This window comes from Anser anser, assembly GCF_964211835.1.
Source record: "Anser anser genome assembly, chromosome: 3".
Classification (NCBI taxonomy): domain Eukaryota; kingdom Metazoa; phylum Chordata; class Aves; order Anseriformes; family Anatidae; genus Anser; species Anser anser.
In genome coordinates, this window is record NC_139722.1 from 71807420 (window position 1) to 71951598 (window position 144179).

General features: G+C 39.4%; 2 protein-coding genes and 3 long non-coding RNA genes across 7 annotated transcripts in view; 4 read left to right on the top strand and 1 right to left on the bottom strand.

The window, feature by feature from the left end:
• The first annotated feature begins 15814 nt into the window (after window positions 1–15814).
• Window positions 15815–19978, top strand: LOC310896470. The gene is made up of 3 exons (XR_014581511.1): window positions 15815–15919; window positions 16593–16763; window positions 18095–19978. It is a non-coding gene; the product is annotated as an uncharacterized lncRNA (long non-coding RNA).
• A 6126-nt stretch (window positions 19979–26104) lies between these two features.
• FBXO30 (F-box protein 30) lies at window positions 26105–42806 on the top strand. 2 transcript variants are annotated; one of them, XM_083828786.1, is made up of 4 exons: window positions 26105–26276; window positions 30216–30320; window positions 36866–38954; window positions 39860–42806. In XM_083828786.1, exons 3-4 carry the CDS (start codon window positions 36882–36884, stop codon window positions 40061–40063), a joined length of 2277 nt encoding a protein of 758 aa, XP_083684912.1. In that variant the 5' UTR covers window positions 26105–26276; window positions 30216–30320; window positions 36866–36881; the 3' UTR covers window positions 40064–42806. The 2 variants fall into 2 exon arrangements, with proteins under 2 accessions (XP_083684912.1, XP_083684913.1); XM_083828787.1 differs by lacking the exon at window positions 30216–30320.
• Window positions 42807–42951: 145 nt separating this feature from the next.
• EPM2A (EPM2A glucan phosphatase, laforin) lies at window positions 42952–101555 on the top strand. Its single transcript, XM_083828788.1, has 4 exons — window positions 42952–58697; window positions 71733–71907; window positions 95011–95252; window positions 99431–101555. The coding sequence occupies exons 1-4, from the start codon at window positions 58436–58438 to the stop codon at window positions 99709–99711; spliced, it is 960 nt and encodes a 319-aa protein (XP_083684914.1). The 5' UTR covers window positions 42952–58435; the 3' UTR covers window positions 99712–101555.
• Window positions 101556–109704: 8149 nt separating this feature from the next.
• LOC310896059 lies at window positions 109705–110990 on the bottom strand. The gene is made up of 3 exons (XR_014581153.1): window positions 110905–110990; window positions 110706–110777; window positions 109705–109925 (listed from the first exon to the last, which is right to left on the bottom strand). It is a non-coding gene; the product is annotated as an uncharacterized lncRNA (long non-coding RNA).
• Window positions 110991–133504: 22514 nt separating this feature from the next.
• Window positions 133505–144179, top strand: part of LOC310897092 — a 14007-nt gene continuing 3332 nt past the window's right edge. For both annotated transcript variants that reach the window (XR_014582067.1, XR_014582068.1), the window contains exon 1: window positions 133505–133602. This is a non-coding gene — a long non-coding RNA (uncharacterized lncRNA). The remainder of the gene's footprint in view (window positions 133603–144179) is intronic.

Here is a 144179-nt window from a genome sequence, read left to right on the forward strand (position 1 = left end):
CAGTGGCATGTTTCTGTGTGTTCATGGTTTGAGATTGTAGCTGTTTTCCTACTGAAATCTTGGGATATGAATATAGAGGGATTTGCAGTAGTTGAACGAGCAGGAATATTGAAAAGTTTTGCCTGTAATACATGCCTTAATGTGCACCTAAGAGAAGTTGTAGGACTCTATAGCCAAACTTATGCTGTGGATTTGTGAAGGATAACACAAATATCAAATGGTTAAAACTGAAATGATGCAAATGTATAGAGCCCCTGAAACAAACTGTCAAGTTTTGCTTAATAAAGGAAAGGTAACTAATCACTTCTGCTGTAAATGCACGAGTGTCTCTGATGGGACAAGACAGTGGACTTTGTAATTGCCACTCTTGGGAAATTTTGCACCCAGTGATCTCCCATGTCAGCGGAGGGACAGAAGGCCATAAGCCTACAACAGTCCCATTGGGCAGGGAAACGGGGCGGCCAGGTCTTGCCAAAGGTCTAAACCTGCTGTGTCAGAAGAGGGCTGTGTCCAAAATATTTGGGGGGGGGGAATCTTTCTTCTTTGTGTACCTTAATCATCAGGCATCTTGTAAGCATAGTTTTTCAGTAAATCTACAAATTTAAATTTTCTACAGTTTTTAATATATCCTTCATTTGTTAGCAGGCTGCCACTATTGAAAAGGACTTTCTGTTCTCTCTGTGAAGCACATATTTCTTTTTGTTACTCAGCAAAGGTGGGTGCCTCTGAGTCATTTATAGCTCTCATTAAAAGCCTCTGTAGTAGGATGGAAGGACATAAACCACCAAAGGGTGGACACAGTGGATGAAGTGAGAGGGGCTCTTCTCGTGCCTAATGAAGGACATGCTATGCTGCTGCTATAGCACAAGAGAAAAACAAGTAGGACTGGGTCCTGTCCTGGGGGATCAATTCTAAAATAGGTAGAAAAGGCTTTCCAAGTAGGCTTGGTCTCCACTGACTTGGCATGTTAGGAATCCTATTGTTGGGCGCAGGATGCCATTTGGTAAATTTTTTTTTTGAAACACTTGTTTCTGTGGAGAAGTTTTAGAACGGGAAACCATGACCTTGCACTTAATGTCTTGAGGGATTCTTTCACTTTCTACTGAAAACAATAACAAAAAAAACTTGTACTCCCACCAAAGAAAGCAGTTGGAAGGGCAAAGATATAGAGTGGTCTTCAAAGATACCCTAGCTGTGAACCACAGAGGGAAGTTTGATGCTGGGTGTGCTTTGCAGCATGTTGTTTGCTGGCTGCCTCCGCGCTGATGTCTTTAACTTCAGCAGATGATGCTGACATGGGAGAGGGTGAGTTGTGTATTTTTCTTGAAGAAAATACCATCATTGGTTATCAAAAAAATAAAAAGGATATTTCCAAGGAGGAACTTCAGCAATACAGAAACCCTTAAAGCCAACTATTTAATAACTGCTGGTGTAGTTGTCAGCTCTAAAACTTTATCTTAAATCAGAATCTGCTATAGCTATGTAATAGTAGAACATACTGATGTACAGTGGGATGTGGAACAAATTTTCTTTCATAACCTTCCCCTGAGTGCTTTTTTTTAAAACTATAAATTTCTTCTTGCTTGTAAAAGAATAGCTGGAGTCTTTGTAATGTTTTAAACCTCTATAGAAACAGTTTTTAAAATGCAATGGTCAGTTGCCTTAGTGTCAGCTGTGCAAGTTCCTCATTTATTCATGTTATGATTTGATTACTATGTTAATGCTAAATTAATCATTTGTTTGCAAACTAATTCTCAAATCTTTAAATTACATTTTTTGTGTGTTTAGTAATTTGATGACTAAAATTACTAAAGTAAAACTACTTTTTGAAAAAATATTTTCTATGTAAAAACATGGTATAAAACATTTTGTCAGGAATTTACAAACAATTTTATAGCTGATAATTTAGTTACAGATTTCAGTGTGGAAACAGAATTATTATTCTATTAATACAATAGTGAAACTCATCAGCTTATACAGTGTCAAGAAACAACCCATGAGAGTGAAAACAGCGGTTTTCAATCATGTTCCAAAACTGAACTTCCTAGATGATATCAAGAAAGATTATTTTGACTACCTGACCTGTTTTCTTGCATCATACAGATTGCGTCAGTAAGTGAAATAATTTATCTACAAAGTAGCAAAACTAAATTTTTATTTGAAAATCACCAGTGGTGGGTAAAGGTAGGGCTTAACCTTCCCTTTGTCTCTGAATAACTTTGCATTCCTGTTGATAGCTTCTATTTTGCATTCTTTGTTTTCAGAATTACATCACATTGTCACTTAAGGTTTGCAGCTATTTCAGAGTCTTTGTGAACACAATTTTTTGGTCTTACTCTCCTGAATAATACCGACGGTTGTAATGTTTATTAAATAACCTTTTTATCTTTCTGGTTTGTGGAAAAGTAGGTGGTGTCTCTTCTGAGAGAAAAGTTCTTAATAGTTTGTGTTCCTATTAGTTTTCCTCAGCATGTCACTGAGTTGTCTGGTAGATGTTGCTCATTAAATAGTATCAATTAATGGGAATGCTCTGCATATGTTACTCACTTGTTACTCAAAATGACAATTATAGTATGTGTAGAAGCCTAGGAGTCTATAATTATTTTTTTTTTCTTTCAGTGTGGGTGGTTGAACCCAGCTCTAAAGCTACTGCCTTCTGGAAACAGCTAACATTTCTCTGTTGTTTTTCTTCACTGTAGTCTCCTGCTCCATAGATAGAGACTGGGGCTGAGATAATTTGATTAGGCTGTCTGTTGGATCAGCTGTATCGTGTTTGCCTTCCTAGAACTCTAAGTCAGTCTTGGTCAATCCCAATGTACAAGGAACGATTTTTAAGACCCTGGTATAATTAGGAATCCTCTTTGATCCATTGCTGTATTGGAGTTCATGTATTAATGATTCCTTTTAACATTTAAAAAAAAAAACGAATAAAAAATAAAAAGTAGTTCAATTAGTTATACCTAGATGGAACCTGAAGAATGAAGAAAATAACTGATATGTTTTGGAAAAGAAAAAAATTCTGCCAAAGCATGAGAAATTATATTAAAAGTAAGGTGTCGTTGAATAGTATTAAGTCGGTACTCCAGCTGGTCCTCCAGCTGGTCCTTATTTCTGTGAGCACTGCACAAATGCTTGGGATATCATCGAAAGTCCAAATCCAAAATGGCTAGTAGAACTGCTCCACAGGGAGAGAAGACTTGCAACCAAAACACACAGAAGCTCCACAGAACACGAGGCTGGGGAAAGGACTCACCCAAAGTCGGGCACTGGCAGAGAGGAGGCCAGAGCCCCGGCCTCCTGCATGCAGCAGGGGAGATCGGCCTCACAGGAGGCCAGGATGGACGCGTTCCTGTTCGGATGCCTCTCACACCATGCTGTTGGCACAGCAAGCGCTGGAGCTGTTCAGCTGCCCCTGCTGGCACCCAACAGGATCCTGCTCCTGCTGTGTTGTTGGGTACTGATGCAGCCCTGCAGAGGTCCTTGTGACTTGTTAGTTGTTCCTTGCAGCGCTCCCCGTTGCTGTGTGCAGGCAGAGCAAGATTTGTCTCCCGTGTACCTACACCTCAGTTAACTGCTTTCAGCAGCCTTCCTCAGCTGAGGAGCCAGCGAACCTTCCTGGAGAGATGCCTGTTCTAGCAACACCTTGGAAGAAAGATAGCGTGAGCTTGGAGAAACGCCACACCTGTTAACAGAACAGAGCATCTTAGATCTGCTGTGGTGAAATGCTTATGATGTAAATAGCCAGGTTTTGTAGCAAAAGACTACAGCAACCAAAAACAGTTGTTCAAGGCTTTTATAGATCTGTTGTACTCTGTGGAATAAATAAGTAACAAAGAGTTAAATATGTTAGAGGAAGGCCCTGATGCCCTTTGGGGTCCAGTTCTTAAATGAGGTTCTTATAAAAGTCCACACTGGGGGTTTCCTTGCACTGAAAGGAAATAGCTGGTGAGAGTGACATACAGGCTTTTAAAATGGTGACAATATCTTATGACAGTCATCTGTACCAGCACCTGCACTAAGGAAGAGAGGTTTTTAAGTCCCCCTCTCATTTATTTTTTTTCAAATAGTTTTCCACGTTGTCAGAGATCCATTTAATTTTAAATACTGTAGTATAATGTACATGAGGAGAAATGGAAAGTAGGATTTCAATGGCTCACCCTGAAAACATCCATTTCCTGCCCAGGTTTCACGGTGAAGGAGGCAGAGGATTCCTCTGGCTTTGGTAGACTTGCTAGCCAGATGTCAGCCAGCTGGGGACGCGTTCCTGCTGAGGATGTGACTGAAGGCTGAGAAAGAATACAGGCAGCAGAGCCTCCTGGCTACTCCTGCAGGGGATATCCTTCTGCAAGCTGCTTCCACAGCTCAACTGTAGGGAGCCCCTGGCTTGAGGAGACTTGGGAGCACGCTGGAGATGACTGGGAGCTGTAACCCTCATTCGGAGGTGGAGAACAGGAGTGTGTGACATGCAGCAGTAATGAGAGAAATGGGAGTGCACAGCTGATGTTTTGGGGGGCAACACTTTCCTCCTAATGCAGAAAGAAAAATAGAAATGGTGCTGTATCTAGTTTCCCTTTGCTCAGGTATCCTTGGTATCCTGAATAAGGAAGATCGTGTGTTAATGGAACAAAGTTGTAAGGGTTCATATGGCATAGGGAAAGGGAAAATCTGGACTTGTGACAAAGATAAAAGCTGAACAAAAGTCACAGCAGGGGGAAAAAAAGTCAAAAGTTAGGGTATGACACTGCTCAGTTCCAACAAGACGTTTAAACAGGTTGGTTCCTTCGGTTAAGTGTCAGTACCTTGGGACATGTTTTGCTGTCAGTCAGTCCACTGTAAATCTGGGGTTTTATGGAGTTTCTGTGCTCCTGCCAATGCAACTGAGAGTAAACTTTGGCTCTGGTTACATCCATCAAGAGCAAGCTGCAGCTTGCCTTATCCAGAGAAGAATTCCTTTCGACTTTATAAAGTTTTGCTTGAGTTGGGACATCTGGATTTGGTACAGTAATACTTAACATTGGGATGTTGCTGTAAACACTTGGGTGTTTACAGAAATGAGAGAAGAATCAGGCCCCTGTTAACTATTTCACAGGAGCATAGGGTTTCTTCCAAGAAAAACATATGCGTAGTCTGTGGCAGCATCTGCTCCCAGTATTCTGTTCTACAGGAAAACCTACATTCAGGAAGATTAAAATTAGCTTCTCTTGATTCCTGTGGAAAAATGTCAGCTTGAGAATCTCCTCTGCCTTGCATTTGCTAATTGCAGTAATTCCCTTAAGTGTCAGTGAAATTGCAATGGGAGTTGAGCAGCTGTCTCCCATCCTTTGGGAATTCCAGCCTGTGTTTCCCGCGCCAGGGCACGCGTGATTTGATAATTAAACACTTGGGCCTCTGTTCCAAGTGAAGAGTAAATGAGCCACTATGTAAACTGATGATGATGAATATTTAGTAAATGAGAGCTGTCTTTTACATAACCCTTGTACCTGAGTCTAAATTTCAGAGACATTCTGGGTTACATACACTGCATGGTTGCATTTCTGTTCCTCAGTTTCTCCATTCAATGACTCAATCATCCCTTCAAAGCAGAAAACTGTTTTTATCCTCTTTTTCTGCCTCCTGCAGCTCCTGATTCCTTTCCAGAATGTAAGTTTAAAGCCAATAGCCACCGTGACGTTTTGGAAGACCGTAAAGAAAAGCTTCTGCGAGCTGCTTCAGTGACAGTAAGAACGGCTCATAAGCTGGCAGGAAGGCGCTGTGGCAGAAGTGGCTGTAGCTCTGTGCCAGCGGTTAGCTGGCAGCAAGGAGGAGCCGCTGCTGCTGAGGTGGAATTAACCAGTGGCAGCTCACGTGGACTGCTCATGTCGACACCGAGCGGGTGACTCAGGGGCAAACAGCGAGCTGGGGCTCTCCCTCTGCAAACCATGAAAGCACAAGAAACAATCTTCCCTTCATTTTTCAGAACGCTGGAGCTTTTACAAACAATTGCAAAGGTCATATACAAAACACAAGGCTTTCCTTACCCTGCCCAGAATAATTAAAATGCTCCCTGACTTGTTTGCCCTTTTGGGATCTGAGCACCAGCTTTGAGCCTGAGGTGTAGCTGGGATGCTGTCCCTTGCTTGCCGGACAGGGAAAGACCACAGTGCTTGCTAACGCTGCATGCTGTTTTTGCCAGCCCTACCGACGTGTGACCCAGAAGATCAGTCACATACAATTAAAAATCTCCTGTAGCTGGAGATCATCTCTTCCACCAAATACATTTGTCATGACAGTAATGTGAAGTTGAACATCATTTATCTATTAGTAATGCAATACTCAGTATTTCCTTGTTACTTTTCGTAGAGACCTCATATATACTGTAATGGAAGGGAAAACACAGCAGGAACTTCCCCTATCAGATCATTGTTCAGCTTAAGAAATGCTCTTCCCACATAGCAAACAGGAGATTCCTCCAATCTGCCCTGGAGAAGCACGCATGTCCCTGCTCCAGTGATCCAGGAGACTTGTTTTGGGCCAGGCCTTCTGGCACTTGGCAGTGAGTTGCCTTTCTGCTGGTTTACCTGTAAAAGAGGGTGAAATGTGGATGGGAAGAGGGCATTTCAGGGCAATACTTATGTGGAGTGGTGCCAAGGTGTCATTTGATGTCAGAGTAGACGCCTCCAGAGCCTTCGGCTTCCAGCAGCTGTACTGGGCAGTTCATCAAAGTTAACGTCTCATACTGCGGGGGCAGGGACGTCCCTTCAGTAGCACAGTCAGTGCTAAACCATGCGCTCTTCCCTATCCCATCCAAAGCTGTAAGCGCTTAAGAGCTTTCTGGGTCTCTTGATATATGTACAGGCACCTAAGCCAGCCATGCACTGCAAATGGGTGTGAGCTGTTGCTCACCAGCTCCAGCACTGAGAGCATCGCTACTGGGAAGAACCTGAAAAATGAGCTGCAATTTCCCTAATAAGAGCTCCACATTAGGACTTGCTCCTCAAACTGTTTGCTGAGATCTGGACAGAAGTGTCCTGTGTCTGACACGGAAACCCAAAGGATGCTCGAGGCCATTCCCGTCTGGGTTCTGGGTACACCATGTCCCCAAACTAGGCACAGATGTGGGCAAAGGGGTGCTTAGTCTTCTTTGTGCTAGAAGAAAGAGCAGAACCATTCTCTCTTTAATTCTTTCTAGCATCCTTCCCCCTGTCAATAGCAAAGAAAATAAAAATTGGTGGTGGTGGCGTGGAGACAACTCCAGGCTATTAACATGGTGAAAAAAAACAGAACAGGTTAAAACAAAAAAGATAAAAGGGCATCCATCCCATCACTTTCCTGAGTACACCTGCAAACCTCTTTAACTTAATGCAGCCTGATCTTCCCAAGGACTTTGTAGGACACAATAAGACCAGTTTCCCATCTGGTATGATGATTCTTAAAAGCACACAAATATGGTAAAATCTGGCTTTTCTTTGCATGCATTTTGCTGGAGCTGTAGAGTGAACACCTGTGTGGTATTTACTATCTCCACATGGTGTTTACTGTCTTGCTTTGACCTCTTACCTACTGCTTGGCAATTTATTATTGTCTCAGCCATTAATGAAACATGGTTGAAAACATGAAATGTTGTGTGGTAAGAAGGGAAGCAGAAGCTATAGACAAGTTTAAGTTGAATTTTGCAGCATTCTTCAGTCAAATCCAAGGAGAACAGAATTATGAAAATACTGAAATTTTTGTTTTGACATTTTTAATTACCTGTTTCATGCTGGAAAAGTCAAAAAATATTGTGATGCCTTCAGAAAGAAGTATGTTATTTGCCTCTAAAATCAAATTTCTCATTTTGCAATTAATCTGAGGAGAAAAAAAAAAAAAAACAAAAACATTTGAATTGATTTAAAATGTTCTTGTTTGCTGGTCTGCTTCTTTTACCAGAGATAAAAATCCATTTAATTCTTATCCAGACAACTTTTTGGTTGTTTGTTTTCCTTTGTTTGTCCAAATATACTGACAATATCTAAGTTATTGGAAATGTTATCTGATATTTAAGAAAACCGTTTTGCAGCATAAACCAAACAGTAAGAACAGAGCAAGGTTTTATGCCGTAGCTTCCCTAAATCAAATTTAGAGGATTATATTATGTCTGTCATCCAGCCCAGATGATCCAGGCAGACAATTAGAAATGAGTGTTTTGCCTCTCATAATTCAACAGTAAAATTCTGCAAGAAAAAAAATCCAGCACTTTTTCCTGCATTACTCCAGAGCTGTATACTGAGCCTAAGTGGGTGCTCTACGCAGATACCAAGGAAATTCCGGGGCAACGGGGAAATAAAAGTCCTTTCTCCATTAGCGCAGCTCTTAGCTGTCAACCGGTTCTTCGAGCTGCAGTTTGTCTTGCAGTATTTGACAGCCTGATATGAAGAAAAGACCCAAGCCCCCATTTCAAGATTCTGGAACAAAATAATTTTCTCCTAAGGAGCAAATTAATAGCTCCTTGTTTGCTCTATTTCTTAGAAATGAAATGTTCTGTTTCAGAGCTTGGAATATGTATAAATAAGGTAATGGCCATCTAGATAAAAATGAGCTCATGCTAAAACATAGTAAGCTGTTAAAAATGATCATTTAGTTCCAGATCTCTGATTTACACCTGAACAATGCTGAATGCTGTGGTACTGAAAAAGGAAATGTTTACGTGTCCAGCATTAAAACCAATCTGACAGACTGCGGAAGTAGAGTGGTAATATGCACAAAGGCCTGCTGTTGGAAAGGAACCTTTTTTTTTCCTAAATGCCATGTTTATTTCTTCTGGTGCTGCAGCTGTGGTGGCTTAAGCTACAGAATAGCACATGTGTTTGATGCTGAAGCAAACAGTTCTGCATTTTCTCTGTCTTTTCTTGCTGCTGCCGCCCTGTACTAGTTTCTTATTATTCACTCTAATATTCATGAGAACTGCTGATATTTCCAGAAAATTTGATGACAATGAAGAGTTTCCATAAACTTAATGCACGGTTTGAAGAACTAGTATCATCCGTAAGATATTGAAAGCATTAGATAATGAAAGCAATTATGCCTATGCTGCAAAACTATATTTTCTTTAAAAGACTGACAGACACTAATCAAAAAGCTGGTGTTGCCCAAAGCCCATGGGAATAGATCTTCCTGCAGTCGAGAACAAAAACTTACTATATATGCTGTTTCAGAATATACATTAAAGAAGGAAATTCACAGCTATTAAAAGGCCAAGTGCAGGAGCTTTACCAAAGGTGTAACTTAATAGAAAAGTTAATTGAGGCACAGCAGCTTTCTCCAGTTACATTCCTTGAGTTAATAGCCATAATTATAATTTGCAATCTGAATTAATGAAATATGGAAAAAAGTCAGGATAAACAGACGTGCATATTGCGAAAAAGAAGAGAAAAACACTTTCCCAAAAGCTACTTCTCTGGATGTTATTCATACAGAAAGAAGGGGCATTTGAAACCGACCTTGAAGCGACCTTATCGCTCTCTACAGTTACCTTAAAGGAGGCTGTAGCGAGGTGGGGGTTGGTCTGTTCTCCTACATGCCTGGTGACAGGACGAGGGGGAATGGGCGAAAGTTGCGACAGGGGAGTTTTAGGTTGGATGTTAGGAAGAACTTCTTTACCGAAAGGGTTATTAAGCATTGGAATGGGCTGCCCAGGGAGGTGGTGGAGTCACCATCCCTGGAGGTCTTTAAAAGACGTTTAGATGTAGAGCTTAGCGATATGGTTTAGTGGAGTACTTAGTGTTAGGTCAGAGGTTGGACTCGATGATCTTGAGGTCTCTTCCAACCTAGAAATCTGTGATACTGTGAAAGTTCCTGAGTTTTAGATTTTAAACACCTATCACCAATAAGGTCATGGGTCCTTTTGGCTCTGCTACCTTATGCACTGTCAGTTTAATCATGTCTGGAGCCAACTGTTAGCTTGAAATTACTTTAATGAATGTTCATTTTCTCATCTCAGGTGGCTCTGGTTTCAGAGCTAACAAAGCCAGGCTCCTTAAGGATTTGCATTTTACCTCCTGCCTCTGCTCCACTGCTGCAGCACCAGCTTCTGTCAATGTGTCCACCACAATGCTTTCAAGTTCGCTGCAGCTTCCACCCTCTGCCAAGCGTTTTGGGACCATGGGGATCATCTGATCCCAGCTCATGTTAAAAGCTGGTCTGCAGATGGGTCTTCATCTGGCCATGGCTGGCGAGTGCCCTCCCCTAGGTCCCTGTGCAGCGATACCCTCAGCTCTCCCTCACCTCCCTTTTGATCCCTCACAAGCTCACCCCAGCATTTACCACCTATCCTGCCATGGGCTGCGGCCAGTCGGGTGGCAGCCTGTGACCAGAGAGCCTGGTGGTAGCGGTGCCAACGTGCCAATGGAGCTGCCAGTGGCTCAACTTCAGATTGCAAAAGGGAAGAGAGAGATGTGGCCCTTCTCTCTGTCAGTACTGACAAGGTTTTCCTTCTCTATCTACTTGTTCTTTGCATGCAGTATGTGTGAAACCTCGCCGACTCTGGGAGCTGTGCCTCTATCAAACCTGGTTGACCCTGGCCAGTAAAGCTGGCTGAACCATGCCAACACTTGCTCAGCTCAATGCTTATTCCCTACAACTCTTGTCTGCTGCTTTACGTGCATCACTGTAACATGCTGTGCCCCTTGGATGTGCTAGTGTGAGAGCAAAAGCAAACCTGGAGTATTGGCCTAAGGTCCCCTCCAGCTATCCACCTTCTGGGGGATTTAAAGGACAAAAATCCATCTCCTTTTGCAGAATCAGAGCCAGGCCTGTACGTGAGGATGAAACTCTCCAGCACAGGCTGTCTGCAGTCTGGGTTGAGCACAGTGGGAGGAGAGCTCTCTTTTTGTGTCTCATGCTAACAAAATAAACATAATTGTTATTAATGGTGATTACTTGTAATGGAGCTGTGTGGAGTGCAGTGATAGAAATGTTCCCATTATAATGGTTTCGTATAAACAGCAACTGCTGGCAAGTCTCCTAATGTTTCTTTATTAACTTTCAGACTTCCAATGATGCACATATTGTCTTCGCAAACACAATACAGAGTAACTGCTCCAAAATAGTTGCAAGAACCTTCATCAATATTACGTTTGCTTGCCAATACCCTATTAGTAACATGGCACAAAAGCCCAATGGGGAGAATAAGATCGCTGTTGACATCGGGTAATTTTTTTCCTAACTGGAGCTATTGAACTGTTCTGCTTAAAGAAGGCAGACAGCAAAATGAGGTCGAGTGACATTTCTGACCCACCCTGCCCTTCTACCAGAGTGCATCTGAAGCTTTGTCGACGGACCACAGACGGCTGATGTTGCCCAGGGCAGACTCATGGCTTCCAGGCCTGGGTTGACTCAGTCCCACATCTGCTGTCTGGCTCTGCCATGCACTTGTCTGGCTTTGAGTAAATTGCTTCATCGTGCTGCGCCTCAGCTCCTCATCTGCTCTAACGAGGACTGAGGCTAATAGGGTTCACTTTGGTCTGTTTCAGACTGTAAGATCTCGCTATTGCTTTATGTGCTTATGATGCTTGATGCATTGGGATTTTAGCTTCAGTTGTGGCCTCTATTTAGGCCACGAAGCCTTACAAATTTTCCCTACATTTTCCAGGATGCTGTAGATCAAAGTCTCATAGTAAGGAAGTTCTTGAGCTTGCCACAGGGGTTGCGACAAACACCTGCAAACATCTGGTCAGACGTGTCCCCTCGGGTGAGGACAGACAAGCCCCACAGCCATCTCCACACCCCCGGCCTCTCCACACCCTCGGCATGGCGTTTGCCGAATGCGTGCACGCAGTGCTGGGCCACGGGCGTTGTAGGCCGGGGTTAGTCACCTCAGCCATAAACACTGCTCGTGGCTGAGACACGGTGTGCACCGGGCCGGCCACCTCTCCTTCTCACAGTGACCCTGTGGTCTTGAGTGGGGAGCTGCTGGGTGGCGTGCTGGGGAAGGGACTGCTGAAGGTTCACAAAGCTGTGGTAGAGCCCACGCAGCCACGACATGGAGGGGGCATGCGCTTGCACAGACCGTGTGCTTTGGGAGCACTGAGCCCAGGCACCCTACAGCATCTGCACAGATCCGTTTGGACCTGATGTCTGGGGTCTGTGTGTCTGCGAGTTGCTCAGGGCAGCCTTCCGCTCCACAGATCCCAATTCAGCGAAGCACTGAACACATGCTGCAGATACAGCGCGTGTCCTAGCGACTTGAGTAGGATGTGGGGTTTTAATTTATGGCTTTGCTAGATGGGGCTCTGGAACAAACTCATTTTCCTGTATCATCTGGCAAATGATAGCATCAGAAGCACAACGTGTCTGGCATCACCACAGTTCAGAAAATGTGCTGTTTCATGCACTTCACTGCTTTAAAAGCAGTAATTTTGTTTATTTAAAGTAAGAGGCTCTTCAAACACACAAGAAAGAAATTCAAAATTAAAATTTATAGAACCAAGTATGCAAGGAGTGATTTTTGAGTTCAGAGGTGCTTCCTGCGATCTGGTCTTACTTTAACCACGTGATTGATCTGAACCATTCACAGAACGATTACACTGAACACAGAAGATGGGAATTCCTCAATGTTGTTGTACAAAGATCTGAAGTTTGAGGATATGTGGACTACTACATCCTTTTTGACTGTGGAGGATGATATTTTTGTCAAAATAAATTTGGTATGTTATGTGACTAAATCTTTTTTCAAATACTTTTGACTGGAGGACTGAAAGAGAGGCAGTGATGCCAAACAGCTAACACACCATTGGGCTTCACAATGAACGTAAGGGAGCTCTCACTGATATTCAGTCAACATCAACATTTAACCAAGGGAAGAGAATTAAATGATATAATGAAGGAATAATGTCAGTCATTAGACACCTTTTTTTTTTTTTTAATAAAAATGCTTATTAATAATGAACTGAAGAAAACAGCTTTGGAAGGACTATAGCAACTATATTTTGTGTGAGGCCAGAGAGCTGATGCAAGAAGGAGAAGGCAGAGAAGATCATGATGGCCCTTCCATTGGTGTCCTCTGCTCTTTCTGCTGCACCAATGACACCACTGTGACTACCTCAAGCTCTCAGACCCTGGTCATTTTCTCAGCTTTTGTTCATTCTTCCCCATTTATCCATTTTCAACTTTCAGTGGAACTTAGATTTCTGAAAAAAGTACTATTTTAAATGTGAGAGTTGGCATTTTCAATTGTAAAAACATTTGAAAAATGATGGAAAAAGATTTCAACAAAGTCTCTTTCCCCTTTTAGCCTAAACTAGTTGCTGAAGTGAAATGGGTTAGGTTCAGCCTTTCTCCAAATGGAATTTCAAGGGAATGTATTATAAAGAACTGTCATATTTAAAAATGTATCAACTCAAGTGAAAATCTGAATCAGTTAACACTGCATGAATTTTCATCTAAAAAGAACTACCCTCACTTCTGTTGAGCTTGTCACAAGCACCAATTAGGTGATGGCGCCAACATGATTTGGAGCTAAAGATGTATATTCATCACAAAAATATATCTGTCCCCTTGCAGGTCCATGGGCATTTAATAATTCACATTGAAAGCTGCTGGTCTACACCAACAAAAGACCCTTCCTATGTTGCCCAGTACTCCTTTATAGAAGACAGATTTGTATTCCTATATTATACATTAAACATTATTTTGATACCAAAGTTCACTGAATTTTTCATGAGCAGCATATATTTTGTTAGAAAAAAAACATGCCATTAAGCTAATTATTTTTTCAAAGTACTATATTGACTTCAAAAAATGATGGAAAGAATTATTGCTTTGATGAAATTCTGTGTATTTCGTTTTGATTTAATGGGTTATGAACAAGGTTGAAACTATTCCAAAGGTCCTTACTTATGAACTACTTCAACAAGAGCTGTTTGACACTTTCAGATAATGTTTTCTTTGAATGCTCACTTTATGGGAGACTTTGAAAATTTAACTTCTCCTTCGAATCCATGACAAAAGGAAAAGTCAAAGTATAAATTTTCCATAGAGAAGAAGTTCTATGTATTGGCCAACTTTATTAAAAGTTCATTAGCTGAGCTGTATGTACAGTCTGACCACGTAGCCACACATATTTTAATATTACTATAACTTCCCATGTGATTTCTTTCCAGAATTTAAGAATGCATTAAAATAGTCATTAGCTAATGAAGGTAGGAAAGAGAGCTTTAAACATGTTAATTAAATGTAGATTTCTACTGTGCAAGAGTAGATTTTTATAAATCTAGATTTGCAATCCATAAACCTTTACAAAACACAAGCTTCTACAATGAGCTTGCAATTCATCTGTACAATTTATTAACATGAAGATTGATAATAACTTAAATATATTGCCTTTTCACTGATGATAATTTGAGCGGAAACACTAAGCTAATGTGTTTATCTGCCAGTAATGAATGGAACGACAAGCAGGGGATGAGCAATAGCTGGTGCTGCAGACTGTGGGGACGTGGGCTGCAGTCTGACAAACTATCAGCTGCTCTTGATCCAGGTTAGGATATTGCTACCTCCCAGCTGCTCATCGCTTATTCCTCTCCAAATCCTCCCCTGTGCTGATCTACTAAGTCAGCTGAGACCTCTGGGTTAAAAAAGAAAACAGACGTTTTAAATAGCAGCAGATCTTAATTTGGACAATGGTGCAGAAGCAGGTTACTGACAGATGAGCCAAATAGGTAAGCTAGCAGAAGCTGTCCCCCATGACAGATATCTTTACAATGTATGTCCTTTCCCTTAGGTCCTGTAACTGGATGAACATTAATCCTTAACAGAACTTAATGGAACTTCTTGGTAGGAGCACTCAAATGATTTGCATTCCAGTAATTTTAGGATGGTCTGTCTTGCAGTTTTATTGTTAAACCTTTCAACACACTGATCATCACAGATTTCACCTGTGAATTGTAAATTTTGCTGTGTGTAGAAAAGCTAACACCTGTGCAGGCTGCAAACAAAACAAAGAAATAGGAAAAAATGAACATTTCAGCTAGTGAAAAAGTTGTTCTTGGAGGCAAATTTATTTGCAATAGACAATCACTCTTTTCTGCCCCTCTCCAAATATACTGCCTATTTCTATATTTCATTAAAAATGATAAAACATGAAACCTCAAATGCAAAACATTTTGATTCAGGATGGCACGATGTTTCCTGGAGTTATAGTCTGCTTACTTTGTGATCTAATTCTCCTCTATAGAACAGATCTTCTGGCTAAGCTACATATTTTTGGAATATGGAAGGTATCATGAAATTTGCAATGCAGACAGAGAACACAGAATATAAGGTGTTGGATCTACACCTGCCATTAGGAATCAGTATTCTCAGTATTCCACCTTCTGTGAGTATGTCAAAGAACAAAATGTATAAATTATTTTGCCAACATTTTACCATATTTTTTCCTTTGTAATCATCAAATCACTCCAACAATTAAAAACTTTTATTTTTTCTCGATACCAAGAGTTTACAATATTGAATTATTCCCTAGAATACAATAAATTTATGCAATGATGTCAAATGTTCCTTACTACAAAGCCAGCTATTTGCAATGTCACACACAAAGACTGATTGCAGCTGAAATGAACCCAGTGTTTCTCTTGAACTCTTCAACTGGCATCAAAACACTTCTGAGAGCTTTGTTCCCTCTCAGCATTACATCACATCAATATCTCAACAGTGCAGCATCAGGAATGCAGCAGAGAGAGGACCTGCTCCATCTCCTGCTGCAGCTGGGCCAAAGCAGCCCCCTTGGGCACTAAGCCCAAAGGTGAGGCCCAGGCACATAATAATTAATTTACTCTAGATTAGCCTTTTTACAGGCAGGCACTAGAGTTTGATTTCCCTTAGGTGCTCTGCTGAAAAGGCCAAAGGTATGTCTGTGCCCACCTGAGACCTGCGCTGGCGTGTAGTTAGATGCCTCTCTGTTTTCAAGGTAAGTTTTGTACTTACTGAAGGAGACCTGGTGCAGAGAGGCTAGCTTAGTTCAGTACTGCTTGAAATAGGGCACATCGTCAACATGTGACTGTTACTTTTCAGAAGATTATTTTAGTTTGAACACTCACAGAATTATTCTTTCAGACTTTTAATTATTAAATTGTTATTTTTATTTCAAAAAATTTACATTTTCTCCCTTTTTGCCTTTTTTTTCATCTTATTCCATTGCTCAAAGAAAACAGATGATACAGAAGAACGAGAGAAATGTTTTTCCTTGCAGTCCTTCACTTTTTGTATCTTCTGTCAAGTCTGGAAAAACAAAATTTTTTTATAAAGTGATGTGAAAATTCAAAGTGGTTATTTAAAAATGAAGTGCAGGTTGGGGCTTTCTACAGTGAAGTGGTGTCAATGAATTTTGCTAAATATTCTTCTGAATAATAAACCATTTTATTGTTTAAAAAAAATAGTAAACTCTCACTTCTACTTTTCTCAACCTAATTTTGGTTCCTGGAATTCTAATTTTGATTATTTTGTGGGATGCGTGAATATCAAGTCTCGCCACTGGATCTTGCAGTTTAGTTAAGTCTCTTCAATGCCTGACACAATCAGCTCCACAGTAAAAGATTTGTGACCTTTGAATCTAGCTTTTCCATACCTTTGATTTTATATAGCTGCCCACAAGTTGTCAAGGATGAAACACTATCTGTATTAATGAATGGAGAAGGAGCGGAAGCAATGTTTAGGATCCAGATGTTCAGATTTGTTGGTGTCTCTTACAACTACGTTTTCCTACACTGCAAAAAGTCCAGATTTGTCACAATACTGCAGCTGTCTGCAAGCCTGTAAGTTTTTCTGTGGATGTGTGATGTGAGGACAAAGGTAAAGTTATGTTACTGCTGGGTCACCCTGAAAAGCTGATAGGGGGTTCCTCACCTAGGAGTTTCTGAACCCCAGTTGTAGTCATTTCATTGGTGTGTAGCTCTGAGCAAGGCACTGAGCCACGGGGCCCTTGCATTCCCAGTTACAACAATAATTCTTACTGCAAGCTTGTGCAGTGACTCAGCAGAAATGCAACTAAGGAGCCATAGTGAAGGTTCGTATTTTAGCCTTAGGTTTACAGCTAGATATCAAACTATTTAACTATGGTTAAACAGGCAAAAGTCCCATCAAAATCAATTTGAGTTTTGTCTATATTATTTTGAGTGATACTTCGTATTATTTTTAGAGCAGCATGTCCAGCACTGTGCATAGAAAAAAACAATCTGTACTGATAGTAGTTCATATCTTAAATAATGCATCTGTAGTCCCAAAGGAAAACAAACAGCAAAGAATTTGTCTCTCTCTGATCAGACAATGTAATGTGGGACCAGAAAGCACAGGCTATTACTTGTTCCTAGAGGAGTTACAACTAGATGACATTTACAAGCATTCAGTAATGAATTATGTGCTCTTGAAATTGAAGAGGAGTTTTCTAATGGGAGCAATATAATATTCCATCCAGAAGAACAGATTCCTTTAAAAGTGTTTATGTTGTGGAATCCTACAGCATTATGGTAACAGCAAGAAGATTTATTAGTCAAAACACAGAGGAAAAATATTCCGTAGATCAGAAGAGAAAATGTTATACGATATTCTCAGTGCTTGTGAGATCTTATGACACAAAATACAATATATTCTTGACAGGTTTCAAGTGGTAGATGTTTAGATGTTAATGGCAGCTGCCTCATGACAACAAGATTTTACGAACCAGCTTGTTTTTTTAAAGATATATCTGAAATGCCAGCATGCTGGCATCAAGCAAGGGATGAAATTGAAGAAGTTAGAAGGACGTTCTGGAGATTGACTCAAAACCAGATGCTGGGTCTGAAAGTCACAAGATTGCAAATGTACCCAACAGGCAAAGTCTGACAAAAACAATACTAGGGCATGCTTCTGATTCCGGATATAAATGCTATTTATTGCTTCAGACCTTGTTATGTAAGCTGTCCACACGACAGCATGGACTTCCTTTAAAAAGACAAAGCACAAAACCTTTAAAAACATGTGATCCTATTAAATCCTGTTTAGTCTATCTTGTGATTCAAAATCTGGCAATCCAATGTCACCTTACTAACAGAATGCATTTAACGGCATAAATAAGTGATTAACCATTGTGTTTATTTTTTTCTAATAGGACCTAACCTACCCTATTCTAACACTGGGGAAAAGAAGGATGTTATGGCACCGTGGCAAGCAGGGCATATTCCATACCGACCATTGTTAATGTGAGACCCAAAGGCTCCTCAGCTTTTCCTGCAGGATTTATCTGCAGACCTGGTCTTCATGTAATCACAGAGAGTTATCCAGCAGTAGTTGTCTTAAAGGGACTTGAATCTCCTTTTATTTGTATTAGTATAATGACAGCTCTCTTGCCGTTACTCACCCACATGAATAGAACTGGTGGGGGACAGTAAGAGATCCTTAAAAATGCATGGCATTACATCTTTTTCAAAATGTGCAGCCTAATGTGGTCAGCACCGACTCACTGTAGTTGACCCCATTTTCTCTTTGTGGAGTAAGGCAGATTTTTGCCATGGAGACTTTTTTTTGGTTTTGGAACAAAGTGACAATGAGGTCTTAGTCTACATATGAGCACAGGCCTTCTTCGGTCTTACCCAGTTGTCAGTGTTTACAATGTCTTAGGGCCATAAATTGGAAAAGATTCATTCCCTTGCTTCCAGACAAGAAATTGGCCCGCCACAGGAAATCTTAGGGCTACAAATGAAGCCCTATGCCTACTGATTCTTTCCACAGACCTCTCTGTTTAGTATTGCACAATATCTTTAACTGGACATTCCCAAACCTCCAGCACATGTGTTTATGAAGGAGAAGAGATAGCTAAAGCCCTAGTAACTTCCCTGCACAGCTGTGACTGAAGGGAATTATGGGCTGAGAGCCCAACCAATGAAGCAAAGTTTTATTTTCGTCTCTGCAGCTGACCTGGATGTCCAGTCCTGGGTATGTTGCAAGGGTGTGAAAGGGGTAGAATTTCTGAATCCTGATCTGTTTTATTATGGATAGTGAAAGGTCTTCCTTAATCCTCAGCCTTGTTTTTGAAATTCACTCTTTTTGGAGAACTGGACATCTCTGTACTAGGGCAATGCCATGCATATCAAGGTCTTTCCCCAGATGACCGAGCACTTTGGGAATTCCCTTCCCTGGTCCAAGCAAGATGCTGAGAGATTCACTGGCATTGCTCAGTGGAGTTCCCCAGCATCACTCTCAAGAACTAGATCACTATATATGGGGCTTGGAGAGAGGGAAGGCTTTGTTCTTGGAAAAAAGGAGTGTGCAGGATGCCAGATTTGACCTGTGATTACAGGCAGAAGCATTTATTATGAATAAGTGGCCTATCTTCTCTTTGCAGAGAGCATTGGTTGAATGAGCTTGTTCAGAAAGAAAGAAAGAGGGAAATTACTATTAAAGGCCAAATTTACAAATAGCTTAAAAATACAGTGTTACTGTACACTGCTTTTGCTATAAACTTCTAAATCTGAGCGTTCATTGTAAAATTGCTCTCCTGGTTACATTTTCTTCCTAGTAGAATTGTTCTCTTCAGTATCACATTGACAGCTTTGCGTCTTTCTTTGTAATGCCAAAACTGTCTCTGATTTATCTGCTCATGATAGGTCTGTTCCAGTTTTGTCACAAAGAGACAACAGTTGTGTTAATTGTTCTTTGTAATAGCCACAGTAGTTGTCCTTGCACCTGCCATTCACCAAAATTTAATGTTGCTGAGAAATTCAGTTGCATGTAGAAAGTTGCTCAACATGAGAGAGTAAGCTCTGACAAATATATATTTATTTCTATATAATAAATAAATACATTTTATATACTACAGACATAAATATAGGCCTGAAAAGGCAAATATGGACATTTTCTTTTGTCATATCTGCAAATATTAGACATAACAAAACAGAAATCTTTCAAGCTTATGAATTAAAAAGGTATGTTTCAAGCCTGACTTCAATGTCTTTTATCATCCTATTGTTTCATACTCTATTACGTACAAGCAATCTTTCCCATTCAGGATGTGACCAGCAAATGCATTGGCATTGCCGGTAATGGCTCTGAAATGTAAGTACAGTTGGAGGAGTTAATAAAAACCCCGAGGTGTTAGATTGAAATGTTCAGGTTTAAACCCTATAACTTTCTTTCATTGTTCTTGTTGCTGAGTGTATCCTCTTGTATGACTAAAAGCATATGCGAGTAAGACTTTGTTCTCAGACAGAATCTCTTTGTGAATGATACTTAGTTCTTATAAACCTTTTGATTTGGAGTGGTAGAAAATGAGCCATGGTATAGCTGTGCCCATGCAAGCTTCCCCAGGCTGTCTACAGCTCCTGGACTTGGTCTGCAGGTTCAGGCCACTACTGACCTCAAATGACTTTGAACCAGCCTGTTGACAAAAAAAAAGTTAGTGTTCCACTCAAGTCCTCTGAGTAGCAGATACTCCTGCTTTGGCTTCAGGACAAGCTGTGTCTTGTGTCTCTGGAGTACATGATGTATTGGTTTGCACACATAGGTGTCAGAGCCCTCAAAGAAAATAGCTCCTCTATAGGGCCTCACAGACATGTAGAGCTCTGCGGTAACCTTCTGGTGACCTTTTGTTTCTAAACAAGCAGTTTTGTGCATGAATTCATTGACTTTTTTTAGAGAAGCATATACAAGTCTGATGATTTGCAATTTCTTTTATTAGAATTGTACTATGGCAGAACGACCAGAAATAAAAGAGATACAGTTCCATTCCCCACTCACGTGGTCTCATGGTCCCATTAAGTGAAAGCTAGCAGACAACAGGGAAGCAACTCCAAGTAAGTAATTCATAATATGGCTCATTTAAAATGTAATGTTTTAGACAGCCTGGTACAACTCACCTGTACGTTTTTAAGGTTAAAAAATAAAAAAGAAGAAAGGAAGTGACACTGCTTTGAAGTTTGATTGTTATCACTAAGGAGATTAAAGTTGAAATCTACTGTAAAAAACTTAAATGTACTCATGCACGTCATGAAGGGGCGTGATTTCTTTGCCAGTGTACTCTTTTGGATTAGCATGTATGCACACAACCCAGCCAGATGTTCTTGTAATGACTAATGAGTATTGCTTCCCGATCGGTCCTAATGATCAGGAACTACCATGCCTTCCTGTGCATAAATTGTGATCAAAACTGAAGCTAGAAGTTTTGTGATACATACTGTTGACAGTTTGCTGGGGGACCCACCAGTTCTAATTGCATTCCAGTTCTTTCTGCTCCTTCGTCTCTATCGTGATGCTGCCAAAGCCAGAAATAAGCTACAGGGCTGCACAGCAAGCAGTAGTTGGCTTCCCCTTGCAGCCCTCCATGGTACTCCCAAGTTCAATCACCTGATGTAGTTCTGTCACTTGACCCTCAGATAAACAAGTGAGCTCTTTTTCCCCTCAGATAAACGTTACATGTCATTTGCCAATTCAGTTTTGTGAGGGAAAACTGAAAAGAAGGGAAAAGCACCAGAGGCTAACTCAATCTTGCAAAATCTTCAGAATTAATCATATAAGCCAAGGCTAGCTAACCTCTGTTTTACTTTTAAAATGCAAAATATCTCATATAGCATCTTTATTTATAAAACAAATGATGCATCTGCGAATCAAAGAAAACAGAAAGGTCGTGCAGTATGGAAAAACAGTCTAGTAAAAATATCCCAAAACATATGCAATAAATTAAAATATTGCCAGATAAATATTGCTGAAGCAGCCATATAAAGAACTGGCTAGTCCAAAAGACAATTACATTGAGTATAGGTGTTATATCATTATTCTTTTTATTTGTTTGATGTGGAATTCCACCTCCAGTAAAAATAGATTTTGTGCTATTACACCCAGGAGGTACAGCGGTCCTCCTGAGCTCTGCAGCTTCCAGGCCAAACTGGTCTCTAGCTCAGAGAGGTGCCCACGTAAATCCTGGCCATTCACACAGCTCTTTGCAAATGTGGCATCTGGGGCCCCAGCGCTACCTGATTTCCACTACGGAATCAGCCACTGCTCCATCAGGTTCCCTGTGGTTACACTGGTAGGTAACTTCAGGAAGCATTCCATCCTAAAGCGCTGTCTAGCCCAGCTGCCACCCATAATGACAGATGCAACGTCTCTTGGTGGAGTCTTCCCCTTAAGCTGGAGACCAATTCGTCCTCCCAGCTGGGTGATGGAGGACGAAGCCCCTGTGAAACATGAGGAGAGACCCACGGAGCTGAAAACAGCCTCCTCCCCACAAAGGCAACCCCTGAGCTGAAGAGGCAGCATCGTATCCCATACAGCTGTACCCTGCGCATGCGTATTGCACAAAAGTGTGCCAGGTATCTTTTAGTTAGAAGAACAGCACTGTCCTTTAGCTCCTTTAACAGCCCCACTCTATTCCTCCTGCCTGAATGACAACTGAAAGTAAAAGCAAAATTTAACAGAATGTGGTAAGTAATAAATAATTTTTGCACAAATTCACATCTTACATCATTAGCTGTTTCCTCAGAGTCTCAGGTGGAGTATTCTTTCCCCAAGTTAAATGAACTAGTACCCATTGTTTCTGAACTGACATTTTGCTTGAAAAATGTTCTTTTATAAATGCTTTTGAACTGGGTAAACACGATCTGCTCTACGATAATACATTATTAGTTAGATTTCATTGAAAGAGACTCCTCTGTAAACCCTACCTATTGTTTTCTCTCCAGATAAAAAGAAAGTTCTGACAACTGAAACCTGAGTCCTTGGAGGAGCACTGGTGGCATGTTTAATCATAACTGGAATCTTTGGAAAACTTTTCTTTCATCTAAGGAGACAATCTCTTTTTTTTTTTTTTCTGCCGGCACAGCAGACTATGACATATTTTCACAACTTGGAAATAGCTTAATGATCTGCTGATTTCTCTGTAATGTCTCCCAGAATTCAGTCTAAATTATCATGAGAGAGAATCACACGAACATCTAATTGAGCCTTGTTTTGCAGAAACTCATGGTTTTTATTTTCATAGTTGAAGGTGTCAGAGAACTGTTTCAATATTTTGTTTACTTTCTGACCTGCATAGTTTACTAAGAATAGCTGAAATATAAACAGTGTAATTTATACTACACACTATAAACAGTGTAATTTAATAATAATCATACGGTGACTTTTGTTTAACCTATGAAAAAGTACTCCAAACATAACCATCATCTGACAGTTTTCACTTTTGTCTTGAACAAAAAAAGGTTTCCATGCAATAGCACAGGATTTTTCCACTCTGTGAGAAAGCACTGATCCTTTCTATCTTGCTACTTCATAAGTCTACAGCCAACAAAGCGAGTCCAGTCTGACGTGATTAAAACTAAATTGACTTGAATGTATTTATAGCCCAGTACCTGGGCCAGAGCACCAAACATCCCCACCAAACACACGCAGTACCCACCCACCACAGCTTCCCTGGCTGTAATGAGGTAGGCGGGTAATTATGCTGAAATAGAGACATCTGACCGGATGCGAGCGTAGACTATCCTTCCAAAAAAAAACCTTCCCATATTGAAGATTGAATAATGCAAAACAATTCCAAACCCCCAAATTCACAAGAGCTTCTCTAGCTGATTTTCTTATAATCCATATGCCGGAAGATCTAAAAGTGTAACTGTTACTGTTGTGAAATATTTTCAAAAGAGAACTTAAATTCCTATGGCGCTTCAAGTTTATAGGCTTTTTAATGATAGAAGGGCTGCCTTGTTAAAGAGGAGAGGCTTTGCTTGGAAATGCATAATCACAAAAGTATTAAAGTAAGTATCAAATCTCTTGATGGGCCTAAGCTGAAAATACAAACCCAGAAGGTACAAAAAACTTCTTTTGAGGTCTCCGTTGTTTGGAAACATTCTGCTCTCAAAGCTGTGCAGTGCAAATTACATATGAGGCTTTGTGGGCAGATCTTAGCTGTTTATTTTTACACACTGCTAAATATGAACGCTCAAGCATTAGTAAATCTACTTGCAAATGCATTTTGGAAACAGTCTTTTTTTTTTTTTTCTGTAACTCCATGTAGAAAGAATTCCCAGAGACAAATAGTTGTCAGTGAAAAACACCTGTGATTTGTTAGGATTTGAAACTGGAAAGTGCTTAAATTATTCACCTTGATTAGAAAGTATGTCAGCAAACAGATCAAGCTTTTTATAACCTCAGGAACAAATCTGGTTTATTTCATGTACAGTTGGCAGTTTACAGGAGACTGTCTGCACACTTCAGCAACTGCCTTGGCATTTGGTACAGGCTTTGCTTCAGACTAGGGGAGAGAACTGAATTACTCTGCTGCAAGAATCAACTTACACTTCCCTCTTCCGCTGACTTCAGTGACAGCGTCATGTACAGACCAATACTGAACCAGCTACAGATACTCATTTTCCAGGCACGAGTAACCAGAATGAAGTTTCATTCATTTTGGACTTAAGCCAGTAGAAAATAGCCTCTACAGTTGTTCACCCACTGAATCCTCAAAGACCTTCTGGCTTGGAGGGCAATGGTACTAAGCCAAATTGTGTGAGTCTAACTTGCCTGATTACCTCGAATGGCAGCTCATGAGAATGACGATGGTCATCAGGTGTGGCAGAAGGGGACTGCAAGCAAGCCTATGCACTAAAGCATGAATGAGAGAAGAAGACTCTTCCTTGAATGACCAGATGAGAGCCAGCTGAGTCATGAGAGAAATCTAAGCCACAGAAGTCCATTCTCCTTGCTCAAAAGAAGAAATTAAAATAAAAAAGCCATAATCCTGTCATAGAAGACTGGTCCCAGCATGCAGTCCATCAGAGACAAAAGCTCTACAACACCCTCTGTGATTAATACTGTTGCTGCAGTTTGATCTGTCAGCCACAGACTATATACTCCACCATGGTGAGAAGCAGCCGCAAAGCAAACTTCACCTGTTCCACTGAAGACATTACCAATAAGCAGCAGTTGTGAAAAACAGTGGCTGCCTACAAGGATTCTGCCCAGCAATTTGTTTAATTGCCTGCTGAGAAGATGAAATTATTTTGCTTGGCTTCTGTGAGTCACAGAGCCAATCCCTACCATGTTCTGGAGCTCACATGGCTAGATGACTATGTCCTAATCCTGTAATCAAATCTATAAAGGAAAAAAAAAATGGCCTGTCCTCAGGATCAAGGAAGATCAAGGCTATAGCATAAGGGTGAGGCAAACACGAGAGTGCTTATTAAAGGAAGCGCTGGCAATGATGCCTCCTATTGAGGTCATCTTAGGTTTTCTCTTATGTGCCTAATGTTAAAATGATGACATACTTTACATCTTCCTTCCATGTTTTCTTGTTTTTAGCATATAGCAAAACAGAAGAATTTTTTTAGATTCTAAATGTCCAAACTTGTAACAGTCACTTATTTTATTTACTCCCTGCTTAAGTTGTGTTAAGACCAAAGAGATTTCAAGAATCTTCCATGTTGGCTCACTCTTAAAGAGAAGCCTGTACGCATGACATGAGAATACATAGTCTGGAAGTTGGGAGTAGGCAAACAAGGTGTTTAACTGGAAGCTTACGGCAAAAGTAATGCTACTTCTTGTGAGTTACTGAACTAATCTGAATCTGTATTTTCTGTGAACGTTAAGTATGCTTTCATTAGTATGTTCTTTGGGGGGGAAGTGTGTATGTTCTAAGTAAAATCGCTTTTCTCCCAGTACCAGAAAACACACTATATCCACTCAAAAAACGTTTATTGTAAAAAATAAAATAACACTCCGGCCATCAGATCCTTGAAGCCATAATCCCGAGGCCGGCTCCCACCCGCCCACAGCCCCAACAGCCGGCCTCCACTCTCTGAAGGACGGATCCTTCACAGGCTGTCACGGCACCCTGCGCCTCTGGGAGGCGGCCCAGGTTTCTAGGAAAATAAAACAAAACAAAACAAAACATTTTGCTCAACAGCGCTACGATAGCCCGCAGCAGGGCGCCCATAAGCCAAGCCCGCTGTAACGTTAAAGCCCCGTTAAAGCCCTCAGCAGCTGCCGGCCCCGCCCCCGCCGCGCGAGAGGAGCCGGGCGGGGGGGGGGGAGCCCGCGCGACATCCGGGCATTCCGCCCCCCCTCCCCCCCCCGTCCCCGCCCCTCGGGGCCGCGCCCGCCCGTCTCCCCGCCCCGCGGGCGCGCGCGCGCGTGTCCGTTGGGGGGCGCGGCCGGCAGCGGGGCCGCGCGGGGGAGCCCGGCTGGGCCAGGGCAGGGCAGCGCCGGGCCGGGCAGGCGGCGAGAGGAGGCCGGCGGGGGACGGGGGCGCGCAGCGAGGCGCGGGGGGCGCCGCTCCCTGCCGGCCGCCCAGCGAGCGACGGGCACGGGTGAGCCGCGGGCGGCGGGGAGACGAGCCCGGCCCCGCCGAGGGCCTGCGGCCGCCGGCAGCGAGCCCCGGGGAGGGCCGGGGTGGGGAGAGAAGGGGAGGGGGGGGCGGCCGTGCGCTGCGGGGCCGGCGGGGGGGGCCGCGGGCCTCGTCGGAGGGGTTGCTCCGCCGCGCGGAGGTGAAGGAGGGCGCCCGGCCGCGCTGCCGGCGGCCCCCGGGTGGGTGCGAGGGGCGGGCGGGCAGCGGCAGCCCGCGGGGGCTCGGCGCCGGGCGCTTGTCCTCGCCCTCCGTTCCCCTTGTGCTGGCTGTGGCGTTGGCGTGCCGGGAGCAGCGTGTGTTCGCCCGGGGCCTGCGCTGCCGTGGCCGCGGCGTCGCCTTGCGCTGCTCGTCCTGCCGCGTGAGGACGGACATCTCCCCCCGCGTCTCTTTGTGAAAGCCCTCGGCGGCTGCGAGCTCCTGGCCCTGCGGCGCGTTACTGCCGTGCAGCCTGGGCTGTGATTTGGAGGGGTGAGGTTCCTGCAGCCCCTTGGCGATGCGTGATGAGGAGGGTGTTAGTTACGCTTACCTGTGGTCTTCCTCTCTCCTGAAAGTACAAAAGTACTACTAAAAAAACCCTGGTTGGTAAGCGAGTTAAGCTGGAAGACTGAAAAATACATTGGCGACCTTAATATGTCTTCTGCTCTGTGTGCATCTAAATGCCTCTGTGTATTTCTTTCCGTACTGGTCCAGCTTCACTCAGACAAGGAATGGATTCAGAGGGTGAATCGGGGTTGTATTGCTAGCTGAGACTTCCTGCGGTATCCATCTCATTCTTTCCCAGAGTTGGAAAGTGTTAGAAAATAGGAGAATCCCATCGGAATGGACAAAGACTATGCAACAGAGATGTCTTTGCTTCTTGGATGTTCTTTTTGTTTGGTACTAAATTATTCTCTTACTCAATTAACGTCTTAGGTTTGGATTGTATTGCTCATGCCTCCTACTTTGAAGTTTAATGGGAAAAATAGGTGCTGCGTCTAAGTAGCAGTACCTGGTTGGAAACTTTTGGGCAAGATTTCTGCACGTTTGTAGACAATCCAGTTTGTGACCTGTGTCCCAAAGGGCTTTTCCCAGTACCTTTGTTAAGTGCATGGCTGTAACAGCATATGAATGTTTGTCTTTGAGTCAACTCCTGCAGCTGCTGTGGATTTCAGATTAGTAACAAACGTATGCTTTTGTATTCAATCCAGTTGAACTAAACAATAATAATTTTTTAAAAAAAAAAAAGCTTAATTTCTTTCATACTGATCGACCTGATTCTTTGGCGAGCTCTGTCTCAAATGAAGCAAATGCTGTTTGTCTCTGGCAATGAGATCCAGTGGTTTAGAGATGAGAGCCAGCGAATCATGTGTCTAGTGATCATTGTACTGGTGACAATTCTCTTTCAATTTCCTTATCTGGATAATGAGAGTAAACATAACTTGAATTCTTAAAGGTGAGATTTAAGTATTCCCAAAAAGACCACAAATAGTTAAGGGAGAGGTTAAAATTAAACGAGGGTTACAGAGAAATCTTACCTAAGCTTTAAGTGCCTGGGCACTATCTAGACTCACTATTGAATGAAGGAAAGAGGCTGAAAAATCTTGTAATATGAACTGATCTAAAATGGGCCAAGGGAATTAAAATGGAAGGGGAGCTCTAGATCTTGACTTTGCAAGATACTGTTTTTAATAGTTTTTGAGGTGACATTTGGTCTGCCTTTTTTTTTTTTAATTTCCTTATAATTTGTTAATGCCACTTGAATCTAAAATACCCTGCTGCAAACCTTTACAGTCTGTAGAATATCGAATTGAGTAGACAGCACTGTTTACCACATGTCAAACGTTGATCTGAGCTCCTAGTGTGAAATCACAATGAAACCCCGATGGGTGCAAACTTAAGCCATGAGAACAAGAGGTACATTGAGGTAAAACTCTAACTGGCGTGGTTCCAGCTCTTCGTATAAAACTGAAGTTATCGATTCAGGCTGGTTGTTGAATAGCAATACCTGGTTCAGGCATAGTTACATAGGTGCAGGTAGGTGGGCAATGTGTTGCTTGTTTTTTTTGAAGTTTAAACTTCGTGTTTGTATATTTAGAAGTATCTCTAGTAGAAATGGTAGTTTTCCAAAAATCCTGTGGGGTAGAGAAGTGTGTTGGAGTGACAGATTCTTTGCAAATAGGATCTTTCTAGGAGTGTGCTGTATTTTCATAGCTGTAATGCTCTTACAAAAACTTGTTTTAGCTGAGTCACTATTGTCATCGGCCATGGAATGTATTTGGATGGGAATGTTCAGCTGGAGTCTGTGGAAAAAGTAATAGCTTCGTGCCCGCTGACATTTGGAGAAGGCAGTCTAAATTATGTTAGAGATCAGAGATTGGTGACTCACTGTACGTCCACAAACCCTGCACAAACTTGCAGTGCAGATCTGTGTTTTCCAGTTCTTCATTCAAGTTAAAAACACTGAAAGAGCTGGTGTAGTGTGTTCCTTCCTAGCTTCTTGTCATCAACTATTTGAGATGGGTGAGTTTTTTTTATGTTTAGAAAATAGTGTTTAGTTGTTTTGTTGTTTGTTTCTTTGCTTATGTGTTTGAAATTGGTATTTTGTACTATTTTCATTGCTTTTAAAACCAAGTAGTTTAGAAGGGGGAGACGTCAAACAGGTATGGCAAAAAGTCTTTCATTTGATAACAAAGTTAAGTAGCTGGAAATGGAATAGGTTAAAGTTCCTAATACCTTCTCTGATCTTTTTCTCCTGTTCTTTTTGTTCTACATTAAAAATTTCAAACTGTTTTAGGACAGCCCCCATCTTTGTACCTCAGTATTATCTGATGCAGTGGAGGTGCCTGTTAAAATTTTTGTGTACTAACTGCTTTTGCTGTACACTGGTCAGGCTCTGTGCTACTAACAAGAATATATTTTTAAGAGGAAAAAAAAAACAACCCTTATACATGCAGAGTACATTACATCTGCATTTCAGTTTGTCTTCTTGGAGAGCAGTTGTGTTCACGTTCCATTTACCTTAAACTTGCTTTCTTATTTTGCTATGGGAACTGGTTCAACTTGTGTAGTAACACTTGAAGTAGTATATTAACAAAGATTTTTGGCCAGATCTCTGTAAACATACAGAGGTCAGGAATTCTGCGGCAACATGTATGAATTAAAATATTATTTAAGAAGAAGGATTTATTTTTGGCTTCTTTCGGGTGGCTGAAACTACCTACCGTAATACGGGTTGCATTATTTGTTTGCAATAGTTTAGGTTCTGATTTCTCAGAAATGGCTTATTTTCTTTTCTGTTTTTGTGTAGGATTTGTGAGATGGTGTCTGCGGACAAGGATAACATTGTTTCTTTGAGTATATAACCTCTATTCCATCTCTTTAACAATAATTCATGAATACAAATACATGGAAGAAGCTTGTTATAGTAAAGAGCTTTCTAATATTAAGCAACTGTTTAATGAATTATGTCTGAAGACTGAAGCTGCACAAATTTTAACTAGAATAAATTTCAGCTTATAAAATAACCCAACTTTAAATATCTTTTTTTTTCCCTAGTTCTCCAGCTGTTGCAGTCTTTAATTCAAGTTTCATGCATATTTTTCTTAAAAGGTTCCTGGTGAGCCAAACCAAATAATAAAGTGAAGCAGGTTGTCGTAATAACTTTTAAAAGTCTTGTCTAGCCTTAAATATGAGTAACAGTCTGGTGTGACTTAACAGCTAACAAAAAGCTAGAGTGACAGAACTTATATTGCAGTTGTAAAGTCTATTAAAAACATATTTATTTTTTCCTAAAAAATGCAAGATATTTCAGCACTTGTAGCTCCAGATAGTATAAGCAGGTGACCTGTTCAGAGGATTGTACATACAGCAAGTAATCTGTACACTGGAAATCAAAATGTGTTTCTGATCTTGTTTCTTGCAGAGTCTGCAGCAGTCCAGGGGTCGCACTGAGCTCAAGTACAGAAGTCCCTTACACATGAAATCTACTGGCTCTCTAGCTGAGTCTGCCCTGTCACCAGCTGAACAGGTAGAGTGCTTTTGTGCCCGAGCCATGCAGCAGGCGTAGCTGGTCCTGGTGCAGTTGTCCTGTGGCAGTGTGAGGCCGAAGGCGTGTTGAGGCCTTTTGGTTTCTTCTTTGGGGAATGTGTAGGTATAAAAGAAAGCATGGCAGATATGTCACAAAAGTACTCTAAGGAAAAGCTTAGTAGTTCAGGGCTTGATTTTCAACGTTCTTGGAGATTGATAGCAATAGGGGAAGTTTTGCATCATTCTGTCACAGCATCTGTTGTAAACTGGAAGTAATCCAAACACACAGGGCATCATTGGAGCGTCCACTTCAGTCAAAGCAGCATATTGCTTTATTTTGGGATTTTTTTCCCATTCAGATCTGTTTTCTGTCTGCAATGATTTGGGAGGAATTATCTCACTGAATTCTATGAACGGGAGGAAGATGGTTTGCTATTAGGGAAAAAGGAACTCCTAAAGTGTTACTCAAAAGAATGCAAAATACAGGTCAGCTCCTTTAACAGGATGTGGGGTTTTGGGGAGGTGGGGTGGGGAGGAGCTATAGATACAGAAATGTTTGTTTTAAGGTAAGGTTGGAAGGTAAAAAGTGGCATTTTTTTATAGTTCTACTGCTTGCTATTTTTTGCTTCAGTTAGATTGGTTTTTTTGAGGTAGATGGGTGACTAAATTATGCTTCACAAAGCAGTTAGTACATACCAAGGTTTTGCTTGTTCCTTTGATCCTAGATGATCTCTTGATAAACCTAGGATCTTGCAGGAATATATATGCCCTGTGTTTTTCCTTGCAATTAGAAGCCATGTTTTGAGCCTGACCTTTTGGTGCCTCTTCTGTGTAATATGTGTAAATTGCCGTAGCCTACGATGATAATGGTGAAAGGAACATCCTACTAGTCGAGTAGTTTCAGCTTTAGTAATTAAAGCTTCTTGTTATGTATTCAGTGATTAACAAAATAATCAACAGTATTTGTATCCCATAAGGTTGACGTTTTAAGTGTGGCATCTGAAAGAACTTTACTTCCTGAAAGTGTCTGTGATGTAAACCAGTTTGAAGAAATATAAGGGTTCATAAAGTCCGTGTCAGGAATTTCTTTGATATCAGAAAAACAATAAAAAGAACTATTGCCCCAGATATAAGATTGTATAAGATGGCCACATGTACTTATTACCTGTGTAACTGAGGTACATACCTTCTAAATTTGTCACCTGTTAGTCATGTTATTTCAAGTTAGGCTTTAGCAGTTTGCAATGTCTATTGTTGTGCTTCTGAATTTGCCACTTGAAAATGTAGTTGGAAATTGGCGTAGCATTAGATTAACTTTGCTCTGTTGTCCATTGTTGCTGTAGAGAGACATTTAGAGTAAGATTTGAGGCACCCAGCTCCCTAACGTGAGGATAAAGGCTGTACTGTTTTCGGAGAAGCCTGAGAATGGGGCTATTTAACCTTAGTCTTTGTGGAGTCTTGATGATTAGAGTCAGAGCTGCCTTTTGTTGCTCACCTCAGGCAGGAATGGCAACTAGTAGTGGTGGCAACTGCTGTTCCCCTGACTGACATGGTGTCAGAAGAGATCTTGTTGAACCTCTAGTTCATGTTATCCATTGGTCATTTGAAAACTAATACATCCCCCCACCCCCAAAATAGAAAACAAAAACTTAACAAATCCAAAACCAACCAACAAAAAACAAAACACCCACAAAAAAAACCAAAAAGTGAGCATGACCTGCATAACAAAGTTAATCTGTCTGTTTTGTAGATAGGAAAATTATTACACATTTTCTGCAAGGTAGCTGTGACGAGAAAAGCTTACCTTCTTGAAGACTATGAGAATTGTGTAACATATTTTGAAGTTAGATTTATTAGTCAGGATTAATGACATACTTCTCCCATGCATGGTAGGATATGGAAAAATAAAATACTTTTTTCAATAGTTATCTATAGTACTACAAATTCTAACAGAATATTCTAAAGCTCTTTTTTATATTGCACTCTTCCTCTTTCCTATTTAACCACATATCTCTTATCTCCATTTCACTTGGCACTTTACTCTCTGAAATGCATAGTTTCCACATCTTACCAGACTTACCTAACTCTTTTAGCCACAGACCTGGGTAAAAGATGGAAGATTCAGGAATAGTGGGTTGTCTTGTACAATCTCCAAAACAACAGGGAATTTTTTAGAATGGTTTGCATATATTTGGCTGCTTGTGGGTGGATTTGGATGCTCCTAGGAGTTTAAACCTGTAGTACTGCTTGTGTACCTGTGTTCTACTTCCTAGAACCAGTAATTTAAGAACCTGTTGGACTATTATTTAGTCAAATTTGATAGAGGGAAGAAGTTCAAAGATAGTTAAGCTTTTATAGGTTTGGTGAATGAAAAGTGTCTAAGTAATGGAGGTTCTGACTGTGGGAATAGTTGCTGTGATTTCCTATCTTATTTGTCCCAAAGAGTTCATGTAGGGGGAGAGTAAGTAAGCAGACTTCGGATTTGGTTACTCTGAGTACAGTTCCTTACACTTTGTGGTATAGGAGGCAGAGCCCTCACAGCTGAAGTATTGTGCAGTGACTGTTTGAAACTCTTATTATGCTATTTTAATGTTTGTGTTAAAACAGCAACTGAAAATCATGTGGCTGTAGCAGCTGGAATTTTAATCCTTTTAATTATGACAGATTTTCAAAGCATGTTCTGGCTGATTTGGTCAGCTGACTGTATAGCATGTACAATAACATCAAGTGATTGCACAAATTCTGAGAGCAGTGGTCACCTCATTGGAACTGGATGTATTTTTAGGTTTCTCTGCTAGTAACAGTCAAGTGTGTGTACTTAAGCATCTCATATGAACTGAACCTAGTTGCTGACACTGTGCTATCAGAAAAGGGCAGCTGTTCCTTCTTGCTATAGTCATTGATGTGACTTTCTGTATTCTTACCAAATTGTGACAAGGAACACAATAGGGTATAGACAGTAAATTTTATTGATATGTGTTTTAATGACAGGTGTTCTAGGATTTTGAGTATCAGAGTAATTGAAAGCTTTGGACTTATGTCCAACAAAAAAAATTGTTTATCTTCCCTTTTTCTTAGTCAGTGCATCAAGGAGGTGCTAAGTGTGGTGGTTCACAAAGTTAGCTTACAAAATTGAGTGAGAAGTGACCATTTGCTGGTAAATGAATATGCTAATTCATGAGGTTTTATCCAGTTTGATAGGGTAGTTTGGCCGATTTTTTTCCTTTGGTTTTCCTTTATGTTTTGGTAATTGAATTACATTGAAAGCCTAATCGAAAGTCCCAGAACTCATTAATGCCCAAAACATTAATTGAGTTTGAAGGCCAGGTATTCAAATTGAAAAATGCATGAAAAGGACATTTTATTTGTGTGTGTGTGTATAGTCTCTATAAGAAGCTATAAATAAATATGATATTCTGACTAAATTAAAGTTCTGCAGCAGGTGCTGCGAAGACTTGCGCAGGATGCAGAATTTTAGTCAATGTCATGCTGATGGTCTACTGATGTCCAAAGAGATTTTAGATCATACATTTAATTAAGGAGCCAAAGGATTTGAATCTTAAGGGAAACAACATGGAATAGCCTCCTTTTTTTAGTGACCAATAAAATTTGAATTTACAAAGAAGTGAGAGCATAGGTTATTTTATCTATTTATTTGATCACATGCATAACTGCTTCTCTATAAAAACAACTGCAGGCATCTGTTACAGAACTAAATTAACGTCCATCTATTAGTAAAACATGGGCTTTTGTTGTGTGATACATCTTCATACACTCTGTTAGTGATATTTAATGTTTTTACCAGATTCCCTCTCCTTTTCTCACACTTTGAAATTTCATTTGCTTGTACAAGATGATTAAGTTTTGATGAATATTAACTTATGTGCAAAAGGAGTCTTGGAGCTTGAGAAAAGCCAGTATAATCACACCACTCGGGTTTCACAATCTGGCTTGTGGAGACGAAGATAGTGTGCTAGGGAGGAGGATGTTTTACTGTCTTAATAGAATGTTCCTCTGTGGAAGCTCACATGGGCTATTTAAAGGTAGTATTTAATGATGGTTGACTAATTTAGGGTATGTCTACACAAATGGTGCAGGCAAACACGAGCTCTGACTGAGTTCTGAGCAGTGTGAGCGTGAGCCAGCTTTGGCCCAGAAGCAAGGCAGCAGTCAGAGCTAGCACAGGGGTGTGCTCTAGCTGGCAAACCTACCTCCTGGTCTAGGAACGGCTCAGCTCTGGCCATCTTAAAGCGAGCAGGGGCATACCTTTTTGCAAAGTAGATCTTTTTTTATTTATTTTAAATGTAATTGTGGGGTACGGATCAAATTAAGCCTTGCTGCTACGAGACTGTTTGTTTTATGACTGTGTTTAGATGTATGAAGCTAGGGCAGGGCCCTATGAAGGCTTTTGCATTATCAACCAGCACTGGTCTTTTTCAAGACTATTTCCATTTTGTGTCAAGCACTTTAAAATACAAAGGTTTTTTTTTTTTTTTTTTTGGTCTAGCAACAGTTAGGCTACTGTATTTGGCAGGAATGACTTAAAAAGAGGGCTTTGGTAGAAGAACTGCAAATTAAATTGCATTCTCAGTCCAGTAAGTTTCCCTTTTTTGATTCTTTACTGAACATTTCTCAGCTCTTTGCAGGGGATGCCACCTGACTTAATACGCAAGGTTAAAGCGGGTTGTGTGCCAGAAGGTTTTGCTAAAACATTTAGCAGATCAGTCAGTTACAGAGATCAGCAACTGATGCACTTGACAGTGTGTGATGAAGCAACTTATTTGTTACTCAAATACTAAGGTATGGTGGGGAAAATTCAGCTGTGTTTTGCCTGCTAAGCACATATGCTTCTTTGTTAGTGTTCAGGAGAGTGGGTGGCTAAAACATTTGAGTTATCCAAATTACGAGGGATGGAGGGATGAGGGCTGATTGGTACTTAAAGTTGGCATGAATTTCAAAGCATTGGAAGAATACAACTGAGTGAAGCATTGCATAAAAATCTATTTAAATGCTTTAAATAAATTAATGTGGAGTGGCTGAAAGGCAGTTTTCTTTCCTCTTACCTTCAGTTTGAACAAAAGGAATAATACTAATCAGTTTTATTTTTACAGTTTAGAGTAATTTTAATTTAAGAAGTTCTAATAAATTAAAACTGAAGTGTTTAGTATGACAACACTTCATGAGAGCATTTGTTAGAATAAAATAAGGAACTGTTTCTGTTCTATTAATCTGATTCTGCAAGCACTTTTTTTTTTAAACTTCTTTTTGCAGTATAGGTAGTGAGGAAAAGATGGAACTGAGCAATGTATTTTTGAAACAATCGTTTGAGGTTTGGCTCTGTGTAAATCACTCTGGTATCTCTGAACTGTAATCCCAGTGGTATCACTTCTGCAAGGGACGTTATTGGAGCACAGGGGGAGGAAGGCTTGGTCCTTTGAGTGGGCCTGCACTCGAGCTAGTGAGGAGTTGCAGAGCTTCTGGAAGTATGGTACAAAAATGTAACACTTCCTATATTTTTATTTTTTTCCCCCTTACCACAACAAAGAATTGGGTTTCTGTTTGCATCAGCATATTATGATAGATTATGCAATTAAATTTTATTTGGATTTTTATTGCTGTTTGGCCTAGTTATGTAAAGTTGCCATGTTACCCTTACACTTTGAACTGCTGGTATTGTAATTAGGGCAGGTCAGAGGATGGATTAACAAAAATTCCTTTTGTGGACTGAACCGGAGGTGTATAGATACAGGGACAGTGTTGGGCAGGATAGTTTTGATGTAAAGGTTTTGAGTGAAATAAATTGTGTGGTGTAATTGCTACATTTGTATACTTGTATACATTTGTAAACTTGTATAAAAACTATGGAGGAGCTACAGGCTATGGATGAAATAAAAACAGAAGAGTGAAGAGCTGTTATAAAGGACTGCTGCCTGTTAGATTTGTGTGTGTGTGTGAGAGAATGGGAGACAAATGGAGATTGAGATGTATGCCTTGAAGAGAACTGCATGAAGAGGGTGCTGGAAGCATAGGTGGTAGCAAGCAGCCCAGGCAGTAGGATGCCTCTGTTTAATTTAAAGGTCTGGAGATTTAGCACAGATGAGAGTGAGTCTGGCTTCCTTTGTCTCCTTCTAGTGTAAGTTGTGTAGTTTATGATTTTAGGTAATCAGCCATAGTCAATGAGCATGCTTTGTTTTTAGTTGAATCATCTATTTGGAATAGACAGGAGTAAAGAGCTCTTCCCGAGAGAAGTTTATACAACATTTTTTTCCAAGCTGCATGTTTCATATCTGGTGAATATGTGTGTAGACTGCATTGAACTCTGATACAAATATGTTATCTGAAATTTTGGGGTGAAGTTTTAAATATCATTTCTTTAACATAAAATATCACCTACTTGTTCTCTTAAAATGGCTTCTGATCAGTTCATGTTGTGTTAATATGTATCTCTCATATACCTGAAGAATGCAAAACTGCAAATAACTGTTGTTAAATATTAACAATATTGAGTTAATATTCCATGTTTTTGTTTCCCTTTTCTTCACTCAGAATTGGATTTACAATCATGGAGGAACAGCAGCAACATGTACACTGCGTAAACTGTGTCAGCCGTCGTTGTATGACCAGACCAGAGCCTGGCATTTCCTGTGATTTGATAGGCTGCCCGCTCGTTTGTGGAGCAGTTTTTCATTCATGTAAAGCTGAGGAGCACCGCATTTTATGTCCACTTGAAAGAGTGCCTTGTTTGAATAGTGGCTTTGGATGTCCCTTCATAGTAGCCCGTAATAAAATTGCTGATCATCTAGAAGTTTGTCCTGCAAGCGTGGTATGTTGCACCATGGAGTGGAATAGATGGCCGGTCAGTTATGCAGACCGAAAATCTTACGAAAATCTGAGTAAAGACGTTGATGAAGTGGAGCAGCTAGATATGGCTTTAGCCCTTCAAGACCAGCGCATGTTACTAGAATCACTTAAAGTAGCAACTATGATGTCAAAAGCAGCTGATCAGATGTCGGAATCCAGAGAACAAACCTCTGTCAAAACAAACACCCCAGATACCGTGTGTTCAAATGGCTTGATACCTGTAGATGAAGAGTCCTATGGTGCACTTTATCAAGCTACTGTAGAAACAACAAGGAGTTTAGCCGCTGCTCTGGATATCCTGAACACTGCAACCAGGGACATTAGCATGTTAAATTCAAAGCTCTGCACTTCACATGAAATGAAAGAAGATGCTGAGATTAAAGAACAAGCCTCTAATGGCGTTATTCAGGATAATAAGTCTGATCACGAATATCCAGATGAAGAAAACATAGGAGCAGCTGGGGGAGTTGACTTGGATAGCCTCAGTCAAAATTCACAAATGGAGCAAAATGGTTCTAGTGATATTTGTTATGATGTAGTACAAAATCATGACTTAAATCTAAACCTCAGTAACTCCTCACTCTTGTGTAATGGCTTTCATGTAGAAAACGAGTGTTCAAAGGTGTTGGACCAGAATGAAGATCTTGGTGTTTCTAATTCAAAACCATCCAGTGTAGCAAATGGTGAATGTACTGCATCTCGAGATGATGAAGCATTGCAGTCTTGCAGCTCCTTCCCTGTAACAGCACAACTTAAAGAAGTAATACCAGCTGATCACTTAGTTAATGGTAATGTTAATCACATACTACTTCCCCATGCTAATGCAGAAGAAATTTTAGAGAGACAGGTGGAGCAGGAAAGACTGAGAAACGTAGATGCATTTTCACTTATGCGGCATCGATCATACAAATTCCTTGTTAATCACTATTGGTCAGCACCGAAAGAAGACAAAGCCGTTGATACATCAGATTTGGAGATAACAGAAGATCCCATGGGTCTTCAGGGGATTGATCTAATCACTGCAGCTCTGTTGTTTTGCCTAGGAGACTCTCCTGGAGGTAGGGGGATATCAGAAAGTCGCACTGTCGATGTGTATCATGTTGACTTTGGGACCCAAACATTTTCTCTCCCATCAGCTATATTGGCCACAAATACAATGGTGGGGGAAATAGCTTCAGCTTCTGCGTGTGATCATGCCAACCCACAGCTCTCAAATCCAAGTCCATTCCAGACCCTTGGACTGGATTTGGTATTGGAATATGTGGCTAGATACCAAACAAAACAGCGTTCAATGTTTACATTTGTTTGTGGACAGTTGTTTAGGAGGAATGAATTTTCTTCGCATTTTAAGAATGTGCATGGTGACATTCATGCTGGCCTTAATGGCTGGATGGAGCAGAGGTGTCCGTTGGCCTATTATGGGTGTACATATTCTCAACGAAGGTTTTGTCCTTCAACACAAGGGGCAAAAATTATTCATGATCGCCACTTACGGTCATTTGGAGTTCAGCCTTGTATATCTACAGTATTAGTAGAACCAGCAAAAAGCTGCTTAATTGGACTACACAATGACCATTTGAGTAGTCTACCTTTTGAGGTTCTGCAGCACATCGCTAGTTTTCTAGATGGCTTTAGTTTATGTCAGCTTTCAAGAGTGTCACGTTTAATGAGAGATGTGTGTGGAAGCTTGCTTCAAGCACGTGGAATGGTGATACTGCTTTGGGAGAAGAGAAAGTACCCAGATGGAAGTTCTTCTTGGCAAATAAAAGAAAAGGTAAGTTATATTTTCTTCTGATGGTGGAAAAAAAAAAAAAACACATTTAATTGGTTATGTTTCTGCTTTTTCTCTTATATTTTCCCGTCACTATTGTTGTTATTATTTTTTGATATAATATCCCTTCAAGAAATACATTGTCAAATAGAACAATTAGCCAAAATGGCTAGCAGGTTGGTTGAGTCTTCCACACCCTTCAAGAAGTAGAAGTAGTTGTCTGCTCAATTTGTATTTGGTGGAAATTAACATTTTTAAGTCTTGGGAAAATTGGAGGTTTTAGCTATTACTTCATTTTCTTTAATTTTAAATATTCTGTGACAGTGAGAAAGTTGTCTAAAATTTGCATCTCTTGCCTTTATACTGTTTAAAGCAATTTTTATTTTTGTACAACTGTTCAGATCCTATTTGTTGCCATGATATTGAATGCCTTAAATGTGTAAAGAAAAAATTTTAAACTTTTAAAACTTTAAACCTTCATATGTTAGGTTTTTCATTCTTCCTGCTCCCCGCCCCCCCCTCCAAAGCACAGAGTATCTGCAGCAATCATTTGGAATTGCAGAAGATGATTGTTTCACAAATTGATTATTTTCTGATAGAGTAACCATCATGACCAGTACTGATGGTCATGTAGTACTTTGTCATTTAACTTCTGATAGCATCTACTTTGTAGACAAAAAATTATATATATATATATATATATAGCCTGCCTTTCTTCCCTGTGTTCAGAGTTAACTTGGAATCTGAGTCAACCTGAGACTGACTATCCAAAATTTAGAATTGCCTGGTTTTGTCATGTTGTTACAGATCCAAAGCACATCCTGAATGTGTAGCACAAATACTTATTTTCCTGCTCTGAGTTCAGATACCTTAAAAGATTTTGAGCCTATGTACAACTTGTTTTCTAGGTTTGGCGGTTCAGTACAGCTTTCTGTACTGTGAATGAGTGGAAGTTTGCTGACATCATAAGCATGGCTGACCACTTGAAGAAATGTAGCTATAATGCTGTAGAGAGAAGAGAGGAGGCTGTTCCACTGCCATGTATGTGTGTAACACGAGAACTCACTAAAGAAGGACGTTCACTGCGCTCCGTTTTGAAACCTGTACTTTAAATATTGCAACCACTCCAATTGCACATACACTCAAGCACCTGATATAACCTCGGTAATATTATGTGACACTTTATTAATGTACTAAAGATACTTTCTAGCTAAATCTACTCTGTCACTGTGTATATAAGGTTTGAAGTGACATTTATTTTTTATAATTCTGTTTAGCTGGAAAGTAATGAAAGTTGCCTTAACGTTTGAAAAATTTGGAACTTGCTGGACAGGGTAGTTTTATCTAACTTATATAATTTAAAAAAGGAATCCTAAGGTGTGTTTTCTTATTCACTGGTGCCCATGTTGCTGTTGACTGATAACATTTCAAAAATGGCCTCTAAATGGTATGCACATTTAGATTGGAAACACTGAACTGCAGTGAGACAAAATCCTGACCAAATGCACTTTCTGTATTTGGTCTATTTTTCTTAACAAATTATAATCCAATTATTTGAAAGACGATGAAGAATTCAAAACTTTATAGTAGATGTCTCAAACACTCAGCATTTAAGCACATCTTTTCTCATGAAGTCAGTGTTCTACTGCTTTTCCTAGTTAACAGGTGATCTAGGATAAACGTTTTTTTTTTATTATTTTTTTAGGAATGATCTAAGTGAGCTCAGATTTACAGCAGCTTAATTTTTAGTACAACTTTTTTTTTGACATGTCAAAAATGATTATTTTTCTTCTGGACTATTAACAGTTACTTCACTTTTGGGAGCAAAACTTTTAGAGCTAAAAACATGGAATACTAGTTCTTATTCTCACACCTACAATGACATCTGATTTGAAGTGTTTCTCCTTGTCCTGCAGTTGGCTGAGGGTTAAATTGCTTGAGCAGTCAGAAATTCAAATTATGTGATGAACAGTTATGAGTTTATAATGCAGCTAATGAAAGGGCTTTACTTGTTTTATGGTATTGTGAGATGTACTGTCTCCTTTTCTGTTAATTTGTCTATAAAAATGCTGCTTTTTTGGGGGAGCATTTTAAATTACTGGTATATATATCAAATGTATCATCTTCATAAGATGAGACATCATTTGTTAATTGCATAAGGCATATCAGAAATGTATGTTCAACCACATCCGTTAAATGAACAACTTCAGTTTGCTTCCAGTCTTCCATAATAAAAGATCTTACAAAGCATTTGTGAATAGAGAATACATGCTATGAAAAATGCCCTGGTATAGCAAAACTGTAATAACTTGAACTGACTTTCCAACTTGTTTGTATTAATGTTGGTGTCTCTAGCTTGTTGCACTTAGCAACTGTGCCACAAAGCTAAAACAGAAACAGACCAGAGCTTGGAACAAAGAAATACAGTACGTATTTCCATTATAGGAAAAAATAAGAGATTAGTAAGGAGGGGATGTTTACAAAAATGGCTAAATTTATTACTTGTAAATTCTGTACTGGACAGTTGTTTATGGCTAGTCTGGCTGCAGTTCACAACTTTGGTATCTGTGCATTTCCCATGCTGGGTCTAGTCCAGCTAAACATTCACTGCCTTTTTCTATCCAGAGTGCTAAGGGTGCCCAGAAAAAAAAAAAAATCTAGTCCTTTAGTGCCATGAGTTGAAATTACAAGAGCTTAAACAGAAGCTCTGCCTGGATCTTGAAACTAGATGTTCTTTCCACGCTTTCTCTTTTTTTGGTTGGAGGGAGGAAACAAATAAACGATCTAGAGAAGTTAATATTTCTGGTAATTCTTAGCTGTTACCACGGTTATGTGGAAAGAAGAATCTGGGTTTGTGTACAAATCTGACAAACGGGGTTAAAACCAACTGGGTTTTAGGTAGGAATTATATAAAAAAAAAAATAGAAAAAAAACACCACCCCTTTCTCACAGTTCATTGAAATGCTCATTACCCACAAATTCTTCAGTACAAGGCAGGAGACAGGCTTTCATAAGTTCTTGTCTTTTTAGCTCTAATGGCTCCTTGCTGCTGCTCTCCAATGTTTAAAAGTTGTGTGACTGGAAGGATCCTGAATGCTGAGGAGTTTATGGTCGAGTTTACAGCTAAATCTACTTTAAAACATCTGTCTTGGGTTACTGATACTTTTTTTAGTCAACAATGTGGTGGTTTTGGTACTTGGCATTCTTTGTAACTACCCAGAACCATAAGTGATAGTAGGTGGGCATGTGTCTTGGTTCCTTAGGAAAAGAGGGTATCCAGTTATAGGAGCTGGTGTTAGTAGAATCTCACTTGTAGCACAGTGCAGATCTACATCTAAAGTTTCTGTTGTTGCTCTATTAAAATGAACTTTTTAAGTACTCAGTGTTCTTCTTAAGAAATAACACTATTTCTCAATACATGCACTTTTGTTTTCAAATGTAGATACAGGCTTTGTTTTGTTAAATTAGTTCATTTTTTATGAGAATCCAGAGCTATTAAAATATCGATGTTGTAAACAAAATCTCTGCCTTGTAAACTGCTGCAAATGCAGGAATACAGTATAGTTAGGATAAAACTATTTCTTTACACTGCTATGCAGTTTGTAAAACATCTACGGTATATAGTCAGTCTGTCAAAATGTGGCTTGTTCACATTTGCCCTTGGATTTTAAAAATGTTGTATCCCTTTTCTGGTACATCTTCCTTACAGCATACATAGACAGCTGTTCCAGTCTTTCTTTTACTTGATACCACATTGCTACTTTGTTTAAAATATTATGTTTTCAATCATTATGCAATATTTTTTTTTGCAATGTCTGTTAAAATCCTAATAAAACTTTTGGAGTTTCTCTTTTAGTATGACTACTTTTTTTTTTTTTAAAGCTTATCACCAGCATTTCAGTGTGCAAACATGGTGCTTAATGTCTGTCTATAGGATTCCAGTAAGTACTTGAAAAAATCAAATTGCATAAAGGAATCTATTTACAAACATTTAAACATTGCATAACTTGAAAGTGATTGAGATACATTCACTTTAATATGAAGATCAGGCATTCCTTTTTAGACTGTAGGCCCATTTCTGCTGCTTTTGTCTTGCATTGTTATGTGGTGTAGATTTTCTTCCACAATTAAACTATGTAACACTGACTCTTATCATACCTTGTAGTTGTGTGGGTTTTTTTCTTAATAATAAATTGTAGATTATCTAATGAAGATAATATACATGTGTGATGCCTGTTTGCAAAGAACATTTTCAGTTTATTGGCTCATGATAAAGTTTTCCTGTAGAAAGCTGTTGCTTGAAATGATCCAGAAGTAAACATGCAGAGTGGCTTTTAGAGAGTAATTGTAGTTCAGATCCTTTGTGGAAAGACAAAACACAAAACAAAACCTCACTAAAATGGAAGACTGTCCAGGAGCTGATCTCTTGTCCTGCCATTTGTTAAAATAAGTATACCGATGGTCTTTAAAAATAAAAAATGCACCTGTACTACGTAAATTTGAAAGTTTAAAAAAAAAAAATCTAAACTGTGCTGAGTAATGTGGCGTGACACAGCTTACTTAAAACACCATTACAAACTTTTGGCTAGTTTACTTTTTAAACAGGCATAACAGAGGTGCACATTAGCCTTTTGTTTTTCTCTCTTTGTAACTACATTTAGATATTCTGCTAAGTAAGGAAATCATTTTTGTCTTGCTTCAACTTTCTTAGTGCCTCAAGTATTCTAGAGGGTTTGCCTGCTACTAGCTTTCAAATGTTTTAACTTGTCTTTCTAAGTCTGCTACCGCTAAAACTGTCTTCACTGGGTCCTACCTGGTGAGTGTATTTTCCCAAATCAAGATTTAAATTAGGTGAAGAGTTTGATGCTTGCTGTAATATCAGCTGATTTAATTTTTTTTTCAGTCAAAAGGTCTGTTCGGGCATCTTTGATCATCTTCGGATGAGCAAAATGTAGCGGTTGTTTACAGCATGGAGAGGAAATAGCATTCAGATAGTGTGTATAAACGAGTTATACTATGTCAAGCAGAGACAGTTTGAAGAATGGGATTTTCATAGTGTGAGCGTTCTGCATGTGGTGAATATTGTAGCAGTAATCCAAACTGGAGAGAAAAAACGAATAGAGAAATAGGCTTAACACAGTGGTGGCATCAATTGTCAGCACAGGGTCTTTCCTGAGGGCTTGTGTTTATGAGGGTGCAGAGGGTTTCAGGCTTGTGCGTGGTGCAGCTGTGTTTTACTGATGATTTATTAGTCTTTCTGTGATAGCAGGTGTGACCCTGCTGCTACTTTAGCTCTTATAATATGCTTTAATTGTAAGCTATCTCCAAGTGCTGCCTGTATTCCCCAATCTGCTCTGTTGAGTGCAGTTCTCTCTCCTGAATGCAGGTATGTGTTTGGTGTAGGTTCTACATGCTGGTGTCAGTGGCAGTATTTGGTAAGGATAGTAGGAAAATAAGGTCCTTCTGATACAGAGAATTTATCTGCTTGATTTCATCGGTATTTCCCAGAAAAGGGGAACAAAAAAATGTATGAGGAAGTAGAAGAAGCAAAATAAAAAGACTGATAGCTTTCACTTGCTAATAACTTGCTAATAGACCGGTCGTTTAGAAAATGTTTTGAATCATCATTAGATGCACTACGATATGCAACAGCAGAAGTCCCCACCTCTGCCATTCTGACAAGCCAAATTCTGCAACGTGCAGGGGTAGGTAAGCATAGGTAAGCAGACCTAGTAACAGTCTCAGGTCACAGGAAAAATGTATGCAAAATGAGCATGTATGATTTTAATTGCAAACTACTGAAGGAAAAAAAACCTAGGACTTCCTCAGGTACAGTTCATATAAAGCAAGATTTGTAGAATCAAACATAAAAATGTGATTTCTGTCTTAATGCTATTTCAGCAGTCTGTTTAAGTCAGCTTTGTTTCATCCTAAACTGTGCTGACATTTTTTTCTTTAAAATCATAAAATGAATATAATACATCTAGATAAGATTGAGTTTGACAATGTTATAATGTAGTATTGAACTGAGTATTTTACGATATTAAAATAGTGGAACACAAAAACTAGATTGTAATACGTGCTTTTTGCTTAAGATCTACCTTTTTTCCCTAAGCTACTTTTTGAAGCATGTAATAAAGAGCTGTCTTCAAGCTTCTTGTGATTTAAATGGAGGGAATTCTGCTTAGCAAGGTGAAAGTTGGGTTGCATTAGTATTTTCACGTGAACATCCTGACAAAGCAGTAGGCTGCGGGACAAAACTAATCCGATTATGTGACTGTTTAGCAAAGGAGCAATCAAGGACCTGGCATGAATATACGTTGGACTTTGCTCAGAAGTGTTAATATTTGATAGTTACATACTGTGTAATCATTTGAGTGTTGTGTACTCTTTAGTATTACGTTTATGTAGTTGTGTTCAATATGTCATTCTGGAGGCATTGGCAGCAAACAAAGCAGGAAATAATGTGTTGCTTAATGAGATTTGAACCTTGGTTAAGGTAAAACTATGGCTGTTATGCACTGTGGCAGCTGTTTATGAGCATCAGCTGTCAGCTTCACCTTTTATTTCAAGAGTAACGGAAGAGTGGATGCCTTGTTGTCTGAGCAAAGTGGCTTTACTTATATAGCGAGAAGAGTTTCATATGGTATCTCACTGTGCACGTGGATTTTGATGCAGCTTGATTGTTCTTGATTTAACAATGCAGGAAGATTAAGTTCCCAGCAGATGGGATTACACATGACACAAAATTGCTTCTGTATTTTGTTATAAAACGTGTTCAGTCTAAGTGACCTGTGACTTGGACTTAGTTAACTGCAGTTGCAACTTGTAATCATATTTTTCAGTTGATGTAATTTTGGTTAAACACAGCAGCATTTACATTAAATATTTAGAAAATAGAAATTCTCTTTGATGGATTTCTGTTTCTTTATAGAAAGTGTGTTCATCAACATTTGTAGGACAGCCTGGCAAGTAAATGGAAAACTCAATTTCTTTATTTTGTTCCTATGAAATCTGCATGTAGGTAAGAAAGTGTATCATTTTACTGATTTTTTTTTTCTTTACAAAGTTTGTGTGATTGGCAGTGTTAACTTTTTATTGTCCCTTTGATCTTCAGGTGAAGCTTAAATGATGTCAGAGTTGCTGATCCAGCTGCTTGTTATTTTGTTTGACTAGTTCAAGCATGCAAATAGCTGAGAAAAATCTCTCCAGGCTTTTAGAGGTATGTAATAGGCTGAGACCATTTCAAGTACAAGATGCTACCAGTGATGGTCTTCCTGATTGTAGGGGGTCATTGCTAAGATTCTGGTGGTTATTGTGTACTCCAGGGGCAATCCGATAGTCTTCTCAATCCTTCTAAATCAGGGAGAAGGGCAATTCTTGTAGATAGCTGTGATCTTCTGTATGATCTTAAAACTTGTCAGTTTTCTGGGAGTCATGTTGAACCTACAAGTCTTACTTCATGTCAGTGCTTGCCTATTTAGTGTTTTGTACTTCACGTCTTTTTAGTTTTAAGTGCTGTCCAGGTTTCATTAAAAAAATGCTTTTTTACTTAACAGGGAAGTTTTAACAAAAAATGCAGAATACTTAATTGCCTATATACTTGACCGTTTACATTTCGAGTAATTTGGAACATGCACCAGATGGATATCACAAACAAACGTTAACCAATATCAAAATCTTCTTTTCCACACAAGGTGAAGCACATTGGTACTACCTCTCCCCTCCTCTCTTTGTGAAAAGACTTTTGACCTCGGGGACTGATGTGCCTGGTTACACGTACCTGTTGATTTGCCTTACAAATGATGAACATGCAAATGCTTTGTAGCCTGTCAAGCTAGTGGACAATGAGATCACAAAAAAATTTCTCAGTCTTTCTGGGAGTAAGGGAGGTGTGTGTGTGTGCACTCTTTACACAAATGACTACAGATGGCAACAAAAACCTAGTTCTTTTGGTCTGTTAACCAGTCATCCTCTGCTGAGCCATGAGCTGTCTTACTGTTTCCCCATGTGCTGGGAGGGGGAGTGAGAGCAGCTAGGTGGGCTGCTGGCAGCCAGCCAAGGTCAAACCCACCACAAGGACAAAACCCATTAGGAAACACTTCTCCTTTTTGTGTCTGCGGGAATTTTTTCCTCAGGTGTAGTTGTCTCCACTCAGAAGAAATCTCGTGCATGCAGAAAAAGGACTGCTCTAGTCATTGGGAGGTTACTTGACACATACCATTCATCTGCATCTTTACAATCTGCCATTTCCAAGGGGACTTGGAATGAACCTACAAGGGCTTGGGAGGATGAGATGCAAGGTTTAGTGTGTTGGTCTATGCCATACATCAGACTGCAGGGTCCTGTGACTCAGCAAGACAGGTGAGCATCATTCCTGCTACATGTGGGAGGGAAGGGCCTGACCATGCCCATGCACATCCCAGCTCAGACTAAAAAGGGTTTGGTTCTAAATTATGGGATGCATATATATACTGGTAGTACGAATCAGTAAAAATAGCACTACTCAAAAGATTTCACTTTTTAATAACCAACTTTCTTGTTTCCTTTTACTGAAGCGGTTGAACAGTTCTGTTTCAGGGTTTTGTTGCAGAGTGGGTGTTGAAGCCTTAATTATATTTGTCATCAGGGTTGCAGTACCATTGTGTTGATGAGGTAAAGTGGGTTGTATATTTTAACATAACTCAGAATATCATTCAGCTGGACAATTGGAAAGCTGTAATTGTTTTGGAAAAAACAAGTTGTTTTTTTTTTCCTTCTACTTTGGAATGAAAACCAAACTTTTGGTGTTTGTTTTTTTTTTTGGTCTTATTTGCCTTTTTTATTTTAAAGCAAGCAAGACACAGAAGAGAAACCTGTGGAAAATACCCTGTGCATAGGTGTGTTACAAGGTCACACAGAACATTTGTAACTGAAATAAAAAGTAAGTAAGAATCTTCAAAATAGGTGAAGAATGTGATAACTTAAGCTTTCTAAATTAATCAAGGTAAATGGTAAATTAGTGTGACCACAGGTAGGCTCTCAACAAAAATGGGTTTGCCAGGTGCTACCCTAGACAGTTAGGGCACAGCTGCCTCATGAATATTCTGTTTGAAGACATTTTTTAATTGACAGCGGTTGGATGAACAACTTGGTGTTAATTATGGTAGCTCCTGAGAATAACAACCAAAGGGGTTGAGGATACCATGCTGGTTGTGGTGACCTAACAGAGATAGGAAACGGATAACAAATGGCCAACTGAAGTGTGCTGTGCTACGTGGGTAAGCACCTGATTGTCATGTGAAGACTACAAGCGTGTTTTCTTCAAAGCACAGCTGGCTAGAGTGACTGCTTGCATCTGTGGAGATAATGTTTTGGAGTTGTGATCAAGCTGAAAATAACCCGTGGAGAAAGTACAGAGAACATTACCAGCTGTACATTGTTATCTGGGGACCTCATCCATGACAGGGGAGTTAGTTATCTGCTCCCAGACCTGTGGTGACCACAGAGTTTATAATTGCAAGCTACCGCTGTATAATGAGTTACTCGTTAATGAGCTGAGACAACATGGCAGTCAGCAAATGTTATACTTCGCAGCTGGAGCAGACTGATGGAATTTATCTGGTCATTGGCCACAACCCAGCTAATGGCACATTACTCCATAATAATGTGATCGAGGAATTGCTGCGGGATGTGCCAAGAGCCAAAATCTAGCTCATACTGTCAGTGATCCCATCATAACCAAATGCAGATTTACTCTGTCATTTCTGTTTCCCTTTGTGACATTAAATGATGATCTATTGTTTTTTACATCACTGTAAGTGGGATTAATAATAGAAGTCATTGATTTTATCAAAACAGTATTTCAAGCCAGTACCAACGCTGCTGTTATGCTTCAAGGGGATGTTCTGACAAACTCATCCATAATGCAACTTGGGTGAGGAAAAAATAGTTTTTTTTATTTATTGCTCCCTATGGAGCACATAGATGTAATCACATTAAAATGAAGTGAGAAGCTATGACTAAAGTAATTCCGTGAAATTCATGCTGAGTTCATTTTATGTTTAGTTTGATCAATATATCAAACATGTCAGTTTCTATTTCCCTGAATTTATGCAGGTGGCAATGTTTGAACAAAGATGTGCTACAGCAAAACAAGTGTTAATACAGAAAAATAAATGTAAGACAAAAGTAATTGTTCTCCAGCAGTACTCAGAGAAATGTTAACAGAACCTGTTTACTTGGGAAAGACTGCCAGCAACTTGTTTATCTGACTTGAAGTACTTGAGTGAAAAATGATGCCAGCTGGATTTGTTATGTAAATAAAACTTTCAACAGATTTTTGAGTATTTTTGGTTTCAGTAGAAGAGCATTTAGTTTGTTAGCTATGGGAATATATGTGCTGTACGTTTTCATGTTTTGGCACGTGATGATTCTATTAGTAAATTTACAGAAAAGAGGTGTTTGTGAGGAAATGAGTGGATTCCATTTACTTCCATGCAGTTTTTAAAGCAGTCTAATCCAGGTCAGACTGGCTGCTGCTTAAAGTGTGTCTCAGTTCTAGCACAAAGTAGTTCTCTAAGTCTGAAATAAGCTCTTGTAGGTGATAATGTGCAATTCATCCATCGCTCTAGTCAGCTGCCAAGAAACAGTTCAGTAGCTTTCTCTTTATATTTTTCTGGTTGATGACATGTCCCTGAAGAAAAAGCTGTTATATTTGCAAGTGTTTGTGAAAAGCAGAGAGGATTTGAAATGTTCAAAAAATGTAATACCCAAATCACTAGCTGAAATTTCATTAGCCACTTCAAATTTTCAGTTGAATGTATGCGAACTTCAACAAAACCCATATAGCTTTGCAGACAGTTCAGCAGGGAAATGCTTAGCCTCTCTTGAATTTTACATAGTCCAGACAGTGAACAGATTGTTTGCATTATTCCTTTTTCTTTCAAAATCTGTTCTTTTCTTTGCATTGTTATAAACAATAATATCCCATTGGCTGTCCCCAGTGAGACTCCTAATTTGAAGTCATATTAACCTAAATTACAAATGTATAACACTTAATACGTTTATAAGTAGCAATTAGTTACATTTTCATAAAGTTAAAACTTTCACCAATGTTAAATAGCCAAATATGGGGTAGAAATTAGAAAATGAAATGTATATTTCTAAAGAGAATTAATCCTTTATGTATTGATAAAATCAAGAGGGTACTGTTTTATCTGTTACCTCTAATAATTAAAGTCTTAGGTTTAGACTTCTAAATCTGAATGCTTTTCCTTAGAGTCACTTTGAATCTTTCTCCTGTTAAGTGAAGGCACTGACAGCCAGTATTTTTGCATTTTACACTTTTTAAATACGAGGAAAGAAACGCCCACCTTCTAAGGTTTAGTGTTTTAAACATGTCAGAGAACCTCATTTTGTATGGAGACATGAAGACCAGAATGACGTGAATACTGATTTGTGTTCTCTCCTTAAAGAATACAAAAAGGAGGAGCATTGGAAAATAAATTTAATTTAGTTGTTCCAACAGAAAATGCTACCTTAACTCAGTTAGTTTGCCAGGCAAACAACACTGGACTCAGCCTTTACAATATAAAGTCTAGAGAGATGTAAGGCTCGTGCTTGTTCAGTAGAGATCTTTCCGGAAGAAAAGAACACTGAAGTCCTCCTTCAGATTGTTGCGTACGGATGTGGTAAGCCTGCAATTGCCATTTCATCTGCAGTGCTTGGCTTTGAGCAGCCTATAGCATGGGTTATTCAGCTGATCGCGTGGTGCAACAGGCTTGATTTTTGTAAAAGCTATTGATGTTGGCAGCTCTGCCAAACTGTTTAGTTCCATCCCACAGCCAAATGGTTGATAAATACCAACAAGTATGCGTAGATGGTTTCTAAGGGAACTTGCATATCAACGTACAAATATTAAATGTGCCTTTCACATGCATAATCACTTGTTGGTAACATAGCTGAAGAAAATGCTGTCAATTATTTTAGGTTGTTTAAATATTTCTGTATATTAATAGAGTTTATATAGTTTGAAGGAAAAAAGTGAACAGCAGAAAATGAGGTAGTTAAGAGATAAAAGGTAAAATAAGTAGTCTGTTATAGTTGGAATGCAGAGTCAGTGCCTTACTTAATTTACCACTGTTCCTGACAGGAAGAACTACGTAACCGCACGGTAATATTCACTAGGTTGGGACTGATACTCTGAAGTTCTGATTATGGAAGCAACAGATGGAGTTACCACACCTAGATCTTTGAAATGCTGAGGGATAGTTCATCTTGGGTGCCATTTAATGCAGTCAAGGTAGTGAATATTTACAATATCACCGATAACTAAGGTAAAAAAAAAAAAAAAAAGTCTGTTTATGCATTCAAACCTACATTATAATTGAAAATAGAGAGCTTAATTGTTGCTTTCACTTTAAGTCATTTTAAATGTTGATGTTTGTTAAGGAAATCTAGGAACTGCTTGTCATTAAGTGCTCCATTGTGCTTCCCCTGTCAATTCAGACTGGCCATCACGCCAGTCTAATAGCTTTCCCTTTTCTTCTTTAAAAATATTTTAACCACTGGGATAACTGTAGATAGTAATAAATTAAGAACTCATAAATGTATGCAGTGTAAAGAACTTTTTTTAAACAAGATTAAGCTCTTGGGAACTTGGAGCACAATATTCTACTACGTGTGTATGTAAAACAAGTACTGCATGCTACAAGGAATGGTTGCTTGGCTGACAGAAACTGAAGAGTGCTTGAAGTTTGCATTGGACTAGTTCCAACAATCTCTATATAAGTACATTTTAAAAAAGCCATTTAATTGATTTATGGGTAGGACCTTGAAAAGTGAGAGATCAGAGCAGGATTTATTCTACAAGTTTCCCAGAAAAGGAATTTGCTCAAACAAGAACTGGTTCGGAAAGCTTAAGAAGGCAATTTCACTTACCTATATTTCTTTACACGCGAGGGGGATCAGTCAGGTTTTATAAAAGCATGTAAACACAGTAATAACATGTTTAAGGTCATGAGTGACACACTCAAGGACTATTCAATTTTTGTCAAATTAGTGTCTGTTACTAATCTGTGAGCCTATAAGCTTTTCTCTTTAGATGTACCTCAGAACCAGAGAGGCTTTTGGCAAAAGAGGTTTTTTTTATAGCACCAAGTCTTCCATAATGATCTTAGCTTGGGAATATTGTGCCTATGTAAGCGTACAGATAATGTAAAATAATGGAAACCAAGAAGGAATCTCTAACTAGGATAATTAACTCTAGGTGCTAATTTTCAATACATTTAAAAGCACGGGGAGGGGGAGAGTCATAAAGTTGAGACAGTTTGTACGATTATATTTTCATGCAGTGAGGATCAAAAAGTACTGCAAAGATCTTGTAATTTGTGCTCATACCTGCTCAAGACAATGTGATATGTACGTGTGATGTGCAAACATAACTCTACAAGGAGGGTACACATATGCTGCCAATGAAGTACATATTCCTGTACTTCAGAGGCTGTTACAATATTGCTCATTGACGTGACTGATTCATTTTCAGGTGGATGCCCAAAACATTATTCCTTCCAAACAGGTGGAGGGAAAAAAAAAAAAAGCAACCAAGAAATGGTCTGCTAGTGACTTACAGCCAAGGTACAGCTCTTGAGTAGCCAGCTGTGGCTCCCTGTTGGGACTACCTTGCGGGACTGGCTGTGCTAATGGAAAGGCATCTGTGGGAGAACTCAAGCTCCAGTGGAAACAGGTCACTATGGTACACAGCAATACACACACACCAAATTAAGTAGTAGGAGTCCCCTGTCTATGATCTAGTCTCCAAAGTATGTCATACACATCTTCTGTCTCTTGGCTGCAAACTGTTGCCATGACCTGTGGAAGGTTGCTATGTTTCGGGCTGTTTATGCACTCATTCTAAGCTGCAGTTCATATTTTCAAGTTTCTTTTTAATGGTTGGATGAAAATAGCATTTGTTCCTCAGAAAGGATTATTTCTGTGTCCGTTAAGTGAATTCTGTGAAGCTTGTCAGATCAGCTGAAATAAAGTTTATTTAAAAGAAAGACAACTACAGTTGACAGACTGGTGAATACATGAAACGAAGAAGATGAGGAAGCAGCAATGTTGGATTGATATGGTAGTACAGCATCATATTGATACAAGGAAAGAAGATGATGTAGATTTTCAAGATCCCCGTATGCTGTTATCTACCTAAACGCTAAATCTGCTTCTTTACTAGCTTTGGCTAGTGATGCAATCTCGTGTGTGTGGTGGGACTGTCAGGTAGGAGGCAGTGTGATTTTCTGGATTTTTTTTTTTCACTCTTGCCCCTTTACTTGCACTTTAAAGATAATTGCTTGATCCTCCTCCAGTTTCAGCCTAAGGAAAAGGCTTTAAGTTGTGATTATTTTTTAATATAACTGAAGAAAGAAAATGATAAGGTCAGTCACCAATAAAATGGATTTCTTGTTTTATGAGGAGCATATAAAAAACAATGAGATCTATTGCTCACGAGTATATCGAGAACAAACTTTTCTTGTTTAACTTTCCCATGGCTGCTTTGTAAACTAACAGGAACATTCTTTCACCTTTTACACAACAGAAACTGTTTCAGATTTTTTTTGTTCCTGAATTCAAGATTAATAATTTAGTCATTCATATTCAGAAAATAATTAAGCATAATTTATAACACTAAAGTGATGCTAAGACTGTAAAGACCATGCCAAATGTTTTGCCCTCTAATGCTGTGTGTGACGTGGTGAAGTCACGCATAAAACAGTTGCAAGAAAAACGTTCACAAAATGAAAAACTAACTTTTTCTTGACATAGCCACAGGAATATAACATACAGGAACTTCCTGTCAACAAGCGATTTGCTGGGGGTCCAAAAATCCCTGAAGCTATACTCAGTTACAGATGGTGCATTAGTTAGGCTGGAACACAGCTACTAGAGCCTGTGCATCTGCTTTTGAAAATGGAAGGAGTGTGTAAGTCTCCACAAAGAAAGCACGTTATTCTACTTAAACTGTTAAATGGCATGTTACTTTTGGGTCAGACTGCATTCTATGGAGTGTGCTTTAATGGAATAAAATTGTGGTATTCCATGTCAAATGCTTTATATTGTGCCTTGTTGCAAAAGGCCTGAAACTCCTTTTTTCCTGAGATAAGTATTTTAATGAGAAACCTCACACTCCGTTGGTGGTAAAAGGCTGGTTTCATGGTTTCAAATAGCGTACATGATCATGAGTACCAATTTACTGTTCCATACCACTTTTCACTTGAGAATCTCAAGGTACTTTGCAATCATTAAATCTTTACTCCTCCCGTAAGAGTTCACAGAAGCCCTCTGAGTAGATCCGGGGCCCCTTTTCTGTCCCTTTGTGTGAGGTCACATTGATACGAGGGCTACCAGAACTCCAGCTCTGCTTGGGGATGTACTTCCTTGGCATGGATGTCCCACAAGAAATACATAAGGCTGCCCAAGAGCATCCGTCCAAGAACCATGTGGGTAACTTTGCTTGAAGCAGGAATTTAGCTGTGTTCTGGGTTTGTCTGCGACATTTGTTGATATCTGGGCACTGATGAGGCTGATAGGGCATACTGAAAGGGTCCTCTGGTGAATTATATGGAGACTTTCTGCAACTTCCAACACGTTTCAGGCTGGGGAGGATGCAGAGATGGCTTTTTATTTTTACTGGATTTATAAAAACCACATCCACTAGAACAGTTATTTCTGTGTTACTGTAATGTTATTGCATATTTATGCTGCCTAGTTACTTTAAAAATAAGGAATTATTATTTTTAAGTTAAGGAAATATGCAATACCAAAGCTCTGTGCAAAAGTGAAAAAAATCTCCTACCTATTATTTTAATAAAATTTTCCAACACAGTTCCTGAAATGATTAGTCGTGCCAGAATTCCTTAGCTTAGTCTGCATAAAAGGCTGCTATTAGCACTAAGTAACTAAAACAGCACATGGAGTTATCGCTCCCCTGAAACAGCACCTAAAATGAAAGAAATGGAATAATAGTGCTTATCTGGCAACAGGTTCTTAAAATCTTTAAGCTGTTTTCAGTCTCCACACTTTACTGCATGATACACAGGTATTTCTTTTTACCAGCAAGACTGTACAGTGTGCTGCCTTTCTTTTTCCTATGATTAGAGCAAACATTTGGAAATTGCAATAATGCTTTCTCAGTATCTTTGCAAGAAAGAAAATAACCTAAAAAGGGAAGAAAGGCTAGTCTAGGAAGGAGCACAGCTAATCTAAACATCAACCAAAACTTGCAATCAGGGAAAACAAAACAAAACAAAACCAACCACGCCTAAATGCCTTCCCTTCTCCAACCAGATCCTTTCAGGATCTGTGTTTTGGTTTTGTTTTTCAAACTCTGCCTTCACTACAGATTTCCCTACTTGGAAGTATTATCGTTTGAGATCACTCTACAGCGACAACAGATAAAGCTGTGCCAAGCTGCAAACAGGCCCATGGTGTAAAAGTTTGCAATCAGCAAAGGACATGCATGCTACAGACACAGGCTACCCTACGGTGGAAATATTAAGTTCATCTGTCATTTCAATAGTGTTCAGGTTGTTCAGATAGCTGCGTGCTATTTCTATATTTAGTAGACACTTCTCAAATAAGAAAATTGTGAAGAAAAATTCAACTTGGAAAGTTGAATTGTGGACTGTCAAATTCTTGACTACTGTCTTTATTACAGTTTCAGCCAATGATACTTTTGCTGTAAGTAAGGGCCTTACTTTTCTAGTTTCCTGAATGTAACAAATGATTCAAAACTCTTGAGTTCATGAAAATAACAGCACAATTTTACGCCATGAAAAAACAGTAGAAGAAATTGTAGGGACTTGTGTAGCATTAGGAAACTACAAACATTGCTGTGTTGCTAGTTCGTTGTTAGATCTGAAGCAGCTCTAGGTTCCCACTCAGTAGACAGTGTTGGTCCAAGTATACTGCTAGATCCTAAAGAGGTGTTAAGGACACAAAGGCACAATATATATTATCAAAATTCAGACAGGCCACAGTGTTCAGATGGTAGTTTATTCTCCCAGGAATGAATGGTTAACAATAGCTTCTGGGACAGTTAAAAGCAATTTGATTATTAGAGTTCTGGCATGTTTATGCCAAAGCTTTTTGATGGGACTTATAAGGCTTGCCAAGTTGGAACAAGGACCTAATACAACAAAACCAGGAAATGGTCCTGTCTAAATTTGTGGTTGCAAAAGATGACCAGCTTATAGTGAAGGCTTTTGAGTTTGAGAATAGTGTTGAGAACTGTAAGGAAAGAGTGCTGGTCATGCAGTACAAGGATAAGGGGTCATTTTGGCAAATGAAACTGGTTTATTGTTAATGCCTTAGGGTCACACTTAAAACTAAATTTAGGTTATAGCAATGGCCCGACAGTGAAAGTACTTCTTCAACTCCTGCAATCCCAAATAATAACGGCATGTGTAAGCTCCACCATGGGCCTTTGACTCTTGCCAGTTTAGAGATGAGAAATCCATAGACCATGCAAAGCCAGCAATGGAAAAACCACATATTTTAATTTGCTTCTGAGCTTGAAGCCAAACCTTATGGTACCTTTAGCTCACCAGTGAACTAATTAGATCACCAGATCTAATGATAATCCCCTTCATCCTGCCTGCAGACCTCACCCACTCCACAATTTGGTAGTATTCTTCAATAAATATTGTTTTATCTGTGCTGTCCCCAACCCACAGGACTCCAGAGTCCCAAGCCAATCTCCAGTTCTAATTCTTATCTCAGTCTTGCAGCATTCAGCAATAAATACAATTTTTCATCCTTTCTTGTTTTCTCTCTCAGTGCTAACCCTAATCTGAACTATAACCGCAGTCTGGAAAGCTATACAGCCATAGTCCATTGACAATCCAACCAAAAAAAAAGCCTAAGTCTTCACTTCACTTACTCTGTGAGAATGGCCCCCTCATTTATTTAGGTATAAGCTGGAGACTCACAACTGATAGTCACTCTCAGTCCCAAACACTCATCTTGACCGTGTGGGTTTCTGAGGAATGTGCAGGGAGTCAAACTTGACACTCCCTGCCATCTTTAACCTTAATCCAACACCCAATATTGGCAGGCCCAAAATTGATTAAAGCAGAAGCTGGAGAAGAAATGGATTAAATTAGTTTTAAGCCTAGGATTTTGCACAAGACTAAAAATCTTTATGGTTCCACATGGCTCACAGGTCTAAGGTGAGGACTCAGGATTTACAGGCACAAAAAAAGTTAATATTTGTCTTTACATATGTGTTGCTGGTCTTTTTACATTAAGGTTTAGACCACAGCCAGGAACTACATTATCAGATTGTTGGATCCTTTCATTTCTTGGCTTGAATGATGCCTGGAATGAACGGCAGCATATGGTTTTAGATAGATGCAAGATGCTTTTAAGACTACCTTCAGGCTTGATTTTTGGGATAGAAAACCTAAGTTTATCGTTACATTCTGTATTGCCCATAATACTACAATGAAGGCGTATGCTAAAGGAGTAGATATTTGAAAGACGATTATGAGATAGGTTACGGGTGACTTGACTGTCAGTTTGAGCAAAAGCAAGGATTAAAATGTGTTGCTTTGTTCGACAAAAGCAGCAGTGCTCCAGTGAGGGCTGGTGCTAGAGGAAAAGCAGGGAGGACTGCCAGAATTCCCTCAGCTTTGGTGACATCTGGGACAGTGGTGGCATGTCACTTACACCAGTTCAATGAGGATCAGGGAAAACTAGCTAAAGCGTTCTTAAAAATAAATTTGGCTGCACATACTCTTCGGCGTGTCATCACCACTGAACGCAGGAAGCAAGCAGCCACCTTCTGAGGCAGGGTTTCTTTTGAATCGCTGAATGGCTTTCATCCTGTTCCCAGAACCTGACCTACATAAAGTTACTGCTCCTCTGTTTCTGTCCTTAAATGCTTCTGCAGCGGGTGTATTCGGACAAGGACCGTCCTATAAATGGTTGGATCGCATCCTTTTTTCTCAGTCTGTGTGTAAGCCCTGAGTATTGCTACGGGCAGGAGTTGCCAGATTACAGCCAGCAGGGCAGACCTGAATGCATGCAGCTGGGAGGTGTTTGTAAGGAAGCTTTGTTAACATTTCTCCCGTGCTTCATGTGTCTGGGTGAGAAGATATAAACAGAGAAGATATCAACGCCCTGAACACTTAGGCTTTATTTGAGACTATTCCTTGAGAATTGCTTGTAACGCTGCACGACAGCAGGAATTTAACAACGTGTGGGCTGCACTAAGTGAAGCAAGTCCCCGTGCACGACGAGCACCCTGTGCTCACAGGAGCACAGCCGCGTAAGGCCCGCCGCCGCCGCCCGCCCCTCAGGGCCGCCCCGAAGCGTTCCCGTCGCCGTCCCCGCCCCGCCCCGGAAGGCCGGCGGCCCCCGCGGCACGGAGCGGCCCCCTGGCGGCGGCGGGGCGGCCTGAAGGGAGGGCGGCGAGACCCAACCGCCAGCCCCGCCGGGCCGCCATGCTGTTCCGCTTCGGCGTGGTGCTGCCCGGCCGCATGGCGGAGGGCGACGGCGCGGTGCTGGTGGCCGGCTCGCGGCCGGAGCTGGGCCAGTGGGACCCGCAGCGCGCCGTGCCCATGAAGCCGGCGCGGGCGGCGGCGGCGCTGTCGGCGCAGGAGCCGGCGCTGTGGCTGGGGGAGGTGCTGCTGCCCGGCGAGGAGGCTGCCAGCCCCTTCTGGTACAAGTTCCTGCGGCGGCAGGGCGGCCGCCTGCTCTGGGAAGGTAACGCTGAGCTGCGCTGTCGTGAGGGCCTCTGGGGGCTGGTTAGCTTTGTCATCGGAATTACAGGAAAAAAAAAAAAAAATAGGGAAAAGCTCTGTCACGTCTTTTCCAGTCCCTTTGCTGTTTCAGCCCTGCTTACACCGCGCATCTCGCCTGCGTTGTCAAATGCTGAGTAACTTCGGTGTTCAGGTGACGTGAGGCTCCGTGAGCTGGCTTAGTAGGCCTCATTTAAATACTACGCCCAAAATAACACTGCAGAGCTCCCAGCTTGCCTCTTGTCGCTAAGGAAAGGATCAGACCTGGTGAACGAAGGACAGATGACCCGAGAATTCGTGACTTGCATAACATAAAATAGTTTTACAGTCCATGCACAGAAGTGGCACATTATAAAGCTGTTTCTTTTCATCTATTTTAAAGACACATACCATGCTTTCAAACTTTTATATGGCCATTCTGCCATATAAACTTAAACATGGATATCGTCATAACTACTGCATTTGTTCTGTGAAAATACTGTTTATGTCATGAAGTACTACTTACATCATGTCATAGCAAATGTTTTATTTGTAGTTACAATAAACGGTACATTCTGCCTGTTTTAACCATGTTTTTCTTTTGCAGACGTGCAGGAAAAGTGAATTTATGAAATAAAAATCTTTGCATCTGTCCAAGGAAGCAGAATTGGGTATTTTTTTTGAAGGTGCTGAGTTCTACATAACATGTCAGTGATATTGGTGTGGAGAAAGTTCTTCGCCACACAGGATATAGAAATAATAATTAAAAAAGAAAAAAGGTGTTCCAGTCTGTAAAGAACCTGTAATTGTAAGGTACAAGTTACTATCCAGTTCAGAGTAATGTTCCCTTGGGGTGGTTATCCATACCTGGGAGTGCCTTTCATACGTGTAGTAGATTGTCAAAACAGAGTATTCTTATTCCTCAGTAGTACTATTGATCCAGTTTTAGGATTAACCTGTGTGGAATTTTGTGTCATTGTACATGCTCAGCAGTTGCTAGAATGATAGAAGATAAACTGGAATATCATCCAAACGCAGAGGTTTTTTTTAGTTAGTCACTCATATTAACCCCTTTTTCTCCTAAGTTGTTATTTACAAAAAAGAACTATATTTGCCTAAAACCTGAAATCTATTGTTATTCGTAGCTCCCATGAAGGGAGTTTAAGAATGCTTTTCTATTTAATAAAATAAAAAAAGTTGCAAGATATTGTTTGTCATTTTTTCTAATGATTTTATTGAGCTATAGTTGAAGAAAGACATCTACTATAAAAAAAAACAAAACACTTTTTTGATAAGTAAATGCTGTGCTTTCTGTGTTTAGTATGCTATGTGTTCAGAATGAAGATGTGCTTTGGGAGACACTTAGCAGTTACAAAACATCTGCAAGAAAGAAGACCTGGGCATGAGGGATAGAGGAAAGTGCAGAATGACACTTGCTCTAAATTTAAGAGTTGAGGCATTCATGTATAACCAGAGAAACTCTTGACCAGTTATGAACGTCAGAGGTTTACATATTTTGGATGTGAAATAACACAAAACTTGACAAAGTGTTGTATTTAAGAAAACTACTTTCATTTTTTTTATTAATATACTTTGCATAAGAATTACACTGCAAATTATGCATGTTATTTTTACAACCCTACAGCATATGTTGCATCATATATTTTGAGTATAAGTTTAGCTCATCCTCACAACATTCAGCGTGATGGGGAAACTGAAAAAGACAATGAGCATTTGTTTCCGTGGTCTGGAAGAGTCAAAGTCTTGGGCTTTTGGGTTTTGCCAAATGGTCTGATAGGAAGCCTTTGGATCAGGCCTGAGTTGCAGGAGGGTTGCTGGATTGGCACCAGTGTCTTGGGGGAGCTAGTTTCCCTCTGTAGGAGAATGGGTTGGGAGAGGAGACTTTTGTGCCCCCAGAGTGTCGGATGATACCTCTGCTGGTGCAGACTGTCCCAGGGTGATGACGCTGGTCTGCATCAAGGGCCTCTATAGCTGTTGGGCTCTTCTGTCTCGAATCACGATCCCTGCATGCGCTGTGGTCCAAATAAGGTTTCTTTGGGAATGGTACTTTGCTTACCTGCTGTGAGTCCAGATGAAAGGCCTGAAATTCAGAAGGATTTTGAACTATGCCACAGTATTTGTGGAAAACTGGTTGATGGTAATGAGCCTCAGAATCTGGGAAGAGTTTTACCCATTAAAAAAAGAAAGGAATGTATGTAATATGTTTTTGTTTTGTTTTGTTTTTAAACTATATCCTAGGTAGCTTTCTGTACTCTGCTTTTGATGTAGATTCTTCAGAACTGGGTTTATGCATCTCTCAGTTTGGAAAGTACAAGTATATTGTGCCTGATGTCAAAACTAAATAAATACAAGATGGAGCTTATGCTTGCATTTATTCTTGTGAGTTTATGCCTGAACACTAACCATGCTTTTTTTTTTTTTTTTTCTTTTTTTCTTTATCTCTGGTCTAAATAAACTATACAAGGTATAGGTACTATGTAAGATACAATGTTCCATAAAAGAACAGACAAAATGCCAAGGGTATGCCCCAAACTGTGTTTTGATATGATCAAATTCAATCTCCTGACACACTTTCACATAAGCATTGGTTTGAGATGGGGGGTGCCTGCTTGAAGATTTGCAAATGATAGAGTCATGCCAGTTAAAGCTTAGAACCTAGGTTCTAGCAATTTGTGAATGTGAGCAGAGCCTCATTCCTTACCAGAAAAAAGTCAATTCTGGAGAGAAGAGAAAAGGAAATGTCTTGTTTGAATTCACTTGTAACTATTGTTCTCTGGGGTTTCTTGGAGGCCCCAAGCAAACAATACAACGCAGTTCAATTTAGAAACAACTGTGCCGCACAGCCTCTGACTCCCTGTGCTGACCTTCCAATGTTTCCAGCTCATGCAAGCTTGTTAGTTACAGTGTAAGCCCTCTGTTGGATGATGTATGCTTCTCATAATAGTTCAAAAGGACTGGTAAAGTTAGGGTATAATAATATTTTTCATAATATTTTAACAGAACTAGTGGAAATATTAACCAGAACTAAAATTTGCTCCTAACTTTCAAGTATCAAGCACCTGATTGGCTGAAAACATCAGCAATCCTAAGGTACATCAAAACTTTCAACTCAAGTAACAATTAGAGCAGTTTGCACATTTTGCTGTGCATGTGTCCTGGTTTTCTTCTGTGGTTCACATGCAGCCATCCAGGAGTGGCAGCTTTCTGCTTCTCTTTTCTGTATGAGAAAAAGAAACAGGTATGTGACAGTGGGCTCTTATTCTCCGCTGGATGTTAAGAAGAGCTGAGCTTTTCCCCATGTTGCATGAATTGGTTTATCCACTTTTTTCAGTGGTACATCAAGAGCTTTTTGCGTGCAAATAGGAAAAGGAGCTGCTGGGAGCTTTGATCACTGTCCTCCAGGTAACTACATCGTAGCTATGCCTCAGGGATTACTGGGTGCAGGGAGGACGGGGTGCTGTGGCTTCGGGGGGAAGCCTGCGGGTGTGGGTCCCTGCTGTCCCTGTTCACATCTGGCTGCAGGGTGCTGTGCCCAGTCCTGCTTGTAGTGCAGGTCGGACCATCTGGATGAACCAGTTAATGTCCCCTGATCCACCAGACTACAGGAATTGTGGCTTTGTTGCCTGTCTTTGACAGCGGCCGTTCTATTTCTAGATAAAGTGCTTCTAAAGAACATTTTGCCCTTAGATCTTCCTGGCTGGATCTGCCCGCCCAGAGCTTGGTGCTGCAGGGGCTGAATTAGCTGCCCTAGGGTAAGCGAGGCCTGCAACGCTGCATCTGAGCTGTGCAGAGCCGGAGAAGATAGGGGCTATTGGTATTTTCCTGGAAATGGCAGAGTTCTTCATGGCAGCTGTTCTTAAAGTTTAGTCCAGCTGCATACAAAAGCAAGGTGAGCAACTTCTTTTTTTTTTTTTAATAGGTGTTAATTCATTTTTAATGTGGCAACCGAAACCAATCTTACCTCTTGGCCTTGACTGTGTAGAACGAGAATACTTGCTGATTTTAACGGGGTGATGTTTTAAAGGCAGCAAGGGAAGTTAATACCTAGTTGCCATTCACGTTCAAGAGACTGTAACAATAAAAAAAAATTAGGGCAAAACTGTAGTGGGATAAGGCACCATAAAACTTTGAGGTAATTCTAGAGAAGTACAATTTAATGCAACATTATTTTTCTGTAACTGACATGCACCTCTTTTTCTTTCTTTCCCAAAGCTAATCTGCAGATCCACAAATTACACAGAATTTCTATTACTGAACAAACAAAAACACAAAATGAGAGGATAACATTTCTTCAGTCTTTTTAAAAGAACTATTTTATGTAGCATTATTCCCACTGGGTGTCGCCGTTTTACTTGTGTATAGCCAGCGACTGCTTAGCTTCATGCAACTGCTTACAAATTTCATCAGTATTTAGCGTAATCTGTTCCGCTTTTGAAAATAATATAGGGTTTTACTTCCCCACCCCAACCTCATTTTTAAGTAGGTAATGTCTGGGAAGGAACATAAAGTGCAATTGGGTTTTGATAGCTGAATAATTATGTATAATATGCTTTTTGTTCATGCAAGGCTATTGCTTCCTGAACAATGCTAGATCCCCTAGCACCTTTTAGGTGTGAGGAAATTTGTTATGAGTAAAAGAGAATAATTTTGGAATCTACTACTCAATCCCTCTTTAATGAATGGAGAGGAGTACAATAGCTCCTGTTATTTTGTTATTCAACCCTTTCAAGACATACTTATCGTGGATTACAATCATCATAAATGATTGGTAACAAGTTTTTTGTTCCATCCTATCTGTATGTCAGCATTAATCAACTTGTACTGAGCAGACGTATGAAACAATGCAGAGTTGCCCAAGAAAGTGCAAAATTAAAAGAATAAAAATAAGTATGCGCACATGCATTTCTCTGGATTTGGCAGCTATGTGTAATTTACTACCCACAGGAATAATCAGGGGCCAGCTTTGGCTGCCGTGAAAGGCTGATAAACATTTGTGCTTATAGTGATGAAGTTACAATAAATGTATCATTTAACAAATGCCTTATTTACCATTATTGCCATCATCCACTTCACCCCCTGCCCTCACTCCCAAGGGACAGCAGCATGCAATATGGGTCAAGAATTTATTTTCAATGGTGAGAAACATTGAGCAGTAATAACTAACTGGCATGAGCCTTTGGTTAAGATTTTGCCATGGCTACTATCCTGATGTAGCTTTTTTCCTGCCTATAGTTAAGTGATCTTTTCTGGTATGGTCAAAAGTAACAATTGGTAATATACAGTACAATGCTGTATAGAGTTTTGAAGCAGTAAGACTGTGTTACATTATGCATTTTATTATCAGGCATTTTTCTATCATCTGCATTTTCTTTATACTTATTTCCACCATCTGTCTAAGAAGAACCTTTGTTTTCGTGAGCTGAATTCCCTTTGAGTTGCTTTTCTCTGGCTTAATCTACATCTGACTGGACATTTGGCTAAAAATTATTACTATAGTAGCAGCTCCCACTGAGAAACACCTGTGCCTAAGCAGACCTAGAGAGAGAAATAAAGCAGGTGTTTTTGTGAGTTGCCTTTGAAAATTCCTATTTTCTCATCTATGGTTTTAAAAAAAAAAAAGGCCTTGTTGATTAGCAGCTGAAGAGGGCTTTCTTGTAAACCATTTACTTCTAATTCTGGCATAATTAAAATCTATGAAAAGAATGCTTTTAGAATTAGACTAATAGGCTAAAAAATCGTGAATTCAGTCTGGATTTTAATAGATTTAGAACTTATTTCCCAGGTTATGCATATTAGTCCTACAACACTACAACATGAGAAGTTGAAGCAGTCTGCTTTAAATCTGAGAAGATTAATGTGCAATGAAATAGTCTTTTGCTTTTTGGATATTTCTTTGGGTCTAGCAAATGCAAGGAAACTTTTCTGGAAATCAAACCAGTTATGAACAAGAAGTTAGTGAACTAAGTGTGGCAAGTTAACAATTTTGTCTCAACTATTTAAGTAATTATTTAAATAATTCAATAAATTTGCCTACTGTTTTCTGAATCTAATGGGAAGGCAGTTTATTGACAGCAGAAAAAAACATTAAATGGCAGGGTAAGTGTACTTTTATTAAGCCTGCAAGTAAGGATTACTACATGACATACAGAATTCAAATGTGTTATTTAGCAGTATTTGTCAGAGAGGTAAAAACAAAGGCCAGCTGTGCAGGAGCTTTGCTTAGACTTTGGAAAGGTGGGACTCCCGTCTAAGCGTCTGTGGCAGCCTCCGAATGCCAGAAGACGTGACCTAGTGAGGGAAATTTCTGCCTCCCACATCTCCGTTTTTTAACAATCAATAGCAATTCAGTCTTGGTGGGATTGAGACACGTCTTATTTCCAGACATGAAAGATTGAATTTCATTCTAACAGGCATCAGGGAGGCTTTCATGACAGTCTGATGTAAAGGGTAAGTAAATTTGAGTATTTTAAGTGTAGTGGTGGAAGTCCAGTTACAACCATATCTGATAATAACACCTTGAAGAACCACATTCAGATAACTATAGGAATCAGGTCCAAACCAGAACTTGAGGACTTCCTCTATTGTAATGTAGGCATGAAAGATAAAGAAGCTAGCGCATACTTAGGCTTTTAATTTCTTCATTTCAGAGGGTTTTTATAAGTATCCTTTAGTTCCTGTTCTTTTTTTTTTAAAAAAAATCTTTTATTCCTTTATTCCATTTCCTTATCCTCAGAATGTTCATAGAGCTTATGATGTTAATAAACTCTTCCAGGGGAATTTCTAAGTGTGGTCTCAAGATATTCATTTACCTTGTTTAAAGGACCTAGTTTAATATTTCAAATTATTTCAATTGTGCCAAAATGAGTCTGTGTGTTGGCAGACTGTTGGATCATATTTTTTTAATCTCTGTGGTACAACTGTAGTAAAACAGTATCTGAAGGTTCTTCTTTGTATTCTGTTACTGTATGTGGTTAGTTCAAATCTCAGAAGATCCTCTTCTGGTCCCTGTTGATCTTCTTCTAGTCCTTGATCTTTGGACATATTTTTCTTACGTATATGTTCATCTGTTTTTCCTTTGTTTTATTCTTGTCTTAGTCTTTTGCCAGTCCCATTTTTCAGTTATGTGAAGGTCTTTGGTTTTAATCTTTGTTTTTTCCTTTGTACAGCCAGCTTCCTTAGTATGCCACTTTGATCATCCTTCATATGCGTTAAACTAGGAGCCATATGTGCAGTCATGCAGATTTTGAAAGAGCACTCTGTAAAGCTTGAACTGTAGGCATGACTGCTGATTCCTTTGTTCTTGAGCAATTCCCTAGATCAGTGGACTCCACTGGGGAAGTATCAGCAGTAGAAAGAGCAACAAGTAGGTTACAAAAGCAGTGGGATTTGTTAATTTAACCTCTAGAAACTTTTTTTTCATTTCTCTGTCAGATAAGCATTTTTGCTCTGAGTGTCACAAATATAGAATTTAAACAAAATCATTCTGGACCTTATTGGAGGAAAAGAATGCTACCCTATCATTTAAACTAGGTCCTGTATCTTCTGATAAACCGTTCCAAATTCTCCATGTACTTTAATTAGGAAACTCCACACAATCATTTAACAAGAGGATTGGTACTGTTCAGATGTTTAACTCACTGCTTTTCATGACTAAATTATATGTGTCTTCAAATGATCTGCATACTTGCCTTCCCAAAATAAACAAATAAACTATTTTTTTGCCACTTGGAAAAAAATCAATAAAAACAAGATTAAGAAAAATATTAATTTAGAAGTGGCTTGGGCTATAAAAGCATGCCCTTCCTGTTGTGTGTTGTCCTTTCTCAAAGTGCGTATGTGCTTGCTTGCTTTTCCCCAAAGATGAACAGTAGAAAATGGATTTTACGTTCTTTTTTTTTTTTTTTTTTTGCTTTACTACTGTCTCCTGGAAAGATGAAATGCCATTAAAATTCTCCCAAATATTTGAAGATCCATAATGGTTTCTTGACTTCAAAAATTAAAATTCCTCTCAAATAATTGTTTATATCATGTAAAAAGTGCCTGTAAGCCTACCCAGTGGTCTGGTGCTGTGTGCTTTGAGCAACGTGTGAGAAAATGGCATTTAGTTCTGAGACCTGTGCCCTTCTCTTGTAAATGCTGCTGAGGGGATGCACAGCTACTTTGCCTGAGCAGAACATTTAAATGAGAGCTGTGATGAATTCCTGCTCTTGGAGACTGATCGAATCGTGGGGAGTTTATTCAAAGTAACTCGGTCGTTGTACAATGTTTGCTTAAGCTTGGAGAGACTAGCCAGTGTAAGGGGACTGATGTATTTATGCACCAAAGGGTTCCTTTTGGTGAGAGCTTGCCTTGCATCTCACATAGGGATTTTGCAGTATGCCCTTATGCTCAGCTTTAAGCTGCTTCCCTCCAAATGGAGTGAAGTCTAGAATGCCCAGCTTGTAACTGGGATGCAAAGTCCTCCATATGCTCAATTTCCACACTGGACTGGCCAGTGGTGCAGGCCTTATTGCTGGTAAAGATGTGATATGCCCCTGCGGTCCTGGAAGCATATTGGATTGCAGCAAATTTAGAGCTTCAGGTACAGAGATTAAATCTCAGCAGTAGACCTTCAGTTTTGGTAACTTAGTTTATGAAATGCTTTGTGTATTTGAGAAACAAGTAAATAATACATTGTGCTGAGCATAACATTTCCATGTGGAATGCTGCTGACTGACTTAGTGAGGTCACTTAGAAGATCCAGTGGGGATCCAAGCCCAAGTGGAGTGGGAGGTTGGTGTGGATATGAGCAGCTTCAGCTGTGAGGAGACATGTCTGGACTCTGCACACATGCAGTCTCGTGGCACTTCTTTCTGCCCTGGGCACTTTTCTTTCTGGTGCTTGAGCAGAAGGTAAGAAATTAGAAAGGGCACCAAGACATTTCCAATGCACTGAGAAGACTTGGATTCTGCTGAGCTTGGTCCTACTGCCTTCATCATGGTCTGTTTCCTCCCAGACTAACCAACCATAGCACTCAGACAGCCCTGGACTAGAGGGAGAGGGATGAGGTGATGTTCTTTCATTTGCAGTGCTGCTGGTCACTGCCTGTAGCTAGTACCCTGCCCAACTCACTCTGCTAGGCATGAGAAAGTCCCCTGCTTCAATGATTCAAATCCAGAAAATAATTTGCTTGGCCTATAATGGCAAGGAAGGGGAGAGTAATTGTTTCACATAGTGTACCAAATTTTCATCCTGCCTCTGACAGCTGTTTTGTTCTTGGCACAAACTCTTCCTGTGCTTCTGAGAAGTCTTGAGCTGGGTCTTTGGAGTCAGAGGCATGGAGTCAAGGAACTCTACCACAAATTAGGTGCAAGGAGCTTGCTCCATCAGGGGCTAAGGTGCCACTAAGGCATGATTGCCTGGATGTACTAAGCGTACGTCCATGAGGTTGCATCATGAGGTTGATGCAAAGGGAACTCACGAGGAAGGGTTTATAAAGATAGGGTTAGAAAAGAAAGAGCTGAAGATTGCCTAGTGAATGATTTCTGCTCATGCCCCAAGCGGTGCCCATTTTTGTAGCTGTATGTGCTCTGCAAATATATAGCAGAGAATTTAAGTGATCCTATTTGTTTTCTATTTAAAACATTGTTTATGATCAGTTAACTTAAATAAAAGCTGGTTTAATTGGCTGACTTTTATTTTTGTATAAAATGAGTCTGAAAGATAAAAGTTAAGAAAATTCATTCTTTAGCTGTTTTATAGCAGCTCTAAATTATAGATGAGTTCTGCATTAGTCCTGCAAACTTGTCATGTGGCTCTACATCTAAAACTGTTTCCTTGCATTGTTATTTTATGGCAACCAAAAAAAATATATAGTTTTCCTGTGACAAACTCTGCTAGAAGAAGCATGATGTAAACTGTTTTCACTTAAAAAAAAAAATAATAAAAGTTTCTATAATGCATCTTGTGAAGCAAGTGGTGGCAGGAAGCACTTGTGTGGGAAGATATTATCAGGGAAGTAGGATCTTTTGGATATTACCTGGGTAGTGAAATCATGATCATTTGTGGTAAATGCCTTCATTTATAACTCTTGCAAGAGACTAAGAACTCTTAGCATTCAGTATCCTAAACAATTCAGTATGATCATTTTTTTCCTTCTTCATAGCAGTATTTTTTAGATATGATAGCCCTCTTCCCTTTGTCTCTGAAATCATTTCACTCTATTTGTTTTTGTATTCATATACTTTCTGTTGCACAGACATCATATTTCAATAAGAGGGGTGTTAATTCATAGACCAGTATATAATATAAGGAGAAGTAAAGAGCTGTGTAATTCTCATGAAAAATGTTATGAATGCAAGCTGTTATTGTTTACTTGAGTATTAAAATGAAAACGGAAACATTGGGATGCTCATTTGACTGTAGGCCACAGCAGGAATGTGAGGTTGAGTGGTTCAGAAAAATCAACAGTGATAAATAACAGTTAGAGGAGGAAGCTTTTAAGAATGAGATTTGACAAAACCTGTTTGAGGGAACAAATGAAGCAAATGCCTAGTGGCAATTTACTTTTGGCCTCACTTGTGTGCATGTTGTAGGCTAGATAAGGAAATGAGTGATGGTGGAGATGTAAAGATTACAAGGCGAGGAGGTTACTGCTATTTAAGAGAACAGATGATAGTGAAGAAAGGGAAAAAAAAAGAGCTAATAGTTAAAGCTGAGGGAGTACGATGGAGAGTAGAACAGGCGGATGGCAGAAGTACATTCACCTCAAGCAGAAGCAGCTGGAAATGGGCAAATACAAGGTATGGAGTGGTGCAGTTGTGATCGCAAGCATGAAGCTTCAGACTTGCTTGTCTTGTAGGACCTACTAGCACCTTGGGGAAAAGAGAAATTAAGCAGGAGGGAGAGAACATGGTTTGATTGCAAAAGTTGATGCAGAAACCTTGGTGGAAGAGGAGGAACAAGTGCGAGAAATGCACGGGGAGGATACCCCATGGGGCTGGCAGCCTGTGCCCACCCCAGCTAGGAGCAGGGCACCTGGGGACAGGTCAGGCAACAATGTGAGCCTGCGGGTGGGTGAGGGTCAGGATCAGACCCAGCCTTGTGATGGCTGGGCAGGGCCGTGGTGATGTGCATTGCTACAGCAGTCAGAGTATAAAGCAGGGAAGGCAAGGTGTATTATTTGTGGCTGTAAAGATTTTGTTGAATGCATGAAGTCAGTTAAGTGGTGTAAACATCCGTAGGTTTTGCTGCACTGTTGTATTTGTTGAAGTAAACCACTTTCTTCAAATACTGTTTAAACATGGTAAAGAATGTGTAAGCAATTAGAAAAGTAAGATAAAAATAAAGTGATAAGACTGCTTGTTTCAGGAGCTATATACTGATACCGCTCACTTTATTTATCAAAAGTTGTGCCATACCATTGCATATGATACATAATGGCTCAGCACTATCGAAAGAGAAACTAGTTTTCTGTCTCGTATTTTCTTTTTCTTTTTGGTAAATAATAATATTCACAATTATGGTAAAATGTGCTGCGTTTCATCCGGCAATAAGGAGTTGGTTTCAGCTTTACTATTAAATATTAGTCTTATTCTCTAATCATTGCATTTCAAATCTCCTAAAATGCTGTTCTCTGGGAAATTTTCCCTAAATGCAATGCTTGGAAGCTGGTCATGCATTTATGTGCAGTGTGAAATCAAAGACATTCCTTCAGGCATCATTTTACTCAGAAATGTTCTAACATTATTAATAATGTATAAACGTAACAGGTTTACATTAAAAGCAAGCCTTAGACTAGGTCACTTCTGATCTGCACAATAATTCCTGCATAGCAATTAGTATTACAACAAGTTTGTAAAAACAGAGGAGGAAGAATATTCATGTACTGAGTTTTTGGAGGCTAGATAACCTTTCCGTTACTGACATAACCCTGTTCACTTCAAACTGCTCACTCTGGCATGGTATTAAAAATTGGTTGCCTGTAATAAAGCTCAAACTATTGATATAAGAGAAGTTGAAGGTGTAATGGATATTAGGTAGTGCATAGCTGTAACAAAAGTTTCTTACTTTACACAAGGCCACGTAAGGCAAGAGTGCTTGCTCAGTATTGCAGATGTACCAGTCTCAATCAAGGTCACTTTGGACAATTTTCCTGTGTGCGAAGAGACTTTGTAAGTGTGACATATGCATCTAAAGAGCACAAAGCAATCTTTTATTGGTTAACAAACATAAAAGGCAGGATGTAATGAGCTCCTAGGCTAGGCATTAGTATGCTGTCAATCCCCAGTACGACACTTGAAGAGCCTTTGCTGGCCAGATAGTTGCAGATCAGATGGAGGAGAGCCAGTCTTCACTGTTCCTTCAAACAAGTCTTCATTGCTGCTGGGTTGCTGTTTTTCACCTGCTTACTTTGCTTCTTTGGGATTTTATGTCATTCCACATTGGTGTTTTTCCTCCTGAATCCCTGGCTGGTAATTCCAGCATCAACAGCCCTACCTTTGCTTGCAGTTGTATCTTTCTTGTCTCGTATGGCTGTACTCTATACTTTCTCCAAGGTCTGTCTCATAGCTTAGCAATTTCCTTAGAAGTCTGAGGCAAGGTTAAGCAGCTGTGCCTTGGATCATGGAAAGCTGAACCCCGGAGAGGGAGGTCACACAGCACAAACATTAAACACTGAGGTCAAATATTATCAGACATCAAATGAGGAATTTAAATGAAATTAATTATTCTTGAAATTGCAAGTGCCATGGTTCATGATTTGGGATACTTATACAGATTTAATGTTTCTTTAAATCATTTGCAACAAGTGATTGAAATGCTGTACATTTTTTTTGGGGGGGGGGAGGGGGCAGTGCTGCTCTTCCAGTTATTTCAGGTGCTAAGCATATGCTCTAGAAATGTAGTCTGAACAGGTAGCAAACACCACTCCTATCCTTAAATACTCAGTTTACAGCACCTGCAGATGATTTGGAAGATTTTCTGGATACGCAGACTGCAGTTGTCCTTTCTTCTGTTCTAGGTAATGGGCCCCATCATGATCGAAGTTGTGTTTACGATGAGAGCAACGTAGTCGATGGAGTTTACTGCCTCCCAATAACACACTGGATTGAAGTCTCTGGACATACTGATGAGATGAAACATACAACTGACTTCTATTTTAATATTGCAGGACATCAGGCTATCCATTACTCCAGGTAAAACACAAGTCCATGCCTTGGCCAGTGTCACATATTCAAACAGAAAATCAGTATGATATCAGCAAACTTTGAATTAGAAGTGGCGAATGGCAATACGCATGCAAAAGTTCCCCAGAAAAGCTGAACAAAGATTAAACACCTCTTTGCAATTAAATGTCTTTTTTTTTTCTTCTCGATAATAAGGAGAGTTTTGAAGTTCAAGGATACCTGCATTCTATGAAAAGCTGTGTTAGTTGCATCACATATGAAAATGCTTATCAGTAATTTATGGATAAAATTATGAGGAACTCTTATTTTCAAGTGTTTGTCAATATGCATCTATACACAAGTATACCCAATATATTTGTGTTTGGGATTATTTTAATGAAGTACATAATTTGGGGAAACAAAAAGAATATATTCCTGGACCAGAACTTTAGGGCATTGTGTTATTGCTTATTTGTGGAAGCAATGGCAATTAGTGACAGTTGTTATAGAAGACTTCTGCTTCTTAAACATAATGAATGCATTCCTTTTTTTTTTAAAAAAAAAAGAAAATAAAAGAAAAAAGGTAAAATTTAATTAAGTCTTAAAATGCATTTACTTCTCTGGGGTTCTGTTGAGTCTAACTGATTCCTGCTGCTTTTTGTGTCTGGAATGCCTCTGTAAACTTGGGTTCCTGTAATTGTAGCTCATCTTTGTAGTGCTGGGTTCAAGAAGTGCTACTAGAGCCACAGCTGCTTTGTGAAGGAAAGCAGAATGAGAAGATACAGATACCTCCAAAGCCTGCACTGAAAATGAGTCTGACTGAATTAGGAACCAGTAAGACTTAAAGTGAAGATGGTATGCATCTTTCAGGGCTGTACATAAAGCAGAGGCTGTGTTTAGAGCAGCAGGCTTGGCACTGGTGGCTAACTGTGCACTGAGGACTTGGGGACCATTTGTAACTTTGCCCTTGTCTCCAGCTGTGGATGTGACAATAAGTTTGTTGATTGATAATGGTTACATCAATACTGGCAACCCTGATATGCCATGTGCAGCTGATGTTGCTTACAGAACAGTTAATGATCCTAAAAGAATATTTATTTTTTGAAAAAAAAAAAAATCAGATGTTTATACTTTCATTGGGTCTTAGCATTCCTTTGTGTGAATTTCTCCAGATTACCCTTTCGGCTACTCCAGCCTCACTCTTGTCTCCTTCTTCTACTGTTTTATCTGAACCCTTATGCAGTGTAGGAAACAGAATTGTTTTTTTCTCATGAGAGTTGCAGTGTATGACAGAAAGATTTTCTTTTCTTGGTGTCTTCTGGAATATTACAAGTTCATAAATAGTGTCAGGCATATGTGGGTATTCACGTGACTTGGTACCATTTCCCAGAGACTTCCTCAAGCTATATAATACTCCTGACAGATTGTTATCTGTATCTTAAGCATCCATTTCCAGCGTCCTATCAGAGAAAAGATCTTGTTTCCTCCAAAGCAGAAACTTGTCAATCCCAAATAATCTTCACTTGGCAGAGGAAGTTTGTGAGAAAGAGGAACAGCTGTCAGAAAGAGAATATTTAAACACCAAAGGCTAACTTATCTTTCTTTCCAGAGGCAGCAGTGATCCATTTAATACTGCCTTATCTGCATGACTATATGTTTCCAAGATGAGGTAAAAAGCTGCAGATTCCACTAAAGAATATTTGGATAAAATTTTCTGTGTTGCGTAGTCAATTCCAGATGAGGATCTCCTCCGTTCCCATCTCTCATACCTTCACTGCAAGGAAGCCTTATATGCACGTCTTCAGTAATTCTTATCTCATTTTTTGAAGCTGTATTAAGTGAGCATGTCCCGTAACAGTGCTGTCATGTAATTATTAATACTTTGAAGATATGCACCCTTAAATGATTTTTCAGTTGTTAACAGCTGGGGGCAGATTCACCCTTCCACTGGTTATTAACAAAGCAGCCCAAAGCTACTGGCTAGCTGAGATTTCTTTTTCTTTTTTTTTTTCAGTTAAAGTGAGCTAATGAAAATGCTGTTATTTTTTATGGATTTATTGATTTGGAAGACTACTGTGGACATCAGTATCAACAAAAACAAAAACAAACAAAAAAAACCAACAACACACAAACAAGCAAAAGCTAAGAAGCAGTCCCTCTGTCTTTACAGCTGAAAGCTTAGTTTATGGTCTGGTCTAGTTCCCCAGCTGAGATTACATTTGCCTATGTTGTAAAGCAGCGGTACCACAGGGAGCTTTAGGAGCACGGATACTGAGTACTGCCACTAGCTGTAAGAGCTGCAAAGAACAGTGGCACCTGGAAAGAAGTTATTTATTGGGGAAAACCTGTGATGTGCCTGTTCTCTACATTGGTGCTGATCTGTTACAGTTAATAGGATTGCCATGTGCAAATCGGCTAGAGAGGAAAGATTTTCTCTGACAAAATGGCCTCCCACGTGAGCTGGTGAAATGATTTTACTTGTCATCTGTCTAATCACAATGATTAAAAGCAGTTGCTGCTGTTAACTGTTTCTTTTTAAAACATGTGCTTAAATTTTAAATGGGTTGTAGTGGTATGCGATGTTGCCAAAAGTCGTTCTGAATAATTTTGAGGATGACAGTGATGCTTTGAGGAATCGTGTTTTTTTGTTTGTTTGTTTTTTATTCAGTGTATATGTATTCATTCATAAATCAGTGAACTTTTTAGACTTACAGGTTGCAGAATATGTGGTGCATTTTTTAACCATACTAGGATTTTAATTATTTTTTAAGTGTGAAATGGAGTTCACCTGCAGCTAGAGTCATGACTGATACTTCTGTAATATTAGTGTTCACTATTTTTTTTTTGGAAATGTAGTGACACACATCGCTTAAATCTGATTCAGAAAAAGAAAAAAAAAACCAGTCCATTTCTCTTTTGTGTCAGGTATTACTGTAATAAGATGCCTTAAATTGCAGAAGAGTTCATTTAGGACACAGCAATTTTCCAAAGCAAAGAAGAGTTATTTCATCTTTTCAGTGAGAATATGGTTTCAGAAAGTCTGTAAATGTGGGTCACTTTAACTCTGTATCAGTTCCATTTGTGAAAGGTGGAACATCATAATTCAAAAGTGTTAGCTGACTTAATATTTATTAATATTCTTCTGCAGTTCTCAGATGAACAGCTCTGTGTAAGGATAAAGAGGGAGTGACACCTGAAATTTCAAAATCCTTAAATAATATGTTGGAGACAGTGATGCTTGATGATAGAATTAGGTAATAGAGGAGCACATATCACTGAGAGCACTGAGTTACAGTTTTCTATTTTCAGACTGTTGTTAGGTCCCCAGATCCATATTTACCACCCTCCCACCTCTGGGAATTACTACAGACAAAAGAAAGGTCAGCATTTATCAGCAGAATACTGCTTTAATGCCTCAAGAAGGTAAACAAGAAGCATCTGGATTTCGCCTTGGGTTATACCTCATTCACTTGCATATCTAAATTGAGATTCTAGCGCAGATCAGGGGTACACATTTTATGTGGCTCTCCTGGCCATCCCCACTTTCCACAGTTTATTTCTTATTGCAGAGCAGTCTAAGAGTGAACAATCCTTTTAGTGAATTTGAGTGATATCTTGTCAGATAAAGCTAAACTACAGTTTAGTAATTCTCCTGTGAAGAAATGAGCGTTTACTTGATTGATATGAATCTTTAGTTTGGGTGGAAGACAAGAATCTGGTTGGGTATGTTTTGCTTGAGGCTCACTGGAGAAAAGAAAACTTCATTTAACTTAACTGGATTGCATTTATTGCTGTTTGAGTGTTGCAACAATGTTGGTATTGATGAATTTAAAGGTATACTTAAAAGACATTTGTGGTAGGGCTGGGTTTGAGGCTAAGTACTAACTTTGGATGTCTATATAGCGCAGTTCAACTCACTGGTGACTAGGTGTCTGCTTTGGAGTGAATTAAGGACTGAATAGATCTCCAAACTACACTGACTATGCTGATGAGATCTTTATTGATTTATAATGATACTTTAAACATCCGATTCTCGTGTCCTGTTGCTTGAAATTTGATGTCTAGTGTTATTTGAGATGATCTGGAGTTTACTGTCTGGCCTTCAGCTGCTGCACTACAGGAACACAGTTCACAATAGCTCTTTGGTTATATCTGTGAGGCCCACACAGATGATCCAGATGCTCTAGGACATCTCAGATCTTAGGAAAGCTGTAATTAGGCAATGCTGTTTCTGAAAACACCCACATTTGTAGATACTCAGGGCTAAGTGTCGTTGTCTTGATATTGTACCCCAACTCTAGCCTACATTAATGAATAATGTCCATCTCAGTTCAGTATGAAGTCAGAATTACCTTTGAATTTTGCAACTGGAAAAATACAAGAGAGAGCTTTTATTTGTTTTTACTCTTTAACTGGAGAAGAGTTTCATTTCTGGTTTAACTGTTTTTTAATTCATTCAAAAAATAAAATACCCTTCTGTTTTAAGTGTCATTCTAAAGCAATTTTTTTAATTACTGAACTTTATATATACATATATAGAAGCTTTAAAGAGGAAGCTGTCATTCAAGAAAGAGAAAAAAAAAAAACAACTAGAGCTCAGTGAACTATTCTACTGTAGTAGAAAGCTGAACTAATACTTTATGCCTACATTCAGAATTAAGAGAAGAGGTGATGATATCTACTGAGATTACCACAATTAACATTAAAAGCCAAGAGCTAGCTGTCCCCTGTGCCTAGTGAAGGCTTGTGGTAACAATATTAGAGAAAAGAATAAGAACTAATGAGTTCCAGATCAAAAGTCTTCCGTTGTATTCTAGTAAAATAATCTTGATTAAAAATACTTAACATCAATAGGAGTTTGCCCTTTGATTTCAGTACTTGAGGCTCTAACTGTAAAGTTATCTGGCCTTTTTATACCTTGAATTATGATAATATTCTAAGCCACATTTTGTGATATGTTTACCCCATAAACTAGGACATTTAACCATTTGTTTGAATTTGTTTTCATTATACCGAGCTATAACATAGTTTAAATTAGATCCACTCTTTATTTAGCAATAGAATAATCTTTTATATAATGTTTTAAAAATTATTATTATTATTTTGTCTCATATTTATCATCCTTTTTTTTTTCATCAGTCTCAAGTGGAGCTGTGAAATGCTTTTACTAGTCTCTGATGTGAAGAAAGCAGGTTTCAAATCAGTGTAAAAAGTGACTTTTAAGTAATTTTACATTCAAGTTCTTGAAAAATCAGAATGTATATGGTGGGATACCATCTGAGGGATTAGGAGCAAGAGTGAGAAGAGAACCATATTGTGAGCTCAGAACTTTATCAATTTTTAAAGTCCTTATTGGTTTACATTTAATTTATCACTGTAGTGGGTAACAAATGCATTTTTCTTCCACATTTGCTGGCGATGCAAAAAAAATCACAAACTTTGTCCTTTCATGAACTCCCCACGTGGAGCCTTCCCCAGCAGTCTCTGTAAACTTGAAATCTGATTCTGTTTTTCCAAGTTTTGAGATTTTGCAAGAACAGAATGGCACTTGGCTGTCTAATCTAAGCCAGGCTAGCAGACAAACCTAAAAACCAGGCTCGCTACAAAACTAAATCCCACGAACTGTGCACAGAAATAGTTAGGATATGTTGTTAGGGAAGTCACAAACTGTGGAACCTTTGTAATGCCGTCCATAATCTGGATTGAGGGAACTCACATTTTGGTCTTTTATTTTTTTCTTCTTTTTTTTTTCTTCTTCTTTTTCTGAGCATTAGCAAGCATCTGTTGTCAACATAGCTCCGATTCCCTCACTGTGACCTACCACCTGAGCATTAAAGAGAAGGTTGAGATGGATGGGAACTCCTGGATCTCAGTTGTTCATTACTAAGCACATTTCTTGTGAGTGTCATAGTAACAAACAAAATCTGGCATTACAACAGGTGATGCAAATTTGCCAGAAGAAAAAATCACGGAGCTTTTACATTAAAAACTTTTACATGATGGTCATCAATGTCTGAATTCCCATTATTGTGTCTAGCTACAGTAAATTCTCTGTTAACTCTAGTGAGTAGCTACTACCCAACATGCCGTCAGATTTATGGTGTACTGCAGTGTCTGAGGGACATGAAATATTGTCTAGACATTGAGATGACACTGTTGAAGTAATGACTGATAAATGGTAAATCATCAATGTAAACATGATAAAATTGTGGGAGGAAATGATTTTGGCAGCAAATGAGACTGAAAACTAGCAAACTTGTGAACTAATAATGTCAGCTACTTTTAAAATGTCAGGCTTTGTTAATATTCAACAACTATTCTGAGTGTTCCTATAAAGCTACAGTGTATGTTGTCAGCATTATCGATAAATTAATATTTTTGAACTTTTTTACATTGCTCTAGGTTATGAAACAATTAGAATAATTCTTGATAGCACAACAAGGGCACATCACACTGATATGTGGATTTCACTTCTGGTGAAAACCGAAGTATTTCTAATCATTCACAGAATATTTTCACAGTTCAGAAATTACTGAATCCCCCGAATTAATGTCTGTCACTCATCTGTACTAGAAAAAAATGTCTTCCATAGCACTTTCATTGCACCTTGTTTGTCTTCTTTTTCTCAGCTCTGATATACTTCTCCTTATGAGAGTAAGCAAGTTTATGAAGTTCTTACCATTTCTGATTCCTGCAAAGAAACATAAAGGAACTAAACCTTTTGGATGTTACACATGTGAAAAAGTTTTTTTTCCTTTTTTTCCTTTTTTTCTCCTAATCATATTCTGAATCACATTCAGAAATAATGTCAAGGTCCTTTAAAATTCCACATGACTAAGCCAAGAAAGAACCAGTTGGCTTCCCTAAATTTTGGTGGCTAGCAAGGTGCTATGAATATGCAATAGTTTCTTGATAGTATTGCTAGAAACCTTAAGAGTAAGGCCCTGTAGGCACAGGAGAGCTTTTGCAGAACTAAAGCTCTTAATGTAGTTTCATCTCAGAAGATAATATAATTTTGTCTGTCACAGGGTTAGGATGAGGTTTACGAGGTCTGTGCAGTGCCACTGTCAGCATGGGCATGGCAGAAACAGAAAGAATAGGACCACCGTATTGATTCTGATGCTTGTAATTCCACATCAGCACAAAGCTCTGAAGGGCAGCAATTGTTAGATGTGACATTTCTCTGGAAAACAAATAATTTTTAAATACAGAACTTGAGCATGGCACAACGTACTTCTAAGCAGCTAGGTGAATGTGGCAAAATTTCAGAATTTTTAAAAATCGTATTTATCACCAGCACCAAGAATTACCCTGATCATATTAAACAATATGTTTGATATGCTGTGTACAGAAATACCCGGTAGCAAGTCTGTAGCTGAGTGTTGTGACATGGCAAGGGGAGAGGAAGCTGCAAAGAGCAGTTACTATTTCATGGAAGCAAATGTTTTTTCTCCATGTGCTAAGAACCTATGGCTTGCAGGGTGCTTAAGAAAGAAACCAGGAATGAAGGTTCAACTCAAAAGAGCCATAGTAATTTAACTGCATAATTTCCAAACAAGGAGTGTGCAACAGTACACTAAAGCGAGCTTAGTGTGCTGCTTTGATAGTCTCGTGAGTTTTATCTGGATTTTTCTTTTCCATTCTACCTTTCATATGTGGTATTTGGAACTGGCACTGCATTGAGAATTATTTATTTGGATGGGGTGACTGTTCAGAAATGAGTGTTTTGTTAATAAAATGGCAGCAAGCAGAGCCTGGCTGTTGATGGCTAGATGAATGTTTTTCATCAGCTGGCTGGTATTTGGTAATATTTTCTTAAAACTACTGTTGCTCTTTAAAATGGATCTTTTCATAGCTGTGTCACTACACAAAATGATTTCCTTACCTTGTAAGAAAAATTCACAATTCTGTGTTATTATGGGAGCAAAAGCCAGAAGGAATACTGGGAACCCTGCATGAAAAAAAAATCCCGAGGAGTAAACATACTTATTTGTTCTGTTTTTTCTCTGTGGGAAAGAACAGACAAATGTTGATAGTCTAGTAAGTATGAATTTTATGTGGAGTATCACTGTTAGGAAGCAAAAGCTATTGCTGATCCTAATTTCTCTTTCCGAGCCTACCTGTCTTTTGCCTGTATTTCTTCTGAACGTCTTCAGCCTTTTCTCCTGCCTCTTTGCTCTTTAACATTCAGGTGGTCAGCAAGAGAATAAAGTTCTGCCTCTATTGGAAAGCAATTTGCTGGTGGTGCCGGCTGTGAATAAAATTGCCTGAGATGGTGAAATCCTGCTCCATTTAGCTCACAGCTTGGGGCCATGAGGAAGGGAGGCAGCACAGCTTTTTCACCAAAGAGGATGTTTCAGTGGTCTTGCAGATATTTATTGCTTGTTATCTTTTACATATGTTTATCAGGTGCTCTATAATGGCTGGCATTTCTTAATATAGTTTACCTCTTGATAGTGGAAATGCTTTTTCAAGACCAGATATTGTGCACTCAGTCTTCTTGCTATCTACCAGGAGGGAGGGAATTCAGATACTTAGATATTTGGTTGTTATTGAAAGAACTTAACTGAGAAAACTCCAAAATTTACAGCCAGCAAAACAGATGAACCAGCGGCTTTTGTTTGCCATCCCCTTGCCTAGCCTTTCTGTGGTTTTCACAGGTACAGCTCTTGGGCGAGAGTAGCCCAGCAAGCCTTCGGCTATCTCTTGCAAAGACAATTTTCTTAGACAAACATCCTCAAAATGAAAGAGTTTTCAGTCTGCAAATGGGAAAGGTGATGCCATCAGGTAGTTTACTACCACCAACTGCTTTGGTGTTTGCTTGCTGAGTGTACACCGCATATTTGAAACCAGTAGCCTCCAACTCAAAATATCTGAAAAAACACCATGTAGTTGTTTCAATGTAAATGACATGGGAAAAGTTTAAAAGATACTTAATTTAAAACAGTAGCAATCTGAAGTTATTAAATTATGAATTCTACCTCTATTTTAATTTTTATAGATGCTCATGGATGTAAATGCAAATTTTCATGTTTGAAAGCTGTAGATATTTACAAGATGATTTTAAAAAAGGTCCTCCATATACGTGGCAGACACTATTTAAAGGATAAAAAATAACTTATTAGAAAGGAAACTTGAATGTAGCTCTAGTTTCTTTGAAGTTTGTATCAGAAACATAAGTATTTAATTTCCCAAGAGTAAATGAACATTATCAAATTTCTGCTGCATTTTCCCATTTATAATTTTATTTCTGAAAACAAAAAAACAAAGAAATGAAATGTGTTTGTCTTCCCAGGAGAACATATTAAGAGACTATACAGAAAACCTCTTGTTCCCTTCTTTAATGCTTGGGAAATTTAATTTCAGAGAGTCAGGTACATAATCCATGGTACTGTTCAGAAGTTTAATGCGTGTCCTCTTGTGAACTATGATAAAAATTGAGTTCAATGTCATAGAGGTTGCCATGTTATAAGAAATATGGATTTGCTCTTTATTGGCTCAAACGACAATGGTTTGTAAGTTTAAGCAAAATGTCTTTTTCCTTTGATATGAAAAGACTAATAATAGAAAAGATGATTTTAAACATGCAGGAAGAGGAAAAAGGGGAAATACACATTTCAGTTTTAATACAGAGACAATGTATAGAATATAAATTATGTCAATAATGAAGTAGAATCTTGATTTTTTGTCTATTTATTTAATCTATCTATCTATATGTCTATCTACCTTACTACAGTTTGAAGTAATTGAATGAAGAGTAGCAGCAGAAATAGGATGGTAGCATTCATGCACAAATTCAGCTGTGGACCAGCAGCAAGACTCTCCTTGGCTCTGTCTTTCAGTTTAGGGGCTGGGTGCTAGGTGCTAGTGTTGAAGTTTGTGGGTTTCTGGAGCCTTCCATTTAGGTTATCTAGCTTCTCCAGGGCTGCCTTTTCAAAACTCTTCAGAACAATTATAGTCTGTGCCTTCATTGTCCCAAGATGAAGGTCTGATGAGGAGGATATGCGGTTTCCTTAATACAATACTTTCCTTAGCGTTCCTTCTTTCTGCTGTCCAGCTGCCATCTTGAAGTGTTGGTCTTGTACAGACCATTCCTAAACACAGGAAACTGTTGCCTTCACTGCAGAAGACTGAATTGCTGAACTCTAATACTGAGTTGCTTCAATCTAGTAAGGTGAAAGGAGGAAAAACCTTCTTGTATATATTTATGCTCTGGATAGTAAGGCTATACAGTATTGAGTAATGTTTTACAAAGTCATGCTTCAGCTGACAATGTAAAGATATTTACATGCACTTCTGTAAGCGTAGATGACTTTAATACATTTATTCAAATGCCTGCAATTTCAGTCTCCAAGCAGGTAAAAATATACTACTAGGAAAAAAAATAAAGCTGAAAAAAAATTATTATTATTGCTATTATTATTACTATTATTATTTTATTTTATTTGGTGGGAGCTTGCTCTTTTAGATATTTATGTGGCTGACTGTGGTGATGATTCATTTTTTTCCATATTTCTAAAGCATTTTCTAGATTACTCGGTCTGTGGTACTCAGAATGCATCTGCCCCTCTTTAAAAAGAATACAAATGAGCTGTTGCAGTTTTGGAAATTCTGGATAAATATTTTGACTGGAATGGACACAGATGCAGAAGCTATCAGGACTGTTGTGTTTGGACGGTACCACAAGAAATGAATGTGTCTCTTCCTCTGATTGTCTCCCAGCTCTGAGGAGATTCCAGTACTCTGTGCTGGAATGGTAATGTATTACCGTTAGATCATGAAGACACTTTTCAATAAGCTATGTTTTGCAGTTATAAAATTTTCACAAATACCTACTTGTTTCAGAAGCATTGTAAAATTTATATTGGATCTGAAAATCTGCATTTTGAGAAGTAGAGTCATTATTTATTATTTTTGCAGTCTAGGTTTGTAAGCAGCTACTGGAAAGTAAAACCTGAAAGAATGCAAAAGATATTTTTACCAACACTTCCTGAAACTTCTCAGGTACTAACTTAAAGTTCATCTGTAGTGTTTTAAGTCAACTTTATTAAGCTGCTTTAACTTAGATGCCAGCAGTGGCATCATTCCCATTACTAAGCATTAATGTTAGAAATTCTCATTACTATTGCCAAGGGATTCATGGCTCATTACTCTCTGGCGTAGTTTAGCAGCCTGTTGTTCTTGTGTTTCCAAGTATTTGTTCTAATTCAAAACAAATGGGAATGTTGGCAACCTAACAGAGACATATGTAGGAAGTAACCATTGGCAACCAGTACATCAGACAAGATTCTATAACTGGAGCATTTAAATATTAATTCCTACAAGCCAACTGAGAAGTCATATCCAGAATGTGATCCTGAGATTGTTCAGTACAAGCCTTGGAACTTGCTTCTCTTCTCAGGCTGTATTTTTTGCATTTGGCCATCATTTACTTCAGATCATGTTTATACAAATGAAGGTATGAGAAGAGTCGTTCCCTGCCAGGGCAAATGCTGCTTTCTGCTGGCTGCAGTGTGCTCCTAGAATCAGTAGAAACTTTACGTGTATGTTTCAAAGTAAAGCCTGACTAACTCCTATAAGGATAGATCTGGACATACTTTCCTACTGTCCCTATCAGTGTGCATATAAGATGATGATAAAATTACTTTCTTATCTTCATGGTATCTTATCTTCATGCTAGAAATACACAGTAAAATATGACAAAGTATTTCACTTTGAATACAAGGAGGATAAAATTTTATCTTCCATAATTTAGTTTTACTCATGTACATAAAGTATTGTGTGACCAAGTTATATCATTTCTAGAATAGAGATAAAATAGAGTATTTAAAAATGTATAAGTTATAAATTCATTGGCTTCAAGCTTTCTAATAGAGTGAGATGAATGAGACAGGAGAAGAGTTTATGGTGGTGGTTTTTTTTTTCTTCATTTTTTTATCCTGTATAGGTTCCAGTGTACTGTGAGCTTAACAAGAACAATTTCACTGAATTCAGTGAAGCATGCCCACTAATCCCTGAGGCAAAATTAGGTTTCATTTGATCTGTTATTGTGACAGAAGAGCAAAGATGGTTTACAATCCCTTTGCACTTCTGTTTCCCAAGGGGGATGAATTTGGGATATATTCTAGTCCTGGCATGGAAGAAGTCAGGTGTATCAGGTTCTCTTTTCAATTCTATCAGTAACTAACCTTTGTGGTAATGTTGTAATCACTGTTAATGGGAATACACTTCCTCATCTGTGTTGCTTTCTTCAGAGGAACTTTGTGGTCAGGTGACACTCCACAAAAAAGAATCCCTGATACTTCTGGTTTGAAGGACTTCACATCCTCTTTGCATCATGGGATCAATGGGAACGACAGATTTGGTTTTGCAAACCCATTTAAAATATGAAATGACAGAACATTATTTTTTTGGTTCCGTGTCAGGTATTCCGTGATGTAAGATATGCCTTCATCACAAACTGCAGTGAAAAGCAGAGATACCTGAGTTAGCTTGGAATGAACGAGGGCATCATCCAGAGGCTGTGTAGCAATCATGACACTGAAGCTGTAGCAAAGTAAGTTTGCTTGCAAGGAACTCTGTGTTTCCACAGTTTGACTACTTCTGGTATTTGAGATAGCATAGTTAAATGAAGACAGAGAGAGAAGATATATTATCATTTAAGAAAGACATTCAGGAATTAGTACAATTCCAGGTTTAAATTGAACCTGCTTTAAGATCAAATGGATATTAATTGGTTCTGAATGAATTTAGAATGTAAAGTAGAACAAGGTTTCTGACATCAAAGGAATGATGTCTGAATTCTGGCACAACCTTTTAAACAGGGCAGAGAGGACAAGGAACCTAAATTATTTCAAGATGGATCTTGATAAATAAATGTAGGTAGTGATCCCAGAGATGGAGATCAAAGTTTAGGATTATAGTATTGTAGATCATAGGCTCAAAGAGACCTCAGAAAATATCCAGTCCATTTTCTTACTCTCACTTATTCTCAATTACATTTAAACTATTCCGTTTTTATCCAGTGTGATCTGAAATATAATGTCATCTCAGTTATGAGATTCTACAGCCCTGTCACTGTTCCATTCAATTACCTCACTATTCTTGCCATTAAAAAGTTTTCCTAATGTTAACTTAAGTCTCCCTAGCTGCAATTCATTTCTTTTCCTCTCCACAGCAGTTTTGTAGTTTTTTAATTTTCTGTGCTTCCATCCTTTTGAGGTTAAGTTGCACAGGGTCAGTTAACAGAGACTTCATGTCTATGTGTTTATTAAGAAATAACTCAATGCAGTAGAAGTGGGTTAGTAGACAATAGGCTCCTGACATTTCTATTATGTGCAGTGCTAGAAGACTTCAGATTAATTTGTCTTTCTAGCATGCATAACATTGCCCTTTTATATGTTGCACAAATGATGGTAGCATATCAGTGGCCCTGATTATCTATGTGAATCTTTGTTTCTGCTCCTATTTTATGCCATTTCTGAGTGACACTGGTACCTAATGCCTTTCCCACTCTTTTGGACAATATCTGTTAGAAGGTACTGGGATGAGCGCCATGAACTACTTAATCTTGCAGCTGCAATAGGTACTCAGGAAGGATACTGAGAGAACTGATAACTTGTATCCTGGGCATCTGTTTTCTGGAGAACAAGGCAAATATGATGATTTTCTGGGACTCCATGCCATTGCAGCAGTTCTGACTGCAATTAACTGGGGCTCATGACCCAGAGAAATAAGCTGTTGTGTTCACTTCACCTTAGGTCATGGGATGATGAGCAGCAGATGTGAAGGGACACAGTTAAGAGTATCTCCTGTGAGTTGGTTCAATGTATTTCATATTCACACATCTCAGAAGCACTTACGTGTGCTTAGTGTTGTTTTTTAGTAGTACATTTGAATTTTGTGTGTGCTGAAGGCTCCTCTTGTGTTGTGGGATGCTTATTGCACTGTTCCTGCATATCAGCATTAGGCACAAAGGTGTCTTTGGAGTGAAGCTTCCTCCTTCCTCCAAATGGAATCTGGGTTGTGCGCACCACAACAACTTTGAGAACAAACCTGCCATGAGTGAAGACAGTTCAAATCAGCTTCAGAACCACAGTGATGTGCTAGACCAAACTGCTAGTGTGGGCACAGCACCTGAGAGTTACCTAGCTCTGTGATGTGGGATATGGTGTACTTCCCAGTTATCCAGGTGTTTTCATCAAATAAGTTCCCTGCTGTGGCAGGGTGGAGGATGTTAGAAACACCTTTGATCTCCGCTACTGTCTCATGTGATGTTTTTGTGAGTTTCTTATATTATAATAAAGCTCTTATGCTCCTTTTAAGGGAATTTGTGGGGTTTCTGTGGAAGGGGAAAATAGGCCATAAACAGAAAGTATTATGGACCCACCTATAATAAATCTCTCTTACATGAATAACTTTAATTTTTCTCAAGTGGATCCTTCTTATCCATGAATGTTCCTAGAACATTCAAAGCTAGAACAATTCATAGACAGACATAGAATACAGGCTTCCCCAGAGTCAGAATCCACCAAAAGATTATGAATGAGGTGGCAATCTATGTTCAGTCATTAGTGCGGCTGCTCTTTGTCTCATAACCTGAAGAGTATACCATACCACTGTCTGTAAATCATAGAATCATGGGATGGTTTGGGTTAGAAGGCACCTTAAAGATTATTCAGTTCTAACTCCCCTCCCATGGGCAGGGATACCTCCCACTACCCCAGGTTGCCCAGGCCCCATCCAACCTGGCCTTGAATACCTCCAGGGATGGGGCATCCACAGCTTTTCTGGGCAACCTGTTCTGGTATCTCACCACCCTCTGAGTGAAGAATTTCCTCCTAACTTCTAATCTAAATCATCCCTCTTTTAGTTTAAAACCATTCCCCTTTATCTTGTCATTACCTGTCCAAGTAAAAAGTCACTCTCCATCTTTTTTATAACCTCCCTTTAAGTACTGAAAGGCTCCCTGGAGCCTCCTCTACTCCAGGCTGAACAATCCCAGCTCACTCAGCCTTTCTTCATAGGAGAGGTTGTCCAGCCCTCTGATCATCCCCATGGTCCCTAAATGCAGGCTACGGGGTGAAGAGAGGACAACTTTGGCCTTTTTGTGTCATCACCCTGATGCTGCAGGAATCTTCTCCTAAGAAGAAGATTCAATAGAACCTGAGGACACTGTACCACTGGAACTGCTTTGTGTCTGAATATCTGTGTATTTCAGTTATAGTCTGGTATTACCTGTTTTTATTTTAGCACATTGTCAGCTTGAGGTAAAATCTTAATAGTTTGTTCACTCTGCATATCAGCAAATGAAGTAGTTTGATGCCACATTCGTACATACATTTGTGAGCATGGAATAAATGTGATATTATTAAGCATAACACTCAGAATTCAAGGGCTTGAGAAACTTTGCGTATTGCTAAGCTGACAAAATGTTGTTCTAAGGTGATAAAAGCAGGTTTTTCTTTTCAGTTGCCAAGTCTGCTCCCATGTGAGAGGCTAGATAAGTAGTCCAAATTACATCTAAGAAGAAAATTTGCCAGAGCATAATTACTTTTCATCACAATGCCAAATCATAATAATAATAATTAAAAAACAACTGGAACTACATTGTAGTCTGTTTAATTCTCCTCATTTAAAGCCCTGAGGTAGAATTCTTAACCTCAGAGTAAACTGCACTCTTTCAGTGGTAACGCAGAATATTTTATCAACGATGACTTATGCTGCTTCTATGTTTGGCATTTATTTTGAACAAAAAATAACTTTTACCTATAAGTAGTTATTACAAGGTTTGCAGCTGTGTCTTTTCAGCAGGATATAGTTTTATCATTAATCGGTGCTTTACTCTGATGACTTCTGCTAAGATTATGGCCTTTTAATCCATCTTTATTGATGAGAATGATGTTACTAAGCCTGGCTATTAGATCTTGGTGTTTTGTGAGTTAGCCCATACTATCATCAAACCTTGCTCTCCAACTGTGGCCAGTAGTGCTTGTCCACATGCTGGGCAACGGAGTGCATCAGACTGTGTTCATTCAATCCTGCTTAAATCAAGCCTCTCATCTCAAAGCCTCAGTCAGCTTGTCTTCTGCAAGGAGACTTTATCAGTAAGTCAGCAGGAGAAGGTATTAAGACCATGGTCATTTACCCACATGTCATATGTAATGAATTGTCAGGGTCATAACTCCTCAGTTCCGCATTATTATTGTAATAGTAAGGATACATTTTAGTGAGGGATCTCTCTCTGTCCTTTATTTAAAGAGAATTGAATGAAACCAATATTGTTGTAAAAGACCAAACCAGGGATTCATCTGCTTATCTTGACAGTATTTTGGAGGAAGATTCAAGAATTAAAACAAATCCAACCCAAAGCAAACCAAACCAAACCAAAACAACAACCAACCAATCAAACAAAACCCACTATTTTACTTATTTCTTAGCAGTTCTTTGTAGGTGAAGCTATATGGAAGCTGAGATTCTGAGATTCTTTACCTCTTTTATGTAGATAGGGCCACTTGCTTTGCTTCTCCCATGTGACTTATCCTTAAGCAGTAATCTCATTCTCTCTTAAATACTCTACATTCTTAGTCTGTCCTCATATGGAAATATTTTCATAGGTAATAGTTGGCATCTCCTTTACTTTGAATGTTTTAATTTTTCTATATCTATTTTGATACAGTGCAATAGTTAATAAAAGGTTCAAAGTTTGAGTGCATAGACCGAGATCATTGGTTTGAGAAGGTTGTTTTAAATTTTGTATTTCTTTCAGTCCACTTCTTTGTACAGGCTAATATTTCTGCTTTGACCTCTCTACAAAGCAACACGCCAAGCATAACTGCAAGTATACACTTTTTCCTCTTGGAACTGATTATAGTTAATTTAAACCCCAGTGATGTGTGTGAGATTATTTATTACAATATGTATTACTGAGATGCATCCATCAACTGTGAATCTCATCTGCTCCTTTGTTGCATATTCATTTAGTTTCATTTGATACCACTGGCAGTTGTAACTAATATCTTAAATAATTCTGCTTCAGGCAGATTTCACTCTGTCATTGAGTAGCCTAATTTCTTGTGGGAGATCTTAACTTGAAACCAGAATTTCATGTTGAAAGTAGGCCAACAGGGTCATACTATAAAAAGACAAGCAGAGAACTATACATAGGGATATAGCCTTTGGGGCACAAGAAGTAACTAATCTTTGCTTCTGCTCAGAACTGGTAGGACCTCTTTCCAGTACTAGGCATAACATTTTAGGAAAGACGTTGACCAGCTGGAGAGTCCAAAGGCAAACAAGAATCGTCAAATGCTCTGAATATATGACAAGGAAGGAAAGATTGATTTTTTTTTTTTAAATTTATTATTATTTTTTTTTAGTATAAAGAAGCCACAGCTGTGTGGGTGTGTGCTAGTAATTTTTGGATATGTAAAAGGATTCTTAAGAGTGGAAGGGAATAACCTGTTCTACATGTCTATTGTTGAGACAACAAGAAGTCCTTGTGACCTGTGACTGCACTATTCATATTAGACATTAGGAAATTATTTCTGGAGGCAAGAATAATCATTAGTATGCTTTCTACATATCAAGCAATATTTGAAAATGTTCAGATTATCCATTGGAGAGCAGAATTTAGTCATTTAAAAATCTTTGTTTGTAAATGCATTTCAGGATGTTAGATAGCAATCTAAACCATTTTTTTTTTTATATGGTGCTAACAAAGGTACAGAAACCTTATTTGAATTCTAGCAAGTTCTCTTATCACTTTCATCAATACAAGATCAGAAGGAAAGAACAAGTAAGGTCCAGAAGAGAGATGTCTAATATGGTACTTCAGCGAAGGCATGCATGTACTTAAGAATATACCGCATGTGGCATTAAAAAAAATGCTAATGCCAAAAGGGGGAGCACATATAGGATGATGGTTGTGGGTCATCATAATCCAGTGGTATCACTGTTTAAAATGATGTGCCTTGTCACAAGGCAGAGAGTGGAGGAAAGATGAAAGAGCATCTCAGTTACAGCTGGTAAAATTTACTATATTCTCATTTTCAATATGCCCAAAGCAATGCTTTTGGAAATCTCCTTTTTGTCAAGTGAGAGAGAGGGAGAGAAAGGTAGGATTTTTTTGCTTGTATCCATTGGTCTTCCTTTATTTCTCATCAGGCATTTAGTCTTTGAATTATTTTAAACTTGGTTAAAAACTAAAAAGTCTCAGTGCAAACTTTTGGTTTAGACAGATCATCATTTTCCATTAAATTCCACCTTATCAAAAAATTCTCTACCAGTTCCTCCTCCACTGTCATCAGGGGAGGAAATGGGAATGCACTGTAAATTGAAGCAGTCTTCAGTAGTTATGGTGCTGCAAACCCATCTCTAACAGAGTTGCACTTGAGGCCTACATTTCCCTTGGGCTGCTTGCTTGTACTGGTGTCAGGGTAATAGCACTGCATCAGTACAAAAACACTCCATGTGCTTATGAGCACCACAAAATGCTGGGAGCAATCTTCTGGGAATGCAAAGCAAGTTTTGCTGTAAGTTACATGTAGCTGTAGCTGCATGCTGCACCTTTAGGAAATCAAAGCCATAAGGGAGGGCACAGCCAATTTAATCAGTATTTTGTTTGTTGTTTCAGCTAAATTGCTCTACCCTGTTATATGTTATATATTAGCACACATCCTGCTGTCATCAGATTCTTAATAAGATCTAAGAGAAGTCTGCAGTGCAGTGCAGACAACTAAAATGAATTGCAAACTTCAACACTGGGCTACATCTTGACATGGCGCTAAGGGATGAATCCATCACTTTCCATTTAAAATAATATGCTGGACCTTGACCAAAAATATTATCAATATAAACAGATGGAATGGCTAATGGATCACTCTGTTGCCAATAACCAGTAAAGAATACCTATAGTTTGGCAAAGCCCTCTTTCTTGATTAAGTCTGGCAACTATAGGGATAAATGGACATCTGAAATATTGTACCTGATAGATGTTCTAAGGAAATGTGTTCCCAAAGGCTTGAATCCTAGGCTTATGTAAGAGCTGTGACTCCCCAGAAGGGCTGACTGATTCTAGGAGAGTTTGTAAGATGACTTCTCCTAGTGTACTGATGATTGAATGGATCTGGAAACAGTACCTGAGTCATCTCTGTTTACAGCTCAGCATTTTGAGGAAAACTGAAATTGGTGCCCATTTGCTTTAAACCATGATCAACAAAAGTAAGGAGCTGCTTAAGAAGCAGTGTCGACTTCGGTGTGATGGAGGAGCAGTTGGCAGCCAGATGCAGCAACTTTGTGCCTTCCCCTAGGTCACCTGTGCTGTGAATCAGACCCCTACAGCTGCAGCGGTTGCGTTGGTATTGTACTGCCTATGGAGGTCTAGGAATTAAAAGTCCAGTGCATCATTCTTTGGGAACATTTCTTCTAGCCTGAAAATGACAATCTGCTCCATTATAAATAAAAGTATGAGAATGCTAATCTTCCATTGCCTCAGACTCATTTTCTCCTTACGGATGGGAAGACTATTTGCATGTGCATTGATTAAATGGAATGCATTTCTTGTTCCAGATGCATTCATAGTGAATAGTTATAATTTAATCTAGGCTGTGCAGGGTCCTTGGGGGAAGCAGCCAAGTGTGATATATATCTGCATCATTAAAAATAATTTAAGTGTGATGACAGCTGGAAAATAACCATACAAGTGATTTCAGGGTGTTCCATATTTATTCCCTAGTAATAATAAATTGTTATTGGGTTTTTCAGTTTATAAGTCAAAATGCAGGCTTTTTAACATGTCAGCCTTCAGTCTGGGATCTGTAAGTCAAGTAAATCAAGCAGATACCTGCCTAACATTTAATCATTTTTACTACAAATTCAAACTTCACACATTCATTCATTCATTTAATCCCCCAAAGTTCCCTTGAGGTAGGTAAATATCATGTTCACATTACCTATTGGGAACTGAGGCATAGTGCAGGCTGAAAGTGACTGTACAGAAAGCAGCTTTAAAGAAAGGGTTTTTAGAAAATCTGCAAGTCTTAATCTCCCAAGTTAGCCAAATATTTTTGATGTTGCTCTAGGTGATTTCTTCATTGCTAAACTGTGACTGAATTGACCATGTCTTCTGAGACCAACCATGGTATACTATCCTTAGTAACACAAGTTAACAATACACTAACAAAGTGTCATTTTAACATTAAAACAGAATTCTGAGTAAAATTTTGTTAAAACATGATCCTGTTGTGATATTTGGGGAATATAAAAAGGGTTAATGGCTGAAAAGATTATAGAAAGATTATAGGTTTACCAAACAGATATAATCCCTAAATGTTTTTTTTGTTTTGTTTTGTTTTAACTGTATGTAGGTTTCACTTAATCTACTGCTCGAAAACAACCACATGTGAGCTGGAAAGCAGCAGCTTCCAGGCAACTCAAAGCAGTATTACATGACAGTTGAGGAGAGAAAATAACAGAGGTCTCTTTCCCATGCCGGTTACTCTCATTGCTAAAATCTAGTTACCTACTGAAGCACAGAAGCAGTTTACAGAAGCAAGGCCATACTGGAAAAAGAAAATTAAAAACCTATTACTCATGTAAGAGATGTAAAAGTGAAATTAGCACTTTCATGTTTTTAATAGGTGTGTTTGCTGGTCCTTAGCACAATCAAGCCCTCAGGAGGGCTATCAAAAGTCCTTATATGAAATATAGCTGCTAAACTCTTTATCAGTTGCTGTGCTTACATTTGCACTGACCTTTTCCTTCTTTCCTTCTCATGTAAGACAAAGTCAAGGTATGAACCAGACAAAGCCAAATAGAAATACAAGTACTGTACAGTGGGATTATCCCAGAACTTTTATATAAACTGGCCACTACAGCAGCTGTGCACTCCTGTTCTTTGCAGGGACTGTTTTCCAGAAAAAGAGCAGTAAAGCTACGTCCAGCAAGACCAAGACTTTAGAGTCATTGGTAAGTAAGGAGCTTGAAGACCAAGATCAATGCTATATCTTTATCCTGTCAAAAGCCAAACTCTAGGATGTGATCAGAAGACTAGTGCACAAGAGTTGTTTGCCCAAATAGAGGGAAATATCAATTGTTGTTGTGGTCATTTTCTGAATATTACCACTGATCTGACTAATTGCAGGGAAATACAGTGATAAAAAACTTGGTAAACCATCAGTTGCTCAGTAAATATGATTATTATTGTTAAATAAAAGAGTTTTTCTCATGGACCAGACTTGCTGGACTACAAAAAAAAAAAAAAAAAAAAAAAAAGTAAACAAATGGTCTATATCCCAGTGGTCTTGCAGATAGTACATCTGTCATGTTTTCCCGTTCAGTAATCACTAGGGAGAAAATTGTAAGGCATTGCTTTATCTGTAAGCAAGAGTACTACCCAGAATTTTATTTGTCTCAAGAATGCTTTAGTCACTCCTAATTCAATCAAATGCTAAAAAACATGCTTTTTCTCTCCTGTCAAGGTAACTTATAAGATGTATTAGATGTTTCCCAAAATATCAAGAGAATTACATATGTATGAGTCTCTAGGAAAGCCTTTGATGGAACGATACTAACGTTCTTGTTCTTAAAAGACTATCCTCATATTGTCACAAGGCATTAATGATATTGCCATTTTTTTTCTTTTATGCAGCACAGTTGAAATGGTTATTTGCTATATTTGTCTAAATTCTAGGGTTATCATTCATCGTCTGTGATCCAAAAAGTTGGGACTCAGTTACTCTATCCTGAGGTCAAGTTCTTTATCTCACTGGAGTAGGGGCTGTTGGGGCCAATGGCTGTGTTTGGGTAGCTGGTAGGCTGCTCACTGTGGATGCAGCTGAAATAAAGGAAACAATAATACTAAAATGTGTTTCCTAGAGTGAATTTCTGGTTTTCACAGTCTTTCAGTAGTAACATTGCAGAATTTAAGCATTACCAATTGCAGAGCTTAGCTAAATGCTATTTAGTACTTATTTCTGTCATAGTCCTATCAAATGGAAATAGCTACCTGATTAAGGTCTGTTTATATGAGTAACTGTTCCTCAGTAAGAATAAAAGTTTTCCTATGTGTCCCTGAGATTAAAATTGGGAAAAAAAAGTATAAGAAATGTATGGCAGACATTTTATTTTTGAGGATCTTGCTTTTGTTGTAGCTTGCATTCATTTTTTTGCAGTTAATAAAGCTTGCAAGATTGGATGCTCTACTGTGGGTGTATTTAGTGTAGTTTATGGATTATATGTTCAAAATAGATTCAAATCCATTTTAGATAACATCAATTTAATTCTATGTGTAGATTAAATATCTCAATTGAAAACAAGGCTCTTAATATTCAGTTTATATATAAATCTGTTGAGACATAGGATAATTTTATGATTATTATTAATGGGGAAACCATAGAAGTCTTGAAGTTTGATTTGGAGAAGTACCAAAAATACAGATGTTTATATGACCTACACATATGTCTTGAGTTGTCTTGACAAAATTTCTTGTTCTTCAAGCCCTGAGGGAAGCTAGACATGTACTGTAATTCTGCATTTGGTTCCCACTAGACTCCACAAGTGAAGAGGAAAATGAGAAGAAAATTACTAATTCATCTTTGAATTTTCTCACGGAAGGGTGGTTAAAGTTGTTCTTTTGTGTGTGTGTGTGTTTGTTTTTCTCCCTGTCTACTGTCCTCATTATACCAGCAGCTACAAAGCTGGAAGAGTCCTATGCTTTTGAATTTTTACTAGCATAATTCAGATTTGGATCATGTGAATCTTCTGGGTCTTTTTCTTTTGTGTAAATTGCACAAATCTTCAGAGTTTTCTTATTCTTAATCTGTGATGTTAGTAAGTTTCCTCCGTAGGCTTAATGATGGATGCCTTGGAGACCTGTGCTACTAATTATGCTCTAATTTTTTTCTCAGACTCTCTGGCTCTTTGTAGTAGGTTAGAAGCTTGATCCCCAGCATCAAACATTACAAACTAAACAGTAATAAATTAGGAAATTGCTTACTCTATGACATGGAAATGTACTTAAGAGTATTCATGCAATGATGCAAAGCAGGTTTTGAGCTGGAACACCACTTAATTTTGGAGTTTCTGCATTTAGATATTTTAATCAAACCTACTTCAATGTCTTCTCCATGCTAGAATTCTGCCAAACATCTGGCTAGGAAGTTGCCCTCGGCAGCTGGAGCATGTGACCGTCAAGCTAAAACACGAGCTGGGTGTTACAGCGGTGATGAACTTCCAGACCGAGTGGGACATTGTTCAGAATTCCTGGGGCTGCAACCGCTACCCAGAACCCATGAGCCCTGAAATACTCATGAAACTATACAAAGAGGAAGGTCTTGCCTATGTCTGGATGCCAACTCCGGATATGAGCACTGAAGGTAATGCTCAGACCAATCTTGCAGCTAACTTAATAGTAACAAAATCTCTTAGTTACTAATCTGTTGCTTTCATGGCTGCTTTTTTTTTTTTTTTCTTTCCCTGTGTAAATTTTGTGTGAAAATATAGCTAGAGCCCAATGTGCATTTTTAGTTTTATTCGTATTTTCTGGTAGGTGGAGAGTTCATCTAAAGTACTTCGTATCTGCAGTATATGTGTAATTGAGTTTAAAGCCAGCCGACATTGATAACTGCTTGGCTGTTGTTGCTTTCAGCTTGAATTCAGCCTGTATAATGAAAATGTGCTGTGTAGGTGGAAGACTGCAAGCTTGCACTGCAGGACAGCTTGCCATCCTTGCTGGTTAAAAACGGAGAGGCAGTGCTGCATGTCCAGCTCAGCTGCTCCCTTCCCCTAGCAAACCATTTCTCTTTATCTATAGTGTATCCCAGTCTGATAATCTTTACACAGTCATTTCTTGACAAGACCAGCAGCTCTGGTACAGGCATGTTCTGCAGTGGAGCAGGGGTTCACAGTGCACAGGCAGGTTTCCTGAGCTGGGGAAGGCCCAGGGGAGTGCAGAGACCTGGCAGGGCCGAGAGTAATGGCGGCCACCATGGCAGCTGCAACCTGCTTGTGAGGAGCTCCAGTCATGACATCCACCCAACAGAAAGTTGTGTCCTCTGTGTCCCTTGTGGCCTCTCCAGCCACAGGAACCAGCCAACACAGCTACCCAGACAGAGCACCCAAGGGAACATGCAGCCACGCAGGTCTCAGGCTGCAGAGTGTGCCCGAGTTTTCTGTCAGTGTCTGATGGCAGCAGTGAGTACACCTGTGGGAGGTACACCCAGGGAGAAGAATGGCTCAGCCTGGTGACAGAGCTTTGGGAGGAGGTGGGCAGGCTGAGGAGCATCAGGGAGTCAGGGGAGGAGATCGACTGGTGAAATCGTGCTCTCCAACACAAGAAACAACCCCTACCCTCTTTCCACCAGGCAGGAGGGGACCTAAGGGGCAGCAGGGAATGGAAGCAGGTTTCTGCTTGGGCCAGCAGGTGAATCCCCTCCCTGCCTACCTCACCTTCTTAGGTGCCCTTACACAACAGGTGTGAGGCTCTGGCATTTGATGGGCAGGCAAATGATATGGACGAAGGTCTGTTCAGGTTAGAGGGGTCACCTAAGCAAGTCAGCCTACCCTCTGTATCGCAACCTCCATCATGAAAAAAAGAAGGGTTGGTGTCAATGGTTACTCCCTTCAGAGGGGAACAGGGGGCCTGATACGCTGACTGCACTCAACACATAGGGAAATCTGCTACCTCCCTGGGGCCCGGGTAAGAGATGTTACTAGAAAACTCACTGGCCTGGTACAGCCCTATAATTATTGTCCATTATTGGTTTTTCATGTTTTTCATGAAATAGCAAAGAGAAGTCCAAGGGCAAACGAGGGCCTTCAGGGCCTTGGGGCAATTGATTAAAAGATCAGGGGCAGAAGTAGTGTGTTCTTCTATCCTTCCAGTAGCAGGAAATGATATTGAACAGAATAGGAAGACCTAGCTGTTCAAATTGTGGCTCTGAGGCTAAGATCATCAGCAGAATTTTGGGATAATTGATTGTGGGATGTTCTACACAACACCAGGCCAGCTGGCACCTGATGGGTTGCACCTTTCTCAGAGAGGAAGAAGGATTTTTGTGCAGGAGTTAGCAGGGCTGATTGATAGAGCTTTAAACTAGATTTAAAGGGGGAAAGGGATAAAACCAGGCTTTCCAGTGATAAGCCATGGGACAACATGACAAAATTTGAGGGACTGGATGCTAGTGATATCCTTTGGTGAGCTCCATGAGGTGCTGGGTACAATGAAGCACATTTGAAAAGTTTCTACACAAATACACACAGCATGAGGAACAAGCAACAGAAGCTAGAAGCCTTGGCTCTGTCCCAGATATATGACATCATTGGCATAAGTGAAACCTGATGGGAAGAAGTCTTGTGAATGGTTTGTTATGACAATTACAGGCTCTTCAGAAGGGGCAAGCAGGGCACATGAGGCAGGGGGGTGCTGCTGTATGTAATGGAGGGGCTGGGCTGTATGGAGCTGGTAGCTGGTAATGACAGGGTTGAAAGTCTCTGGGTAAGGATTAAGAGACAAGCAAATAATGTGGATGTCGTTGTGGTAGTCTACTATCAGCCACCCAGCCAGGATGACACCAATGAATTGTTCTTTAAGGAACTAAGAGATACCTCTAGATCATCCACCCTTGTCTTTATGGGTGACTTTGACTTGCCAGATGTGAACTGGGCCAGTTCTCTTTAAAGTTTTCATAAGTGACTTGGATGCAGGACTTGAAGGTATACTAAGTTTAGAGATTGTACTAAATGGGAGGACCTGTTGACTCTGTTGAAGGTAGAAGGGCCTTGCAGAAAGATCTTAACAAATTAGAGGGCTGGGCAATCACCAACCATATGAAGTTTAACAAGAACAAATGCTGGATTCTGCACCTGGGATGGGGCAGCCCTGGCTGTACATACAGCCTAGGGGATGAGAGGCTGGAGAGCAGCCCCTTGGAAAGGAATCTGAGGCTTCTGGTTGATGGCAAAATGTATAGGAGTCAACAGTGTGCCCTGGCAGCCAAAAGGGCCAACCATGTCCTGGGATGCATCAAGCATGGCATTACTAGCTGGTTGAGGGAAGTGGCTGTCCCACCCTATACTACACTGGTGCGGCCTCACCTTGAGCACTGTGTGCAGTTTTGGGCATCACAATGTAAGAAGAACATGAAACTATTAGAGTGTGTCCAAAGGAAGGCTATGAAGATGGTGAAGGATCTAGAGGAGGTGTATAAGGAGTGGCTGAGGTCCCTTGGTTTGTTCAACACAGGAAAGGGGAGGCTGAGGGTAGGCCTCATGGCTGCCTACAGCTTCCTCACGAAGGGAGTGAAGGGGCAGGTGCTGATCTGTTTTCTGTAGTGACCAGCAATAGGAACCGAGGAAATGGCATGGAGCTGTGACAGGGGAGGTTCAGGCTGGGTGTCAGGAAAAAGTTCTTCACTGAGAGGGTGGTCAGGCAGTGGAACAGGCTCCTCAGGGCAGTGGACACAGTACCGAACCTGCTGGACTGAGTTCAAGAAGTGTGTAGACAATGCTCTCAGACACATGGTCTTATTTTTGGGTGATCCTATGTGGAGCCAGGAGTTGGACTTGATGATACTTGTGGGTCCCTTCCAGCTCGGGACATTCTATGATTATGTGATTTATATAATTATTAATTATTCATTATTTAGAACACCCATGGTGCATTGTTTCATAACATAATATATTTAATTTCTGCATTAGAATGCTCAGTCCAAAATCTTGGTTTTAGCTGGTAGTTTAGGAAGCGTGCGTGTTTTTGAGAGAGTAGCCTACCAGCTGAACAGTGTTTTCAATAGAGTGAAGTTCCACTGCCACAAATAGGGAGCTGTCATATCTGTAATAGGATATCAGGGAGGACAGGAGACCTTAAGACAGGGATTTTGAAAGGACTTAATGTCAATGCTCATCTGTGCCATGAGGAAAAGTTACACTTTGATGTTTGCAGCTTCAATTTGCAGAGTAGTAGGGAGAGTTATGAGGAAATACGGTATTATCAAGAAATATGGTATTCTGACTCCCAAGGGAGTCAGAAAGGCTGTTTTGCATTTTTTTAACATATCCTTAGTACACGATTATATCACAAGAGTGTTAAGTAGTACAGCAAAATGATTTTTTGTTCTCCCTCCCTTCCTTACTATTGGCATTATGGTCTTCATTACAAGGGTTTGGAAAGCAGCAGTATGTAGGTAGATACACAAACTGGTGGTAAAAAATATTTTATTTTTGGCTTGGTAACTTAAATGATATATAAGATGTGCTGCTTGATGTAATTTTCTGCCTTATCTCAGGCCCTGTGAAAATGAATATGCCACACACATCCAGTGTTAATCAGAATGTATATTTAGAGAAGACTTGGAGCACTTTACAGATTTTGTGTGATCCAAATCTACGTTGCAAGAAGAAATGAAGGTTAAAGTAGAAGGTCATTTGAAAGAAAAAAATAAATACATCAGGTTTGCCCTTGTAACTCACAGTCAATCAGGCTATACTGAAAAAATCTCAACCATGAACGTAACTTTCTCAAATACTTGTGACCATGCCTTGTTTTTATCCCTAGGAAGAATACAGATGTTGCCGCAAGCTGTCTGCCTATTGCATGGGCTGCTGGAGAATGGACACACTGTCTATGTTCACTGCAATGCTGGCGTTGGCAGGTCTACAGCTGCTGTCAGTGGCTGGCTGAAGTATGTAATGGGATGGAACCTACGGAAGGTGCAGTACTTCTTGGCTTCCCGGAGACCAGCTGTCTACATAGACGAGGAAGCCCTGATTCGTGCTGAAGATGATTTCTACCAGAAATTTGGACCTCTTCGTTCCTCATGCAAAGTGCAAGAGTAGAAAAGCAGAAGAGGAAAAGGAAGGTGAAGAGGAATCCTTGCATGTGAACCCCAAGGATTTAGAAATCATGAGTCAAATTCCTGCCTCTCCTCATCAGATTATACACTTGTCATAACAGCTTGAAAATTTTGTTAAAAAGTGCCTTTGAGTGTTTTTATTTGCCTTCTTTAAGTTGATGTGATTCATGTTTTCAGGCCTTTAGCTGCAAATACAAGACCTAGAAGCTCTGCAAAGGGAAACTAAGATTCTGTTTTAATTACTTGCCTACAGGAACTTAAGCAAGGTTCCTAGGTTTTTAGGGTAGACACTAAATAAGATAAGACATAAAATAATTACTGTTGGCAGTATTTCATTGAGAAGAAAGGGAAGGAATTCTCAGAAAAACAGATACAAAGGTTGACTGACTTCATGTTCAAGTTTTGATGGGGCTGATAGTCAAAGTTGCTCAGTTATTTTAGAGTGTACATTATTGAAATGTTTTCTAGTAATTTTTAGAAGAATGGTATTAATGAGAAAGACCAGAAGGAAACTGATTTTCCATCTGAGTTTCTTAAACAAAAACTGATAGCTAATGCAGTGAACTAAATTTTGCTTTCTTTGCCTATCCAGTCAATGTTAAATATTATGAGTTACAGCTATGTTCTTTTATGACATTGAGGTTAAGCTACAATGTGACACGAAGAGAGGAAACAGCTCCACTTAATAGAGTCTTACTGTGTTGCAGAGAAGAACTGCTATTTATTACATTGTCCTAGTCTGTGAGCTCTGTAAGTCACAGGTACGTTTTGCTCTTCTGGTACATGCAGTTCTGTGAAGTGGGATCTCTGGGTGCTATGTCAATCAGTGACATAGTGACCACTAGCCTAAAGCAGAACGTGTAGCAACTACTCGATGAGCCTCTGCATATGACTGGTAGCACAGCCTCTGTGTTGTTGGCCTAGATGGATTTCTTCTCTACAGCAGAAATCTCTTAGTGTGGAAGAAATCTTTTCAGCCTGTGGAAGATGATGGTGGGCTGTCTCTGGGGCGAATGGAGCAAGTGTGTTCCTCTATAGGAGCAAAGAAAAACTCTTTGGGCAGTTTACTCAGGAATGTCATCTAGGTCAGGCTAGTGTTGGCTCTGTGGATGATCCCTAATGTTTTCCAGAGCTGCTCAGTGCCTTAGATAAACTACGAAGTGGTACGAATAGCTTCCAGCCCTGCTCAGGTAAAACCAATTTGCTGTAGGTTATGTCCAAGAGAGATCAAGGGAGAGAAAGCATTCCCTAAGGAACAGAGGATTAACGATGCATCAACATATGAATTTCATTTCTATAGGTTCAGTAAAATCTCTTTACTTTTCAGCCAGCCATCATATTCCTCTAAAGAACCAGTCAGTGCCAGAGTAGTTTAGCTGATATGTTTTGATTATTTGAATACTTAATGGAAAAACTATTGGATTTGAACTGTTTATGGAGAAAGTCCAGCATAATGCAATATGTTTTATTTATCTTTAATTATCTTCAAAAGGAAGATGGCAATTTAAGTTATTCTAAGTGTGTGGTTTTGATCTTGAATTAATTTGTGTTTTGTTGTTGTTGTTGTTGTTGTTTTGCTTTGAAATAACATTGCCTGGTTAGATATGAACCGTTAATGAATAATGTCCAGCATAATACAATGTTTTGTTTACCCTGTATTTATATCATCTTCAAAAGGAAAAAAAATGTTTATTTAAGTTATTCTATATGTGTGATTTTGAGCATTACTTTTTTTTTTTTTTTTTTTGCTTTGAAATAACACCGCCTGTTTAGAAAGTGGATGACAGAAGTTCACTATTAAATAACAACATGCTGACAATTCCAGAAGTTCATTTTGTCCTGTGTCTTTGGCTCCCAATTTCATAAATAGCAAGAAGGGCCATGGCTGATATTTCTATATGGAGGTGGGACCAGCCACTTGAATGGTTATGATCCATTGCTTGTCTGCTATGCTGAGTCAGTTTTGATGGACTGTTAAGAAGGAAATCTCAAAAAGCAGAGCCCAGCAAAGATGTGTGGGTGATAAGGCACCTCTGGTACCTTCAGAGACCAAAACCAGGGCTTGCTCTGCAGCCTGACGGGATAGCAGAAGGAGTGCATAAGTGCTGCTCCTAGGCTGTTTTGGGTGCTGCTGCTGCTGTCTGCCCCTCCAAATCAAGCACTGAGAACAGGAGGATGGTACGAGAAGTAGAAACTAGAACTCACTTAAGTTTTACAGTTCTTTTGAAATATGTTTGAAACCCCAAGCTTAAAATGTGTTTCAAAGCCTCCCTGACAGACAGTCCTTTTCATTAGATGCAACTTGTAATGTATGTTGGGACCAGCACTTGTGGTTTTGCTCCTGACATTTTATTTGTTTCACAGCTGATTATATTTCTTTTTTAGTGCTCTTGGGACTGTACAGTCCATAACATGGCACAAAGAAGTGAGAATATGGCTGAAGAGGTATAACCATGCTGTGTTGGCTATTCCCTAACGCTGATTTTGTTGGCAATGGAAGCAGACTTGTGCTTCATCTCTTGAAGAGTAAAAATTCAAATTATACAGAAGCCATACATTCAAGGAAGGCCTAGCAAGGGGTCATTAATTAATTGTTTATTGTCATTTCAGCTTCCTTGTCTGCTAAACTCCTGGGGGGCAATATCATATACAGATTGCATTAGCTCATGAAAAACATGAAAACAACTTGCCAACATCATGTTAACAATGAATGAAAAGAGTTCCCATGGTTTGCAGTCCCTTTGTACCTATATGTAGCTTGCTTATTTTTTTTTTCTCATTGCCACCTTCCTGCTTTTCTTATTGAAGACCACCCTGTCGGGTAACATTCAAAGTTCTGTCTGCTGAAAGCCACCAGGAATTTAAAAGGTAAAGAGATTGTTGCAAGAGGCTACAGCAACAGAAAGCAATCATATAAAAATACTCAACTTCTCCAACTGTATAATTACATGATAGAGCTGCATCTAGAGCTTATCTGATAGAATTGCAATCTGTAATATGTTCTTTTGCTGATTGGATCATTAGCTGTTTCCACACACTAGCCTCCTTATGCAATTTGGATGTAAGGATGAGGACAGCTCTGATGTTTATATCCTTGTATACTTCTTCACTAGGTTGGTCATTAAAGTGCTGTGATGCTTAGACAAGAACAACTCCTATAGAAGGAATCACAAACAAAAAATAAAAGTTATTTTACAGTGCACCCAGGAAGCCATACACATACATACATAGACAATAATGGGAACCAGGTATAAATATTTTGGTAACTCATCATTGGAAAAATACAGCTGGTATGAAAGTATTCTCTGCCCCGTTCCAGCAGATTTTTTATCTTTGTGAAATTGAGGAAGTGGAGTTTGCTACATGGGATGAGACTATTTACGTTTCAGGGTACTTAGGATACCTCAGTGCATTATTAGGCCTAGCCAGGGCTATGCAGATGATGAAGCTATGCACAGGTAGCTCTTACGAGCAATTTCGTAAGAAACAAAGCCCCTCAAAGGATGGGTTGGGATTTGAGTGGTCTGGTTTCATGAGTTTTTTACCTCCTGACATCAGAAGGTGACTAATGGGGATGTCTTGTATGAGATATTAGGTAGGCAATGCAGTCCAATGGTGGAGGCTGGGTTGGCTGGCAGGGCTGCTAAATACCTTCTTTTCTCCCTTCCTCCTTATGGGTTATTGCACACTTCGAACTTTGTTCCTTTTGGCACTTTTCTGCTCTAGGTGCTTAGGTTGCAAGTCTTCCCTGTCTGTTTGTACAGTGTCAAGCACAGTGGAGCTCTGGATGAGGCCAGGACTGCTGTCTTTGTACCAGGTTGTGCTTTGGAGTAACTGAAAAGTCTTGCAACTGTTAACTGAGTTGGGTGTACTGCACAAAAACATATGCAAAACTCTCTGCTCTGGGGTAGAATTAGGATTTGAACTGCCAACCAAGACCTCCTGAGCAAAGATAATAGAAAAGGCTAGGCTGTATGTTGTGCAGGAGCAGGTAATATACCCCCTATTTAAAATGAGAATGTTCAATACACAAGAAAATGCTAGGCAACTCTGTATGTGCCAAGGTCAACTCCTCTTTCTGAGTTCAAATTTATAGTTTAACACATTGACTTTCCTGGTCTGCAGCTGAGAAAAAGAGTTTGACTGAAAGTCATCAAATAAATTTGCCACAACTTTATTATCTCACCTCTTCTTTCATTCTTCATCATTAATTTGCAGTGAGAGGTTTCATATCGATTGTAGTGTTAAATATATATATATATTAATATAATCCATTTAAATAAATACACTGGGAAGCTGTGAAGAAATATTTGGAAGCATAATAACTACCACAAAAGCATATATTTGGCAAGCAAGCCTTAACTTCCTGAAGGATAATGAACATCAGGCTGTCCTTAGCTAAAATGGAATTGGATTAATGGAACAGAGGGTAGAATATAGATGGCTTTCTCCAACTCTAGCTGTTTGCATACTCAGTGTTAAATCAGCACCTCTGCAGTTATTTCTTTAAATGAATTCTGCTGGAAAAAAAATGTTTATTTTCCACATTTATATAGCTTAAAGGAAAAGGGGCAGCTCTGAGGGAGCAGCCTTTAGAACAGTAGAAGTTAAAGAATTAACCCTTTTCCTGCTGCTCTATGACACAACAATGACATCACCAACGAAACCAAACTATATTAATTCATAACTGATCTTCTTCCTAAATTAACAAAGGAAAGCAATTTTTTCAAGAGCAATGACATTACCATATATTAGCATAATTGCATAGTTGTGATATAATCAACCAAATACATGTTGTTGGCCCTTCAGCTTTGATAACATTGAACCTATAGGGTATTCATTCTCAGTTAGATACATATTTTCTTGCTCCACACTTTCACCTCAAGACGATTCATCTCGGTCTTGACTAGGAGACTTGTCTAAAAATTACAGTATTTGTAAAGATAAGTAATGGGCATTTAAAAAACCCTTTTATAAGTATCAAAGCTTGTCTGGGGATAAGGAAATAAGAACAGTTATGCCCTGTAAAATAAGCATGGTGACACTGTGAGCCCTAGCCCTATGTAATTCAAACTTTTTGCACTTAAACATGTTGTCCTGTTTGGAAGATTGAATTTGTAAAGATTGCAGGATAATGTCTGTGATTTGGTAATTATTTCCATGCTGATGTTTTTATATTTACATCAAGGAAATTAGAAGGCCTGTTTATTTATGTGCTGGTAAAATATTAAATGATACCTCATTCTTGATTTAGATGATGTGAGGAAAAAGCATAGAACAGATGCCAAGAAAAAACTTCTAATGCTGGGCAGGTTTCTATGGTCTTTACTTAATGTCATTATAACAAAATTTGTTTTGTGCTAATGCAGTTTCAGCAGGGAAATATTCAACAGTCAGGCCATCATCCAAGAGTAGCAGCCATAAGTTGGGCAGCCAGCCCAAAGTCACTGCAACAAATCAAATGCTGAAAATGAATCTAATCTCCAAAAATTCAATAAAATACATAAACATAGAGGTTAAATTAATGTAAGGATTGTATTTGGAGAAGGGGAAAATACATAAATATATAGTATAATTGTGTCTAATGTCAAAGGGAAAAGTATTTGGAGTGGGATAGCAAACACCACAATTCACTTGAAAACATGATCAATATGTTGGTTAGAAGTATAGCTGGTATTTAAAATTTGTTAACCTGTTAAAGGGATGCTACCAAAATATTTAGACTTAAAATGCAGTTACAGTAGTTAGCTGTATAGAGAAAGAAATGTAGAAGAGTAATTTCTCAAGAACACAGACCTATTTTACACCGTCCCTTGGGCAACCAACTGATGGAGTGCACTTAAGCAGGTGGAGCTTTATGAGCACAAAAGTGGTTGCTGATGCAGTGTGGTTTGGCAGTCAAACAAATCCCTTCCATGGAGATGTGTTGTTCTGAAACAGGATCAATGAGGCTATTCTTTAGAAGAACTAAAGGGAAGGGCACATCTTAAAATGTGCTTAAATGATAGCTGCAGATGGAGGTGTAGACAAACGGATGTCTCTATGGAGTCTTTCCCTTGGCATGCATCCTGCTGAAACAGAACAGCCTCTTAGAGGTATTCTACCTTGCAGAACCTGTGCTTGAAGCCAGAGCACCATGGTGGGAAATTTTGAAAGTGAGTGGCAGTGGCCCTGACACCCATTAGTTGATCGTTAAATGCCATCATTCAGACAGCTGACAAGTTTGGCTGAGCTGAGCAAATTTAGAGGAAGGCTGCTATGTGGGTGTTTGAGGCACTCAAAGGTGGGAGCTAAAAATCGTCTTGCAGGACTAAGATGTACCAGCATGATCCAGCCAGGAGTAGGTTGAACTGGAGAAACAAGAGACAGGTCCTGCACACACTCTGACACTACTGGTGAAATGGATGAAATAATTTCAACTCTCTTTATTTGAGTTATTTGGTGTCTGACAATGACATGAAGGATACTTAACCTCAGTCCACTATCAGTAATTGTATGGGACAACTGCTGTTCTCAGTGCCTCCATCCACAATGGCTGTGCGGGTGCCTGCATGGTCACCACTATAGGCAACCAAACTGGAAAATGCTGCTTTGAGTTTTTGATGTCTTCCAGCCTTTCTAAATGGTAAAGCACATGCATTATTTTGCAGTAAGGTTCATGCAAAAGACTAGAAATTTTTTCTCAAGGTGAGAACAAGGTATGTAATGGAACACCAGAGAAAGATTTAGAAGCAGGAGTGGGAAAATATGTGAACTGAAGAACAAAGTGAATTGTTGAGATTAGACAGAGCTCAGTGACACACAAATATATCGCAACACCCAATGAGCAATAAAAGCACAATGATATCCACCGGAATAGCAAAGCCTGGCAAACTATTCAACAAAATCTGCCAAGATCATTATTTCTGAGAGGAAAAAATTTGATTAGGTCTCTCTTGATTGCTGGGAACATGACTTGAGTACACTTCAGAAAATGCTGAGTTATGCCATTTTTGCATTTCTGCTTATGGAACTGAAATCTATAATATTATTTTAGCTATGAACATGGTTCTTATTTTACATTCCTGAGTAGCAATAATTTCACTGTGTCTTCCAGTGGCATCCAGATATAAAAAAAAAAAAAACAAACCTGAAGAATCTTACCAGAAATTTATATAAATTATATATATTTAAGGTAATTTCTGTGCTTTCAATGAACATCATCCTTGTTTATTGGAGCATTACTGAACTTAGAATGTGCAGTTATCTTCTTTTACTTCTCTGCTGTCTCATATTCCAGGCTAAAACACATGCTTGGATAGCACAGAAAATATGAAAATCAGCCAGGTTTGAAACTGTTGCTGAAACTGCTATGCTTTTGTGCTGCTGTAAATACCCAGAGTTCATGGCGTTAAAATTTGTGATAGAAAAAACAAACAAACAAACAAACAAAAACCACAAAACAAACACAACACAACACCACCCTTTAAAATGAACATTAGTGAGAAAGCAGTAGCTACCAGAATGTTTATCCTGCCACTAATCTGCTTTTCTATGACAAGACAGGAGGGAAAACAATTTTCCTCCCATGGACTGAAAGGCTCCACTCCAGGGACACCTCCTTTAGATAGAAAGTGACCTAACAAACCACTTGCCACTTGTGGAAATTTGAGTACAAGACTAGTCCTGGGGATTTCATGTTGAAAATTTTACACTTGGTGCCCAAGTGCTTTGCTGCATTCTCTACCTGGGTTTTTGATGAGATGAGTTCTAAATTGGTGGATTGCTGTAACCAAAATGCCCCCAGCACATGCCGTGAGTCATCAGCTCTTAGAAAAGGGTAAAGACACTTGCTTACTGCATGACTCTGTGATTCAAGCAAGCTGTGCGAGGTGGTGAAGTGAAATCACTTCATTTGTCAAGGGAATGGGTGGTAATAGGTGTTGGAACCTCTCCCACTTCATTTTTAACACAATATCCAAAAACTCTGCAGTGCACAACAGCAGAGCTGTCTAAGCATCCATGTTCATGTGCCACATGCCTATCTGAAAAAGAAATTAAATTAAGAGAAAACCTATCAAAGATTGGAGTTTTCAGGGCTGCAAACAGACAGAATAAATCTGCACAGGTCAGATACACCATGGCTGGAAGCACAGATAAGCTCTGCAGCATCTTGGGGTAAGCCTGCAATTTTTAGCTATATTTCTGTTGTGTTATGAATGAACATGATTTTCATTTGTACAAATTTACTCTTGTAGTCTTCTACGTCCTTTCTTCCATATCCCTCCTGGTAAAGTGGCAGAAGTTGAAGAAACTCTGTTTGGTGGAGCTTCCACAGGGAAGTGGATGGCTATGTGAGAACAGTCGACAAGAACTGATCACCCACAGCTTGAGTTTGCTTTACTTTGTACTTGGTATCTCCTGGTGGCTTGTCAGAATAGCAATACTTTTCTGATTTCTGTGGTCATCCCTATAGCTACCTTGTTTTATCAGCTCAAAAACATAAGTTGCATCCCTGGGATATCCTGGAAACAGGATTGGAGACTTAACCTTGGCTTCTGTATTTCTAAAATATTATTAATATTAATAATATTATTATTAATATTGATTTTTATTATTATTATATTATAATATTATTGCTCTCCCATAGGCCATACCTGCACAGAGCAATCCACTTACAGAGTGACTATGCTGTAATGTTCATGCTGAGGACTCACCCTGATCCCAACAGTGGCTGCAAGCAAAAGCCCAAGGCAGGGATGGAACAGAGCAAACACGAGGCTGTTCCCTCAGCCTCTGACTGTTTGTAGTTTAAGGGGTTTCTAGAGCTGGCGCGTTTTCTCCGTTAGCAATCTATAATATATCTTTATTGAAGTGCTTGCTCTGCCTCCCATGGGCGTAAGCTTCAAGCATTCACAGTGGCCTCTGGCAAGAAACTGTGTGAGTCTGTTGCACAGTGGAGGAAGAACCACATTATTTTGTTTTGAGGATCATTTCATACCCCTTAGTTTTTGTACTGAAGAATACAGAGTGCAATTAATCTTCTCCACCTTCTCCATCAGAGAAGCATGTGCTCTGTTAAGCACACACATAACAGAATATTAAATGCTTGATGAAGCTCAATGGGAGTAAACAAAACCTTAGCCCACGTCTAAACACAAGCCCTTCTGCAAATGTGCTGCTGAACATGAGGGCTCCAGCGTCCCTGCTGCGGAGCTAAACTAATTTTGTTCTGTTTTAAAGCGGAACTCCCTGTTCTGAGCCTTTGTTTGGGTTTAGACATTTAAAAGGCCACTTCTAAGCCTGTTTTCTTAAAGACAACCTTTTTCCCTCTATCCCTGTTTGTTACGTGCTGCGTCAAAAACCTGATGGCATATTAAGGCATTAAATACAGTGTGCATGCCATTCCCACAAACCTTGCATTCTTCTAACTCCTGCTTACCTCCAGTTTCCATTTGTTCACTGCCCCTGGTCAGAGGCAATCAGCCCGAGGAGAGAAGTGAGCACACACACTCAGCTGGCAGTCCCACACAGGCCTGAAGATGCAAAAATCCTGCAGGCTTGTGAGTGATTAAACGACCAAGTGAAAGCAACCATTACATGAGCATTGCTGTGTGGCTCCTCTGGTGCTTGCACTACTCTAATTCTGGTGGATTATTTTATTTGTAAAAATCCTGATAAGTATATGCATAGATAAAGGCCTAGAAGTAAAGGAGGGTGACTTAAAAGACTGAAAATCTTCACGTATGTGCCTGAGAATGCCTCTGTTTAAAGCCTCCCAAAGTCCTTTTCCCAGTCCCCATCCCTTTCATCAAAGCTTTGTTTCTGGGTATGTGGTCTGCAGACATTGTAATATCCTAACTACAGAGCATGCAGCAAAAACTTTCTTAATAAGCTTCCCCCTACACCCTTTTTTTTAATTAACAGCTAAATAAACAGTCAATATAATAAGTTTTAGTGACCAATAGAATTAGATTATTACAATGTTAGGTGTCCCAGCTCCACATGCCATCTGCATGTTGAATGAGGAGTCACCTGGAGGTATCTAATAGAAAATAAAAGGTTGGGGGCAAATCCAGTGCCTCCCCCTAGAGTTGGGAGGGGGTTGTGGGGGAGTGGGGAAGTACCTCTCCTGAGGTAAACACCTCTCCTTTGTCTTGCAGGGTGGTGTGGAGGCTGTAGCACTCATTGTGATTATCCAGGGTTTAAAATGTTGACCTAGAAAAAGAGAGTGTAGGCTTGATTCAATTTTCAGCCAAAAATGTTTCAAGACAACATCTATCAGGATGTGGTCCTAGACACTCAACTGCCCACAAAGACATTTTATTTTAAAGAGCCTTAACAAGTCAAAAACATCTTGATGACCAGGTAGCACAACACCAGGCTCCTTCTCAACCTAGTTTCTAAATCCCACCATCAACACTTCTCTTGTCCTTTTCCTCTTTCTCGCCTTCCCCTATGCATGCTAGCTCAGCTCTGGCATACTACTGGGGGAATGACTTATTAATAAAGAAACTTGCACATTTTATGCTCCTTTCCAAAGCAAGCGTTCTCATGAGAACATTATACATAATATTATATATTTTGCATATCTCATTGTGCAAAAGATATCACTACAACTTCTGGCATTTCAGAAATGAGGGAAATGGTGGCATTTGCTCACATAATAATATAAGTAACTCAAAGTCAACAAGTGGTATTTGTGCTGTGAAGCCTAGACAGTCTAGTGTGAGCATTGTTGAAAATCCTGTCCCTGGTGGCTAATGGATGCACTGTGTGCAAGCACTCAGTGCTGGCACCACTGACTCCCCAGAACCTAGGTGGGATTTTGGATCTCATCTCCTTCTGGGGCTGTCATCTGTCATAACAGACGAAAAAGTGTATACATGTAATCTGTGTTTTATACAGCAGCTTGCAAACATTTGCCAGAAAGAAGAAAAAGAGGGTGAAGAAAAGATACATTGCAGCAGAGAGAGGGAAGATGGGGTGTTGCCTCACCAAATAGGAAATGTCTCCTCTCTTCTTCTTCTTAGTCCTCCATACAAGATATTCAAAAACAGCCAGCAAAAGCTATAGTTCAGAATGGAGAAATATTACGAGTTTATCATGTGAAGAATTTGTTTTTCTTGCTGTCTTTTTCTTCTTTCCACCAAATAACCAAATCATTTAAGTAAAATTTTAAAGGAGAAAGCTATACCTTTAGTGGCAGGACAGTCATTGAAAACACCCGTTTACTGGTAGATTTCCAGAACTGATAGCTTTGGGGAAAGACATAAAGTAAAGAGAAAAGAGAAAGACTAGCTCCTTTACAACCATCCCCACACTCTTCATCTACCACCTTCAAACAGCTGGTGCCACAGCTGGGGAATCCTGAACAGGGCTGAAGTCCCTCAGGAAACATATCACTGAAAAACAGGGAAAACCTGAAAGTGGATGTCACGGTGAGGGATGTTTTTTCAGTTGAGGGAGTTCATTGCAATCTCTGTCCTGCACAGAAAGGCCACACTCTCCTGGTGAAAAATGCCTTCATGAGCAGATTTGATGACAGCCTCACAGCAGAGACCGACCCCTCACCTCAGCGCTGTAAATGATCTTTAAATATCACAGGCCCAAGCTACTGAATGCCTGCTGCCACAGATTTTTGGTCCTGACTGGTGGTCCTGACTCCTCGCATGGTTCATGTCTTGCCCTCAGAGAGAAGGAAGGGGAGAAAAATAGAGCCAAGTCAGCGCAGAGAGCCCATTACTCACCATGGTGTGCTGCTGCACCGGTCAGCAGGGGCTGGCATTAGGGGGAGGTTATAGAAATGGCAGCTGTTATGGCCTGGCACAAATATAGAGGCAGATTAAGGTTTAAACAAATAATGTGAACTCCGTTATATGAGTAAGGTTTTGAGAGTTGTCACAAAATGTATTTGGGATATTGCAATGAAACTCGCTATTTAATTTTGCGAGAATGGAGAAACCAGCTTGAAAATGTAATGAAAGTCATAGAAAGTGAGGCAAAGTGCACCAAGAGAAGAAAATATGCAAACACTCTTGGGCTTGTGTGGGTTGGCAACTTTGTCAAAGTGTTCCCAGCAGCACCAAGAAGGTAGAAATAAAAGGCTCTGGCTTTACAGATCCTTGTGTTTGTGGCATCCCAATAAAAGACTCAGTCGCCCACATATGCACCAAAGTCTGCTGCCTTTGTACAGTTCCAAGCACAAAATGCTGTTTCAGATTTTTTTTATTGTGTTCTGTGTCTCGCTGACTGAAAAATATGCGTGATATATGGTATTTGCCAGAAATACACAAATGAAGATCCTGTTTTAAATATCAAGTTCTGTGATGTTTACAATACGACTTTGCCGTGGGCTTGGTCTTTTATAGTATATGATAATGCTTTTGCATTTGGCAAAAAGCAGCTGTTTACCCTGCAAGTAGCCATTTTGTGACTGGCAGATTTTCTTAAATTCAGCTATTTTCTCTTCTAATTTCTCCCCTGAGATATTCCTGATGGAATAATGCATTCCCCTATCATAATATTTCACATCACAACATCTAATACGAAGGGGAAGGATGGATGAGACTTTCCTACAGTTTTCCTCATATCTCACCCCATTTTTGTGATTATTCCATATGGGGGATCTTGACAAGGGAGGCCAGATGCCTAGGTAGCATTTTGCAGGGAAAACCCTTTGCTGTGGAAAGGACAGGTTCTTGCAATGCCCACCTGAAAAGGCTTTTGCCTCAACTGTGCATGGCAGGGCAGAGCTGGGCCAGGGCTCTGTGGCCCCAGGGCACCTTGTAGCACCAAGTGGCTTGGTTTCCTCCATCTTCATTCATTCTCTGACCCTGCAGATTTCAGGACACTGACTTCAGTGACATAGGATTCGTTCCTTTTGTCTCTCCAAAACTGGGTAAAAAATTAGTACCTGTGGAAACTCAGATTTCTTTGTATGGTTTTGTGCAGGGACAAAATTTTCAGTTCTCTGTCTGTAGAACAGCCGATGCAACAAGTTCCTTTCACTGCTGTAAGTGGATGGTGTGTCTGTAAAGCATGCGGGGTGTTGAGAATGCAAATGCTGAGTATGTGTCAGGTGTTTATGGAAAAATACAGGCAAACCCTGAAAATCTGAAATACTGTTTCAGCCAATATTTGCAACGCTTGATTTGGTCATTCCTGGACAAACCGCCCTTTATCTGTATTATTTCATAGTCAATTAGTAGAAGACTGTCAAGCTGGCTGACTGGAAATCTTTGCTGCAGTCTAATCAGAAAGGGTAGAGCTGTGAACTCACAAGGGGAGCAGCCATTCGCCCTGCTCATTGGTTTTGTCACAGCTTGAACTAGCCAGGTGCAGCACTGCTTACTGCCGGGACTGGGGTGTTCACACCCTGATGCAGGTGGTTAATTTGGTCAGGAAAAGACGATCACAAAGATTAACACAAGAAAACAGGATCGTACCCTGCTTTGTAGTGTAGGCTGAAAGTTTCACCGACATCCTGGGACTTAGCGCTGCTTTCTGCAGCATCTGGCCTATAAGAAATACAAACGCACGCATGTGAAAAAGATACAGTATACAAAGAAAGAAGTAAAAGATACAGCTGATAGCAATGCTTTCCCAAAAATATTACGGATTTAAATGTTGATCAACACATCAGCACCTTCTTTCATTACTTACTAATGTGCAGAACTGGCAGTCCCAGAAGAACTGCTGTAACAGCCTTCACAAGCTTCCAGTACGTTTCTCTTAAAGTGCCTCCCAAATTAACTTGACTTCAGCTGTTACCCCTCTCTCCATCTGTTCTCAAGTGTTCCCTTGCTATGCATTTGTTGTATTTTTGAGACACTGCAGTTTCTGTTGGTCTTTGAGAAAAAAATATGGAGAACCCCCATAAGGTTTTGAGCAGCCTGACTTGCCGGGCTTCACTTTTAAGGATGTAAGTGACAGTTTTAAAGGGTTTTCTTTGTGGGGCTGTTGAAGACTTTTTTTTCCACCTTAGAGAGGATGTCTTTTTTTTTTTTTAATGTTTTTAAAGTGGAATTTTCATTTTCATTTCTACTGTTTGGTCAAAATGAAACTGAGCTCCAAGGAAGGTGACTTTGCTCATTCAGATTATATTGATATGGTTTCTTACACACACACACACAAAGCTATAGAAGGATAAAAATGATGAAGTGTCTGATGGTGCATACCTATCAGTCTTCCCAGATCTTAATTTTGGAAGGACTGGGGGGTTTCTGAGTTAGTCTTTCATCAGACTGTCAGGACATTATTTTTCTTATAAACTATAGGTTCTGTTTGCATTTCTGTGGCATCTTCCATCCCAAAGGACTGACAGCTTTTCACCTTCTATCCATCTGGTCTGTCCTCACCCTCTATTGAAGTACAGCTGCCACAGTCTCAGGAGCACAAGCAGGAAATGTGTTTAATTGTGTGTAACAACACTGGCCCACGGTGAAAGACAGAAGCAAGGCAGAATGCAATAGAAACAGCAGGGAACCTTTAGATAAAAGTGTAGCTAAAAATGAACAACTACTAATAAAAATTTCTGAACGTATTAACATCTCACTTCATCTCTTCCCCTACCTGTTTTAAGCCTGTTTGTACTATAGGTATTGTGTGGAGGGTATCCTGTCTACCTATCCCAACCTAGAGCTAGTATTTTGATAAATACCCATTAATTTCTAACTGATTCTGAATTTTCTTAGGTAGGAGACACTTTCTGAGTCTCAGAGGTACTCCTTGTATATTATCAGTGGGTACCAATGTTTCCCAACCCACATACTCATCCCACCAAAACCCAGGCTCCCTAGATAGCCCAAGTCACGACTGTCAAATTCATGCTTACTGATGAAAGTGTTGATCGTAACAGCAGTACCCTGTTAATGCATGACAGGCACATCAGCAAATGGGTCAGGATCATCCCAGTCTGCCTGGGGAATAAGGTGGTTCAGGACCACATGAGCACAGATGTTCAGGGGCTCCAGCTGCTACAATGGCACTGCCAGTAGGTTAGCAGCAGCAGTATTTTGGGACTTCTGTTCAATGCTGCATGGTCAGTGATGTGACTGTGTGCAGCTTCCCCATTGTTCTCTGCAGAAAAGCAGGGCAGCAAGCATGGCAGCCCACAACATACCTCCGATGTGCTCAGTTTTCTCCCCCGGAGGCTGCTCTCGGGGTGAATGAGAGGCAACAGAGCAGTGGCATGCTGACAGGCATAGGCAGGGTCCTTGGCAAGTAATCCCCAAAGCAAATGGCATATCACACTGAAGGATTTCAGCCCCAATTAGCTGAAATTGTAGCGAAGAATGTTTACCTAGTGAAAAAAAATAGTTCAAAGGGGCAGAAATTTGTTGCAGTCAACGAAATGCTGTTTGTTTAATGCAGAGGAAAGTAGTTAGGTCATTCTTGCAGAGAGAAACTCTCAAGAGTTCTGTTTTCAGCAAGGTTATTCTGATTTAATAACACACAGCATTGTCATGCTGAGGCCATATGGGGGGCAGTACATGCTCTAGAGTCGTCTTTAGCATTGGCCATTTTTTTAATCATCCGTGAACATGAGTTGTGGGTGATTCTGCTGTCAATCTGCTGGAGAGATTTGGTATTCATGGTAGCAATCCCCTTCCTTCCAGCCATCTCGGTGGACTCATTTGGTGATGTCTATCACATGCAATTATGTTGAAACCCCATTAATTAATTAATGTTAGTTACTAATGGTTATGCAATTAATTGCATTTGGAATAATATAAAATTGAGTAAATAACTTCAAAGTGTTGAGTCCTATTTGGCAAGCTAATAGAGCTCATCCTGCCCAATTACACTGATAAGATTTTAAACTAATTGAGCTCACACTGTGCCTCTCCATTACCTGACATTCAGAAGCATGCAGAGAAGATTAAAGGGATTCAGGGGATGGTGTGCTTGTAAAACCAGGAATAGTCACTCCTGGTTCTCATTTAAGCATAAATACATATTAACTCACAACTGAACAATACTTTGCATGGAGGTTGCCATAGAGATGAGCATTCTGAGATTTTGGGGGCTTTTGCTGGCATTTCAGGTTAAAAATAAAGACCCAGGTTGCCCAGGACGTCATTACACAATGGCAGGTGCATATCCTGCAGTCCAACTGCTTGCTCACCACGGCACTACAGGAGTAGAGGACTTGCCATAGCAGATTAAAACATTTGTTCATCTAACCTGACATTTTGCCTTCTGCACTGATATTCTTGAGGAAGGTAGAAGGCTCCCATAATGCCTATTACCTATCCAATTATTCTAGGTGGTGTACAGGGAAGAAACATCCTTCGAGAGCCCTGCAGGCAATTAGCTTACACCCAAAAGTGTGTTATTCAATTACCCTTATTATTTCAGCATGCCAAGCAGCAAGAGGTGGTTAATGATTGCATGAAATTTTCCAGCCTTCAAAAAAAAAAATCTGCTCAATGTTACCAGAACCTTAAATCTCATGCCAGCAAACCCCGTGTGAGGCCCACAAGCTGCACTAAAACTGAGGGAGGGTGAGTGACAGATCATTCATTTGCATGGCACACTTTGTCTTTTTGAGCCTCTTGCTCATACCCACAGAGTCAGTCCTGAGGAACATTTTACAGCAAAATGAAGTTAATCCAGAAGCAAATCTGTGTCTTTTCTGATGAAGTGCCTGTCTTTTTGTTTGCTCTACAAAAATGGCTGTTTTTTTCAGAGAAGGTTTTGGGCTGCTAAGTTCTCAATTTCTGCTGCAGCACTTTGGATTCAGAAGGTGCTGGTGACCACATCCATGGTATGTTGAAGTCTTCTGCAAAACACCCTGTAATGATGGAGAGTTTCTGATAGAATGTTGTGAAGAAATGTTTTTGGAGGATTAATTATTTTTCATTGAATAAGAATGGGCAGTTGAACTAATTAACAGATTGACTTCTTAGAGAAGAAAAGTGAAGTTCATGAGGTGGAACAAATTAAATGTTGAAAATTGAGTTGTCTTTCAACAATTGTCTTTTAAAAACTTTGCAGTAGAGATTGCACTTGAACAAGTATTTCTAATGTCACGGAAAACTGGGGTCAAAGATACTGAGCTCCATGTAAAGTATATAACAAAACAGCACCAAAACCATTCCCCTTGATGAGTAGTGACAGGGTACAGAAATAGATTATTAATAGACTTTTTACAAGAAAAGATGTAGTAAATAAGGAGTGTAACAGCTTTGAGAAATTATACGTTTGATATCTATTTCAACCAGACAAGAAAGAGATCTGGTCTGGTAAGTTTCTGTCCTTCAGAGAAAGCATAAGGGAGTAGTTGACAAAATGAGTCTGCATTTTTGATTGTACCAAACGAATGCTGAACTTTGTCAAACAGACATTACAAATGGGCTGCAGGTGAAATTTCACAAGACCTTCAGTCTCTGAAGGACATATACTCTGATTAAGATGTATTGAGTCATTACTTATTCAGTAAGAGACAGTTAAGTTCTTCCTGCTCAAAATTCACGCAAAATGCTTTATCTTTAAGGCTCAAAGAAATTAAACTCCTTTAAGTGTAAAAGTGTCTGCTAAAACCAAAGGTGCGGGGTGAATCCCCCTCACAGGTGAAGATTCTAATTCAAGTATTTAGGATGTCAAAAAATCAGGTAAAAAGCAGTCTCATATTTTCATCAGTATTGATAGGATCAAATGTATATTCTATACATAAGTATTTCTCCACCTGTTTCTGTGGCAGTGCCTCCATAAATACCAGGCCTAGTTTTGGCCAGTGTCACATTTACTAAGGAATCATTTAATTATACTGTCTTTGCAGGAAAAGACTACTTTTTTAAATGGACTTTAAAAATGGACTAGTTAGGGAATGTGAATGTTGGTCTCTGAAGTGGATGGTGGTGTTTTGGGCACTGCCTCTGGACTCACAGACAGTGTCATCCTTTAAATTCTGCAATGGCAGACCTCTTATTTGTGGCAGGCAAAATCCAGTTGCCTCACGATGGGTCACAGCAACTGCACAGAGACAAAATATCACTTTGCCAAATATATTTGATTATTGCAAAATTCTTTTCCCCTAATACCGCTTTTTCCTGTAGCAGGTAGTAGGAAAAAGTGAGACTAATTAGATAAAAATGCTCTATTTTCCACACAGGGATTAAAAAGTAAATGTGTGTTATCAATTCAAACATTCTTAAATATGTACAACTGTAGCTTATTGAATAAAATGAGTGTGAGAAAAATGGGTGGATTTACCTCTTCCATTAATCAAAGGAGTAAATTGCATTAAGATGTTGATATTTTGCTGGAATAGAAAACATATGATTCTGTGAAAGACATGTAGGAAATAAACCCCGAACTGCTGCAAGTCTTCTGGTAACTGCCGCCAAGAGCAACAAACATCAGAGGTAGTTGAATAATCACCAGCAGAGCAGAACAGCCATTAGACATAATGATAGAAAAGCTTCTTTCAGACTCTCAGACATTCACCTTTCAGTGCAATTACAAGCTGGCAGAAGAAAACAATTGGCTTTAAAACAAGATAAAGAACTAGGCAAAGAACTTGACTTTTACTGCGACTGGACTACAAGTAAATTCAGCTACTCTGCCCAGAAAAAAAAAAAAGTGAGAGCAGATACTCTTACATCCTTAAAAAAATATATGTATATATATATATAAATAAAATCAATCTACTTTAATTCTTACATCTTAACAAATCCAAGAACTCCCCAACCTCTCTGAGGACCTCTCAGGAGAGCCTTTAGATTGATATCCCTCTTCAGATGGGTGCAGAGAAATGAGGAGCCATCACTGGCTGATGAGCAGCAAGAGCAGGATAAGGGGGAACACTGTAAGGCTGTGCCTTCTTCCATGACATCTGGTGGAATGCTGTTGGCTTCTTAAGTTATTTTTATTTTGTGAAGGAAGTTGCCAAAGAAGATGTATTTCAGTATGTATTTCAGAAATAGCAGTATTTCTCCAATCAACATCTTTAAATGACTCCAGTTATTTCATGCTGAGAATATTAAAAAATATATAAAACGTATACCTCGTCCCTGAGCAAGAGGGCTCAGGACTGCATTTCCTCTGTGCTCTTAAATGTTTTATTTTTATATTTAGGAAAGAAGAGAGACTTTTAATTGAATTTCTCTCAAGTTATAAAAATGAGAATACCCAGAATTTTATAATTGAAGAAAATAAATTACATGGCACCCATCAGAAACAACTGCTGATTTTGGCCATTCCAAGCTGAAATGATGGCACTGGCAATCTTCTAAAGAAGATTTTCATGAGGATTTAATGAAACCTTTAATGCAATTTGAATTTTTCAGAGTTAAAATTTATTATTTTAAAACTTTCTGCAGGAAGCAGTTTATGAAAGAATAAGTGACAGACAAACAAGTTGGTGGGCTCCTCAGAAGTCAGGCTAGTCCATAAATTACAATGGAAAATGCAATTTTATTTAATTTTAAATATATTTTTACCATTTTTTCTTATTGTAAGCTGCATACTCCTCTCTCTCTCTCAAAGAGAAATTGTTACCATATCATAGAGATGTCAGCCATTTGTTCTATGCTGAAAACCAAAACCCAACAAGGTTTCAGTTCAGAAATATTATTTTTCAGCTCAGTTTCAGGAAAAAATAAAATAAAATCTATACTCTCTGCTGCTAAAGGATTATCTTGTCGTGAACAATTTCATTCTCTTGGAATTCAGACCACTATGCTGTATGGAAGGTTTAGTTTCAAGAATTCAATAAAATGATAGGTTGACCAGATCCTTTTTGGTCATTGCATGCATAGTAATATTTTACTGATGTAGGGTTTTTGAGAACACTCGTATACTCCCTAGAAAGTGTTTGCTCTCAACAAAATGGTGTATGTAAACAAAGAGAAATGTAAGACTTTGTTGTATGAAATAGCTCATTAGCTAATTACCTTCAGCACATGTGGAGACTTCAGGGGATTTTACAGTAACCTGAAAAATTGTATTCAAAAAAAGTGTCAGCATGACAGAGATGGGGTATATTTTTCAGAAGAAATGTAATCAGTATTTCTAAAACACTGACTGACAGAATAATCAAAACCAAACCAGGCTTGTTACAGGCAATTGAGTAAATAATATGCATGCCTGAAGTTACTTTATATACTGCACTGCAGATTTACTTGATGGTTCTGATGGCTTTACTAAGAAGAATGTATTGCTTCTCAGGAAAGTGATCACCATCATCTCCATCTCATGTCTAAGCAGGGCTAAACATAACTTCTTGCATAAATATATGGAATAAGAAGCTGCCATGGAGCTGACTGATGGGTGCCTTTTAAAACTCTGTTGGTGGCAGTGTGAGAGGACCAGGAATTCACCATGTCCTGTTGAAGATCTCTTAGAGGACAGCGCTGAGGGACAGCTGTACCCTGCACCACTCTGGAGCCCACACAGGGACGAGGGTCCACGTGTCTTGGTAATTCAGCTCCAGTATTCAAGGTATTTCATACCACACAGGTACAAAACCAATTTATATATTCCAAGTTATATTTGTGGATTTTATATGTACAATGTGTATATATGTATAACTTTCCAAATTGCATATAGTGAAATTTTCAGGGTGAAAGAAAAGCGGTGAAGTTTTCTGTTTCCTGTGTAGTTCTCGCAGGGTGAAGACCCAATTCAGCCTGCAGACCCAACGCTGTAGGTGCTATGCAACAAAGTAATTTTCACTTAGGTGAGTAGACCAGCTGAAATCAGGGCCACTTTTTGCACTGTACTTGGCACAGAGATTTATTGAAAGGAGGAGAAATTGGGAGGAAAAAATACCTTCTGCTTACACAGACAATGCAATTTTGGCTGAAATAACAGATATTATTTCTAAAACTGACATATAATATAACTTTCCTGTTATACTCAAATATCTTTCATAACACCAAATATTTTTGTCTAGTTGTAGTTTTTGTCAAGTCATGAAATATTGTAGAAAATGTAATTTGTGATTCTTTACTATTGATGTTTAGCTGGATTTTAATAGTGTGGTGAAAAGCACTTTATAGCCAAAGTATGCAAAAATTACTTTTCTGGCTTGGTTAGTTTGGCTTATAGAGTGTTCACTGAAGGAAACACTCACATGAGTGCTTGGCCATTAGCGTATTAGGGCTTTGCTGTATGGAAAAGCATTTAAGCACTTAAGCATTTCACTGAACTGAAACCACATAGTGTAGAACAGTATTACAAATTGTCATAGGTAAGTACATTAAGCTGGAGCAGAAGAAAACACTTAGAAGGAGGAAACTTGGGTGTTTCTCAGAAGTAGGAAAAGATTAGATGATGTTCTTTACAGCAGAAAATAAGTGTGGGAGGGGAGGTAGAACATAAAATATATTCCTGAAAAAAAGACTAGGAAAGAGGAAAAAATGAAATGGGATAGAAGCAAAATGTAAGAGGGGCTGAGGGGGAACCTGAGATTTTAAGAACAACTTGAAGTTTAATAAGTTGGCATCCTTGCCAGTCAGTTTCCTTTCTGGATGCACTGAGGGATGATGTTAACACCTCAGAGGAGAACAAATTGCCTGAGCTTCCTGGCTCTCATTATTTGCCCCACTAGTGACCACCCTACAACTTGCCCTAGCAATGTTGTAGAAGGATGTGATCCCCCATTGCTCCCGACCAACCCCAGTGGTAGCTGTGTCAGTCAAGCATGCATCAAGATGGTGCTTCAGGCTCATCAAACACCATTTGCAACTCAAAGATTTTCTCTTCCTACTGCTGTGCTAATTTAGGGCCCAAATGAATCCCTGGAGTTCAGTTTCACCATTGAATTCTCCCTGGATTGCCTGAATCTATATTCATTTTTCTTCTGCTTCTCCAAAAAATGGCTTTTAATAACAATTTTACAGGACACATTTACAGCATGAGCTTTGTTGTCTGTTGTTTTTCTTGTATTTTCATTCAGGAAGACATTTTAAAGTCTAGTAAATTTTTACAACATTTGCATACTCCAACTGTAGGAACTTACATAGTGATTTATAGCGTGAACATATAATCAAATTCCTGGCTAGGACCCCTACTGTGAAATTTGACTGTTCTTCCACTTTCACATTACATTTAACAGCATGTAAGCTCTGCACAAAATAAACTTCTTGTAGGCATTAAGCTTCATTCTCTTGTTGGAGAAAAAGTGTCTTCATTACCCTGCCAATTATATAACACTTTCCTTGTTAAATATAAATATGTAAATGTACACATACTTTATTTGTATTTTATTTTTTTTTAATGTTGCTAATGGATGATGTAGTTCTTTACTATAAAGCAATAAAGATATTGCAATATGCAACAAAGAACACACTTTATGCAGGAAAGAATACAAAAATTCTGCAGCCAGAAATAAGACTGATATCCTCTAAAAACAACAGTGCAGCAGTGCCTTGGCTAACCTGTGTTACCTGGTGCTTGCTCTGACATGTAGTTATGTCACCCAGAAACCAAGAGAAGAGCAGGGTGATATTTCAAGCTAAGTGTTATTCATGTCAGCATCTTGGAGACATTTGATCATCAGACATTGGTGCAATACATTTGAAAACTCCTAATTTGCCAGATTTGGAGGAACTCAGCAGCAGGTGATTTGGTGGTTTTTTTCCTCCTGCTTTTGTCAAAGTTTTTGAAACAAGGATCTCTTTGGCATTAATGCATTCAGCTGCTCCAGTGGCTTCAGTTTCCACAAACTGGTAGCCCTTTTGTCTTTCATTACTTTGCTGATTCACCAGCGCATCAAGGACTCAGTGCCAGTCCAAGCACCATCGAGCATCAGCAGCATCAGTTACCCACGCTAAAGCAATTATTCCATTAGAGGGTTCTCATTGCCCTCATCATATGTCTAATTTCTGCATGATTAAAGTGTGCACTTGGCACTGCTGATGAGCTGGACCTCACTGTCATCCCCAGCATTGGTCCCTGCAAAGGGTGACAGTTTGTTCCCAAGCTCTGAACAGCCCCAGGCTGACACTCTCAGACCTTTTCTGAAAGCTGTGGTGTTTCCTTTGAAGGTCAGTTTTCCTAAAACACGCACAAAGCACTTGTACGTCTCTGTGAAGCCCTTCAAGCAGAGATGCATGTCTTGCCCAAACCATGACATGAAATTAAGGAACAATGTCCCAGTAACTAAGATACCCTGAGGAAGTACAGATGTATAAAGCTGCCTCTCCGTGTGCATTTGATGGCTGATTTGCTATTGCAATCTCTGACTCTCTTTTCCAAGGGAATCCTCTTTGTCAGTTTGTTCCTTCCGCTGCTTCCTGCACACTATTTAAGCACTGGGCCGAACACAGTTATCATTTTCCTCGTGGACTTTTTGGGTTGCTACCTTAGTATTTGAATTTATCTTATATTCACTGTTTCATAACAACAGGGTAGGGCAGCTTCAACCTCCCACCTGTCTCTGCTTTCAACTGCCCTGCTTGGTGAGTCTCGTCAAACCTCAGCTCAGGAACACTGCCTGTAACTGTTTCTGAAAGCATGCATATTCTATCTTTTTACCTACTCTGCATATTCATTTTCCAGGAATTTGCTAGTTTATACTTAACTAATACACTAAAATATATTTTTATAAGCAACTCATTTCTTAAAGTTTATTTTCCTCACTGATTAAGAACCAAAAACCTTCTAGGAAGCAACTGCTAACCTAAAAAATATGACATCTCTCTATTTCCTTGCAGCTGGCAAGTCAGGGCACAATGCCCTTTTTGCATAATAGGCAAGATTATAATCTGCCTGGATTAAAGGTGGGAAGTGGTAGGCAAGGTTCACACCAGGCACCCGCTCCATTCTCCATTATTTCTACTTCTTTCTACTGCCAATCTCCTGGCATGTTTCCTTTCACCTCCAATCAGCTCCCCTTTGGTCCTTTCTCCCCTCACACCTACACCATAACTCTGCACACCCTTTTTCGCTGGTAAAATCCTTCACGCCCTGCTTCCTGCCCCTCCTGCTGCTGTCTAGCTTAGCAGCATCCCTCTCTCCTCTCATCATTCACATCTTGCTTTGATCTCTGGCTGCTGCAAGAACCTCTATTAAATTTAAGCTGTTCACAAAGGCGGCTGTTTGATAACCTCACGTATACTAAACAGCTCCTTTGCCTGGGTGATCCCACTGACTTCAACAAGAGTAATAGTATTGAACTTTGTACATTAATAAACAGGAAAAAATATCATGAATAAATCAGTTGGAAATATATTTTGTATTGCAGCTTGGCTGTGAAACAAATGCACATTTTCTAATAGTCAATTAATATTATACTAACCGCTAAAACACATGTATCAGACGACAAGACCCACACACAGGTTCATATTCATAGGCAATAAATCAAGCAGGAAGAGAAGAACTGTGCATTACTTTTACAAATAAGCACAATGATCTTGCAGCCTCAGAGATCACTGTTTGATTTAATCCATAAATCCTAGAGAGAAAAACCAGCCCCCCGCCAAAAAAAAAAAAAAAAAAAAATTCTTGGTCTCAGAATTCATCTTTTCAGCTCATTATTTATTTCCAGCTTGTATATACTGAGCTGGGCAGACACTAAGGGGATGCTGAACAGCCCTGAGCTGCAAAGAGGGGTCTTCCAGGGCTGGACTGTGCTACTGTTTGGATGTGACACCTCAAGGGCAGTAAAACTTTGGCGTCTTGTTTGGCCAGCTATATCCTAAATGACAGACTGGATACAAAATCTATGATGGAGGGTTGGAAGAGCTGCCAGGGGAAGTCCATGCCTGGCTTGCCCTGTTTCATACAAATTTTGGTAAGCACATTCTATTGTTCACTGCTGAAATTGGGATAATGTGCTAAGCAGACTCTGGACCTTATATTGTGTTTGGGGGGTCAATGCCTACATTTTTTTCAACCTAAATTCAAAAATCACTTCCATCTTTTTAGAGCTACAACAGATCTATTACAGAAAAAGTTGCAGTTTCCATATCCCTTAGTTTACAGCCAAAGTTTTAAAGATATTCTAGTAATTTACCCAAACTATTAGACTCCTGTGACAGATCCTCTCCTGCTGACAAGTGTGAAAAGGCACTGTCAAGGAGATGGCAAAGCCATATGTTACAATGTCTTTAATCAATGAAAAGGGTTTTGCTTCCTTCCAGACTTACACAATTGCATTAAGATTTAATTGGAAATACTTATCTCAGGCTTCCGGATACAGATTTTTCATGAACAACTATGTTTAATGAGCAGTATGATCAAGACAAACTTCTATACTGAATATCCATCTTCTCTGATGTTCTCCAGCACAAGAGGGGAAAGCCTCGCCCTCTAAGTCTTTCTGTAAGAAGCCAGTCTCCCAGATATGTCAATGCCAGATGAAGATGCTGTGTTGTTGCTGCTGTCCTCCAGTCAAGTAGTCAAATAAGAAATTTTGTTTTGCTGCCTTTTAAGAACTCTGAACAAGTTGGCATCCTAACCTTTTCTTTCTGTTCTTGCAACTCCAAAAAGACCTACTGTTCTCATTTTTACTGTTCATGTGAAAATTCAGAGTGCTGTACATTATCAAAGCCTGGGAATATATACTCAGTTAAAATAAATATGGTGATTCTCCTTAAAAACAAAACAAAACAAAATAGCTGTAGGCAAGTAAACAGTTTTATATTCAAATCAGCAAACAGAAGCTCCTGCTTCCAAGAAAGAAGAAAATGATTGGCAATAGGCAGAAGGAATGAGAAGAGGAGCAGGAGAAGAAAGACTATTGTATGAAGGGGTAGCTTCCAAAGAAGAATATAAAGTGGGGTTGCTATAGAGATTTATGGTGTTCAACTGTTTGTTCAGGGCCCAAGTTTGCATCCCTGGGTATTTCCAGGCCAGCCACCTCCCCTAACTACCTTGGGTTGTATTCAATGCCCAGACTGAAGCCGTGGTACCCTCTCTCTGGGTTCAGCAACTTGCTGCTGGATGCTGAGCAAGAAAGCTTGTGTTTCCCTTTGCAAACCAAGATCCTCGATCCAAAGTCAACACCAGCCTCCAGCCCCAAGCATGCAGTAATGCAGCATTACAAGGGTTGTTAAACTGCCTGCAGAGCTGTTGGCAAGATAGTTGTACTACTGCTAAAAGCTATAGAAATATTTTTTTTTAACTCCAGGAATAGGCTATCTGGCTATACTTCCACTCTCAAAAAAAGGGAGAAGCTAGGTCAGCTTTTTTTATTTTTATTTTTTTATTTTTTGGTGGAAACTGCTTAGGGGAGTTGTGGATGAACTTGACATCTTTGTAATCTTAGATAATTTCAGAGAAGCTTTGATCTTGGAACTCCATGAAATTAATTTTGTAGGGAGACTTCACAGGAATGAAGAATTAGACTGCCATCTTGCTCCTCTAAGGTCACAGAGATGACTAATATCACAGTTTAAAACACATCATTTTTGCTCTCTAATTAAGAAAAAACACCTTGGTTAATTGCTTAATTCCAGGTATAATACATAGTCAGTAATATTAACTGCTGCATCTATTTATGGTGACACTAGCAACAGGAAGATGTAGAAGTAAAAGAAAAATGATAAAGAAAACTCACACTAAAAAAAATTTGTAATCCTCTAATTTCTCCAGGAAAAAAAAAAAAAGGCTTAGATAGAAAATATTGATACCAGAAAAACAAACAAAAAAAAACAAACAAACATAATTTATCATTTAATTATGCTATTCTTATGATTCTAAAACACACTGCTGTTAATATGAAATTACCTCAATGTGTGTTAAAAGTAATGCCAAATGACACACGTAAAAAATGCTTTGGACGGTATGGTTAGGTATGTTTTTTATAGAGGCCATGACTTACTATAAAGTTCTGTTACACTATAATGGTGTATATATTTCTGGTATATCTACAGAAATGCTGCATGTCCGATCAGGAACTGCACAAGCTCAGTGTGGAAGAAAAGACAATGACTGTGATTACTGGCATAACTGCTTAAGAAGGCCAGGCATAAACAGCACGTAAATGTAAATTAGGGGTCAGATTTTGGTGGTACAAACAAGAAAACTGGGAAGCAAAAGCTTGCCTTTTCAGGTTTAAAAACAACCACAAGAAGCACTATGATTTGATTGAAATTAGAAATGCATCTATGTTCTTTTCCTTTTAATCATTCAATTTTTAGTTCGGTCATTTAATGGCTTGATAAAATCTGTCCTCAGTTATTAAAACATTTCTGTCTGAAGATGTTTTAACATCCCAAGGACTTGCCTTAAATACATACTTAATACTAAATAAAACTGAAGCAGAATATCTGCAGTCCTTCATTTTCATATCTAATGTATACAAAGCACCACTTAAATAAAAGGAAGCAAAGGGCTGAAGGGCAATTATGGGTCCATTTACTCATTTTCCTTTCAGTTTTACACCTGTACCAACATTATTACATTTACCAGCTCTGCATTATGCCATAAAGCCTTTTCAAAATAATTGGAAAGAGCATTTTTATTGCTGTAAACATCAAGACAGGAAGCTGCTGACTGCAGACGGGTAAGAGTGTCTTTAAAACAGGGATGCAGAAACTAATATTTCTATGTGCTCCAAACAGACTGCACTTGCAGAGACATCGGTGAGACACTGGCAAGCTGTGGCCCTGTAGAAGTGAAAAGATGCTGGTGTGTCTGATGTACTGTATTTTGGTGTCTTCCATTATGATTCCCTCCAAGATGGATGTAAAGTAGCACCTTCTACTGTTTCATCCATCTTGTTTGGAAGTTAATCTAGGGGCATCTCCAAAATGATAGCTGGAGCACAAAGTGAAGCATCCTTTAATTTAAGGGTATCACGCACCAAAAGTAGGAGTGCAGTCTAGGTGAGATCAATCCGCTCAAACATATCCCAGGTCAGCAGGTGGGAAAACTTTTGACCAGTTACAAGATGTCACACAGGAAAACACTGGCAGGGCAGGGAAGAGCAGGTGAACAATTTACTGAGTTTTCATCCCTTGAAGCACTGTCTCCTCTGTTTAAATTAAAGGTAACTTCTCAGGACATGAAGGAGAGAAATGTGTACATTTTTCTTTTTGCTGTTAAATGGACTTCATGACATTGCCTTAAAAGCTGCAGTTTTCAGACAGAACAAGTACTGGGAGAAAATGGGTCCATTACCATTTTGTTCATGGAAGAGTTTGAAAAATGTCCAGCCTGGCTGGTGTGCAGCCTGAGATAACTGCTCTGAGTGATGTAGACAAGGAGAGCTGACCCCATGAAGAGCTCTGAAAACTTCAAATCTCTGTTTAATTCTGCTCACTGTGTCCCATGCCAATTTGGCAGTGGTGGGGCATAACATTCCCAGGTTAACCCCAGCTCCACACTAAGAGCTCACCTGAAGCTCTTATTCCTCACAAAGCATCTCCTGCACTTTTTTCCCTATCTAGTGCATCTGAAATTTTCAGAGAGTTTCTCACATCTACAGTGTTATACTCTGAGCCAAATTACTCCTAATCGGTCACCATTTACCACAGCCTTTGCTGAATACCTCTGCCAAAATTCATGTCACTCCCATGGCCAGGGCATTGAATTCCTTTCCAGGGAAGATTTAATTGCAGCAGCCAGCAAGTTTCTGACCCTTGCTGCTCTCCTTCCCCAGCTGCTTGCTCCCAGCCCAGCTCACACTGCTGCGAGCACACCAGCACAGGTCCTCCTTTGCTACCCACAGATGGCCACACATCTTCTTCTCCATGGCTGCAAGTCTGGGATATGAAGGGAGAGACACCGAGATGCAGAGCCAGGGAGTGGGAGGATATGTCATTCCCTTGGCATGGACCTACATCCAGAGCCAGCTTTGGTAGAAATATGGATAACGCTGCCTGTGCACACAGCAAGGCTCACTTTGTGAGTGTATATGTACATCATACAGGTTTGTTGCTTGAAAATTGAATCTTGTTGTTTGTGCCCAGCTGGGGAATTTCCTCCTCAACAAGTTCTGCTGCTGGTACCTACTGGGATTTCCTTCCCTGTACTGGTTGGTCCTGGACTCTGGTCAGGTTTTCTCTCAGGGTTTAACTGGTCTCTTGGCATTAGCTGGTGTACTGGCTCAGCAAAGTAGAAGGCCCATTATGTGCAGAGGCTAACAAATATCTAAAATGTAATGCAAAAAAAGTAAGAAAAAGTCATTGAGTTATTTTCTGCAAAGCTGTATGGAAAAATGAATTAAACCAGATCCTGAAGAACTCAGGTTATTTCCATGCAGAACAGGAGTATACAGCTGTGGTGCAGATCGTAAAGAAGTCAAATTCAGTTTTTATATTTACCAGGTCCAATGAGTATCACCAAAGCAGCTTTATCACTGCTCCCTGAAGTGAGACAGCGCTTGACATGGAAGAGGCATTACTCATGTTGACCTTTCTTGACTCTGTGCCTACATCCAACAGTGACTCAACATATTCCCCTTTTGCCAGCTAGACTTCAACATTTTTCCAAGTTCTTTTCATTTCATGGTCATCTCCTTAGTTCTTACTGGGTATCTTTCTTCTTCTCCTTCCCTGCATATTCTATCTTACTTTTTCATACAGCCCTCTAGGCTCTACAGCTCGCTTCCCACACAAATTTGCTGCTGCAGGATTTTCCAACACCAATTCATAAATACAATAACTAAGATGAAACATACATTAGACAATCTTTTTCTTTTTTTCTCTTCTCTCTCTTTGTTGTTGTTGTTGTTGTTGTTGTTGTTGTTTGCTTGTTCTGTTATGGAAACTACTGTGACAGTCACTGTATTTCTATATTTCTATTGAGCTGGACTCTGTATGTATTGAAGGCAGACACTGTAAGTCCTGTCCAAAGGCTTTTTGTAGATATCTAACTGCACTCTCCCACCACACAGTACTTCCGAAAGCAGTTGTACGTCTCATTGTGGCAGGCTATCACAGGAGTATTGCTGTAGCCAGGACACACTAAAGACATAAGTAAGAAGAGTTTTATGTCAAGGTCTTCTGAGGGCAATTGACATAACTGGTTAAAGGAGACAAATGTTCAAGAGCACGAACTGTTCTTCAAGAAGGCTGATATGTCCCAAACTTGTTTGATTTATATATTTTTGCCATCGTGTCAGTTATTTTACTGAAAGACACTACCTCACCCCTCAAACCTTACCTTGTTGGAGCAATCTCTGTAAAAACCAGATTGTGGGGATTTTTTGAAGTAACTATCCTGTTGCTATAACAACCGTACCTTAACATTTCACTCATTCTTGATATTCACAGAGCAAAATGGAGTGCAATTTCCAGTTGTTTTCTCTCTTGTATCCTGATACAGTGTCTCCAGTAGGTCCATGAGTAAAACTTGTAACTCATGTAAATACTCCACTACTGCTTGAGTTTGGACTGGTGCAACCAGATTTCCACTGTACCAGCTTGTGGTACAGCAGTATGATACTCATTGGCACTAATGAACAGAGACAGCAATAAGCCAATAACTGGGTTGTTTTGAACCAAGCTATGTTCATGTTCAGCTCATAGAAATGCATGGCTGTAGACCCCAAACAGCAGATATCAACAGTTGCACCCAATTTGCTTCCCTCCAGAACACCAATACACACTCTCTGCTCCAAGTTGAAATCCCAGTTCAGTCTTGAAGATTTCGAAGTCTGAAGGTTTGAAGTCTGAAATCAGAGACTCTCCTTGGATGTTCTGTGAACATTCTGCATTCTCTGTACCTTGAGAGCTGAGCTTTCCTTGTTCCTGGTTACAGAGCTGGTTCATATGGCTTTACTCCCTAGATTCAGTGCAATGGTTTGGGCTGTGTGACTCCCACATAAGAAAGGAAGAAGGAATCATTTCCCTATTGTATGTAATAAATGATAAAATACTAAGGGAAAATCATTAATGTCCAGAAAAAGCTTAATGTCCAGAAAAAGCTTAATGTCCAGAAATTTCTTTTGAATCCTCCAGCAATCAGCAGAGACGGTAAGTGCACTAGGAAATAAATTTCTCTATATATATGTTTTAAGAAGTAAATGCAAGCAATTAAAAACAAACAAACAATCCAGAAAATGAGATATCCTTTAAACACCATGTTCCCACTGTTGCAAAATCCTTTCGTGAAAGAAAATGCTCCAGACATTTACCTTTTTAATATTACCCAGCTTGGGTAAAAAAAAAAACAAACAACTAGGGCCTAAAGAGCAAATGTCTGTTCTAAGGTGAAATGTTCCAGCAAACAGCTGGAGCAGGGCAAAAGCTCCCAGTGGGTGGATTACTTCTTTTTGCTTGGAAGGACCATGACAGTCTGTTTACCTCAATGTACTTCACTTAGCAGCGGTAACATTTGCTTTCCTAGACAAAATTTTGGAAAACAGAAAAGTGTGAAGAAGATTTTGTGAACACAAATCTGCACTGAGTGCATGCGGATCCCCACCAACCCAATGAGCCCGCTATTCCTCTGTGGTCTCTGTGGTCCTTCTTGCACCCCAAGAAGGTGAGGTTAAAGCATCCCCACACAAACACGGCATCTCCTGACCTTATTTTACAGCAATAGAAAACACTTGGAAAGAGCAACTGATTGCAGACTGCAGGTCATGGTTAATGAAATTATATTCCACCTGCCTCCCACCTGCATGTTGTGAAAGTGAGCTGAACAATGTGATCTTGCACTATGCCCATATATTTGGGGGGACAGCATAAAATGAAACGTCACTCCCCTTGCTGCTTGCTCCCTCTGCTCTTTCACTCACACCTGAGTCCAACCCTCCACTGCATGTTGCTGGGAAGGCTGAGGGGGAGCCGTGGGCTTCAGGAAGGTGGCAATGCCTCTTTGCTCCTGAGAGGTTAAGCAACCCTAGGATCTTGTTTTTTAAATGTAGCCCTCCGATTATTTGAAACAAACTGCCACAGTGTTTGAATGAACTTTCTGCATAAAAGAGTGTCATCTCAGAAAGCATGCCTTCTTACAGCTATAAAATCATGTTTTATGTTTATAATTCTGCCAAAAAAGAAAAAAGAAAAGAAAAAAAAACCTAAATATTTTTATTTTAAGGTAAGCTAAGGAAATAAAGTCTGAATTTGGAATATAATTGCCAAGTGTCCTCTCTAAATCTGATAACCTGACACAAATGAAGGGAGGGCTGACAATGATTTAAAATTTATTGTGAATGCAACTGAACTTTGCACAGAGGCATACCTGACATGTCTGCACACGTGTGTATCGCCTGTCCTTTCCATCCAGGGATCAAGATGCTGCCTACTTTCAGTAATTAAAGATCCAATGACATTTTCTGTGAGCTTAGTTTTAGCCCTTGTGTTCTGGCCAGGCTCCCCTTCAGCTAAAGCCGTGCAACCTATGGTTTCAGCCAGGTACATCTCAGTTTCCCAAATGCCGTACCTCTGTGTTGATGCCAGACTGCCTGTGGCACTGTGGTGCCCTCCAAGGCCAGCCCCAAGATCAGAAAGGTACTTCTGACTCCACTTTTCATTATTTCTCAAGCACTGTACAGCTCCAGATCAGAAGGGAGGGTTTTGTGACTTTGGTCTCACCTGCTTTTATTTTGTGATTTTGTTTTGCAGTCAGTTAAATCCTTTCCTCCCAGTGCCACTGAGCTAAAGACAAACACCACACTGTTGACATGCTATATGTTATATACATAAGAACATCTATTGACAGGTTTATCAAAGGGGGCGAGGGCCAGCTCTGAGCCATTTTTTTTATTGTACCATTTTCTGTACCTTTTTTTTCTTTATCTTTATTTTTCCTACCAGATACTTCTTTTTTAAGCAGCTAGTACACTGTCACAAATATTTCAACAGCAGCCTCTGGTCTTAAAGTACCCCCCTGCCCTGGGGGCTGCAGGTGTGGTCTGGACCAGGTCATGAGAAGCCCCATTAGGTAAAGGACCAAGAGGGATTGCCTGGTTCCCTAATATTTCAAATGAGCTCAAAATGAGCCTGCCTTCATTCCTGTCTTTGTGCCAAAGTAACTGGCATTTTGCAGAGAGGTTCTCATTTTCATTTTCTATTTATCAAACTAAAGGTAGAAATGATGGGAAAACAGATTTTTAGCTGGAGGCAAATTCCAGTATTTGGGGTTTAGCTTTTAAAAGGAGAAATAGAAATGTTTGAAATGAGCTAAACTATTCTGGAGCAATGAGTCTTCCTGACTGTGTAGCCACAGTATATCATGCAGTACATAGGCACTATGTCCAGAGACCGTGGGGTCATCAGGTACCTAACAAAAGCACCCATGAAGCACTGAATGACTAAAAATAAGACAGAAATGAATGCCAAGGCCATTCAGACAAATTGTTTAATTTAGGTCATCTGGTAGAAAATAAAACTAGAAGAGCAAATTAAAAATTTTCCTAAGGAATTTTCAACTCTATGGAAGCCATATATCATTGGACAAGTAGTTGGATTTAAATCTTTTTTCCTGTTCAGTTAAGGAGCATGTGACCCTTTCCCTTGTCATGCTCCAGGAGGATGAGTCTTCCCTTCATGCCCTTGTCCACCCTCAGGAGAGGTAAGCAACACTTGCTGTGGCAGGGGTGAGAGCTGGTAACACGTACCCAGCCAGGCCTTTATTTTCTGTATCAGAAAGTTCTTTGTCTCTGCTTCTTTCCTGACTCTTCAGAAACATCCTTGGGACTTCAGAAGCCTTGGAGACAAACCATCTCTCTCAAATGGGGTCAAGAAAGCCCTCTTTGAACATGTACACCAAAGTTTCCTCTAAGGCAGTATGCACAATTTTCTGTTTCAGAATAATTTTTTTGAACCTTTGGGATTTATTGTAGTATTTCTTCAGCTGTCTTTCAGTGTCTGTCTAGACAGCGCACACCTGTGGGTTGTTAGGGGGTGCTTCAGGCATAGGGCTACTTGCTGGAGCAGGGCTGCATTGACCAAAATGGAGTTTTCTCTTTTCACCCTCTCTTCAAGTCATGCAGCAGACCTGAAGAAGCAGCAGGCAGGGGACTGAACCTTGGCACCAATCCCTCCAGGTTTATTGTCTCATTGTATATTGTCCCTGGGGGTCAGTAGACCTGTAATCTGGTGTTTATTTGATTTCTTTATTTTCTTTTCTTGCTTTCTAGGGGGGAAGGCAGGGCAGTTGAGGAAGGAGAGAGGCAATACACTGGTCCTCATTTCCCCTTTCTGTGCTAAGTTGGAAGCACATGTCTGCAGTGATAGAATGAGTAAAAGTTAGTTTTATACGTCTCTCTGTGTTTTTTTGACCCGACAGGGGACTGCATGAGAGTCAGAACAGCCTTAGGGTGGCTTTTACTTGGATACTGTTTGGTACTCAGAGAGAAGGCATCTGACTGAGGTCAGCTTTGCTTGGTGTTGCGGTTTCTGCTGCTCACCTCATGCAGCTCCAGGCCCTATACAGAACTAGTGTTGGGTCTCACGGGGCTGTGATAGAGCCCCTTAAACACCTCATGGGCATCATTCCACCGAGGAGAGGTCTGAGGTCAGACGAGACAGGGCTCACCTTGCAGCCAGAGGTGCACTTTGCAGCAAGTTCACCCCTGCTGGGCAAGCTGTGCCTTTTTGCTTGTGCTCTGGGCCAGGGTCACGGCAGTGTATAGAGCCTCACGGCACCATAGGATAGTTCAGGTTGCACCTGGAGGGCCCTAGTCCAACCTTCTGGCTCAAAGCAGACTCAGTTGAGGTCAGGCTGGGATGCTCATGCCTCCATACAGGCTTATTGTGAGGGTCTCTTGTCATGTGTAAAACAAACAAGTATCTCTTCTCCAGGCACTTCGCTTTCCTTTCCTGGAAGCAGTAGTATTTGCAGCAAATTGTGACGTAAAAAAAAAAACAACAGAAAAAATACCAGTGGAAAGCCCTGATTTTTTTTTTTTTCTGGTCTTTAACTGTTGGCTTGTATATGTTCTATTTTTTTCAGCCTTTGGCATGTTGTATTGCACTTGGGGTGAAGACTGTTTCTTTATTTACAAAACAACCAGGTCTCTATATTTTAGACACATTCCCGAGTCTCCTTCTTGCTACAAAAACATTTATTAGTTTGTATGATAGACATTTCTTATGGGCTGGAAACAGATACAGACACAAGTCCTGATAAAGGCTGGAAATTATCTGACAGTTTCAGTAAGAGTTTAGGGGTTCCATACCGCTTTCAATTGCCGTTTGTTTTAGATTTCAGTACTGCAGTCTGTTTGGAGATATTGGAATTACCGCAGGGAAACAGCACAGCAAGGAACTGACTGCAGAGAACATATATTGCTTTTAAAGATGCAGGAGGTTCCTGGAGGATCTGACCCTGTTAATTTGCATTAATGAGCTTTGCACAAATAGGACAAATGCATCACCGACAGAAATGGGAAGCATCATCATACAGAATAGTATGAGAACATCAGTGGGAAAGGATGAAAGAAAGATGTAGTTGAAAATACCTGACTCCAGAACATAGCAAAAAACCTTTAGGAGAAGAAAGTCTCTGATACAAACTTCCAGTTTAAGTGTATCTGGAGGAAGTGACTGGTAGATTTCAATGTCAATGACAAGACAAGTGGCAGAGGATACATGCTTGGCATGGATACATGCTTTTTCTTCCCGTGCTCTCCTTGTTTCTGGGCTTTTCAGGGAACTAGCTGGACTAGAGCAGAGCCAGGAGTGGCAGGAAAAACAGGAGGCACTCATGTTTAATAGTTGGTTACTACTGAAATTAGGCTATTAGCAAGCCACTTCTTGTTTATCTCCTTGTCTTTTGCTCTCCTTTCCTTCCAAAACTGATGTAAGGTCATAATAATGAAGCTGAATTAACTGACTGACACGTGATTTGATCATTTTTGGAGAAGTTTTCTCATCTTGTTTCCCCCTTCCCTTCTCCTTGTAAGTAGTTTCTGTTTATAAGTTACCACATTTGATTTGGAACCCTTCCTAAAAATGGCTCACAAATGCTCCTACATCATGTGCCAGATCTTAATTCTGGCAAGCAGACTACTCCCACTTCCTCCCTTCCTATGCTAATTTGAAAGTGCTACTCTCCTCAAGTTTTGCTTTCTTCTCCAGGCCAGTAGCTTTAATTTCCATATCCTTATTTCCACTCCATTTATTATCTTTGTTGTCACTGCATCCATCCATATTGAAAATCTAGGTGCATCACTCCTTTAATTTTGGCATTACACCTACATATTTTTAACCTACAGGTTACCCCACCATCAGGACTAGCAGAAACAGTTTTCCCCTTGTTTCTTTCTGCTGTGTATTTCCAAAGGGTATTTTGCTGTTTTCTTGCAGAATCTAACTCAGATTGATGATGGCAGTTCTTTTTTTTACCTTTGTATGTCTTGACCTGTGAAATCTAGCTTTACTTACTGATCTGTCATTTTCCCTTTCTACTTCTTGTAAGCTTTTTGCTTATATCCTTTTAGCCTCTGCTTATATACTTTTTAAGGTTATAATATATTTTTAAAATCCTTTTAAAGGTGGATATTTATTTAGACAAAAACTGTGGAACCCCTTTCTATAAGTTTTTCTTCCTGCTGAGGGTAAATTTTTTTGTAATTATAGATTTTCAGACAGTAGAAAATCCCTTTCTCTTTCCACAGTCAAGATGCTCTATCATCTCAGTCCAGCTGATTTTACTAATCAGCTTGCTTAGCTTGTCTAAATTTGCTTTTCTGAAATACAAATCCTTAGCAAAAGGCATACTTATATTTATTCTTTGATTTTAAATATAAGCTGAATCAATTTGTGATCATTCTGCAGTTACTTTCTATTATCCTATTCTATTTCCCATCTCTGTTTTAAAGCTCTTTTCACTTGCTGAAATACCATGGATAATGTCTTATTGGCTGTCTGTAACCGATGGGAAATGCAATGGCCAATATGTCCATGAATATCTTGTCATTGATAGCATTTGTTCTTCAGTCAATATTTTGGAAGTTCATGTAGCAGAACTGATTTTACGCAACCATAATGTAGCAGCAGTTTAGGATTTATCTTATACATTTACGGTAAATAACAAGGTTAGATTGTATGATTTTTAACAGCACTTAATCAGCACTTGATCATCAGTCAATTTAACACAATTTCAATGGAATTTGGATTTTCAATGGATTTTTATATATATATAATGCTCCCATTCCTTTATAATTCCTTTATATAAATAAAAAAGCTTCTCACTGTTGGAGAGAGAAAGCTTTACAGGAGATGGTTTTAGAGGATGGTTCCAGACAGAGCTCAGGTCTGGACTGAGCCATGATCTCTGTCACCAGTGGTGCAGATTGCTGTGGACACCTATGGCCACAGTATTTAGAAAACTTAACTCAAAAAAAAAAAAAAAAAGTGGCACAGAAAGTGATTACTTGAAAGATAATGCATTTGAATTTAAAGCATGAATTTAAAGTACTCTGGCTGGATATTTCAGGGGACTGTACTTAGTTGTGAAGAAACGAGTAATTTTGAGAAAGCATCATAATATAATATTCAGAATTCCTGTTTTGTGGTGGTGTTTTTGTTTGTTTGTTTGTTTGTTTTTTCAGGTGACAAATTAGGATAAATTAAGAGTTAGTTTTAGTCTAAAATTGTTAGACTAAACTAAAATTGTTAGTCTAAACTTAAGTAAGAAAACCTGGTCAAGTGTTTTAGGCATATGAAGACTGTCTCATTTTGCTATGCAAAAGACATAAAAACAAAAACAACAACAAAAAACCCTTAATGCATTTTAAGGTGGGAAAAGCCAAATAAATTGCAGAACATTAGAGCACGATGGTAGAAACCAGGAAGAACTTTAATTTCATGGTACCAGTGAGATTTTTGCCATTTTCTTCAATAAAAAATGTTTAATAAAATCTTAAGCAAACCCAGAACCAAGACACTATTTTAGAGTTATCAAGGTATCCTCAAAAATGTGCCATCTTAATGTATGAAAAAGATTAGAACCCCACTGTGGCCAGGAGAATGAGACAGCTCTGTTCTTTGTATGCAGCCAAGATGTGATTAACATAATCTGTCTCAGGCATTTTGCAACATCAAGCCAGTGATTGTTAAAGCTTAAAATTACATTCTTTGTATGAAGGTCTAATTTCTATCTATCTTTTCCATAATCACTATGCTCAGACTTGTAATTTCTCTTTTTCCCTTGCAATTTTTACTATGAGAATGTATTTGCTAAAGGAACAAAATGTGGCCTATTGTAAAGTAACTGTCAAGTAGCAGTGTTGCTGTTAATATACAGTAACTTGAGATATGTTGCCCTTACAGTTGGAAAGGAAATAGGAGTTCATTATGACTTGCTTGAAAGTCTTTTCCCTTTGGATCTTTCTGTGGCCAATTGATGCTGACTGCCCTGTTCACAAATTCTGGCCAAGTACAGCCTCTTCAGCTGTGGTCTCACAACAGAGCCATGTTGCCATAGCCTCTCCCAAGAGCACCCCGACCCCTCGTATAAAACTTCCACCTCTCCTAATCTCTTACATCTCAGAAACATCTGTAAGGTCTTTCAGCGACGAGAGAAGCTGGATGAGTTGCTGTGTTGTAACCTTTTTTGCTTTGAGTCTGATATGCTTTGAAGATAGTCCTGGACAAATGCCATTTGATTCTATTAAAGTTACATTTCAAATAGACAGTAGAGAACAAAGTGAGAGCTGAAAGTAATCCCTGAGAGTAGTTCACACCTGCTTCTTGAAAGTGCTGGTGCTGACTTCAGATGGGTTGATCCTCTTGCAGAGACCAGGGAGCCACTTGAGAGTTAAATTTCACTGAATGAACAAATAAGTCAGTTCTGCAGGAGTAATGGAGGGAAAAGATTATTTGAAACACACACTGTAAATAGCTGCAACAGCAGAAAAAATACTCCTCTTTCATCAGCAGTTTCCAGTTGCCTTCTAGCACAAAAAAAAAATAAAATCAGACTACAGATTCACCACAAATTTATAGCTTTTCATAAAGTTATAGGATGGTTTAATGAGTCACTAAAGGTTTTCATAGTAGGTACCTAATTTTGTTGGTGTCCTGGCTTCAGCATAAACACTGTAAATTTAATATTCACATAGACAATAATCAGCCTTTGCCTGAGCCTACTCCTATATCTTTTTTCCTTTTTCCTATTACAGTCATAAAACCACTAATTAGAGCAGCAATGAGTTGTAGTGTGGACGCAATGCTTGGGTCCAAACTACTACCTTGCCCAGTCCTTTCTGCATGACCATTTACATTTGCTGGAGAAGAAACATGAAGGAGGACTTCAGATCAGTTACTGTGATGTGTAGCTTTTTATGGTTCCACTGAGCTGTGATCATGCCTTCTCATTTTGAAACTTGTGAAACTTTTCTCTGGTTTAGTTGGTCCTTTTTTTTTTTTTTTTCTCTTTTTTTTTTTTTTTCTCTTTTTTTTTTTTCTCCTTTATTTCCCAAAATAAGGCTCACCTCATATTTTTCTTGCAACAGAAGAGAGTAGTATCCCAGATAATGACTCTATACAAGAAGAATGGGATTGTGTGAGAGAATTACCAAATGAAGCTGCTTAGTGCAGGAGAGCTGTAATGACATCTTGTGATAAGGGACATACCATTGACATTTTGGGCTTACTACTTACTGCTGAGTGGCTCCTGTTCAAAAGCTGTCAAAGCCATTATCTGCTGCCTGCCACCCCCTCCCCATGCCAGCAGGACTGCATCAAAAGCCTGTCTTTTCAGGGCATTATAAAGTGACTAATGGAAGAAAACAGGAGGAAAAATTCTCATTTGAAATGTGTCATTAACATACAGACGCAGAAATGCCAAAGCCCCTGAATATAGTGCTGCAAGGACTCATGCAGTGTACATTGATGGAAGAGACAATAGTAGGTGTTTTATAACCAGACCGCCGTGTGATACTTAATTGCCATAGGTACCCTCATGAGGGAGGAAGACATAAGAGCTAAACGGCCACCAAGTGCTAAGCTAACCTCTGATGTGGTGCTCTCACAAGAAGCAAAATACACCTGGACTGAAGGTCCTATATCAGCTGATTCATTTAGACAAGCAAGCCAGCAAATAACAGAGAACACACTTCATGTGAACACTTCAGTAGTTGGAATCAAAAGCCAAAACACACAGCAAAAGCAATTGCTTGTATTCCTATGGTGCTTTTCATCCAAATATTCCAAATCATGTCTGTATCTTGTACTGCCTTTTCACCTGCAAGTCCAGCTCCATGTGTGTCACCCTTTGCACTCCCCTGGCAAAGAAAGGGATCTGAAGAGTGGGATGATGTAAAGGCAATCTGCACAGAGATTCTGTATAATCTCTGAGGCCCTCTCCATCACTAGTATCAATGCTATCTATATAACAAGTGGGGCACTGAGGCACAGGGGATCTGGATAGCTGCTTCCACAAACAGCAACCACCTAGTATCAAGTGACTGCTGCTTAAAGCAGTCAGCTAAAAACAGAAAAAGGCCCATGTGAATAACATTTTTTATGGGTTACATCAGTTCAGCTAATTACAAATTCTCAGATAAGCTCAGCCATAGGATATGTTTCTGCAATATCACATACCTCATTAGCATGGACCACAAATCCTGTACTGTTTTCAGGTGAGGTCCATCATAGAATCATCCAGGTTGGAAAAGACCTTCAAGGCCATTAAGTCCAACCATCAACCTGACCTAGCAAGTCCCATACTAAACCATATCCTTTAAACATATCTTAGCATGCTTCTCATGGCCCTCTGTTTCACCACGTGCATTGCTACATCACTCAGGCAGCTGTTGTCACAAGACTGGAGTGCTTCAAGACATTTTTTGAAGATGGCAACTGCCTTATTGAACAGAAATTCATCTGGCATGTGATTTCTCAGAACTTCCCACTGAAAGTTCAAACAAATTTTTTTTACATCATGGTTGGAAGAAAATCATTTCTATTCAGAAAAACACCTAAAGCAAACACCATGACATGCCTCATTGAAGTCCATGGCTTTTACATAGGCATGGAAACATAAGTATGAGTTTATTAAAACTTCCAGACTTTGGGGTCTGGCTGAGGGGTATGTCTCGCTAATGACATACAGGTTTTAATAGTTTGATATTAAAGAGCTTCTGGTTTTATTTGAAACATCCTTTTGTTCTTTCACATTTCTCTCTTCATAAAGTTTTCTTTGAATTCAGGATTCTCTCTAAATTTCCCAAACAGTGTATTTTACATGATAGAAATAGCCATTAATTTTCAGTCTTCACTGGGACACATGGTTTGAAAGTGGAAGTGTTTGTGGTTTGTGAGCAGAAAATGAGGGCTTCGTGTTCAAAGGTGTTAGGTGAAATTAATGAAAGAGCCAACCACAAAATTGCCTAAGGCTAGATACAAAAAAGCCTTTCTTTTGCTCAGCTCCCAGAACTCTTTCCATTCCACGGAGCTTATTCACGTTGCACTTTTGTCACAATATGAAATTTGTTTTTCCAATATTGCCTGGAAGAAAATTAATAATACAGAAATTAGAGGAGCCATTGAGTGTAATTAAAATGAAAAGTTTCCATCAATGCTTGATTGCTCATTGTGATAATTTGAAACATGGTGTTTAAACTGAGAAGAAAGAAGCTGATCAAAGATTTTCTGCATCCAGGATAGTTTACTTGTAAAATGTTCCTGAAATATGTAGCACATTTTTATGAGCATTGCAGAATGGCCTCTCTTTGTAGGAGAAGAGAGATACTAAATAACCAGGTGAAGAAAAAAATACTGAGGTCCTTATGAGTAACAGTGGCAAATGGGGTTCCAGCTCTGATAAAATGAAGATGCTGATCTCAACCAGACAAGTGTCAAAGCACTGGCTTACATAGTTGGAACTGACACCGACACTGGACATATTATTTTTTGGTCTTTCCAGGCAGCAGCATATTTGTTTTTGTTTGTTTGTTTTTGTTTTTAATTTTGAAAATATTTTTAAATGACCAAAACCAGGCATAGACTTGAAATGAGGTGGGATTTTCACAACTATCAAGGGATCTATGGGCATAACCCTAGTAGAAAGCCAGCAGAACACATGTTGCCAATCACCTTAACAAATTGGAAAGTCCCAGTCTGGTGCTTGGGCAAGGGCTTTCAACATTGTTCACACAACAGCTTGTATGAAACAAAAATATATTATTTTCTGAAAGGTTAGAAAGATTTGGGCAAGCTCTGTCGAAAGCTGCTATGATGCTGTGGTCATCCTCCTAATTGGTGATTAAGGTTTGGTTTAAGGTTTAACAGGGAGTGCATTGGACACATTTTCCTAGTTTGCTTTAGTTGATCTGGCAAAACCAATAGGAAACTTCACACCTGCAGCTCTTTGCTCAGAGAAGTCATGTCTGGACCACTCCAGAGTGGTAATTGCAATTGTGGCAGACTGCAGTCCAAGCCTATTTGCAGTTTGGGGGATATACAGGCAAGCAAGAACAACAGCACTGTCTGGTATAAACCTTAGTGCTAATTACTTTCACATGCAGTGGAAGCGTTTATAAATTAACAAGATTTGAAACTCTGCTACTTAAAGTTAAAAGCAATATAATTTTGTATATGTGTTGTTGTTTAAGTATGTCTTACTTGAGAAAACATTTTTTTTTTGAAGGAACAAACAATTAAAGCCTCCAAGTCAACCATTTTATCGGTGTGGTCATGTTGTCCTTGTAGCTATAAACTTAGCTTTAAAATTTTGAAAACATGAAAAGTTTGGAATTGGACATGAGTCAGTCTGCATCAAAAGAATATAAGGAAGATATAGGGAAGAAACTCTTCACCCAGAGAGTGGTGAGGCACTGGAACAGTCTACCCAGAGAATCTGTGGATGCCCCATCCCTGGAGGTGTTCAAGGCCAGCCTGGATGGGGCTTTGAGCAACCTGGTCTGGTGGGAGGCGTCCCTGCTCATGGCAGGGGTGTGGAACTGGATGATCTTTAAGGTCCCTTCCTACTCAAGCCTTCAAACCATTCTGTGATTCTATGATTCTGTCCTAGGCTTTTGATAAGCAGATTTCAGTGCAACAGGAGGAGAGCAGACCTTGTCACTGTAAAGCATTCAAATGAACAAAATATTAAAAAGAGTCCTTTGGACAATGGAAGAACCCCTTCTGTCTTCAGCTATGTGAGTACTCATGCAGCGCCTAGTGCCTGTGGCAATAGTAATCCTATATGTGATATCCTATCTTGTTCTTGGTGTACAAGGTGCTAAAGTTTTCAAATTTCAGTCTTGTGAAATGTAGCTGGGGAAGATGAGACCCATCTTGGACCGGCTATTCTGTGTTTTTGACTCACTCTGCAGTTTGATACTCAAATCTGATTGCTTTTAAGCTTCCTGCAAACCAAGATTTTTATGAGAGGGAGAGCTAGAGTGAGAAGTGTATAGCACCCTAATTATGGCTTAATATACACATTCTGTGGATTATGTGTTTTGTGTAAAGGATTCTTCTTCCCCAGAGCACTTTTACAAGACGTTTCTTGTCATAATATCCTGTAGTAAACACAACAATATGTGAAATGACTACGCAAAACAAACAAACAAAACAAAAACAACCAACCAAAAAAAAAAAAAAGAATAAAGCAGCTCATGACTTTGTTTTCATGTGCAGCTGCCTATACTTTTTCTTATTGCTCCAAATATGGAACTGGGAAACAAGAGAGAGCTTCAGTGTTAAGGGGAAAAAAAGAAAAAAAAAAAAAGGCACAGAATAATTGAATCTGTCTAATCCTTATTGTTCATTTTGCACTGGAGGAGGATTGCAATTCTCCCAGATTGCATTGTGTTCAGTAAAGTGAAGTGAACTGTCTGGGACTATTGCTTGGGTGGTTTCAAAGCCTTGTTTTGGAGCAGAGGCAAGTTAATCCAAGGACACTGCAGGTGCATAATAAATCCTGAAAATAGAAATAAGGGTATGATTTTGATCATGGTCCTTGACAACATGCTGCTAAAAGACAACATAGAATCTGTATTTATAAAAGATGTCTGCTATGTGAGTCATCTGCAGTAAAACAATCCCCGGTGAGCAGTAGCAGTCAAGAATTAGCATCTAGCCTGTTTTTCCTTTTTTAGAGAAAATAGCTGACATTTTGTCTTCTGATTTCCAGGGAGCGAGACAAGAGTCTCACAGTTTGTCCAAATGACTTAATTTCCAATTTTAGGAACATAATATCTGACACTTTTTTAGCTACTTTTCCACTTTAGCTAAAATGAAGTGTGTTAAGATACTTTTGTCTCTATTAGAGGTCTATTAGAAGTCAATGGATCCTTTGAAATGAGTGGCAGCCAAGGTTGTGATATCAGTGCTATACTTTACTGCCTTAAAAAAAAAAAAAAAAAAAAAAAAAAAAAACTGGTAGCAAATTTCCACAAGGATTTTAATGGCATGAGAATAAATAAACAGCTACCTGACCCAGTTTTGGAAGCACTGATGCTTAACCCTAATTATTCTGTGCTATTGCAGAGATGTAAACCTCCCAGCTCAGATGTACACCTTTGAAGAGAAATAGCTATTATTATCCTTACCTAATCAGGGTTGTTGTGCAGACAGAGACACACACAAAATCTGAGCAGGTCCTTGTTAAGGCTGTTTGCATATTCCCTCATCATACATCCCTTCAAAATCACTGAACTTGTCACCA

Coding starts and splice junctions, on each gene's coding strand:
- EPM2A (XM_083828788.1), top strand. CDS start 58,436: ATGCTGTTCCGCTTCGGCGTGGTGCTGCCCGGCCGCATGGCGGAGGGC. Junction 58,698..71,732: donor CGGCCGCCTGCTCTGGGAAG/GTAACGCTGAGC, acceptor CTTCTGTTCTAG/GTAATGGGCCCCATCATGAT. Junction 95,253..99,430: donor TCCGGATATGAGCACTGAAG/GTAATGCTCAGA, acceptor TTTTATCCCTAG/GAAGAATACAGATGTTGCCG.
- FBXO30 (XM_083828786.1), top strand. CDS start 36,882: ATGGAGGAACAGCAGCAACATGTACACTGCGTAAACTGTGTCAGCCGT. Junction 38,955..39,859: donor CTTGGCAAATAAAAGAAAAG/GTAAGTTATATT, acceptor CTTGTTTTCTAG/GTTTGGCGGTTCAGTACAGC.